Source organism: Falco punctatus (assembly GCF_963210335.1).
Source record: "Falco punctatus genome assembly, chromosome: 5".
Classification (NCBI taxonomy): domain Eukaryota; kingdom Metazoa; phylum Chordata; class Aves; order Falconiformes; family Falconidae; genus Falco; species Falco punctatus.
This window is the reverse complement of record NC_137584.1, coordinates 2,687,521-2,831,699: the sequence shown is the minus strand read 5'-3', so window position 1 is coordinate 2,831,699 and position 144,179 is coordinate 2,687,521.

Genomic DNA, 144,179 nt, shown 5'->3' with positions numbered 1-144,179 from the left:
ATTTTTTCTGGCCTGCAGGTTCAGGAAGTTTATTTTACAGCTTTTTGTTTAATTATATATGTAATTACCCATTGTTATCAGTGAGTGCCTATTTTGCCTCAGAAACTTTTTTATTTTTCTACATTTTGTTAAGTAGAAGTATTTTGCAATGCTTGATAGTCACTATTACATAGCCACAGGGTAAGCAACAATGAAAACACTATTTACAGATATATCCTCTGTTGGAAAAAGAGATAATTCATGGTTTTCCTACAAAAACAAGAAAAAGCTCAAAACATCTCACACTACTACATGATTACAGCATCTGGAAAAAAAATTCAAATGCACAGGAGAAAATATGAAGAAATTAGTGGATATGGACAAGTCATGCAGGGCTTTATTGATTCAAAACATTTTTGCTAATTTCTCCCAATTAGTTTGATAATGAAAGTATTAAATGAAATTTTTGTAATTTTTTAAAAATAAAACTTAATTTTATTGTGTAAAACAACGCATTGATTAAGCCACATTAATTTTAACATTGGAAATACAAATGTATTTAAAAGGAAACAAGTCACAAACTTTTAAAATTAACAAAATAATTAACATGTTGGGGTTTTTTTCACACTTTTTTGCAACTGTAAATACACCCTGAAAAGCTCAGTTGCTCTTAGTGCTATATACTGTTAAGAATGGAGTTACTGGGTGCAGGAGATTCTCCGTAGGCACTGCCTGCTCATTGCAGCATAGCTCAGCTGTGTATAGTTCACTCAGATTAGAGCTGCATTGCCTCCAACGATATGTGTGCATAGCATAGTATCACAGAACAATTTCAATTGGTTACAACTGATTTTCATGTTTGTAGCTCATTAAAACAGTCAGCTATTAAATGCAAAACAAAAAAAAATATTTTTTTAAAATTTTCCATTCTCCCTCTATAAACCTTTTCCTCTCTTCCACAATACCTCTGGATTTCCCAGGCTTTCCATCAGCCTTTACGCCTTGCTGTTTTATTTCCAATTTCCTTTTCAACCACCTCTGATCCTGCATTAGTTGGCTGAGAATTGAAGCTATCCAAAGATTTATTTTCAAATATGAAGCTAGGTTTTGTCATGGGTTACATGATATCTATCCAGCTGTTTATCCTCTAGTCTGTTTTTGTAGTCTTTGTACCAGGCTGCATGAGGAATATTCCAGATTAGTCAAAGGAACCTTAGTACCTGTTGATCTTCACCTGCTCTCAGCAGTGGTAATTTTACATTTTCATTTGCATGGTGTTATCTGAGGAAAAGGTTTTTCTTAGAATCAAGATTATATTTGAAGGACTCCGTTGTCTTCACTGGAGAAGTCCTCTGAAACTGAGCTGCCCCAGTATGAAGGTATTCTAATTTCTGGAGCCCTCTCTAAACCAGAAATGGGATGACAGTAGCACTTCTTAATTAATGCATGCTAATTTTTAGCGTTTCAACCAGTGAATTTACTTTTCACTTTTATTTCTTCTGACACTGATATTTCCTTTTGTAGTTCATGCCTATCCACTCATGATGACTTAGGAGCTGCTGGGTGACAATTTTCAGTGTCAATATCATGCTTCCTGAGATTATTTTTACAGAATAAGATTTTATTCTTTTCGTGTCTGACCAATTAGCCCTTGAGAGGTGGAAATAATGCATTTCCTTCACCCTGTGCTGCCATACTGTAGTATTCACAAGTGGGAACAGAACATCTATCCTAGCCAAATGTTGGCATGTACAGATTACATTTGCAGCTGATGGAGCCAGAATGCCATTACGGCTGGTAGCAACATCACCGCGGGCAGGGAACAGGCTCCCTTTGGGACTCTGAGGGACAGTTAATTCTCAGTCAGCTTTTGCAAAGAACCAGATTGTTTCCAGTAGGCCTGGTATATGTCACTACAGTAAAACACCAGGCACTGGCACCAGCAAAAGGCTCATTCTTACCCAACACATGCCCTGTTCATCTACTTTCATGTTGGAGAAGAGTGAATCTTGGGAGACCTCAAGCTTTTTTCAGAGCTGAGTGTGGAGAAACAATTCAGCCTGAGCTCTTGTTGCAGCTCCAGGGAGGTCTACAAAATTCTTTGAAGGTAAACTGAAGAACGGGTGTAAGGGTGTAATTTTACTTTTACAGAAGTCACTGATGAACAAGGTATTCAGTCTGGTTGTGCTGCTTAATTGTGATGAACAATCATTCTGACATAAGAAAAATCTTGACTGGGATCTGTACCTTTCATTAAGTCGACATTTTATGATACTGATCATTATGTTGGACTTCTGCTTTTGCCCTAGTTGAACTTGAAAATAGCTTAGTATCTCTTATCATTTGATAATGTTTACCTTGATTTTATGCAAAAGTGGGGAAAAAAAATTGAACAGAACCCGGGGTATCCATTTAGTTTGGCATTTTCAGGCCCATCTCCCACTTTCCTAGACTGAAGCTGAGCTCAGGTTTACTCTACAGAGGTGTTCCTTAGTCCAAACTTTTATGATTAAGCTAACTTTAAAGTAGAGGGTATCATAATAAAAAGGAGTACTGAACAGTTCTTATGGAAATACAGAGGCATAAGAGACTAATATCTCTAAAAATGTCAGTCAGGTATTTTATAACACCCATCAGAGCAAGCCCTCAGCTGAGGTCATGTTACATATCAGATCTGATGTTTCATTATAATCTATTTGAGAAGTGTTTTTCATTTCTGTCATATGAAGTTAAATTGCTTTACCCCAAAAAAGATCTTCAGTGATGGGGATTCAGAAATATAAGCATATCTATAGTAAAGCATAACAAAAGGAAAAATACAAACATATAATATTAGTTCATACTGACCAAATCTTGCAATAAGGTATTAAAAATGAGTGAATATTTGATCACATCTTTGAAAACAGAAGCTCATCTTATGGTATGATTGAATTTTAAATTATAATAAGTGATTTCTTTCAACTCAGATCCATCTCAACTATATGCATAAAAGGGTACTTAATTAAATTGCAACAGTAGTATCTCAGACAGAAAGTCTGAGGTATCAGCACAATTGTCACTATAAAAGTAGTACCATAGAGTCACCTAGAGCAGTGACCAACACAGAAATATTTTATAATAAAATTAAGGTACATTAATCTGTCACCATTATCCTTGGTTAGTCCAGAAACCAGGTGTGACTATGAAGGCCATTTGAACCACTAATACAAATCAATCAAACTTAACTCGCTTACCCAGACTTACTTTTCATGTATTATCACATCACGCGTTAATTTTCAGTTTATAGATGTTGCTGAAACCTTAAGCTGTAGATTTTTCTGAAGTAGGACTGGTCTTTTTATACAGTACCTATAATCTGCTTGCTAAAATGCAAGTTTCATCTCTGGGTTCACAAGTTGGTTATGCTAGTTATGGAGATCATTTTATTTAACAGTTAGTTTAAATCTACTTCACTTCTGTAGCTATTCAGACGGCTGTTACAGTACTGTGATCCCCTTACCTTTTAGAACATGTATTTTCATGTTTTAGATCCTGACCCAATGCTAGCTACAGTTCTCTAAACTGTTCTCATAAAACTTCCTGATAAGGTCATATTTTTGACTGCTTAGAATTTTCCTCTCATCTGTCATGACTAAACTGTTCCCAATGTTTTTTAAATATACACTTATAAATATATATGCTTCTTGTGCGTGAGTTTGCAAAAATATTTTCTATTTTAAACTCTGCAGACTTAGTAATTTTCTTCAGTAAAAATATCACTTATGAAAATCATCTGAGAAATGCTGGCTTATAAAGGAAGAAAGAAAGCATGCAAAGCTAGCACACTTATTTCCCCTTTACTAGTTTCCCGTTACATTTCCCGTTTACTCGTTTATACTTTTAATATACACCAGTAGTCAGAGGTCAGATATAGAGATGACTGAATTTAGTGGTATTTGCATTCTCCTACCACCTCACAAGTGCTATGAGAGACCTAAAAACTGCCTGCCCTAACCCGTCAGGAAAGCTGTTCCTTTATAAAAGCTAGGATTTGGGAGGAAAGTCGCAAAGCAAGGGAAGAAGATGGATGGCATGTGGATCATTTGGGTTAGTTTTTTTTTAATAATCCCTACAAAGCAAAAGTAAATGTAACTGCTAGTCTGTAAATCACATGCTGGGAGGTATTCGTTGAGTTTAATTGGTTCTTTTGAGGAAATCCCAAGGATCTCTGACCTCCTTTCCCCACATACTATCATTTACACTTCTTTTTTAGCACTGTTCCAACTAAAATGTGGGCATTGCACAATCACAGAATTAAGTTCACATAATTTTAAACCAGACACCTAGGAGATTTTTACCTCATATCACCTAAAACAGCCTTTCATAAGTTGCCAGCCATTATCCTTTACAGAGTTGCCTACATTCAGCTATTGTCATTTGCTTAAAAAGAAAAACAAAACAAAAAACTTTTTGTGCGTTCCATGACTAGGATTCCCAGATACTAAAACACAAGTAATAAAAAGCTATTTCAAAATGCAGAAGAAAAATTCTGTGTCCAGTTTTTTTGTGTCCAACTTTTTCTTCAGCTTCCTAGCAATTGGTTCTTATTGTGCCTTTCTGCATTAATGTAAAGAATGCTCCTACATTCCGTATCCACGCCCACCATAAAGACACTTACACACTGTTATTCAACTCTTTTCAGAAAAATCAAATATATTGAGCTCTCTATAAAAGATTTTTTCTAGCACTTGAGCTAATTCTGCAGTTCTTTCTTTCCTTGCTCCACTTCCCACATTTAGGCAACAGAACTACATTCGGCACTTCAGTATCAGTGTCATCAGTGCTGTGCAAAGGTGAACTCGACTTCTCACTCTTAGTCTTCAATTTATACCTGAGGATTTCACAAATCTTTTTTGACACTGCATTTAAACAACAGCTAATGTTGAACTGGTTGTCCAAAAGCTGGCTTCTGCAGTCAGGTACTTTATATGCTGCTGTTGTAATCCTACATTTAGCTATATGAAAATATTTTGAATTCAAGTCCAGCCTGCAAAGAAAACTAATTTTTATTTCTATGATTGCTTAGGTTTCATTGGTTTTCTGCATTGATGATTTTTAAACTGCAAGTATTTTATGTTCTGAGACAGTAGCGCCACTGTCTCAGAACTCCAGTAGCTGAGTGATGCCCATGTTGCATAGGGGCATCCCGTTGTCATTTTTTTTTTTCTAGTGACAAAGCTTAGGCTGTGATTCTAATTCAGTTCATAAATACTCTTTTGGTGCTTTCTAGAACTTTTTTAAGTCTGAATTTTGCATTTCAGTAGTCAAAATTTTTCACAAAGTTTTCAAAAGTATAGATGTTCATATGTTTACATCAGTAAATCATTTACTTCCATGAAAGAGAAACAGTAGCCTTAGGATTATTATACACACACTTTTTGATACAGAATTTTTTAAAGGAAGCAGCATACCATGCTATGCAACCTTGTAAGATATGTATTGACAGTTTTGGACTCTTCCAAGTAGGTTTATCTTTGATATAGATTATCAAAACTGCCAAAAGGAGCATTCTGGAACAAAGTATATAGCACTAAAAGCCTTGTGCTCTAAGTAATCCAAAGCCCACATGAGACGGAAGCAGAAAAATTCAGTCCTAATGGTGATGTGAGGGACAGTTCTGTTCTGCAGTGTTAAGTCACTGGAACTCAGCCCACTCTTTGGGTCCCAGCTGATAATGTTGGTCTTGGAAACTAATCTGTAAAGCTAAGAATCTATTCCCATGAATGGAAGTATGAATTCTACAAATCTGATGTCTTATTTCATTTGTTTGTAAGATTAGGAAATGAATGCAATTGTTTACATGAGCTAAATATAATATACTAATGAACCAGTCATAAAAAAAACCTCTTTTGAAATAAATTACTTAAGTGGAACTATAAAAATATTTTTTACAATAAAGGAATACAAAAATAGAAGGGTTTTTCTTTTCTGCATACAGTATACAGACCAGAAAGTATATATTTTTCTCAGTAGAAATACAAAATGTAATTCGTTTTTACTTTAACATACAGTTCGAATTATGAGCACCCTCCATTGCTGGTGAAGTCAGTCGTTTAGCAGTGTGTGGCCACTGAAATCAGAACAACGCTTTCAAGAAGAGTTCAAAGAGGCTTACTGCTACTGCTGCACTGGTAGTCGGAAATCTATTTTTAAGTGAACATGACATTTTCAAAGTCACTGTATATAAATGCAAGCAATCACTTCATTTTCAGATTCCAGTTACACAAAACATGAGTGAAAATTTCCTTCTGAGCACAGAAAGTCATTATATACCTGACATGGTGTTCACACAGCTACAAGCTTCGTGTCTCTTGCCGAGAAGTTTACCTGTTTTCTGTGTCCTCTGGCCCGTACTCACCAGCACACACTCACCATGCTTTCCTAAAAAAAGGCGTAAGGAGGAGAAGGAAGTACATTGCATTTCTGAAGAAGTTGCTAAGTAGTTTGAACATATTCAGGTACCGCTGACCATTAAATAATTTGTAGCGAACAATTCATTTAATAAATGCTACTTACAAATAATACTCTGATGAAATTTATGTATTTCTATTTAGTTTGTATTTATGTATGCATTTTGAATAACTATACTTATATCCACATGTCAGAGTATGACTGCTCTGTGTAATCTGTTTTGATTTGAAGGGGAGAGATTAATTTTCATTTGTTTACAAGCCACGCAAAGCTACATTTCTTTGGTTTTATACACTGGGTGAGCTACACTTTTTATACAAAGAAAGGGTTAAGTACGATTGTTTTCACAGAGAACATATGTAGAGAAGAAATACTAGAGCCGTATTTAAATGAAGAAATAGACTCATAAGTAGATATTATTCTAAGAAATGTTGGGAAAGAAAATGACAGATGGAATTTGGTTTCATTGGTTTATCTGCCAGATTTGGATCTCCTTGTTTTAATTAGTGCAAAATTGTTATATTCTTACACACTAAGCAGACATATTTGAGGAGAGGTTCATCTGCAGACTAGCCAGAAGTGATGTGTTCACGGAAGAAAAGAGGAGGATAATGCTGGATAGTCCTAAATAGAAGGATCATGACAGACATTCCATAAAGTGCTTTATCCCAAAACATGCTCATAAACTTCATCTCTGTGTCTCCCTTGCTGGCTTGATTTCCTCTCATTAGAGGTCTGGCCGAGATACAAAGGAGACCGTGAAGTTCAGAACAAAAGGCACCATCACCACTGTAGAAAGAAATTAGGCTTTATGCATCTGTCCATATCATGATAGACAGTTACAGGTTTTGAATTTCGTTATGACCCACCTCTGAATTTAAAGATGATATATGTTACATTGTGATCTTTGCTTTCATTTTTATGTCATTAAATCACTTGTGCATATGAGTTTGAATAAGATTTTTGGAGAAGTATAGAATATTTCTTACACAAGAAAGAATAATTATTCATTTTTCCCAGAATAATATAGATAATGTTAGTTTACGTTAAAAAACATACATTTGCCAATGAATCAAAAAAAATGTGCTCACTTTTAAGAAAAGAAGGAATAAAGATAGACAGTCCTGAATGAAAATGAAATCTTGAGTAATTTTATGAGATGTATTTTCTGATATGAAACTTTCACTACAACCACATTTATTCGGTATATCCCTTAGTATTTCCTTGGGTAATGAAATCCCTTAAACTTTTGTTCTTCTTTAAATTTATATTTGTGCCTACTTGTTCATATAATCACAGTTTAAGTTAAATAACCTTACAATATCTATCCTCCCTAAGTTCTTCATGTTCCTCTACCCGGAAGACATCAGCTTTTAATCTTCTCTTTTCATATGAAGAGATACCTGGTTCATACTTCTCTGGCTGCATGTACTCTCCCTGTCCTCCCCTCTGTCCTTTATCCTCCTGTGATAACTTTATCATAATGAAATGAATACGACTACCTCCGCATTCCAGAGGGAAACTTAGTAGAAAAGAAACAGAAACCGTTTCCGCAGTAGAAGAGGTTCATAAGGCATTAAGAGATCTTCCCAGTTTTATGAGTTAGCAGTTATGTTAGCAGTTGTACCCTAAATTTTGTGTTAGATGGTAATTCATGTACTTTGCAAAATTCAGTATTATTTCTTCTTTTATCTAATTTAATAATTTTTATTTCAGATTCAATGGTACTAATAATCCTTCATTCTGTTTACTATCTAGCCTGTAAACAGAATGAATACAAGAAAATATGTTTCTATTGTGTGTGCAGTTTATATATGTATAAATTTATATATACATGTATACATTTATATTAAAATATAGAATTAGTTCTATGTTTTTATCAATAGGATTTGCAATAGGACTAATCAGAAGAGACTAAGACAAGAGAACTGAGGGAGACCATCACCCCCAGAAAGAGAGGGATGTGGGAACGTTCAGCAGACAGAAGTAAAGGCCTTGGGTTTATGGGGGAACACAAGGGACACAAAGAACATCCAGTAAATTGAGAAGTGAACTGCGATTTGTGGTGGGACAATGGTGCACAGACTTTTAGAAAAAGAAAACAGTAACATAAAAGGAAGGAACATTTGGCAACAATTCAAAAGGGAAGGAAGCCAGGGAGGAGGATACAGCAGCTCACCAGAGCCAGAATGAAAAGGGATGGTGGGCTAAGGCTTCAGGGTGCAACAGGAGGACAAAGGATGATTGGGAGATAATTGGAAAAAAATCAGAGATATCTTGCGAGGGGAGAGATATTGGTAGGAAGATGGGTGTGTGCGGTGCAGTGGGACATCTTTAAGAAATTGAGTTTTTTTGAGTAAGATCTTTACAGTCAGTCTTCCCAATAAAAGTACTGTCTTGCTGAAATCAGGAGAACTCCCTTATATCCCCATCTGAATTTTGCCGTGTTCACTGAGTGTAAAGGGCATCAACATTAGTGAGTAACAAGGATAAAACCTGAATTTAAACACTTCATATTCTGACTGTTTTTGGGTGGTATATCATTGCATATTTCGAGACTAAAGCCCAATATGCACTGCTGCAGCTTTTAATTGTGTTAAGGAGCAATGTAGAATATTTTAATGGGGATAGAATAACAACAAAAGAAGGAAACAACCTTCATTGTCCTCTAATGTTACTGATTTTGGATCACTAAGGGAAAATAGTGCTAAATCCTCATTTAACTGAAAGTATCAAGGCCCTTTGAACTCAGTGGAACCAGTTTATACTAACGCTAATGGATAGTATTTATTTTCTGTAATTTTATTTCACCAGACTTTCTCGATTTAAAAAAAAATAATAAAACTTCCATCCCTCCTTCCCCTCCCCAAACACAATCAAACCTTTCTACATCTTTAAAAGCTTTATTTAGTAGTGAAAAAATACCTGCTTCTTTTCTGCCTGATGAATTGAAGGAATGTCTCAAAAAGCATTCCTGAGCAACAAAATGACTGAGGTTATTTGACACACCAGGAGGCTGCTCTGCCCTTCAGTGACACCTGGCCAGGCTGGAGAGCTGTGCGGGGAGGAACCTGATGAAGTTCAACCAAGGCAAGTGCAAGGTCCTGCACCTGGGGAGGAACAGCCCCATACACCAGTACAGGCTGGGAGCTGACCTGCTGCAAGGCAGCTCTGAGGAGAAGCACCTGGGAGTTCTGGGGGACAGCAAGCTGCCCAGGAGCCAGCAGTGTGTCCTGGTGGCCAAGAAGGCAAATGGGATCATCCTGGGGTGCATTAGGAGGAGCGTGGCCAGCAGGTCGAGGGAGGGGATCCTCGCCCTCTGCTCTGCCCTGGTGAGGCCACATCTGGAGAGCTGTGTCCAGCCCTGGGCTCCAGAAACTGGGGAGCTACTGGAGAAGGGCCAGCGGAGGGCTACAAGGATGACCAGGGGACTGGAGCATCTCCCTTGTGAGGGAAGTCTGAGAGAGCTGGGGCTGTTGAGCCTGGAGAAGACTGGGAGGGATCTTATTAACATCTACAAATATCTTGAGGGTGAGTGTCAAGAGGACGGGGCCAGGCTCTTTTCAGTGGTGCCCGGTGATAAGACAAGGGGCAATGGGCACAGACTGCAGCACAGGAATTTCCACCTGAATGTGAGGAAAAACTTCTTTACCTTGATGGTGACAGAGCCCTGGAACAGGCTGCCCAGAGAGGCTGGGGAGTCTCCTTCCCTGGAGACGTTCAAAACCCACCTGGATGTGACTCTGTGCAACCTGCTCTGGGTGAAGCTGCTTTAGCAGGGGGTTGGCCGAGATGATCTCCAGAGGTCCCTTCCAAGCCTGACCACTCTGTGATTCTGTGAGCTGATGGGTTAAAAATGTCTTGGCACATACCTCTATCCCTCTCATGCAGAATACGTATAAATGAGAAATATAATCATATATTACAAGACATATATTTTCTTTCCTTTAACATTGCATGACTGTGATACTGCATGTTGAAAAAGTATGATTACCTTAAGGTGAGACAATTGTTTCAGTTGGGCTTTGGAAATTCTATTGGTTTTCCAGTACCCTGTAAATTTCTATATTGAAATAAATGTACTGCAAATATGCATGTGTATGTGTTGTGACCTTTTGTATGCATATATTCATTCTCCAGTGGCCAGTCAGAAAATGCAGTTTAGGAGGAAAAAGAAATCTCAAGTCTCAGTTGCAGTACTTCTGCTCAATGATAATTTCAACAAAACCCAGGGAGAGTTCTCATGGAAATGTATTACAATCAATAAGCAGGACTATTGAAGTGTGATTTTTTAATATTTTTTTTATATATATCTACAAATAGTCTTTACTGAGTGAGGTGGGTGTAGGCTATTATGAAACTTTGAAACTTGAGCTGGAAAGTGAAGTAAAGGAAGTAGACTTTTAAGAGAAGAAATACACAAATAACCCCAACTGGTGCCACCTGCCATGGATATCAATCACACCACTTCAGGTGAAGTGAGGATGCTGATGGGCCCTTTAGCAAAACCCCACACAAACAGCCTTTTTCTGCTTGAGGAGCCAGGCCAGTAGTGTTATCACAGGGATGTTGGAAGGGTGAGTATAACAGATACATAGATAGATACTGAGGTGGGGAGAGGGAGCAGGTAATAGTTTATATATAACAATTTCAATTTTTGCAAATAACTTTTTTCTACTAATTTCAACTGTAAGTATTCATATTGTGATTAGACTAATAGTATTTTTTTTGTGTTTTGGGTACATTGTTAAATCTTAATTAGACAAGTAGTAAAATCTTATTTCTATAAATGATGGGAGTTCTCTGTTGCCACTAAAAGATATTTAATGTAATACAAGTAGGATGATTCGGGCTGGAGAATGGACTACCTGCTATGAACATAGAGATGTTGCCCGAGTATGCAGGGATAGAGTTAGAATAGTCAAAGTTCAGGTGGAGCTGAAACTGGTGAGGGATTTGAAAAGCCACAAAAAAGGTTTCTGTAGGTACTTTGGCAGCAAGAAAAAGGGTAACGGAACTGCCATCCTACTGCTCAGTGAGTTACGTGGCCTGGTGATAGAGCACGTGGAAAAGGCTGAGATACAAAATGCCTTCTTTTCTGTTAGCTCCTGGTAAGGCCTGTCTTTAGGTGTCCACATCTCTGAACCTAGTAGCACAGTCTGGGGTGGAATAAAACATTAATTCAGAGCAGATACTTCAGAAATTGTTTAGTTACAAGTCCAAATGGACCAGACGGAATGCATCTAGCAGTGCAGAAGGTGGTGACTGGTATCAGTGTGAGGCCATTGTATACCATCTCCAAAAGATCATGGCAATTGGCAGAGGTTCCTGATGACTGAAGGAGGGCAGTTCTTACACAAGTCTTCAGGAAAGGCAAGAAAGAAATACCTGGGGAACTTCAGGCTGACCAGCCTAGCCCTTAGTCCTGAGGAAGATTACAGAGCAAATCTTCATTGAAACCACATGCAGGTAGCCAGCATGGATTTAGCAAAAGTAAATTGTGCCTGATCAACCTGATTGCTTTCCAGGATGAGATAACTGGCTCCTTGGACATGGGAAAAGCAGTGAATATTTTTATTTTGACTTCAGCAGGATCTTCAGCACAGGTCTCCCATAATATTCTTAAAGCCAGATTGGTGAGATAGGATTTCAACAGGTCATCTACAAGTTGAGTGGAAAACTGTCTGGAGCACTGGGCTCAAAGGGTTGGGATCAATAACACAAAGTCCAACTAGAAGCATCCCTCAGGGACCGAAACTAGAGCTGATACAGTTTAACTTCTTTATTCCTGACCTGTTGTTGGGATGAAATGCACTTTCAACAAGTTTGTGGATAATACCAAGTAAAAGAAACTGGCCCATATGCTAGGGCTTGCCTACACATTGCTATTTAGGGGGGCCTCAGCAGGCTAGAAAAATAGGCAAACAGAAACCTCACAAAGTTCAAAGGGTCAAATAAAAAGTCCTGTTTATGGAGTGGAATAATGCCTTTCAGAAGTATTGGCCAGGTGCGGTTGGGCTAGAAAACGGTTTTGTAGAAAAGAATTTGTGTGTCCTGGTGGAAAGCAGCAGAAATGTCAGTTGCTGTTGTGCCCTTGTGGCAGAGACCGGTGGCATACTAGGCTGTGTCTGGAGGGCTGTAGCTAGCAGGCCGAGGGAAATGATCGTTCCCTTCAGCTCAGTGCTTGCAAGACAGGTTCTGAAGTAGTATTGACCAGCTTGTAACTCTGTGGTACACAAAATATTTGAACGTAATGGAGTAAGTCCAGTGAAAAGCCACCAAGACGGTGAGCAGCTGGTGTACATGTTATATAAGAAAGAGGCAGAGGTGCCTGTATTTTGTTCAAGCAGAAGAAGAAAAAAGAGGGGAAAAAAAAAAAAAGGAGACTTGTTTTTTTTAACTACCTAATGGGTAGGTATATAGAAGACAGAGCTAAGCTCCTCTCAAAGGTGCACAGAGATAATACAATAGGCAGTGACCAGAAGCTGCAACAAAAAATGCAGTCAAGCTCTACAGCAGGTGCCCAGAGAGGCTGTAGAGATGCTGGCCTTGGAGCTGCTCAGCACTTCACCAGGTACAGCTGGGAGCAACCTCAAGTAATGCGGCCCTGACCTGATCAAGGGGCTGGCCCATGTGGTCTACTGAGAATACTTTCAACCTAAACTATGTAAGGGTTCTTAAAAACAAAAAGAGGATAATTAAGCATTAGGTCAACTTCATATCTCAGATATCAGGAAACTAGAAAGCTTATTTATACTAGTCATCTAATCTATTAATCTACAGCTAACCAGTGCAAGAACTTCTGCTGATTATGTAATAGATGATTAATCTGGACAAAATGCTTAATTTACAGATAAATTAAGAACAGTTGAATCCTACTTCCCCTAACAACATTCTTGCCACAGTCCTTTCATCAACTTGGGTATATTACTGAACTTTCCTTCTGACGGTGTTAATTCCAGAGCTTTACCAGACTGGACCAGCACAAAACTACTCTCTTTTTTTGATTCATGTTTATATCATTTTTACTAAAAAAGATCTATCTGGCTTTGTATCTCAAATGCAAAAATATCATCACTTGTTCTGCTATCAGCTGATCCTCCTGCTAATGCTGAGGTATATTTGACCTTCTTTTCCAGCCAGAGGGTTGATTATATCATTGACAGCCAAAAAAGCAACCACATACAAATGATCAGTTCTCAGGCATTTGGTCTATCCAGATTATATTTCTGCCCATGCTATGACTGAATAATAATGTCTGAAAATCAAAGCAACATGTTTAAAATTTATCCAACTCTTGTCAGGTTTGGTTTGTTGTTTTTTGTTTTTTCTTTCTTGTTGTTTTTTTTTTTTTTTTCCTCCAGTGGTCAACATATACTTTTCTGTAAACACAGACTTTGCAAGTATGGCAGCTTTATTTTCACACCTGAAATGCATTCGTAGAATTTGTGATAAATATTTGGTTTTAGCAATAAGGATCTACACTCTTATTTTGCAGCGGTTTATTCAAAATGTACTTAAAAGAAATTTTTTTGGCAAAAGAAAATAATAATTTCATGGACACCTTCATGAAGGAAATGAAAACCTTGATCAGTTCCAGTGAGATCAAAGACTGGAAAGAAGATGAATGAGGAAATTTCTGGACTCTGATCATCTTCAGAAGTAGGGGTTTTTTTTGTTGTTTTCTTTGTGTGGGAATACAGAACTAACAGAGATCAAGGCATACTATTACAGTACTATCCATTCAGCTACACTGTGCATTATCTGAAAAATTTAATTATTCCAGATTGCTTTGTCCCATTGGTAGTTCATTCATCTGACCGCTGTGATAGGCTTTCTGCATTTTTGTTGATAAGCGTGAAGTGGTTCCTGGAATAAATCTAAGGATTTTTTGACTACTACTGTTTAACATTCTCCAGGGTGGATTCCAGCATTCATTGTGGGTTTTTTTGCTTTTCCTGGTACTCAAGTATTTCAGTACGTGCCTTGTTTGACATGAACACCATGACTGTGATGCTATTATTCACAAGCATTGTTTTATCCCTGCAAAATGGAGCAGTGTCCCTTGTTATCTCCAAGTATGGTGGAAAGGGTTGGATAAACTGGTGATATTAATTCCCTTATTTCCAGATGACTGAGTTTCCCAGTGTCACTAGTACTTATGTACTCACAATTTCAGTCAAATAAATCTCAATCTTTTTTTCAGAAGACTTCTCCACTTGTCCTAGTGTGGACTCCTGGCAGCATTGAATTGCTGATTGGTTAGCAGGGAGTTTTTTTCCTCATTCCAAGGGAAAATGGAGTATTTGCCAGAACCCATATTTGTCTTTCTGACTTGCAAATCCAGGGGAGATATAAATCCATATAGTGAAGAAATGACTCAATTTCTTTAATTTGTTTCCCAATTTTCTGCCAAATTAATAGCTGAAGCTTTCCTACTCTTTAAAGCAACTTTATGTCTATTTAAGTCATTACACATATACGCAGCCTAGTGCTTTCTTGGGGCAAGAGGTTGATTTTAACCTACTTTCTTGACATAAATCTGTATTTTCATAGCATGATACATAAGTCAAACATATTGTTAAACGAAAAACCTTTCCCTTGTATCATCACCATTGTTTCATAATGTGTGAGCCTCACCATATATTTAATGCATTTATATATATGTATATATATATATATATGGGTATGGGTATTTGTATACATAGGGATACTGTCTGGGACAGATATTCATATGTAAATTGTGGCACCTTGAAGCAACTATAGCTAATATATTGCTATAGTTTTCCAGCATTCTATTTCGATTTGAATGTTCTTGCAGATTCCTAAAGCAGAAATCATAAAGAAATTATAAATACGCCATCTCAATTTTTGGTCATATTTTGAGTTAAGCAATACCTAGTTCTCAACTATGAAGTGTTAGTACAGAAAGTTTGTACAGTTTTGCTGCAATACTATTCCAAAGGAGTTGGCAATTTTTGCGATTGCAAGACTAGCACAACCGGTAATACAAAATCTACCAGTCAGCCTGGAATGGTAGATAAAACAACTTTCTGCTAAACTTTCTGGATGCCTCAGACACTTCTTACTGTTGTAATAATAAAGCAGAACTGGGGCTTAGCTGCATTATCCCACCACTAAAAATAAGGGTGATATACATATTAAAAAAAACCCAAACCTTAGAATTTCATGTATGTCTGATATAGGATATTACTCAAAACTTCACAAAAAATACTTCCAATTATTTTTTTATTTTTATTCTAGATGAATACTGTAGGTTTTGGAGATTTTTTTTTTAATTATAAATATTTACCACAGAAGTTCCTAACAATCAACAACCTAATAATATACCCATTCTTTAATTAACATGGTCATTTTCTAGCAAAAAGAAATACCACTCAGAAAAAACAATACCCGAAGAATTTACTAAATCGAGCCTATCACATCAGTCAATGGCCAAGCACTTAATATGCCAATATTCTGAGCATACAAGTTAAGATAACAGAAGATTTTTCAGTCTAACACTTACTATGACAGAATGTTTACAAGATTCTTCCTAACAGATCATTAAGGATGCTATGAAAACCTCTGATGACAAAGCCAGTCAATGTAGACAGAGAGGCTGTAAACACTAGCTCTTTTCCAGGGTGACAAGGACCTGGAAAAGAGAAAGATTATGAGATGGAAAAATACAAAGTACAGCGACTGAAATGACAGTTATAAACATTATGAATTGTGCTCTGGAAAGGCCACGGTGTGTGCCAGCAAACAGAATTGCTGGCTATCAAAGCCTTGGAGGGGGAGGAGAGAGGGAAGTGAAGAAAAAAGGTGTATACTTATAAACTGCCTAATGGGAACTTTTTTCGTATTTCACTGGCCTAACAGAAATGGTTGGGCTCCCTAATGGCAGCTCTTTTCACAGCTCAATAGGCACCAGGTTTGCCATCATATATGAGTTTTTCTAGTCTTCACTGTGATGTTGGGAATGACAAGAAGAAAAAGAAGCTGGTTTTGACACATCTGCTCCTTCAAAAGCCAGTCAACGGACATTTTTTGAGTCATTTATTGATAGTCAGGAGCTATAGAAAAACAAATTTGTTCTGTATTTGGCACTGGTAACGGTGGACTTAGAGGTAAAATGGATATAAGAAGGGAGCTATGAATAATGCCCACCACCTATCTTCTTTTACTATGATATTGTGGTAAGAAAGGCTGGAAAAGTAAAAACTAGAGAAATTTAAGGGACATTGATGGAGGAGAAGAAAGCCATTATAATCACTCCACTGCTACTCCTGTAGTGCTTTTGTGTTAGACAAAAAGCTATAAACTTGTATAAAATAAATCTAATAACAGTATGATAAAATTCCTTGTCAGTTTAACAAATTGTTGATGCTGTCTTCCCTCAAATTTGTACATCTGTATTTTCTTCAAGTGACATTTCCTAGACACCAACTCTATTTTCACAAGTTTCATAAGACTTCCACATGAAAAAGGAAGTCTTTTTTTTCTCTGTAAATCAGCAGAAATCTCAGTTTCTCTGACACAAAATACAGCTATTGTGCTATTAAAAAAAAATTATAATAATGTGTTACACTGCATTTGTTACTTACTATGTTTATCTTGTGGAGTAACTCATTGTTTTCCTTCAATAGATCCATAGAAAAGGACAAAGATGGACAGAATTTTAATAGTTTCTGATTTATGAGATTTAGATGAATGAAGTTCATTAATGGCAATTTTATAACTAAACCCAAGAACTGCTGATTGACAAAATGTTGAACAAAATGTTCGCTATGAAGCACTCAAAAAAAGCCATCTCTTTGTTCGACTATGTAAAGAAGGCGTAGTAGATTTTTTGTTAGTTTGTTTTAACCCAGTCTTCAACCTCAGAAAAAAAAATAAAAAAAAAATCAACACTAAAACCCCTTGACCGCAATAGGTATTATATAAGGGTTTATGGCAAAGATTTATTTTAATTATATGACTGGAATCAGTTTGGTTTTGATAGAGGACAGAGAGAATGAAGGAGTCAGCAGAAGTAGGAGGAGGGAGAAACTTTTGGTGTTAAACTGTTAAAGCTATCAGTGAGAGTAAAAACGTTGCTTTTACAACTGATGAAAATACAATAAATAATCTAATATGCCAAACACAGAAGAATTGTTTAACTAAAAATGGTGTAGACCCAAAATATTTGGTTGATTAAACCTGAGTCTGCAATCTGATAATCAACTGTCTAAACCATGTCAAAGTTTAAATACAGCTAAAGTCTGACTAGAACAAATGCAAAGATACCCATTTGGTAAGAAAACAAACAAAAATACTAAAGAAAATACCTATTATTGTTCTGATAGAGCTCACACAGAGAATCATGGGATATATTGTCTTCAGAGAGCATAAATCCAACCAGTCTTAATGGAGCATGCAAATTCACGCCAGCTAAGGATCTGACCCCAACTTTGGTCAGTGATTTTTTTTTCCCTTATTGTTGTGACTGTATATTTATATCTGTATTTGGAAGAGAAAATAGCTGATATTTCTTCCATTAGAGAATGCATTGTGGTTTGGCTGACTTCTCTGACAGTGACACATTGAGGATGTTAATCTGGGATTGCTTTTGTGGTTTTTTTTCTTCTAGAAGTCCCTGTGATAAGCAACAGCAGGTTTTCTGGTAAATGTCCTGAAGGTGAGCAATACAACTCCACTTGTAGAGATTCAAAATAAGTAAATGAACCAGCTATCATTCAATACAGCAAGGAATTACAGTACTATCTTAAAAGTGGCACTGCTGACCCATCTCTGCGCATTTGTTGTGGTTTAACCCCAGCTGGCAACCAAGCCCCAGGCAGCTGCTTGCTCACCCTGTGGCATGGGATGAGGGAGAGAATCAGAAAAGTAACAGTGAGAAAACTTGTGGGTTGAGGTGAAGACAGTTCAATATGTAAAGCAAAAGCCGTGCACACAAGCAAAGCAGAACAAGGAATCCATTCACCACTGCCCATGGGCAGGTGCTCAGCCATCTCCAGGAAAGCCAGGCTCCATCACACATTGTTGTTACTTGGGAAGGCCAACACCAGAATGCCAAACGTCCCCACCTTCTTTATTCTTCCCCCATTTTATATGCTCGGCATGACATCATATGGTAAGGAATATCCCTTTGGCTAGTTTGGGTCAGCTGTCCTGGCTGTGTCCCCTCCCAGTTCACTATGCCTCTACATCCCTTCCACTAGCAAGGTCTGAGAAACTGAAAAGTCCTTGACTTATTATAAACAAGTATACTTAGTATAAAGACAACCCAGCAACAACCAAAACCATCAGTGTTATCAACACTGGTCTCACACCAAATCCAAAACACTGCACCAGCTACTGAGAAGAACATTAACTCTATCCCATCTGAAACCAGGACAACACTGTAATGAATTACTGAAACGACATAAAGATAATCAATTTATATATGTTATTATGAAAAGAATTTCATAAAAAGATTGAAGCTCCACACAGTTGAAATAAAGAGTTTATTGGGTCACAGATCCTTCAAAGTGAACGGCAACTTAAACAGTGAGCATAGTATGTTAAGGCATACACTTTTTTGATTTTACAATGTAGTGTGAAATCTTTTTTTCCCTATTAAAGTTAATGATGGAATACCCACTGACATCAACAGTGACAGTATTTCACACACTGTATTTGTAAAATATAGATCACATCTATAATGTGGAAAACAACTGAAGTAAAAACTTTAAACCAAATTTCCATGACATTTTTAATAATTATTAGCATGCACCCTGTCTGGTCAATACTTTGAATGCTGCATCTCAAAATGTAATCAGCAGGCTCTCCTTGTCTCTGTTAGAGTCTAATAAATTGGGCTAAAAGTCCTTTAAAATAAATTATAAGCTCTCCAGCAACTTCTCTGAGTTTGCACTAGTTAACAGAAGTTGGAAAGCTGTAACAATATCAGGAATAGCACAAAAAAATTACCCTGCAAATATCAATAAGATAAAATATATATTCTTCTGACAAATACAAACTGAAATAATGTTTTACTGAGTTCTTAGATGTAGCAACATCATACAACTCTGTATACAAAACACTGCAAATCCATGCAGCCATTAGTGTTTGTTTTGCATAACTTTTGGGGGCTTCTTGCGTATGTGAATGACACTTCATCAGACCAAGGTCTTAAAGGACAGCCTACTTGCACTTATTTACTAGCATTGGGTTGCCTTGATAAAAGAATTTCCTAGTTCAGATTTCTTTTCTCTGTGGGAAAAGAGATGGGATCTAAACAAAGAAAGATTCATGTAAACTACCATGTGTTTTGTATGGGTAAAATAAAAATAATAATATTAATAGCCTTCACAAAATGCTGGAAGATATATAATGGCTAGCTATTATTATCACTCACAGAAGACTATAGGGAGTGTATATCAGAGAATGAAAAGTAGTTGTGTATGTACAAAAAAAGTACAAAGCATGCTCTGTAATGCCCAAAGTATCTGCAGTAAGTTGGGACTACAACTTGCTACTTTTTTGCTCCATTCATTGATTCTGGACATTTGGTCATTTCAAATGCAGTATCATTTATACGATTTACAGTATCTCTTGGTTATGGCAAATCATAAAGTAATGATTTATTTTATTGTTTGCATTGTGAAGCTACTTACCGTGGTTTAAATAAGGAGGTAGTCACAACTTTTACTATATGTTTTTTAGTTATTATTGTTATTAAGCTATTTTGTATTGTAAATACTGTCAGACAAATACATTTCAGAAATCAAGTTATGTAATATATTTTTTCAAACACCTTTCTTCAAAAAAACTTTTTAAAAAAATTCTCTAGGATTTTGAAATGGGAAAAAAAAATGTAAGGCAGAATAATTTTATTTCCAATAGCCCATGTGTGAAATAGTCTCAGTTTTTAGTCTCCAGATTCACATTAATGGGATCTGCATCTTATCCATGAAATAATACAAATTTTCCAGTTTAAAAAGTCATGAGATAAGTGTATTATGATCTGTGAAAAGTCATAAGTGTTAATACTGGTCAGTTGTTTCAAAAAACTTCAAATTTTAACACCAGGTGGTCCATGGAATACCAAAATAACATATTTTAAATGTGTTATTTTATATGTCATCTTACCTAGGTTTTCTATATAGTTGGAGATTCACATACATACAGAAATCAGGATCACAAAAATTACTAGATTAGATGATCTAGTCTAATTTTCAGAATTCATAATCCTTTAATTTTATCTGGTTACCCTCATTATGAGTTTAATTATGTAATCTAGCTGAAATGTGCCATCCTAGAAACATCTGTGTATACGTAGTTGTAGTACAGTTGTTTCAGTATGTAGACAATTCTTTATTTGCACAGTAGTTGGTTTATATCATTGTGATTTTGAAAGAGCAGCCAGGAAGAAAACATGATACAAGTGTCATTGGATGTGAACATTATTTGGTAAAGTGCAACAGCAAGTCGAGTAAGTATTTCAAAAGGGTACTGTAGGTTTTCTGAGTATGTTATTTCTAGAGCTGAGTGCACCTGGTAATTTAGAGTGATGAAGAGTTCAATACGCCCTTGTCCCAGCTGATATTTATCTATCATGCAGTGTGTGACTAGATCCCAGTGGAGTATATATAATAATTAGACATACACTTTCCTAACTGTCTACTGGATTCATTTGTAGGTTAAAGGCCACAGTCTGAAACTCTGTTCTGCTAAAAACATATTAAATATGATATTAGTGGTCTAAAGCTATATACTTCCCTGGAGACTCCCACTTTTAATAACCTCCAGGATAATAGATAAAGCAGAGGGCAGTAATCATTACTGAAATGGATTTTCTGGCAGAATTAGACATCACCTCCAGGAATCAATAATCATTTTAAGCTAACGGGGTGATTAAATGACCTTCTTTTTATTTTCCTTCATGTTGAGTTGCTTTTTATCTTGATTTAGAGCTACACAGCTAGAACAAAGATAAACAGAGGACTGGCAGCATTACAGAATCACAGTGAGGCCTATCCCTTATACAAGTAAAAGCGTTTTACTTTAATCAATGCATATGCTGCCCAATCTGTGACTTCAGAAGAATTAAACTAAAAATTCTAGATGCAGAATATATTAATGGATTATACCCCAGGATAATTCTTGTTTTTAAAAGATTTGCACCATTAGTTTTGCTGCAGCAGGTGCTGTATTTTTATATTTAATAATTTATTGCTCCGGAGCTTGCTTGAGGATATCTGTGTTGAATGATAACACTTTCATTAATCCTTTCAGACCATATGGTCTTCTTCCACATCCCCCTGCTCTCTGTGAAGGAGTATTGGATAGCTAAATTTCTTTTTTTCCTCCCGAAGGAAATAGATGGAGAAGCAACTAACTTCAGTGTGCTACAGTGTTGATGAGCTACAGCTAACCAGATAAAACTATTGAAAAGTTGATTTTAAATTCTTGTGAGATTTAGTTTCACTTCTTGAAATCCAAAGATCTGTGGGGTTATTTCATATCTTCTGAAACATATGCTGGTTTTCTGTTTTGTTGTTGTTGTTGGATTGGGGTTTGTTTCGTTTTGTTTTGTTTCAGATGCAGGATGTGAAGGGGTTTAAATTCTAACCAAAAGATTAGAACACTGCATGGATTGATGTCTACAACATAATGTACAGAACAGAAGTGTCTAGGACAGTCACAGAAAACATCACAAAAATAATTGTTTTCTGTATCAGTTTGAAGAATTGGAGAGGAGGGTGTGCTAATAGCATATAATACACTGCATAATCCATAGGGACAGTAGTGCTTGCAGACTATATTGGATTCTCCATTAAGAGAACTGTTTGAGGCTGTTTTGTTTCGTTTGTTTGTTTTTCAAAAGCTTATCTGTAAAGCTAGAAAAACATCTGCTTTTCTCCTGTGAAATTGTGTTCAGCTTTCTTTGAAAGAGCAAAAGTAACCATTTTAAATATGATTTTCATCTCTAGCTTTTTTTAGAATAACGTGTGGGTATATCTTAAACACCTGTTGTGGGACCCTACAGATCTGATCTAACAACAAACACCAAACTGTTAAGCCCTTTGCAGGGAGCGGTAGATGCTTATGAGGCAACTGAAGTAGAAAGAGCATGTGGCTGAGTGACGGTGCTCTCCCTCATTCACTCGCTCTCCCAGCTCCCATTTACTCTTACAAACTCTTGCAATGCCACTCAGTCCTTCACTTCACTGCTTTTCTCCTCTGACTGTGTCAGATGTCATGAGAGCTCCTTAAGTTCTAGATAATGCTCTGGGGTAGAGGATTAAGATTAGATAGACTTTTCTTGTCACCCAAAGGTAGGAACTGGCAGTTTATCTTTGCTGGTAGAAGCTTCCCCTGGGACAGCCTGATTAAATTATTCCTCCTGCCAGATGAGAAACTGTTTTACAGCGTTGGAGAGTTTTGGACTGTGAGGTACAGCAGATTGCTGCAATGGCAGCAGCATAACAGTCGCTTCCTTCCCTTTTTTCTTTCACAGTGTGAAGTGTGAAGAACCAGGTGTAACTAGCTCTATTACCTGTCAAGATTCATAAACCAGAATTCCCAGGACTACATTTGCTGCAGATAGTTTCAAATCCACTCCCTTCTTTGCATACTTTGAAATACTCTTTCAAATTTAGTTTGTATCAATACTGTATTCTGATGAAATACTGATGAAAGTAATTATTTCATTAGTACTAAATAATTAAATAGTAATTACATGGCTTCTTATTGTCTAATTTCAGACATTATAGCTAATCATTAAAGCTACTGTCATAATCAACAAAGAATTGGCATCTCATTAGGGTGGAAAGAATTCACCTGCTGATCATGGAGCCACTCCAGATTTTAAGTGTAAACTAGATGCCAAAGTTTTAGAGAATCAAAATCACATGAGGAGAATCCTCACATGTGGATGTCCATACAACACATTCAGAACCTTTTGTTTACATACGAAGAACACGAATTCTGAAAGCTTCCTTTCAAATGCCATCCTTAATTTCTAAATAACCCAATTTTACTATAGAGCAGCAACCATTATAAGGTCAGAAAGTTTAAATGGAAAGTTGAGAGCCATACATCTAAAACTTTTATTACAAATATACCATTCTTGTCCAAAAGTTCTCAATAAGCAAAGATTCTTATGGTTCCAAAGAAATAAATTTGCCCAATAAATTATACACATAGCTTAAATTGCTAACCCTGTTAGCAGTAGGTACTGATTAGGTGAAAGTTTTTATTGTAATGAGATAAAGAAAGGAATGATGAAAGTATTTTATTTGACTCCCCTTGCACACATATTTTGTACAAAACTACAGAAAGCGATCAGTAGCCATTACTTTATGAAATGCATGGGTCACCACAATATCAAATGGATGCTATTTTCCATGTTTTACATTTTAAAGCTTCGAGACCCAACTGTCACTGCCTCATCCATGCAGGCATGCATGCAGCTCCTTGCAAAGGAAGTTAGCTTTATTTAACAAATCCGCTGTTCCCTCAGCAAAGTTCAGACAGGTCACTTCTGATTTCCATTATCACTCCTAAATTAGTTGTGCTTACCAGGTAATGACTTTCACCATGTATTAAGTGGACAACTAGAGAGCCAAAGCCAGACTTCTGGCGGTGAACCAAGAGTGTCGTTTCAGTGCCAGAAAAAGCCTTGAGGACTTTCTTAGAGGAAACAAATGACGATTAATGCTCAATAAACTTGTTTTGTTTGATTTCTGATTAGCTTAGTAGGAAGATAAGGTCTGTGAAACAAAGAAGAATCATGGCATCTTATAAAATCTACCCTATTTGTGAATATACACAAATGCTGGAAATAGGCAAGATGATTTATTAGGATTCAGACACCTTCAAAATTATGCACTTTCAGAAGGACTGAGAACTAAACATATCTCACAGGCTGTGTATTATAGATTATATATTACAGGGTTTGACCTACAGAAGTGGAAGCAGGGGCAGCAGTACAAAGAACGAAACTTGGATTTCTCCAGTGAGAGCTCACCTCTCTGTCACAATGCCCAGCAATTTTCAGGGAAGAGAAAACCTTACACAAGTTATGAATTTCCACTACCAGCTGCTTACTGTAATATATATTAACTTTATTATCCTTTCTTGCTTTGGGGGGGGCTTTGAGTACTTGTTTTGTTGTGAAAACTTGAGGCTGAACTTCAATTAATAGCCAGAAACTCCAGGATAAAAAAAGGATAATAGTCAGCGTTAATATTTTAAGCACTTTAAGATAAGAAAGATAAGAAAGCTAGCACACATGGAAATCAAATAAAGCAATAAAACCCATCACAGTGAACCACGCCACCCAGTAATTAACTCTGAAGAGAGTTCTATATTCCAAGCTTGAAATGGGCTAAATGATAGTGGTTAAGGTCCATCTTTCATAGTCTGAGAGCACAGGCCTGGCTCCTCGGCCGGTGACATCAGCTCCATTCACCTGGCTGGGAGAGATGCTCTGTCCACTGCTTAAGTGCACGGCTTAGGATAAGCACGGTTTGCCCAGCTGACGTGCACCACCTGACTGTGCTATCCCTTTTAAAAAAAAAAAGACGGTGATTAATTTTGGAAAGAAAATATTGCAGCTCACATGTATCGTGAGTTCATGCCTGATAGAAACACATGCTGGTTAGTAAAATAATTGCAAGTTTTTTGATGCAAATAAGTCACAAATGATGCAAGTTATTATGGAGTTTTATTTTCTTCATTATTTATTTATCATTTCTCTTTTTGTGACTGTATTAATTTTTCAGTGTTTTCCATAGTAATATTATAGTACAGATACTGGATGCAATTAATAGGAAATGTGAAAATTATAGTAATGTTGCTTATCTTCAATAATAAATCTATTGGCTCATTGCTGCTAATACCACTAGACTAGAATCCGGCCAACTTCAACGAATAGATTTAAACAACTTTGGAACCTAAAGAAAGCTGTATTTATGAAGAGGTCTGATCTTTAACTTTATTTTTTCCGTAAGGAAACAGATTCAGTACTTGGGGAATAAAGTTACTTTTATGAGAATCACATGAGTGAAGTGCATGTTCCGTGCTGTTTATAGTATTAACAATAAGCAGTGTGGCAGTCCAGGAACTTAAAATTGTAACATGCTACATGAAAGAATTAAGTAGTCTAGAGAGCCAATAAAGTTTACATTCCCAATCAAAAAAGCTATGATATAGCCTCAACCTAAAAAGTGCTTAGGAAGACATAGGAGATATAAAGACTATTTCATTGCTTGCTCAGAATATTACATCTTTAAGAAAAAATGTGGCCATTGCTAATAACAAAAACAAGCATGTTCAGACACCATTAATACTTTACATGTCAATATTGTCTAAAATAAAAAAAGAGAGAGAGAGAGAGAGAGAGAAGGCTTATCTTAATGTGGTTGGTCCTTATTTAAAACTCATTACCTAGTTTCCATACAGCTCTCTTCACAGTATTTTGTTAAAAATTGCAAGAAATGGCACCAAATTAAACAAAACAGATTCAATATAACCTTATAGTTTTTTTCTTAAATAAAAATTATTAATGGAATTCATAGAGCTACATCCCTTCTAAATAAAAATAAAATAATTATGCTCTGATTGGAGGAAAGTCTTAGTGTGAGTGGAATATGTGTTCTAAGTGGAACATAATTCAAATTTGTGTGCTATCATTTTCAGAATGCTTTTATTTTTTACTATAAAAATAACTATAGAGGTTTTTTTTGCCTTCTATTCCTTTTTAAGAAGTATCTGTTTTCTACTGTCTTTCATTGCTCAGAGTACAAATCCTCGATATTAAACAGACATTACACAATAGCTATTTAGAGGATTAATGTAGTCAATTAGTATTTTAAAGCAGCTTAATGTGTGGATTTTATGGGAATATATGCAGACTTGGTGGCATAAGTCGAGAGAGTGAGATGCTTTGTGTATGTTATGCATTATTTGGATAAATGATTTCAGCTGAACTGCAGTGGAGATCCTATATTCATGTCTATGCCATAAGCACAGCTCCAAAGAGTAGGAAGAAATTAGTCTGGCAACTAGACAGCAGTTGTATTAGGCATTTATCCAAAGCTTCTCAGCTTCCAAGAAAAAAGATAGACTTTAGTAACTGAAACATTATTCATGGTCACTGCACTGTTCTAGACTTCTGCATTTAAGCAAACACCTGGGGGTCTAAACTCAGAAGCACGGTTCAGTAACAAACATAAGGCTTAGTTGTGAGTTTTGTTCCTCATTCTGTTGCCAGATGAGATCAGCTACATAACCACCCTTTTGCTAGCAGCTCCTGATTCGTGATTGTCTGATTGCAGTTCCAGGAGCAAGGACTTTTCTGATATGAAATTTAATGGTGGCAAAACATGGACTAAGTCTTCCACAACGTTTGAAGCTGGCACTTGGAAAAAACAAAGTTATTTTGGAGTACGCATAGAATATCTGCTTCCTTGTAAAACTGAATGAAAGAAAAAGACATAAGCCTCCAAGAAGGCTCAGTCTAAACTTGATGATCAGTTTTTGCTTCTATGATGTATAGTCACAAAATCTATTCTCTAAAAATGTCATATTTGCTGAAAATTTTTCTATTCCCAGTGTTTTAAACTTTATTTTACTTCATTTGAATATAGTCTAATAATAATATTCAAAGAGAAAATATTGTCAACATGGTAAAAATTAAGTTTTATTAATCCTAAATTCAGAAGCAGCATCACTAATTTGTATCGGCATTATCAATGTATGTCAGATTCAGTTGCACGGTGTATGTCAACAGTATTTTCCCTCCTTGACTTTAATAGAAATTGTCTAAACATATATCAGGATAGAACAACATTTTATGGTAATTGCACAGAAATATGAATACAGAGACATGACAGGGGACTTCTGAAGTTCCCAGATATACAATGGCAGAAACTGTGTCTGTGATTTTATGGTCACCCATTCTGATTCATCAAGAAAATAGCAACTCTCTTGATCTCCTCTTTGCAATTAGTACCTCCATTTCTGTCAGGCTTGTATCCAATCCCTGACATAATTTAATTTCTCACAACCGAGTCTGTTAGCTCTAGGAACTGCTGACATACACAGATTGGCACATTTGTAACTTCTACTCTATTACTTTCTTTCCAGAATGCTTTAGACCCCCCTTCTCCACTGCATACCTCTACAGCACCTGGTGCTAAAGCAACATAAACAGACTTCTAGTAGCCTGAAAAGAATGGCAAATCTTCCTGATTCTCACCCATCCCATTCACATGACACTCCGCCCCACCAACCTGCCCTCATCGGTTCTCTGCACTAATATGTTACCTAGAAATGTGAAGCAGAAGGTAGGCAGGGCAGACCTTTGCAGGAAAATGATCCTATCAGCTGCCTCTGGAAGATTCAAGAGAGCTTTTTTTCTGAGAGCAATAGAGGCTTGAAAATGCATTCTGTTCGCTGCTGTCAGTTGGAAACGAGGCATCAAAGCTTTTGTTATGGCGGTGTCAATTCTGAGTTGTCTGTGTTGACACAACCCTCATGCTGTCCTTGGCTAGATGAGTCTGGCTTTCAGCTCTGAAGAAAGGAAATGAAGTTCCAAACCATTTATTTCTCATTCTATGAATGACAAAAAGCTGCAGCCTGCTTAAAACCACTGACAGGCTTAGTAAAGTTAGAAATTGTTTTACTGTCAAGATATGAGTGAGATATAAAATGTATCTGTGCTCAAAACTAAAACAGATAAACTGGGTTTATGATAAACCCCTAAGAAATGTTATCTAAATGTTGTCTCTCAGCAGTGTTGGTTGTTGTTTTATTTTTTTTCTTCTCATAGATGAATGTTCATCATAAATAGACTTTTTTAACATGAACATACAAGTTCTGCTGAAATTTTTGTAAAGAAAGGTTTTTCCTAAGCCAGCTGGTTAGTGGGCGTGAGTCACAGCATGCAGAGAGAAATACTAGGGTGTGATGATGATATTCTGCTGAAATGCAAGTGAAAGAAGTTCAAGTTTCTGCTTTGTTTTTCTTCTCAGTGGCAGGTGACTGTTTAACCCTCAAGCCACTATGATGTGGGTATCTTTCATGTTGGACCTTTTCCTTTTGTGTAAATAAATAAACATTCAATAGCACAGAGACACGGACAGCTGTCTTCAGATGAATGTTCTTACCATCAGACTGTAGTCAGTACCAAGGCCCTAACCGTAGCTATTAAAAATTCTACAAATGACCTGTGTTTTATCTCAGAATGGAATTATGGGGCAAGAAAAAACACAAATCCAAAAGATTTGCAAGCTATCCCTATCAGCCACATTTAAGAACATATGTTTCTGCAGCATACTGATATTCAAAGCTTCCAATAACTTTAGTGTCAGTACTGCATATAAACTTCTTCATAACATTTGGCTACTAAAGAATATAAAACATTCTAAATATCTACTGTAGGAAGGAAAAAAAAAAAAAGTAAAACTGTATCAGCAGCCTTAATTAACACTTATTGCAGAAGATCTGCCAACCTGCTGTGCATAGGCAGTTAATAAAAAAAGGCAGGGAAGCAAAGGAATAGTCCATGCTCATTTATCCAAGCTGAGCCAAGCTAAGAGTAGCTGGCATTGGGCTTTAACAGAATAGCATCTTAATTGCTTATCAGGATGAGACAGGTGAGTGGCTAACCATTGCCAGTGAGAATTCAGTCTATTCCCTCAGGAATCTGGCTGTTTTCCTTGACTGCATTTTTTATTTTCAACATCACTGATATATTTTTATAAAGTTAGCAGGTTGCAGTTAGGAAACTGTTGAATTCAATTTATTGCTGTTTTCATGATAAAACTTTATCCTCTGAGAATTCTTTTCACAGGGTTTCTCCTCTTCTTTTCCAGTGACAGGCAGCAGGGACACTTTATTGAATGACCTTTTCTATTTAGCTGGGTTGGGAGTATACTCAAATATTAGAGAGAGGGTTTGTTTCATTTTTCCTTCTACAGTTCTACTGAAAAGTTAAAATTCAATAGCCGAATTAATCTTTATCTTGAGATTTTAATTATGTTTGCTGTAGCAATCTGCCTCCTCACCTTGGTAGGACTAGATATTTAGAGTCTATAGCTTCTAACTCAGCCAAAATACTTTTTGAAATCAGTTTTGCTTGAATGTGTAACACTAAGAAAAGATGTTTCAGATTTAAATGTAGTCAGCACATTCTAAATATTTGAGTTATGACACTTTGTTATAAACTGGTATATATCCTATGCTTTTAAATAAATGTTTCAAGTGTAATCAGAGCAGTTTTATTACACCATGATCAGTAATTTCAAACCATACCTTCAAGGACTGATGTCATTGTGTGTAAGCTAGTGATCTTTCATCTAGAAGTTAAAGCAACTAGATGTTTAGGAGATCAGTGAGATCTACCAGTATGGAGTATCTCCAAAATAACATTACTCTGCAAGTTCTGCATTCTGATGGAAATACACAAGGCATGGATACTCCTGAGTCGAGCTGCTAAGCCATTTGGGCAGGTGATTCCCACTTTTTGTTTTCTTTAAATGCTGATTCTTTCCTTTTTAAGGATCAATGCTAGGAAAAGGGATTTTTCTTTTTTTTTCTTTTTTTTTTTTAATTATTATTGTCTTATTTTTCTTATCTGACAGGTGTTCATTCCAGGGACAATCATGTGTGTCAGGGTGTGAGGGAGATTAAGATGTCTCTAAGCATCTTGTGCAGGTTGGGAGTTTCAGCTACCAGCGAGGTAAAGTACCTTAGCTTGCCTAAAATTGCACAGGACAGCTATGTTTGGGCAGGTAAATCTCTCACACAGTGTCTCAGACATGGATTCTTTTGTTTTCTTAGTCAGTAGAGAGCATAGTTTAATAATCTAGGTGGTCACTAGGTGAAAATTGTTAATGATGTTTGCTGCTTTCATGCCTGTGTTCCCCCCACCCCCCACTGGTAAGGAGGTAGCATTAGCACATAGGTCCTAGTGAAGCCTTATGTTCACTTCCCCAGTATCTTGTGCTGAATTTGCCAGCACCATTCAGAAACATATTCTCACGATACATATTGTATCTTCTGTACTTTTGTGGTTTTTCAAAACATGATGTGCTAGTGAATTTGTGTGAAGAGTCTGGCTTTGTGAATCTGTAACAAATGAACAGTTTTAAATAGTCTGTTATGGATCATTTAGCAGAATACTTATCAGCTTTCTAACACTTTTGCCCATCTAAGAGGTTTTTGCCTATCATCTCTAAAGCTGATCTTCAGCTGGTATAATTTATGAACTAAAACTCTACACATACTGATTGCTTGTCATCCTTTTCAGCACTGTCAGTTTTTCCTGATTTCCAGTATTATGATGCAGCTGAAAAGGCATATTTCTGCTAAATAAGGTAATACCCACTTGGATGTCATGAGCTGGCTGACGCAGCCTTTTCTTGGTTTCTGATATGTTTTTCATATTAGTATTACTGACAGACAAATAGACTGTATTTTTGTGTTTTGTCTTTTATACTGTTCCCATGAATTCCTAAAATTTTGGAAAACTTAGTTTGAAAAAATGTTTTCAGAGATCAGGCTATTGTTTGATTAATATTACATCATGACTCTATAAAGTTCAAGGTAAACTTAGCAGCTTTATATTTTATAACACAAATTCAGGAAATTCTTGTTATTATACATGTCTTACTGCATCATGAAAATGATGCTGATAGGCATGTAAGCTGGTAGGTATATACAAGTTAAAGAATAAAAGTATGGCAATGCTTGTGAAATGTGGAACGTGTACTGAACTGCAGCCATGTAAAAACTAAAATGAGAGAGAAAATCATCTCTCAGGGACAAAATGTAGTTCAGAAAATCAGTAATGGTGAGGGAGAGAAAGGGTATAGGTGCACTGGTTGCTGAAGTAATTTTAAGGTCCTATGCTGAATGCTGGCATCCAGAAGATGGATGAAGGCTCAGCTCAATTCTGCCTTTGTTTTTTATGGCCCATATGTATCTCAAAGAGCTTAAATGGAAGGTTGCTTTGATGCCAGCAAGGTAATAAGAAACAAGTTTTATTGTTTTAATTTCCTGGTTTAGTAACATTATTTCCGGCTTTGTAATTAAGAATTTCAACTTTTGCATCTCTATATTAAACTTGTATGTTTTTGACTTTAAATTTCTGCATTTTTTTTAAGACTGAAGCTGGGGAGGCTGAGAAATATGAGACACTTGCTTCTTGCAGAAACAAAGCATGTACATGCAGTGAGACACCCCGACAAAGTCTCAGAAGCCCACAAGCTGGGATGAATGTAGGAATATCAAGGTTTGTAAGTATGCTTCCTGTTTTGTTGTAGGGGTCAGTTTAAGGACAAAGTGACAGCTTACAAGGCAATGTTTCCCCAGAAAGACGTTGCCTAATCTGGTGAGAAAAGACATCTTGCAGCTCTTGTTCATCCCCGGTAAATTGTACACAGCCAGACGCAGGCTGGAACGGTTGCAGCAGTCCCGGTCACTGCTGAAGCAAATCTTTTGGTGTGGTCTATGAAAAGACCCTCCCAGCTATAATTTCTTGACTTGGACTGAGCAATCTTTGAAGCTAGAAGTCAATCAGAAGTAGAGCTTTCATGTCTTTTGCTTTTCATTTGTCTACATTTTGATCCTATGTTAAATGTCAATCAAGAGTTCAAAATCTGACATTATGAAAGCAACCTTCATTTCTGAGGAAGGAAAAGTAAGGGAGACATATGACTGATTAGTTGTTTGAAATCACTTGTTCACTTTTGTTTTTCATTACGGGTGCTCTTCTGCTGTGTGTCATCCTTTCAATTATTTTCATCTTATGAAATGCATAGAAACAGTGGCTGTAGCAGAGCAAAGCAGTTAATCCAAAGCCGTGGATGACATCTGGTCCTTGAGCTTTCCAGCTCTTTGTTTTTAAAGGTTGTCTTAGTAATTTTTGTTATTTTTATTTACATTTCCCTGTTATTGAACCTCCAATTGAATTTATTTGAAGTTGTGCAGTTTAGCTGGATTCTCCTACATGCTTCTCCAGATCTTGATAATGTGTTCTGAGTCTGTGAACTGGGGTTTTCCGTGACTGATCTTCTAGAGATTTCTTGAAATAATCTCTTTTGGCTAGCACTGCAAAGAATGTTATTTTAATTCTTTTAACCTGCCTTTTATTTTTCCTGAGACAGTAATGTATTGTTTCAGTTCTTCTATGAATGTTTCTTGTCTGACTCCCACATTAATTTTGAGCATTTCCTTTTTGTTTCTGATATTATCGCCTATGCAAATAGTCTGAGCTTGATTTAACCACCCTGCACATTCTTCCCTCTGGCCGCCTCCCCCACCACCTGGAGCTTTTTTTCAAGATACATTTTTTCTTTCTCCGTGGACTGTGCTGGTGTTTCTCAAGTAAAAAGTGAAGCTGATGAATTCACCATCATTTTGGAGATTTTTGAGCAGCTTTTGCAATGCTATAGACCACTCCTGTCAGACATTGACCCTGACTGAATTTGGGGATTGCTGTTTTTGCAGGGCTGGTTTCAGGCTTCTCAGCAAGACGGGTCAGACAGTGATTGTCCCGGGCACCGTCCTGAGCAACCAGCGACACTGCCCATCTGCCTGCTCCGACCTGCGGGCTATGCCGGCTCTCTAGTCCTTCTGAATGACTTGCCTGATCCCTCTTAAAAAGAAATATGATAGCCAGTTTGGGTAAGACAAAACTGAGGCAGAGTACGGCCAGGTGCCAGTTTATTCCTTCTGTTTACATGAAGCAGTGTCTGCGCTGTGAGTGTCCCCTCCACACCCAGCAGCAGCTCGCAGGGTCGGAGCGGGGTTCAGAGCAGTGCCCAGCACGGGCTCGGGGTGCACCCTGTCTCTGGGGTTAGGGAGCCTGCAAGCGCCCTGAGCAGTTCGGGAAGGATGAAGTCTGCAGGACCAGCTCTATCCCTTGAAACTCCTGGCTCGCTCCTTCTGTTCTCTTTCAAAGCCATGATTTCGCTTGTGCTCCCGTTATCCTGCTGCCACAGGCAGCAGCTCCTCCACCTGTATTACACCTCCCTCTTATTATTATTGTTTCTTATATATATATTTTTGGTAGCATGTTAGCAACCAGAAGCACAGTGAGGATCAAGGAACCATTTTGCTACAGATGCTGTGCAAACCACAATTAAACAGAAAAAAATCACCAAAGAATTTACAATGACATGGGAAGCTTGTGACAAGAGGTACACACAGACATACAACGGCCTTAGAAAGCAGCACTAGTCAGCTGCACAGGCAGCTCTCTGCCTACCAGCAAGCTAAACATGCCTATGTTTATAATTTTAGTTCGTGTTTGTTTTTCCCCCCTTGCCGGTCATGTGGCAAGTGTTGAGGTTCCTGACAGAACTTGGCTTTCTCCATTCTGTGTCTCCTGCCCTGGTGTAAGGCGGCACCGCATGGCACTGAGCTGTGTTTGACAAACACACGGTGGGGTATTTCCCTGGGAAAAGGAGCTCGTCTTCACTGTATCTCTCCACACCACACAACATTTAAACTTCCATCTGTTTTATATGAGCAGTTTCATATGGACACAAAAATGAGCGAAAACTTGTGCGTTCCCAAGGAAAAAAACCCTCTCAACAACCCAATTTCTCTGACTATGTTTGTTTTCTGTTGAGTTTCCCACACAACCAAGTAACATCCAGTCCAAAGCAGAGACAAACACGACCCTGCCAGCATCTGTAGTGCTCTGTTCAAGAAGCAAGGCACTTTACCTATCGACCTGGAATTACTATGATTAAAGCCACTTGCTTTCAGGAAAAGGTAGAAGAACATACATATTTTTGAAGTAGATCAAAGGTAAAATAACATTAAAAAGCAGAATGGCTTAGTTCAGTTCTACCATAGTCTTTTGTAACCAAGTTAAATGGGAAAAAAGTGAATTAAATATGAAATTAAGTACTCAGGTAGAATTTATGTGTCATTAACCTCAGATTAAATTCTATTACCAAGACAATAAAGCTTCCAGGGAACTCAGTACATTTTTAAAGGGGAAATGGAGGGCAAATAATATTTCCATAATTAAAGTCTTAAATCAAGTTAGAGAGACTGATCCAAATAAAATTACCTACACATTGCAATATGAATCAGAAGTTGTGGAAAACACCATTCAATTTAGTTACTAATTGTAAGTGATTATTGCTTGAGTGATGGTGTTAAATTCTGAAGTCAGATTAGAGGTAGAATATTTTAGGCTTAATGTTATGGCTGGCTGACAGATTTTCTCTTGCTGCCTGTGACAGCACTACTACTGTATTTAGTGCAAGGGTTTGAACTTCTGTCTGCTAATTTTAAAAGAAGTTAGTAGCAGAAGCAAGGCATTTTCTGTGAGTGATCCTTCACACAGAAAGCCAATCTCTGCTCCCTCTCTCATGATTCACTGAAGGCAGACTCGTTAACCTTTCTTTGGGTTTATTAAGGAGCTGCTTTTTTTCCTCTGGTTTATGATTAAAGGGGTAGGAAGGAATGTCTGTTGGTTGCATACAAGATATTCTTATTTATAATCATTAATATTCCTTTTATCTAGACTGAATAGATTTTATTCTTCCATCCTTGCATGTTTCAGTAGAATAAGAAAGCAAGTAGAACAGCATCTTAAATTTGGATAAAATAAAACCAACTTATTAAAAGTGCTTTTTTAGACTAACCCAAAGGTCTATTAACAGCTATTCCGCTTGCAAATTAGGATATGAAAGTAAAAATACATTTGCAAACAGAAACCTAAGTACCTCCTCAGCAGGATGAATACATGGACTTGTACTTATTCCACTGCTTTCAAATTTTTTTTGTGTCATGATGAAAAAAATAAAATTATATATATATATACATACCTGTGTGCACACAGAGAGTCTCAAATGTACAAATGACAACAGAACCTAGCTTTTGGTTTCAAATCCATAAAATGTGTCCTAAGTATCTTGTGATATTTGACTCCAAAACCTTAGTTTTGGGATAAGAACAACACACCAGAACATTGATTTCTAGGTTTCAAATACAAACTAGTTACTCTTCGTAACTTTAGCACTAAAAAAAACCAACAACAAAAAAACCCCCGAAACAAACCCCAAAATTTGGATAAACAATACAAAGAAGAAAAGAAAAAAAAAACCCTCCTCCTGGGTTTTAGCTCAATCTCTTGAACAGAATTGGAATGCTGTCTTGTAACAAGAAATAATATAAACATTGTTTCTCTCTTTAATATACATAAAATCTGTTTATTAGCAACATTCAATATATATTGTATAATATTATCCATACTTGTGTATTGTGATATACTGACAGTAGGAGCCTCCTAAGCCCTCCTCTGTTTTTCCAATAAAAGTGTTAACTTCTTTTTTTCCTTCATGAACTAATTCAAACAGTTACAGTTCTTAAATTAAAGCTGAGTCAGAATTTTTGATACATAGGGAATTTGTAACCCTTCCTCCAAGAACAGGAAATAGAATCTTTTGTGGGGTAGAAGAAAAGCACATTCATAAACTTTGGTTAAATTGAGGTCTAACATGACATAAAGATGGAAAGTATAAATATTGGAACACTAGCATTTTTTATTAAGCAAAATATTTTTATTTTTCATTTTGAAATGACATTTTTATTAGTAAATTAATTTATTCTGCCTAACCCAAATTTTCTCCAGTATCACATTACATTCTTAGGCATATTTTCTGCCAGCCATTGAGCAAACCACAATGAAAAAATTCAGTTGTTACAAGGCTGGAGAGTCCTGTTCCCAAAGATAAGCTATTTGACAGCTCCAAAAGGGAAAGATCAACAGAACATGCTATGTTTCAGAGAATTTGGTGTCAGTCTGTTACTCATAAGTTTGAACTTGTTCTCCATTCAGCAGATTAATAAATGTTAAGTAACTGGCCTGAATTTCCCAAGTATGATTTCTGAATGCACTTTCATAGACCTCTTTAAATTTTATACTGGGAAGGGCACAAAAAGCAACAGCTTTAGATTTAATCTCACTTAAATATTTTCTTTCAAAATTAACCATAGGACAAGACTGTGCTCTATTTTCTGCATTTAAAGCCCTACCAAGATTAAGATTTCCGTCTGCAATTTCTTAGAAGTGATGATTATTGAATTTTTATTCAATATCTTCTCTTAAGCAGGAAAGGGTTAAGTATCATAAAACAGTAGAATTCTAAGTAGGAAACTTTAGTATTACTCTTGAAATTTTGGCTTAAAAATTAGATAATAATATGGTTTCAGCATTGAACATTCAAACTATTGTATCACTTTATTGAACAAATTATCTAATTAGAAATTATATCCAAGTAGATAGCAATCTTCTTAAAATGTATAAATTATTTTTTATAATTAATCTGATATTTTAATTTTATATTGATTCCACCATGATTAATTCAGTTTTGATAAGATTTTGATCTGACAGTCCTAGTGAAGCTTAGCTTTGGGGGGATATTTTTGAGAGAGAAACGAGAAGAAAAGAGAAGAAAAGAGAAGAAAAGAGAAGAAAAAAGAGAAGAAGAGAAGAGAAGAGAAGAAAAGCAAATAGAAGAGAAGAAAAGCAAATAGAAGAGAAGAAAAGCAAAGAAAAGAAAGAAGAAAAGAGAAGAGAAGAAAAGAGAAGAGAAGAAAAGCAAATAGAAGAGAAGAAAAGAGAAGAGAAGAAAAGAGAAGAAAAAAGAAAAGAGAAGAGAAGAGAAGAAAAGCAAATAGAAGAGAAGAGAAGAAGAGAAGAGAAGAAAAGGAAAGAATGAAGACCCCCCCCAGTTTCTTACAATAAGCAGCATGGGTCCATAGCTGTGCAGGAACTGGGTGGATAGCAGGTGGCCAACTGAAAAGGCTAATCTGTTTTCCCTAATTAGTCTGGTTCTCACACATCTACGTCCTGTAATGCAACAGGGTGCAGCAGTATCCGCACAAGCGCATGTTGGAGCAGAATTAGTTTCTGTCACTTGCTGTTCTTAGACACAGTAACAATTCACTTGTTTACCAGTCTGTGTTTGTCTGCTGCGGCATCCTGACGGCAGCTGCTGATCCTCTCTGGTCTGTATTTTAAACCATTCTTATTCTTAAATCCCCCATTTGAAAGCAACCTTCACACAGTTTTCTGCTGTGGTGGTGGTTGTTGTTGGGTTTTTACCTGGCTTGAAGAGCCTGATGACAGAGAGAGCTAGGAAAAATGCCCATCAAAAAGCACGATGGATGTCCTTGACATTATTGACAAGGCAGCCATCACCTCCCATAGGTATAAATTCCCTATCCAACCAGATCCAAGAACTTCTTTGTCATCCAAGTGGATTGATATGCTTAGCATACTGTTGTTCAGACCTGACTTTAGCACTAGACTTCCTTTATAAACTGTCACTTAAATCTTGAAGGGCATCTGTCCTGAACTGCTTTGACCTTTGAGACATTTTAAAGCTTTAGATTTAATACAGGTTACAAACCACCTGAGGAAGTAGAGACTGTGGGAAGCTTAATCAGCCCCTTGATAGTCCTGCAAACAGGAACAACTTCCCAGGCGCCTCTCTCTGGCACTTTCCCAACCTTAGCATTTAGACCTTTCATGAGCTCTTGATCCATTTTTAACTCCTTGAGTGTTGAACTGTGAAGTGGTTTTTTTTTAATAAGGTGCATTGATTTAACCTTTTGGCAGCCCACACTTTAACTCCATGTGGAGGATTTCACTAACTCCAAGTTTCTATTCAAACTGACATCTTCCCTGACATCTGGCATGAGTGCTAGGACTTCATACATTTAATTGCCCAAGTGCTCAGCAGGGATGAACACGAAAACCCCCTCAGACTTCAGCAGAATGGTCTGAATTTAGACCAGCTGACAAAACTGGAATTATATGGGCATTCTGAGACATTTCACTTTATCTGTCTCATATGTTACTTTTTTGGATGAGCCCATTCTACATGCTTTCTTATTAAACTTATACAACATTTTTAGTTCAGTCCTGATAAATAAGAAAATTGAAACATTTTTTTTCCTTCAGTCAGCATCTAGTTCTGCATGACCTCAAAAAATAATTCTGTCCTTTTCTTTACACATAATACATTCACACCCCCATGGCCCCATCATCTGATGTAGGGCAGCCAACAGATTTCAGTGAGATGATACACTGGGATATTCTCAATTTTGACTGATTCTCAGTGGACTTCTTTCAAGGGCACAGAAGGCTCTCATGTCCTCAGCTCCCAAAGGAAATCAAAGAGACTTTGCTATGTATGTCCCCTTTAGTCTTTGAAACTCTTCTTTTAAAATAAGGTTTCAAAAAAGAAATTGTGTTTCTAAGCTTTTACCCTGACCAATAATATCTGCATATTCTTTAGATGAAAGCTACATGAAGTAAAAGACTAAGAAGTTTTTACGGCTTTATCAAATAGTGAAGATGATAAGACAGTTTTAGATGAGAAATCAAGACACTTTTTTGACACTTTTGAAAACTTTGGTTTCATCAGGTGAGTGATGTGGTACTATAAATAGGGCTACAGCTTGATATATCCTCACTGCGTAAAGAGGAGGGGGGAAAGGAGTCCCCACAGCTCCTGGTGTACCCCCAGTCCCACTATGCCAGGTGTGAGTGCTCAGGACTGGGTCTCACTCAGGTGAGTGCTGAACAAGGCTCTAATCATTATAGTGTTGCAAGCATTTCTTAGTATGTCAGTAGTTTACTCCTTGCCTGTACCATACGCTCTAATGATTTAAAATCGTCTGTTGAATGTTGTGTTGATTTTCACTCAGCATTCCTACTTTATGAATCCTCTTACACAGATTTTCATTGTCTGTCTAATACTTAGTTGCATGAGACTGAACTCAAGCTTTTTTCCCCTCTTCTTTTCCCTTAAATGTGCTGCTAATTAGTTTTGCTAATGAAGGTGTAATCTAGGTGTAGAGATGGAATTTTGTGTGGTTTTTGATGAAGTTTTGGAACATGCTATAATAAAGTTCTACCAGGAATTTGGGATTCATGGTAAAGTGACAAGGATTACATTCGAAGGTCTAATTATGGTAATTCCCTAGTCTGGGAAATATAATTACAATGTACCAGTCATCATCTCCTATCACTCATTAGCAGTAACAAAAAACTTTAAATAAAGCTTTTCATGTAAGCTGAAAAATCGAACATTGTAATTATGAAAACCTTTTATTTCAGACATAGCTGGTTTCAAAAAATATAGAAGAATCAACCAAAATGACCAAAAGAAACTGTTAGAGGCCTTCTCTGGCAAACTTTAAAAGTGCAAGTGACAATTATTAATGAACTTTAAGAAACCTGAACATAGCATGTAACTTTTACTCCTCCAGTCACCTGAAATACCACACGCGCCACATGCTGCAGTAAAGCTGAGTAGTCTTACACATAACATTTATGACAATGAGAATAAATATAGTCCAAAGATTTTTAAATAACAGAATCTCTTTCCTACCTCAGCATAAACTTTGTATACTATGCAAGAGTCACCCTTTGGCTGTCCAGCCTCTGGTCATTTAACCTACACCTAGACATGGCAAATCCCCATTCCGTTTTTCCAATTGTTTTAGTGAGAGTGAGGACTGGTGTGATGCCAGTGTTTGCAACAGACAAAAATGATCCTGGGTTTGCCCATCTCATTGTGTAGTTTTCTCTGGTTTTTGTTTGTCTTCTTGAACTACAGAATTTGTAATTTGTTGTGAAGTATGTGTGATAACACTGACCAGAACAGGCGCATCCCTACTGGCCTACCATTACAGTTTAATTATTTTTTCTGAGAGTGTCTCTTAAAGCTCTCCACATGAAAAGCTATATCCTCCAGACCACTTAGGTTTATTCCTCAGGTGTCTTCCTATCATTTGGAGTTCAATTTTCAGACTCTCTGAGAGAAGTAGTAAAATGCCACTGAGGAGACCTGTAACAGGAAAATTAAAACTGATGGTAATGTATACATGTAAATATCAGAAGCAGCAGCAAAACAAGGGTTAAGAGAGTGGCATGTGTTGTTAAAAAAAACACTGTTCACAGCAATAAAATGGAAAAATATGTTGTTGCTATCAGGACTGGAAGGCCTGCAGTCTGTAAGACCACAGCACAGACAACTTGTTGGCAGAAGGCACTGCATTGTGACAACAGGAGGATGAAAACAAAGTTACAGCACACCACACAGGCCATTATTTCTTCCATTTGTCCAAAAGAAGGACAGGCAGTAACCATAAAGATCCTTGTATTCCAAACGAAGAAAAAGAGGTAATGAGTGGCAACCTTGCCTAATATTTATGGAGGCTTAGACAGACTCAATTCTGATGCAAAAAAAATCACATAAGTAACTGTTATATGCTCTTCTAAAGGGCATGAAAAGACTAACAGAAAAATTAGTTTGTCATCACTAATCAAAAATACCTCAAGAGATGTAATAAGGACTCGGTAGCTGGCATACAAGTGGTCCCAGCCAGACCATCCGAGTCCCCAGCTTGAGAAGACAGGAGTGTGAGAATATGAGTAGGTGAAATCACTTAGAAACACTGTGAAATAAATACCACCTCCTCCTTCCATAAATTCTTACAGTGGGTTTTGTTACACTCATTTCCTACACCACAGACTCCCAGAAGCCAGAAAACTTGGGGAGGACAGGGAAAGGGAGGGTGTAAGTTGGCCAGGCAGACTGATGAGGAGAGCTTGTTGGACTGTAGTTAAAAGTTCCTCCGTGTGTCTGACACCACAATTAGAAGAATGCCCAATTCTGTCCAAGATCCTTGTCCTTAAATCTTCTTCTAGAATGAAGCATCAAAAATAGCTTAGCTTTTACTTAATTCCATACTAGCAGAGCAAGAACTTCTTATATGAGTAACAGGCACAGATCACCGGCGTCACTCATCTACCCTGTTTGCGTTGATCATGTCTGGTTGCTTTTTGCCCAAGATCAACTCCAGTAAATAAGCCAGAAGAATTTCTCCTACAGAAGACCTCTTTATTTTAAAATAGTCAAGCATTCTCCACTGGTATGGAATATGATACTACAAGGACTAGAAAAATGTCCACATATTACTGAAATCAAACTCAATGGCCTAAGAATTTTAGGTATCTGAAATGTTAGACAGAAAATAGCAACATTCTGATAAACTCACGTGGAACATAAATCTCCATAAATTTCATACTCTTCATTTCCAATAAAATTTAAATTTCTTGCTAAGCTTGTATTTCTTGATTTTTTGATTTTTTTTCCTGATATTTGCTTAAATTTTAAATCCATTGTCCAATTTCATAAAAGATACCAAAGGAGAAGTGGTCTTGATGATGATATTTCTGCAAACATTGTAAAGTAAATGGCTAATTAGAAGAGTTATTCTTAGACTCTCTGACAGTATAGATTTCCATCTTAAAATATCTTCAACCTAAAATTTTCACTGCCCATCTTAAGTTTTAAAGAATAATGATTGACTGTTTTTATAGAATGTTACTGTTTGTGATTAAGATGTGAAAATTTACAAAACTTTCCAGACATTATTATTTTGGGTTTTTTTTCTATGACACATTTTCATTTTCTTTTGCACTGTCCATCTGAAATGATCCCAGAGACTTCTGCTATTCTGATTTAAATCACTAAATAAATCACTAAAACAGCCTGGTCCATGGCCTCAACAGCAACATTTGAAAAGTAGAATTTGTGCTAGATTCTGTAGTATATAGAATAAATTACTGGTATTGTCTCTAGCTTTTTTGTATTCAGTTTTGAGATTTATGTGTGTTTTATCACTGAGTGACTTTCAGAGACTTTAATTTATTATAGTAATTTGCTATTTTTCATAAAAGACAAAATATTAAATGTAAAATATAAAAGTAAAATCTTAGCAGGAAATTAGAAGCCCTATCAATTCCACTTTTTTAAAAAGTTGGCAAAAACCAGTGTGCAATTTCAGATAATTACATGTAATCCTTAGTAATCCTCCACAGACAGCGTGAACTGGCAGTCATTAGTATGCTTTGAGCCTTTTATTTTGCATACACACCAGGATATGCAGAACGTTAGTGTCCTTGCTGACTTTCCAACTACAACATGGAAAATAAAGAAAGATAAAATAAAATCAAATAACTGTTAAACTCCAGTTGAGAACTGGGAGAAAAAATTACTGAATAACATGAAGCAATAACTTTTTTCCTTTCAAAGACTTCTGTAAAAAAACACCAAAAACACGCAAAAATCTGTTTTGTTGGATTTTCTTTTCTTTTTGAAATCCAGTGGATAATTCAGTGCTTGCTGACCTGATGCTTCTGAAAGAAATTGATTCTGTCCAGTATACTTGATTCAGCTTTAGGATTATTTTTTTAAACGTTTCCTGAAAATCAAAGAAATTGTCAAAATCAAGAGAAAGCTATTGTCTCAAGTCCACAAATTTTAAGAGGGAATTTTAAAAGGAATTTTTATCCCTTTAAGCATTGATTTCTTCATGCCACATATCGCAAGCTTTGTGATTCAAGCACTCAGCTGGGAAGAGGAGTAGGTGGGTACCCAGTTCTGAGTTAAAAACCATTCAATTCATACAAATGGGAACAGCTTCCCACTCCAGTTTGCTCTTGCAGACTAAGGTATTTTGCTGAGAGGGAAGATTTCTGGTGAGACTTCTGTTCTGAGCTAGGAAGAGACATAATTTGACAGTAGCCTGTTCCTTACAGTAAATTTCCCTCTGCCTGCCTTAGTAATTCCAGCCTGAATATGAGGAATTACACCTGGTCCCCAAGGTGTCTCCCTGCAGACCAGAACCAGAATATGTCACCTGGGAACAGCTGAAATTATCTTCTCAGATGTTTTGGAATGTTTCATTTATTTTTTACTTAACTGAAAGTATATATTCAATCTGAATTTGTGAGCAGTTTCAGCTACTAGAAGAAGTTTGGTGAAGAGGTTTTTTTCCAATCAAATAAAAAAAAAAGAAAAGAAAAAATATCTCCACTTTATTACAATTTGCTACATAGTCAAGGAAGCCAAAATTTCCTAATACAAAACTAACATCTATTTCAGTTGCTAAAATACTTGCAAATGCAGAGGTTTCATATTGTAAATTTCTGTTCAGGTCAATATTTTCACCCTATCAACATGACTCTTAAAAGCATTGTGACTATTCTATTTTAACATACTAAACCTTGAGAAATCCTTCCTTATCCTGTTAAGTAGCAAGAGCAGTCCTTTAGCATGATATTGACCTATCAAACCAGTATTCTCCTAGACACTTTCTGGACATGACTTGAAGAATGAAGTCCAAGAGAACTTCCAGTTACTAGTTTGAATGCAGATGCCATATTCTGGAGGGCAAGAAAGTTTAGTAATGGCTAATTAGATACGGCTTATTTGTGTCATTTGGCCTCGAAGCCAGAGAGCAGGTCTTGATACTGTTTAATTTACTGCTACTATTACATAGCTATGTGTCCTCATTTCTCTGAACATGCCCTTTTTTTTCTCCTTTTTCTTTTTCTTTTTCCTTTTTCTTTTCACCCTTTCCTAGAGGAAAAGGGATTTCTCTAGGTGCAGAAAGGAGGAATTCGGCCATTTGTATTGGATACCCAGAAGTACAGTCGCTCCATCAGAACAAGAGCAATTAAAATAAATTAAAGCAAAACACAATTAAAGCCCTCTGCAGTTCCATAGAGTTGAAATCATCAGGAATGCACTGGACTGTTCACAGAGTGTATCAGCAAGTGTTTAACACACCTGACACATTTACACCATGCTGAACTGGCTGCACGTGTGTTCAATGTCCACATGGCATGTGTGGAATGTGATAGCTTCAACAATCAAGCATTGCACAGCATGTCCACTCATATTTCTGCTTGGGATTTTGGAGACAGCTTAAATAAAGAGGTTTGATGTTTGTAAACTGACCTGAATATTTAGATTACAATTTAAAAGCTTAATAGTGAAATCCGGTTCATGGTGCAAAAGCTGTCATTGACTTCATTGGGATCCAGATTTCTCTCTTCCTGGTATTACAACTATCACTGTGTAACTATGCTGAAGTGTACAAAGTGCCTCAGCTGCAGTAGATTTTGAATTATATTGACAGTGGAAAAAATGAAAGAAGATTGTGGAACAATTAAACCAGAAAAGTGTTCAGGCTATGCCACTGGACAAATGGTCCAGAAAAAAGCATGCATAGAAGAAGAAGGGAGATGCCTCGTCACTCAGCGTAGCTGCAGAAGAGCTTGCTGTGGCACAAAGAATGTGAAAAATAATTATGGTCATTGCCAAATGTCCTTACTTAAGGGGTTCTTGAGTAGGTTGAATAAAACACAGTGGGAAACAGAAAAATCCAACCTGCATATAAGCAGTTAAGAAAACAGTATATAATATGATAAGTTTATTTTGTAAAGGGTGGTAAATACTCATCATGTGTACAATATGAGTGCGTATTGCTCCAACCCATGGAACTACTTCAGAATACGGAAGTGTTTCTTATGTCATATTAAGTAAACTATCAGTAAATTGTGCCTTAAAAATGTAGAACATTCAAAGTGATTTGATAGTAATGCAAACATATTCAGCACTTGATACTTTGGCGCATTTTAGATTGATTCTCAAAACAAGCTAGATTTTAAAGCTCTTTAAAAGCTCTTTAAACCTGTGTTAAACCAATCTGAGTAGGAGGTATTATTTAATACGATGTGGCTATTAGTCTAAAGTACTTCAATAAACCTTTATATATCATTTACATCACTGAAAATACATATTTTAGCGTATTTGAAGCTAATAATATTAATTACTCAAGAAAGTTGTAATATGTTGTAGTTCAGCATCATTACACCGAGTATGACAGAAATCAGTCAGGTATATATTCTGAAGTATTGGTTTTTTATTTCAAAGAATATTCCCTGGCTTTGTCAACCCTTTTTTGTATCATTAAATGCTTTAGTGAAAGAAAAAGATTACCACTGATATGACCTAGAGCTGATGCAAGTGTTTTTTTCTACAATTGCTATATAGAAGCAAGTTCAAAATTTGAGTTTGACATGTCTTTTTACAGATAGAATAAAATGTCTCTGTGTGTAATGCCCAATTATGGGAAAATATTAACTTGCAGAAGTAAGTTTAAAATTTATACAACAATCATTTTTATCCCCTTGCACATCTATTTCAAGTTTGACTTTTGTCTTTTTATGCAACTAGAATGTGGTAGTGAAATAAAAAACCTGTTCTTTATTAGCTCAAATGAGACAAAATACCTCTGGAAGCAGATTATTACCGCCTAAGCAAGGGAAATATGGCAGAGACTGAAACAAAAGATGCAACATATTTGTGGAAGAAAAGTAACAAAATTAATTAGAAAATAAACTAAAAATGGGAGAGTCATTAAGCACACAAATAATTCGAGCTATTAGAATTTTACAAGATTATTTCATTTTTACTTTGATTTCTTTAACGATAGTTTAAAAGTGCTGGAAACTGAACTTTAATTGTTCTCAAATAACATATTGGCTTTGTCTAATTAAGCAAAATGGAACGTGATTATAAAATCATGAACTTCTTTTCTCAAATCACACTGTCACAACAATTAAGAAACATGCAGCAGTAAAGATGCTGCTTATAAGGAAGAGAGCAGTAGATTAATTTACTAACTTTTGAGTCGAGCTACCACACTTTCTAAATGCTAGCTGAGGTCACAGAAAAAATTAATCCAACAAAATCCTATTCCTCACTAACCTGATTTACGCAAGACCTCTAGAATTTGCAACAGCTGACATTTTCTGCCAACTAAGCTTTCAGAATATTTTAAGTATATTATTTTAATATATTTTTACTTGCTGACCTCCAGAAAAGGCAGTCATTCTTTACAATATATGTATCTGGTCTTATTTGTGTGATTCAGCTGTGTCGCAGCTTAGAAGTTGAAGCCACTCTGACTTCACTTTGATTTTCCTTGTAATTTTCATTCAGAAATAGAGGGTCACGTGGGATGTGTCAGGTGCACACACAATATTTGTGTCTTGTGAACTTGCTAATTAAATCATACTTTAGCTGACTTGTGCTGCCTCACTGTGTTCTGACAAGGTAGGTCATTTTGCCTTTGGGCCTATGGCCAATTTCAACATTTCAAAAATTCCTGAGTCTACCTATTATGGACTACTTATTGTAATCAACTGAGTGTGATGCTCAATAAGCAGCTGAAAATAATCAATCCACGTTATTCTGCGCACACCTTATACCCATGTGTGTTATTTCAGTAACTCATTTATTTCATTATCCAGTAAAATTTGTATTGTTATAGGAATGACCTGACTGGAAGTTTAACTTCATCAAATGAACTGAAATGAAACATAACTGCTTGTGACCTCCGTTCATTATCATCTTTAATGTCCAGTAGTTAACAAACAGTGATGCTTGTTTTATCACAGTAAAAAAAAAAACCAAAAAAACCACCAAAAACAAAACTAACAAACAAAAAACAAAACAAAAACCCACTAAAAACCCCACAACCAAATCCAAAACAAAACAAAAACTCTCAAAAATCTAAATTTGGTGTGGTTTTTATACTACCTTCGACTAAATTCTCCTCGGCCAGAAATTGTTTGATCAAGGTTGTCTACCCCCACCTAGCGGGCAACGCATTCAATGAACCGGTGAAGGAGACCCTGCACACTTCGTAAAAACTGTGAGACGATTGTTCCTATTAAAATTAAATAATGAATACAATTTACAACATCTGCGTGAATTAGATAATTTGGGCTCGTATTCCGTTGATAGCTGTGATTTAAAGTGGACTTTAAATGGTCCTAGTCAGTTTTATTGCACATTGTAGATGTTGTTTCAGCTTTGTGGAACTAATTGCCTAAAAAAACATGCAGGCTTTCTCCAAAGAGTTATCGCACCTCTACAATCAGCAAATAGCTATAAATATTTTTCAAAAGCTGTGTTATTAAAGGAAGATGTGGAAAAAAATATATCAATAATAGCCTTCAAGGATTCTTTGCATCTTGCTATTATCGAAATTCTGACTAGAGTATCAGAACCTGCCTTATTTCAGTGATTACCTCTCAACTGGTCTGGTGAATGGAGTACAAAGTCTGCAGTACAAATGAGTTAGGGTTTAGGAAGAGCCTTGCCTATCAAAGCGGATGCAATCTGTGTTGTAGTATTATATAAACAGGGGACTGTGGAGATACAGGCATCTTTGAATTGTTCTCTCTCCTTCCCCTTAAACTGAAGGTGAATTCATCCACTTTGAATCTACATGGTAAAACTGAGAAGTTCTTATTCTTTTTCAAATAATAAGGAGGGAAATGGAGGCGATGTTTTCTTGATTTGCATTGCATTTAGAACACTTGTTGAGCAAGTAAGACTCCCGGATTTAGTTGTCTCTACGAAGAGTGTTTTAAACCCGACTGACAAGGTCCCTTGTCTTTCACTTCCTCTCTTTCTGGGCTTCTGAATCGAGTATTCCTGGCTAAAGAGTGGCACAGCTTCAAAAGGAGGAAAGATGAGGACATGGAGCACCCCATAACCTTGTGATCATGATATTTATTGACTACGTCTACTCTGCTAAATAAAGCAGGGCCAGGGCATATGGTCCAATGGCGACACTTTCTCATTCGTAGTGTTCTATCATCAGCATGTTTTCAAGGCACGGTTTTGGCCCATCCCAGCTCCTCCCATACTAGTAGTCTCCCAGGCACAATTCCAGATGTAGACGGATCAAGGTTTGTTCCAGTTAAACAGTATAAAAAGGACCATAAAGAGAGTTTCACCATAAGGACATGAGGTATGCCACGACACTCACTGTTGGGTCCTAGTGCATTCTATTTACTGATATAGAATAGATGGAGGAGGTGAAAGTTCAGACCTTCCCAGGTTAAGGAGAACTGGACCAAGTACCATGCTGCCCACAGTGTGCTTCTACCACTGAACTGTTTTCCAAAAAGGCAGAGGTTTTACCTGCTGGTATTTTAAGTGAAAAGAGTGATCTGTATATATGAACCAAAGTGTAAATCGAAAACCCTAACTTCCAGTTGCACAGAAGCAGCTAAGCAAGGCTCTGCAGAAAGCCCCTTCCAGATGCACCTCAGTCTTTTATGCTTGTTACTCTTTTCGCTAAGAAAAAACATCTCAGAATTCAGCATTCTGGTCGGTCTTCTCTGCATCAGCCTAGGTCTAATTGCATCCCATCCTGAAGCTGTAGGTATAGGTAAGAAAGCTCAATTATAGTCTTGGAGTTAGATGTGTATCTTTATAACTTTATAACTCAAAGATTCACAAGACCTAAGTCTACTTATTAAACTGACTATGAATATTTTAAGAATAGTGCCATGATATAAGTTTTAAGATTAAATGGTGTAAATATAAAGGTTTTCTAAGTATTTTTTTTTTTTTTTTTTTAATATTGAGATGTTTCATGTCTACTTGTAATATTAAGTACCTAAAGTGTTCACATAGTGAGCGCGTATTCCCAGTGCTAATGAGCCAGTCTTAATTTCTAATATAGGAAACATGTTAAAAAGGTCAGCAAGGTTTCAAGGTTTACATTTTTTTTCATTTTTATTTGTCATTTTTAGCCATATAGTCTTTAAAACATATTAGAAAAATAAAAGAATGCATTTAGTCAGATACATAGAGATAAGCCATCTTGGGTAGTGGATGTTCAGGTGGACAAATAACAATATTTGAATTAAAGAGAATACTTAAGTAAAAGAAGGGACACAAATCTTATGCTCAGAGTGAGCATCAGTTGTATTGAATCTATTTTTCATGATGCTTTTATGTGTAACAGATTCATAGAGTAAAACAAACCCTAACACACAAATTGCTGTTGCAACAAAAGCTCACAGTAGTCACATGACAAGATAGTTTTTCTGTGTTTCTCTTGCTTTTACACTTTCATGGCTTTTAGTAAGTTCATTGTTGCCAAGTGTGTCAAGTTTTTGCTCTGGAACTCTGTCCATCCATTAAGACAGACAAAGTTTTAGGGTTCATTTGTACATGAAATGTGCCTTTGATATAAATATGAACAAGTTTTGTGATTTTTCTGTCACTATGCAAGAAAAAAAAAAAAAAAAAAGCAACAGAAACCCCTGTAAAAATAGTTCCTAAGGATTTTTCATCTGTAAAAATGCTGTATCCCCATTCAGCTTACAGAATATGTATTCTCAGGAGATAACACGAAATGTTCATCAGTGGAAGGATAGCATAAAACCTCTAGGTAAAATTTTCACTAAATACCCTTTCTTATGTTTGATTTAAGGATCTGCATTCCCAAATGCCTAATTATACTCTAGATGCAATCCATGACCTTTTATAATTGCAAATCATTTAACACTTGACGTTTAACCTACTGATCATTAGTAGATGTCATACATAATTCTAACATATATAATATGTGTTATGTGAAATTTGTTGAGACTTGGGATGTAAACTCAATATAAATGAACTGAACACATTAAAGACAAGCATCTTCAAAAACTGCTTAAGAATTTACTTTAAAACAACAAAATCTTATGTATAATTTGTCAAAGTAATCTGACACAGTGACAAAGCTGCAACAGTCTTTTTTAATATGGTGTTTGTAAACATTAAATGTCAGGCTACAAAATATTGAGGCTTTTGCATGTTACCTCCCTTGTCAAACTGCAGACCATTGCTTAGAAGTCATGAAATGATTTCATCAAGAAATGCTGAGTCCCCTTCCTACCAAGGTGAAGGGGAATTTTGCCAAGTGAAAGAAATCTACTTTTAATAACAATAAAGAAGATCTTTCTGCCGAGATTGATTCAAAGATCCTGCAGTAGATAATGAATTAGAAGTTTTCAATTTCTTTTGGTTTTTTGTCATACGTCAGTGTGCATTTCAAGAAATTTCATTCTTTTGCAATGCAGTCTTTCAGGAAAGGGAGCTTTGATTTAAAAAAAAACCCAAAAAATCCCAATAATACATCATGTGAAAACTTTTGACCTCTCTAATTACTTATTGACCTAACAGTCATTCTTAGAGAAAATGGCAAACACTTGTGAAGTAATATTCAATATAACGTATAGGATGGTGAGATCAAAGATCGGGAGACTTTGCCTGCATAAGGGTTAATGTTAAATGACATTAAATAAGGACCTGGGGATTTGGTGCATGGGCATGTAATTTAGACATTATTAAACTTCCCTTATTGAATGTGTTATCTTATTATAGGTTTGCTAAGAAAGAAGCAGAATAATTCTTAAAATCAGTCAAGAGCACTCTGGATTGAAAGTGCTGTAACTGTCATATGAACCAACAGAAAGATCCTCCATTTTACAAATTAATAAAATGGAGCATAGAAGGCAAGTAGTTCTGCACATATGTTTGAAAAATCAGAAATACAGGAGTTTCATGTGCACAGGTCTTCTCCTGTTCCTCCAGATTCCTACATCACTACAACAGTGTCACAACAATCAGCTGCAGGTCCTATTCTTTTTGGGGAAAAAGACTAGTTTGATTTCCTACCTAATAAAAACCACTACTGAAAATCTTATGAACAAAAAAAGGGTACAAAAAGCCAAGTACCTCACCACAGCCAATTAAAGAGGGTTATTTTTAATTCTTTAAGTGTGTTAACTTGCTATTATGGCTGTTCTGCAGAAGTAAACAGCATATTAAAGCAAAAATACATTCAATATAAAGAAGACAAGCAGGGTGCCAAGTTATCAGGAATAACATTAGTCAAAGTTTTTGGAAATATGACCAAGTTAGGTTACCTGTGCTGCGTGTACTTACCAGTGGAGCTGCAGTAACCCGAGGGAAAGATAGAGTCCTCTCCCATGTACCTCTAAGAGATGCCAGTGGGGAGAAAATAGGCTATGACCTAGATGGCTGCCATTAGCAGAACATGAAGCAATGGGCTGTAGGACACTCTTTAGGGAACAGAATGTTCAGGAAGAAGCTGCAGTGACTCAAAGGACTGTAAAAGTAGAGGACTGGGGGAAGCAGATGAGACACTTGTTACTTCAGTTCTGATGACCTGTATCTTCCTAGCTGATAACTAAATAACAAAGAATTTTGGGCATCACTGAGTTAAATTAAAATAAATTTGAATCATCTTGTGTGTAAAGAGACATTTTCAGACCTCAACCTTTTTTCCTTGTCAATAAGTACTGTTCTTCTTTGTGGTAAATCTTTAATTTCTGCAAGTGAAGACACAAAGAGAATCTGCTGCACCAGTGGTGCTGGGGATAACTGAGGAGAGTGAAGATGAGGGGCAGTGATATTTACCAGATTCATCTTCGATGTAGGCAGACATTGCATCAGGGTAACCTGAAGCCTGGATTTTCTGTTTGAACAGATAGGAAGCCACTTCAAAAAACGATATTTTTCAACCAGTACTCTGACACCCATCTGAACAAGAATGGTCAATACACTTGAACAGTCAGACAGAAATCATATGTTTTTCCTGACTGTGCAGTGTCTGGAGCAGACACTCCTGGTTGGTAATGGCACTACAACAACTGTCCATCAGGAGTCTTTTGCCCTGAATGTGTCAAGTATTGCTTCATTTCCCCCATCATCTCTGCCCTGCTTTTCCATCTGGACCTTTATGTAACTTTTTTAGCTCTTGTCAATAGCCATCAATGAAGTAACTGACTGATAATTTATTTGTGCTATCCACTGATGTGTTCTGGAAACTCAAATTAAGGTTTTTAGGAGCTGTCTGTTGTTTCATGTATGTCTTATTTCAAACTGCAGACTGCTGCTGATATTTCTTAGAAGTTTTCATAATCACATTAAAACATTCGGGTTTTCCATATTTTTTTCCAATACATATGTACCATGGAGTATGAGTGAAGGGGATATGTTAATTTTGGACTACATTAAGGCTAAGATAAGCATCCATCAGTATAAGGGTTGCTTGCTTCCACATTGCTGCTTGGAAGTTGGAACCTAAATCTCTGTGCACCATAAATTAATGTTATCCATTTGGAAAGTCATATGTCAGGAAATCATAACCTCAAAGGTTGTTGTACAGCTAACTAGTTATTCCCTTACTCATTAAGGGAAGAAAGCATATTGAGTACTGGATGATCTGCACTTCAGAGGTAGAACCAAAGCAGCCTAATACATATTTCCTTTTTTTTTTTTTTTAATAAGCATCATGAATCTGCTCACTCACACACACCTTCTCAGCTGTATTCTGTGTTGTAGGCATATCTTTACATGACTTTCAGCCATTTATACCCATTTACCATGAGGTGACGTAAGTACTTATTTAAGTCGCCTGTGAATCTTCTCATGAAGATTTATGTTTGTAGAATGACTATTATTAAGTATTAGTAGAATCACGGATGAACCTGGAGTTTCTTAGGATGTCTCAAGCAGATTAAGTCATTTTAAAACCACGCTGTTGCAGCTAAAAATAGACCACCCACACCCTTCAGTTTGCCTCGTCCATGCCTTTCTCGCACCCCTCGCATGCTGAAAAAAATTTAAAAATTAAAAAAGTTGCCAGTGTAAGGAAAGCAACAGAAACACGCAGTCAGCGTACATGATATGGCTGGGGAACAGTCGGGTGGACATTTCCAGCCCTGCTCCAGATTAGGATTATGGTAGCTCAAAGAGGTTACAGGTCTTCATGCAAATCTTCATGAAATTAAAGACAGGGAGAAAAAACTGTTAAGAGAAATATTTCATGTTTTGAAATTTACTACGTTTGTCTGTCTGGCAAAAGGGCCAGTGTTTCGCTTTTCATGAAGTTTCCTTCAGTTTTGTGCTCACAGTCAGGGCCAGGGTCTCCTGGAGGGCCAACAGCCAGTGCCTGTTCCACCACCCCAGCCAGGAGCAGGGCAGCCGGGGGGCACCAGGTGCCTCACTGGGGATGGGAACAGGCCAAAATCACGTCAGGACCTGGGCCCATGGGTTGGCCTGGCTCAAGGTGCCCATGGCCAGGCAGGGCAGGGCTGTGAGGAGCCGGAGACAGGCCCTGCTGTGGCATCAGTGGGGCAGGAGCTGATGGCCCCAGGGGGCTGGAAAGGGGTCCTGGGCCATGGGCAGGGTGGGGGGAGCCCTGAGGCATGGGCAGTGACAGCAAGGGCTCGCGGTGGACTTGGGAGCCCTCTCAATTAGCAGCTTTATCTGCAGTAATCATTCAGTGCATGAAATTGCAGGTTATTCATTTCAAAAGAGGGAGAAACAGAGGAGTGTGAATAGGTAGGAGATGAAACATGTTGTGGGTCTCCTCACATGTGAGCTGAATTCAGGTTTCCACCAGTGTGGGTTTTATGAGAAAAAGTATTCACACCATCTTTCTTGTCAGAAGAAATTACAAAGTTTAAATACTTTAAAGAGGTCTTTATGTTTTTTTCTTCTTTGGCATTAGGTGTGAACGAGTTAAAATTTAGATAGATCTAGGTGGTTCTGGAAAGCTTCTGAAAGGCTACTTGTTCTTGGGCTGAATCTGTCTGTTTATAGACATACATCAGCCAAAGCCTTAACACCACTGCTTGTGAACTGCCCTCATCAAGACTACCTCTGCGTGCGAGACCGCAGACCGATGGCACTTGAAGCTTTTGATCTTTGACTGGTGAACTGAAGCAAGTAACCTAGTGTAGGACTTCATGGACAACCATGCACCTCTTCATCCATCCTGGACCCTACAGCCCCTCCACCTGACTCAGACTGTCTACCTCCTTCTTCCTTCTCTTCCACCACGGAGGGCAATTTTTTCATCCTGGTAGCACAATGCTGCTGTGCTTGGAGATACTGCCTGCTCAGGGCCAAAATGGCATCGCTAGCCACACAGGGTTTTCTGAATAGATTCATTTTGAAGTAAACGTATGCATTTGTTTGGGTGAAGAGAATGTTATGAGAGTTTTATTATAAATGTTAAGGTGGGGTGGGGGGCGAAATGTAGGGGGTTGTTATGCTGTTGTTGGGCAAGTTTTATTCTCTTCTTTTTTATTCCTATTTGGAAAGGAATGGAAAAGGGCAAACAAGCAAGACAAGATGGAGACTCCTTATATGCCCACCCAGAGTGAAGATGGAAAAGAGAAAGCAAAAAGTAAAGTATTAGGCTATGAGTTTCTTCTCTGCTTCTTCTCACAGAAGGAGAGCCAGATGAGGTAATGCGAAAAGCAGCAGCACCAACTAACCATAAAAGAAAAAGGCTTGGCTGTAGCTTGGCCTGATAATGATGATAGGTGACGTAGACAGAGTTTAAAGCACAGAAACAGTGTCAACCTGTAGGTCTAATGTAAATTACCACCATGGGGGGAACGACATAGGGGAGCATACACAAATAAAGAGAATCAAGATTTTGTGGCTATGACAACTTTCTTGGAGCATGTCCAGCAGCCTCCTTGGGGCTCAGTAAGTTCAAATAGTAAACCTTGCTGTTCCTGGACAGGCCAAGCAGACTCCCCGGTGTTCCTTTAATATATAACACACAGAGGAAAAACAGAAGCACTGGACAGCTCATATAAAACCACAGTCACTGTCAAAACAAAGTATCAGCATCTCTTCTCTAGATATATTACACTTAGGAGAGACCAGTGGGCCAGTATCCCAGTGCAGTTAATATACTTACCTGGAGGGTGGAAGACACAAGTTTAAATCCCTTTTCTGCAATCAAAGACAGATGTAATGTTGGAGCTGGTCTAGACACAGCATGAAGGCTAAGCACCTGCTTAGTGAAGACTGCAATGGTTGTCTTTCGTGTTAGAGTGGGTTCACTCTGTAAGCACTGTTTAAATATTCTGTGAATCAGAGACTCATGAACTAGAATGATCTTTCAGGTTACATCCAATATATTCACTAGAAAAGGTGGTGGTATCTGTTAGGAGTTCTTTTTCTGTGACTGTCCAATTACTTATATGACATGAACCGGTTTTCTTCCTCCACCTCATCATTCTTCAGCCTTAACACAGAATAACAGGTAGCATTACAGGTGTTGGTATGGCTCCAGATCTCTTCGAAATAGGGAACTGAATCCCTGTCTTGCAGTCTTGGGGGAATGATGTAATTCCCAAACTGCTGGATAAAATGTATATTTAGTGAATCCACTTTTCTTTGCCTTTAGATTTCTTACAAGAGCCCAACACCAAACATTTTATTTTCAGTTCAGATGGAACAATGCATTCAATAGCAAATGAAACAAAATTGTACATCTCTCTGCATGATAGCCAGGGCTTTTTGCTATGTTTAAGAAAAAAAAGCACGTGACAACTGAGCTTTAAATAACAAATTGTGGGCGTTTAAAAATAGCACACTGAATCTGAACAGTATGTTTGTTTTTTACAGCATCTAAAAGATACAGCAGAGTGTGTTGTCTTGAATGCAGGTGTGAATAATTAAAAAAATACATTTATATGTCTTTGATTACACGATCGCTCTCATAGCTGCAAGTGTTTTTAATCAGCTACACTGAGAGGTGATGGGACCTTTATAAATATATACAGTAAGTATGTGTAACCTCTGTGTAGTTTGGATCTTTTTCTTAGCATGTACACTGCTGAACAATAATAAACCTATAATGATGGACTTCACACATTTTTAGAACCTCTTTTTCCTCTCATTGTATTGCAGCCTTCAAAATAACTATCCTCTCAATGTTTAATAGTTGTGCCATAGCAATTTCCTTCCTCCAAACTGATCCAAAACACACACTGACATTCTAAATTACTTAATGACAGTTTAATTATAACAAACCAGCAGCTACCTATTATTTTGATAAGCACACACACACACCCGCCACACACCGCACCCCTCCAAATGCATTCCCCCTTCTCTCTTTTCTATTTCTTAAAAAAAGGAAAGGAAAAAGCAAACAAACGTATGACACAGTTTTGTATTTCTTTATGTTATCCAACTCAAAGAATGATGCCTCATTAACAAACTAAAGCCTCCACATGAACAATACCTCTGGTCACATGCTATTGAACTTACATGCAACCAACTTTTTGACATCTCTTGAGCATTAGTCTTTGCCTTATCTGAGTTCACCTTGTCTTGGTTCTCGTACTACTTATTTAGTGAAGTAGTGACATGCTGATCCATAAACCTTTTGCGCTTCCAGTGGGTCTACACTTACCAGTTTTGTAGGTGACTTTATCTATCCACCCACCACTCAGCTGTTTTTATTAATGCACCAGTACCTGGAGGGTCTCAAGGAAATAAGGGATGCAATGTCGCAACCACTTTAATAGGTTGTCCATACCTCAATGAATTAAGTTATCTCAACAAACATGACAGATGTAGCAGGTAGAAATGTACAAAGGTAAGAGGAGAAGTTGACAAAATGACTCATTTGAGATCTTTTAGGAATCAATAGAAATAGAATTTGGATCTCAGGCTACCTATTCAGTGCCTGGTCCCATCAGTACAGTGTTACAGTATAGGCTATCTGTCTACATTCAATTCAATAAACATAAGTCTTAAGGGTCAAGAAGGTTTTCTAATATAGACTTATCAGGTAGGAATTAATAAAACAGGAGGTGATCAACAGGAAAAATAAGTTATCTCCTCACAAAACTCAGGATTTAGTCTGGTCCTTTTTCATGTCTTAATTCTTCCACATACACTTGCTCTCTCTTGGATATAGGATATTTTTACTAAAAGTGGTAGAAGTGGGCTTCAGTAAATTTTAAAAATAGGACAGGACATTTGTATTGGAAAAATCAGGCACCCATAAGACTATAGCCACTTTTCCAAACCACTTTGGTAAAGAGAGGTCATATTGCCTAAAGCCATGAGATTAAACATAAAGGTTTTGATTCATTCCCACACAATTTAAAAAATGCAAAGCCTGTTAACTCAGGTTTTACACCCATAAAGTCAGTTTCACTTAAGGGTGTTCAAAACACAAACCTAGCAAAAGAATATTGATTTTGATTAAATACACACTAGAAATAGATTTTTAAAGGGAAGGAAAGTTAAAGGTTCTAGGAACAAGATAAAATTAAGTGTTATTTAACCTGGCAGTAAATGAAATTGTTACCAAAACTATTTAAATAATTATTTTTTATATTACTAATTTGATAACCTATTAACAACCTGTGTTATACTGCTGCAACTGGGAGGCAGCTGCTTTCCTCATTTCACAATACTATATAACTGTTATATTTAAGATAACAACCTGACTGTTCATCTGTGAGTTGTCAAAATAATGCTTGAGTCCCATTTGCATTAGCTTCAACCCCACACAAGGACAAAACACGAAGGAAAGCAACAGGACTTCAATAAGACATCCATATGTCCAACGTGTTCCTTTATCTGTGCTCATAAAACTTCTTGGATGGTAAAGTGAGGAAGATGGGTGATGAAGAAAACTTTTAAAGCCTACAATGACACACCTGAGCCCACAATAACAATTCTACCACATATTAGAGTTTAGGATATAGCTGTATGTTATGAGTACCCGTCCCCTTAGTGCTGTGTGACAGTACCCTGCTTCCTTCGAATGGCGATGGAGTTTTCCCAGCATACTTCCTCATCTTCTTTCCTGCCTTCCTCAGCCCCTTGAGGAAATAATTACTTTGAAGCTCTAAGTGAAATACTGAACCCTGAAATTCTTGCTTTGCCTGACAACGTTCAACTATATACAAATTCACAAAGTTGTTTCATTCAAATTTATTTGCTTATTTTTGAACTCAAAATAATAATTCTTGCTTTTCATTCCTATAATATGAGCAACGGTTCTTACACAATCAATCCCTAGGGAACTTACAGATTCCCTATAAATAAGAATTGTGACAGAAAGAGTATTGTCATTTCCTTCCAACTGGTATTCAGGATTTTGAAATTTTCAACAGTGAAATATAAGCCCCCTTCTTTAAAGTTGCTCACAATTACTGAAATAAAAATAGCACTGCTTTTCACCAGAAAAAGAAACTGCTCTGTTATTGCTCTTTTTTAGGTTAATATGAAAACAAGACATTCATTATATGTCCATTTAAAAATGTTTTTTTAAAAAACATAAACACCAAGACTGATATTCATCAAGATCTTGGTTGAAAATAAAATAGAGGATATTCATATTAGTGTGAAAATGTTCTGTTTTGTATCAGAATTATCATTTTACAGAAATGTGAGAAATCAGGTTTGTATATCTTTACATGTATTTCAGTAACACTACTGTTTAAGTTAAGCTTTTCTTAGGTTTGAAGTGGGGTTTTTTTTGGATAACTTCTAGAAAATATAACTATTCCCTAATAATTCTGTAAAAGTACTATAAAAAAGATGATAGTTATTTTTTAGCTGTTGCCCTAATTCTCAAATAGCTAGTAAAAAGTAGCTTATGAAATACATATATATATATATAAAACATAGGTGCTAACACAATAATTGTACAAATTATTGCAGTCACATCATAGGGTTTTACATAGAGCAGACGAAATCTTCCCATGAACATATACAATGAAGAAAAAATATTTTTTTCTAGATTTCTTAAAATACTTCTTTCTTTGAAATGTTACTTTATTTTATAATTCCTGCCTTACCAAAAAGAATGAAAACAGTAAAATTATTTCTGTTGGAGAAGCAGGAAGGATTATTCTAGAGAAAATAAGTAGAGGGAAAAAAATCAAAATGGAGGTATGGAATGTTAAAAATAACATTGGGGTTTAGGGTTTCTTTTGTTTTGCTAGAAACAGAAAAAAGTATTTTTGTTTATATCATCTGGTGTTTGGGTTTTTTTATTACTTTAACATTTGAAAAATAGTTCATTATTTTCCAGCTGTTCTACTCTGACTCTGTTAAGTTGATCTGTCTAGATAAGGAAACATATAACCTGTGATAACTTGGCTATATTTAGTCACTATCTTTTGTGTGGTTGCCTAAGAGGCTTTTGGTCCTCTGTCTCTTGAAGTCAGATTCAGATATACAATTGGGTCAAACAGTAGCTTCACAAACCTAATTTCAGAATTCAAATCCTAGAAGCTTAGAGGTGTAATGGTTGCCCACATTTCCAAAAATTATATCAATAAATTGCACATGACACTTTCTGTCATTAGGCATGCACTGATATTACCTCAACTTTTGTAGATTCCATAATCATAGCAAGTGAGCAGAACCCTACAGAGAATTAGAAAATGTTGGAGCAATAGTATTGAGTTGTCTAAACAAATGTCCTCCAGCTGCCACCCCAGAAGGATGTGGGCCTCTTACACAGCCTGGGAGAGCTGTAAATTCCAAGCAGAAGTCTTGAATATCCCAGAGTGTGTAAAACAGTCTATGTTTAGGCAACTCAGTCTGTCTTCACTAGTCTGAGAAAGATACACCAACTATATCAGAAAGGAAAACACCAGGAAAGTATATTCTGTTCAGGCCTCTTTTATCTAGCAGCCTTTGGCTAGACATTTAAAATTTTAAGCATATCAGGTCCCAATATCTTTGCTGTATGGAGAGGACACACATCAACATGTCCCACAGAAAACAGCCCTACTTCTTTCTATTCCTGCTGTGGAAGCTCCACCTTATTTGTGTGAATTAAGTGGGCCAAATAAAGAGAAAATTTAGAGATCAGCTAGGTATCCATTCAATCTTTCCTTATCTCAGTAAGTATTTTATTAGCTTTACACAATGACTCCACAGCAGAGACTGAAGTACATACAGTCATTTGGAGCTACCGGTAGGCTAGTCCTGAAACGGGTTAAAGCTGAGTCTAAGTCCTTTTCCTAATTTGAAAACAAGTTCCCTCAGGGAGTATCGAACCGAAAGTGAGATGCTTAGTAAAAAGAAATCAGGGGAAAATAGGGTTCCAGCATAATCCTTTTCTGGGACTGCCTTTTGCCCAAGAAGATCTCATTTGGTTTGAATACTCATTTCCCACTGCAGAGTAACGGAGATTACACATTCTAGTAGGAATTCTCATATAGCAAATATTAGTTACTCCTATTTATCAATTGTTCTTTAGGTGAAGATGTGAGTATCAAATATACCTTTTCAAATATAATTGCATATATACCAAGGTTTAGGCAGCTCATTAATAATGCTTTTTCTTTTTTTCATCCACTTAACTTCTATAATACAATTATTTGTGAAGCCTGTAGCTTTGAGTCAGTTACAAGTGCACAAAGGTGAAAGAAAAAGTCAACAACAAAATTTTCTACCACCTGTCGTCATTATCTGCCGTTACTTCTGATAAACTAAAGTAAATGCAAACACATGATATCATTTACAGTTATGAAAGTAGATTATCTATATCAGATACTTTACTTTTATCTATGCCTGGTAATACTCATGACAGGCAATCCATGTGTGAGACAGTGTTTAATAGCTCATCTTTAGTAGGAAAGCATGCCGGTACCACAATAAATTCTCCCTTATTGCATCTTGTATGCAGAACACAAATTAAGCAGAGCTTGCAGCTGTTTTCATCTTTTAGAAAAACACAGAGTACCATTAAGAGAAAAGGACAGTAAATAAAATCCAAATCTAATGTAATTTTATTATTTTAATATTATTATTTTTAAAGGTATGTGAAAGACACTTTAACACAAAAAGAAAAAAAGAATTGCTCATGGAGAATATGGAGATCCTAAAATGACCAGTCCTAACAGACACATACAAGCCAAATTCAAAACTCTGTTGCTGAGCCAGCTTACAGCAGAATGGAATTTAGCTCATTTCATTCATAACAGTTTGAACAAATGGATACTATAGCAGGAACCCACTACCAAGGACCAAAAGAAACAGTAACGTGATTCACTCCCCTATGCTATAAACAATTCTTCTTATAGCTAACATTCTTGCATTTGTTGCAATGAAATATAAGGACATCAAACTCCTAAAGATATTGGCAGCTCTGTGACAAGACTGATTGCCATCTGTACACACAAGCAGTAGTTAAGTCCTTTGCCATCCATTGGCAGATTTCCAGAGACAGCGTAGGCCTTGTTACTTCTTTGTCATGCTTAGCCCTGGATGATCCATGGGCTATATCTGCGTTAACAAGCAGATACTCAATAGGAGCAGATACGTATTGAGGAGCAGCTGTTGCTAAGGATCCAGTATGCACAACACATTTCAGGAAATTTAACTTCTGACTTGCTGCTTTGCGGACTGAGCAGTCAACTGGGCACCGAGGTGTATTAGGTGGCTCCTAAAGTGAATCATCTATTTTAGTTTCAGCAGAGTCTAACTTGTGTGCCCAACCTCTTGTCGGGTCACAGATCAAAGCACAGTACCAGACACAACTGGGAGATTTCATTCAAGCACATATTCCTGATCCAAACTGAAATGCTAGTATTGACTCATTCTAAAGCCACTCCGACTCTTAGCAGAGGCCTCTCTCCTGTTTACTCCCCTCCTCTGCCTGGGTAACCCTGTTAAGAAAGAGCCAAAAGCAGACCATTTCGCAGCAACTGACTTCATGAGTACTTCTCATAGAGAAGGGACATTTTTATAGGAAGGGACTATCTGGGCTATTAAATTTGGTCCACTGACAGTAAATACATTATGGATTATTCATTTATGAATCAAATACCATGTATGAATTTTTTTTTGTCCTCCATATTCCCACTGGAAGGTTGTAGGAATCATGTATGGTAGAGGATAACTTAATTAATTTAATACCATCATTATCCACTAATGAAAGCACCTATGCTTCTGGTTCCCTCAATATCACTCATTCCCCACACCCCTGCCTGTACACACTGACCTACCATGTCCCTCCTTCCTTCCCTCTTCTAGACTTTTGCTAAACAGTTTCACATTTTGTACGCCATGCTTTCAGGCACTCCAACCATCATAGCAGTTCTCATTTGCATTTACTGATGTTAAATTTATCCTTCTTTAACAGGGGTGACTTGCATGACAGAACTGCTCACAGTATCTGTTAAACTGTAGGCTCTACATTTTGTTAATATTTTCCAAACCTGACTAGAAATATTTAGACTGACATTATTCAGTATCGCATTTCCATTTTCACAGCCATATGATACATGTTGCTCATAGTCAACCTATAATCAATTAATGTGAAATATTATTTTTCTTCCTCAGTAAATTCCAACTGCTGACATTTCCAGAGTAATGCTTCTAGATTGTTATTACTAGTTCTTAAGATTCTTCTGAAATCCTTACTATTGAATTTAATTGATAGTCCAGCAAGTTTGCTTTGTAGCAGTATCTCTGAACTTTAGGATATTGTAGAGGAATGAACTGGGTTAATTGTCATTGATAATATACAGCTGTGGGCTGGCTTCAGGGGCGGTGGGTTGGCTGATGTAGATAAGGTGCAGCTGTGGCTGGTTCTGTTAAGTGGTTGAGAGCCAATGGAGACAGAGCAGCCGAGGAAGAGAGGAGGGAGAAACAAGAGGAGAGAGAACACATGCCCTGGGTGAGGTGAGGAGAAGGCAGCAGAGGGACTGTATGAAGAGATGCTGGTATGAGCTGGTAAAAGACCTTGTTGCAGCTGGTAGTTTGGAGAGTGCTGTGAAAGGATATCAGCAAATTTAAATAACACATCACCTCACTGATTTTAGTATTTATCTTCTTTTTATCTTTAGGGAATTCTGACAGTCATATAATGATCATAAATAACTATCTATAGTAGTTTTCACTTTCACTAGTTTTTGCTTATGCATTTATCTGATTTAATTATTTTCTGTGTCTCTTCTATGGAACTGATATTTTTACTAAAAGTCCAGAAGCATGGCATCTACTCTGTTTCTTTCATTCAGAAAATAAGTTTATTGAAGAAAGTTACCAGGTTAGTTTGTCAGCCACTATGTCTGCTAAAATGATGTTGAACCTTATTTCATCTGACTAAGATGATTCATCATCTGTTGTTGTTGTCGTCATCGTTGTCATCCTCCATCCTCAATCATACCCACAATAGAAGCAATAATCAATGCTTACATAGTACTGTGAATTGTTTAAAAGCAGTAACAATAGATATTTTGGCATAGAAAAAGGTGAATGTGTTTTAGATATGGTGGACTTAAAGATGAGGTAAATAACCTAAAGCTGGTGTCAGCACTGGAAATGAAACACAGCTGTTTTGAAGACCCAGGTTAATGTTCAATCTTTCATTCCACAGAGTATAATATGCAAAAAATTTAATAACATGCTTGCACTTTATGAACTTTATGGTACCTTATGGAGTGGTTTGAGATTAGCATGAATTACAGAAGTGACTGGATATTCCTTTGGCAGAAGATGTTGAACCTATATGCTTTTATGATTCCAGGATGAAGAGGGAAATAGAACATAAATTTGTAGAATTCATTTGGCTTCATGAATACTTGCTAGCTGGTCTAAAAACACAGTATCTATCAAAAATGGGGTGGGTTTTGCCACACTTCACTAGCAGGGCTTCTGACAGAGCATAGATGTTTATTTCAATCAGTACCATAAAATTCTAATGTCATCCTATTACTTTGTCTCTGAAATTATCAGGTGGAACTGACATGAGCAGTTATACAACAGCAAGAACCGGAGCTTTTTCTGTTTAACAGGGGACTAAACCAGAATTATTTCTCTTTAGAGAAGATTTTAAAAAATAAAAAATACAAATAGAACTGTAATTTCCCAATATTCTGCTCAGTCATTCCAGTATGGTTTCTTTCTATGCATATTAACTGGGGGTTTTAACATGTAAGGTTTCAAGAATTCACCCTCTACATTTCAATCCAGCAAAGTATTTTATGATGTCATGTTACAAGTAATCATTATTTTGTAGTATATGGCCATGAATTTGGGAAAGATCATTTCACATAAGCACCTTTCAACTTTGAAGCTCTTCAGGATGCTTTTTTTTTTTTCTTTTTTTCTTTCCTTAGTAACTAGTAATCTGAGAGTTTGTTCAGAGGAATTACAGACATAACTTGGCTACCTATTCTCTACAATATTCATAATCTGCAATACGTAAGCTCCACCTAATGAACAGGAGCCCAAGCCTGCCCAGGAACCTTCTCATTCTTACATGTACTACTTTGTTTTTGAAAATTTTGAAGCATCAAAATGTTGAAGTATTAGCTTTTTCTCTGTAAGCTTCACAACACTATAAAACAAAGATTGAAAGAACTGGTAATAGTACTTTCACTAATGACTTGCCAATCTTGCTGGCTGCAGTCCTGCACAATGACATGACTGTGTGTGTACGTACATACGCACATCGTGCTCTTAATTTTGGGAGGGAGGAGGGGGGCAGGGAGGGTGGTAATTTTTAGTTTTGCCTTTTATTTTAGTACAGAAAGAGTTATAACAGACAAGATCCTACTTTTCTCAGGTCTCATTTCTCTTCATCAGAAAAATCATTGCAATAAACCAAAATGCACTAACACAGGAGCATGATCACCCATAATGCCATCTGTAGAGAATGGGAAGTCCAGGATACAATTGAGAAGGAAGGGGCCCATGAAGTCCTGTGCAAGAAGTTCTCTCTGTATCCAGGCCCATGAGTGCTTCTTACATCCAGCAAGCTAGGTAGGAAGAAGCACTGATGCCCATGAAATTGAAGATGTCGAGGCTGACTGATGGGCACATAACCGTATCAGTTATACCCTGGATCCCTAAGGAAACTACATCTATATGATCACACTGGTGTGATCTATGTGTGTCTATGGCTTTTGAACCACTGGCCAACTTCAGAAGGTTCTCAAAGAGGGATAAAGGTCTTTAAGCCATGAAGTTCCTACAAGTTTAATGAAAACCAGCTGTCCTGTTTAAGAGTAGTACTGTTAGTAGCCTTACTTATGGAAAAACTGTAAGGTCAGCTTGGCTGTATTATTTTCAAGAGAATTCAAATATATACAGAAAGCTATAGGGAACGGGCTTCTGCTGCTCCCATGTCTATGTTAACGCTATGTTATGTATAGGAAATTCCGACTCTGTTTACATCTTTATTGAAAACTTCCTGTATGGAATCAGACGGTAATTTAAGTTGGAAATTAAATAGCCTGACTCCTGGTCAGGCTGCTCAGGGCCACAGCTGTCTGTTCAAACCATTCCAAAACTTAACAGCTCTTTGTGAAATTTCTTTTTTCCTAATACCCAATCAGATTTTTCTTTTATTCCAATTCTGTTTTCTCTTTTTCTTTCACTGCACACCTCCAAGAACAGTCTGGTTCTTCAACACACTGTACTATTAGAGAGATAAAGATGAATATTAGGATCCCTATGTAGCTATCTCTTATTCAGACTTAACAAAAACAGGTGTTACAGCCCCGCTTTATAGATCTCATATATATGCAGCCACAAATCATTGAAATGGTAACAATTCTAACATTCATTTGTCTTACATATTCTGATTTCTCTTCAGTCATTAAATAAATAAATAACAACAGTCAGATATCAAGATGTTTAATCGGAATTAGAATTTTGTGAGAAATGTAAAAGAAGCATGGGTTATGTGGAAATTTATAATCTAATTCAATTTAAAGGTGGTAATAAATCTTTTTTGTTGGTTTTTTTTTTCTGGTAATGAAGTAGTTCATCAGCTACATCTTCAGTTTTTCTTTTTAATTGCAGCATGACACAGTATAGGAACCCTACTTAACAATGAGCAATGAATTTTGTACACCTCTAATAATCAGTCCCATCAACTCATGTGGCCAACTGAGGCACTGAACTTCATTCTCGTCCCACACCATGTGAAATGCAGATGGAAAAGGGAGACAATGTCATTTTTTTACAATCCTGCTTTGAAGTTTTCCAGAAAAAAGATCCCAGCAAACCGTTCACACATCATCGGAGTAATAATGAAGTGCATTTAAAGTAATCTTCATTTCTCTTTTGCTCTTTGAAGCAGAAAAGGAGTCCAACAAAATGAAGATTTATAACAGTGACTTCCTGAAAAATGCAAAATACATACAGCTTAAACTTTGCTGAATGGAACCCAGTATTTATTCTCTAGAAAGGGCATTTTCTGCTAATGTAAAATCATAATCCTTTACACAAAAGCTGTGAAACATAGGAATTGGCAAATGTTTTAATTATGTCAGATGTATCATAGTTTTTAAAAATGTATAAACTCAGATACATGTGGAAAAGTATGACAAGCAGTCAGCAGCAGACAGTAGTGGACCCAAAGCTAAAAATATATGTATCAAGCAACTGTAGTTGAACTCACTGTTTGAAACCACGTGCTTCACACTCAGTTGGACTCAGTCAGGTCACATCAGGGTGAACATAATACCATGAGAAGAATCAAGCATCAAGATTTGTTTGAGCAAATATGTCTTTTTACTGGAGGGGGAGGGGAATAGAACGAGGTGCATAACTAGTAATATGAAAACTATTTTTTTCCTTAAAATCATAAATGAGAAAGAATACTGATAATGATGACAGGCAAAATCTTAAAAATATTTCACTATTCTCTATTACATCTATGTGCATGCTTATCAGTCAGTTTAACATCCTAAAATTTGGTGCTATTAAGATATTTTAAGCTATCATTTGACACTGTGATCTACTGAGAAAATTTAATATGCATTAAATGTAGTAGACAATATATATATCACCCCTCAAAATAAATGTGATCTTGCTGTAGTAACCCACCTAGGTAGCAGGCTGTGACTTCTGGATTAATTTTGGTTTTAAATTTTTAGTCTACACCCAGTTGTACAAATTGCAGTGTGATAGTTTGGAAGAATCAAATATGTCTCAGGCTTGGCAGGACTTTGCCTGCAGGGTAAGGGTAAATGCTCCTGGGAAGGTGCAAATAAAAAGTAAAATTTCTTTGCAAGGATATTTTCTGAAAATCGGTATGATAATAACTCTAAAAACCACTTTAGCTATAAAATGGTAGAGATGGACACTTAGAGTGACACTCTGCCTGTCTTGCAGGCATGTTTTGCATGCTTCATATCTGCCTCTACATGCATTTGGTAACAAGGATGTCTGCATAGAGTTCTAGAAAAAGATCCAGTTCACATAAGCTTAGGTAGCTACAAGGTTGTGCCATAACAGGCTGCAATCAAAAAAAAGACCCAGGACTTTATGGTTACTTCTCTGCTAATACAAAGCAAACAAACAAACAAAAACCCAACAGGCCAAGGACTCATCTCTGGTACTGAGGGAGAGCTGCATAGTACAACTTACGTTCATACAAGTAAACTCTCTTCCTTTCCAAACCAGTATGGCTTTGTCCTTCCTGATTGCTAGGAAAAGCCCTGTTTTGTATGTAAGTGGAAAGCTGGTACTTAAATCACTGCCCTTACGGAGTTTGCTAAAACAGGCAAAGCCTGTATGAGATTCTATCTTTTGAGTCCAGTTGGCTGTGTGCCCACCTAGATGTGCCTAACTTGCACTTGAGTCTTTCTCGTTAGCTGTCCACTCTCTTACACCTAGATGTTTACCTTCTCTTGCCACGTCTGGAGCCAGGGTCCCAAAGACAGTGGGTTTGAAGCGGGGGAATCACAGCTTCTTACACCACCTTGAGTTTTCAACTAACACTGTGAACAACCTCAGCCCATTTCTGTGCTGTCAAGTCAAACTGATTAGTTTGTCATCTACAAAGGTAGTTCATACTCACCTGTTTTGATTTGGCAGTGAAATGGCCAAGGTATGCCTACATGGTTAGTGACCAGCAGCTATCAGCAGTATCTCGTTTTGAAGAAAGTAATCAGCTGTTTCTTCAACTGTCTCTAAGCTGCAAACGAGGCTGTAGAAAAACGCCTGCCTTTGATCCACCTGGCTCATACCTGACATTGCTCCTCAACACTGTAATGAAACTTAAGTATTTTGCAAATCTACTGTCATTGCAGCATTACAAAAACCAGCTCCATTATTTTTGACAAAAAAATTTGCTGTTAAATTGTTTCAACAAATTAGGGAGTGTTCATACAAATTACATTACTGACAGATCAGTGAAGGCCAGAACTGTTTAGGAAGGCATGACAAGCAGCTAAAGAAAGTAACTATTTCTACTGCCATCAAGTGATCCAGAAGAAGATACCTCATTTTAGATTGATTCCATGACCTTTCCTTGCCCTTTTCAACAGTTATTTGTTTGCTAAAAACAACTTCAGTAGTGGTTTCAACTAAGCTGTTAAATTTCTAATTGGAGAAAAAAGTAAGAAAAATCACACTGAGATCATGCATCAGCTGGGAGATAGTATACTCGGTGGGGTAATCCCTATGTAACTACACTTCCTAAATTAAGTTATGCAGAAAGGTTAGGATACATATTTCTTAAGGTTTGCTGTTAGCAGAGCTAACTTTCATATATTCCCTGAACTTTACCTCTTAAACCTTTCAGACATGCATGTGGAAACTCACAAGTACTTACTGGAATGCAAGGGTGGCAGATCAAGATCAAGATCTTGCCCTGGACCAATGATATAATGTGGATGCACCACAAATTCTGATCAAGTCCAGGGGGTAGTTTCTATTACTTTTACAGAGCTTTGCATTTGGTCAAAAGTCAGTTCCTCATGTGAAACTGGATAGAGAGTTCTGTTTTCCATCAGACTTCCTATTTCCTGAAACTTTCAGAGGAAGATGAAATAAATGTCTAGGATATCTGCTTTAGACAATTGTTATTTGGCCTAATTCTGATAATATTCTATGACCTGTCATATGGGAAACCCCAAATCAGTGCGTGTAAGGTAATTTCTGCCTTTAAAAAACTATTTTCAGAAGTCCATTAGCTTTATGAAGAACTGTCTGAATATGATAGAAGGCTTTGCTTATGTTTACCATAAATGTTTTGTATTTTGCATTCTGGCAGCAAAATCTTTGCAGTCAGTCTTTAATAGCTGTTTGGACAGATATTTTTCTGAGATTTCTAAATGTATTAAAGGGGAAAAGGGATGTCTTTCTTGACAAATGAAGTTCAGCAAGGCAGTTCTTCACTCATGTCCCATTATAATGGAGGACTGTAAATCCATGAATATTGTAAAATTATTCTGGAAGCTAAGTGAGCATGGTAGTCTCTAAAATAAGCAATGCATTTCTGGAGTGATCATATGGTTTTAAATTATAATTTCTAGAGGAAATAACTGAATCTTTAGGACCTCATATGCTGTGTATTTTGGAACTGTTTTCCTATCTAATGGTGTATATGAAAAGTGCCTATTTTAAACCAGCTTATTTCTTATTAGATGCTGATTTCATGTTCAAGAGACATGTCTTAGATTGCCAAATGCAGTTTAGGAAAAAGTAGTTTTTACAAAGAAAAACAAGAAAGGAAGAAGGAAAGAAATAACAATTGGAAAAATGAAGGAAGACACAAGCAACCTGAGGAAAGATCTGTTTTGATCTGCATGTGCATAAATCCCTTGTTTTTCACAGTGGTGGTACTAGATACTCAAAGGGCTGCCAAGGTTCAAGGCTACTGGCTAGAAGTTAGTAGTTACAATGTATAAAACCCCCCCAAACCAATAAAAAAAGTAAGATGGTGGGAATCCAAGGGAAGCACAGAAAGAAAAGCAAACTACTTTTTCTTTATTACCTGGAAACACAGAAGCTTCTCAAATATATTTACTTCAAATTAATTACATCAAAATTCAACCTATTCTTTAAGCAGCAAAAATACATTGTTCCCCAAAATTGTGATATGTCTCATTTACCTTTAGCTATTCATAAATTTAGTACCCCATGTAAGCTACTTCTCTCAATTCCCTCTAAGGCAATAGAGGCAGGCAATCACTTCCTCTTCTGATTTATCTCCTTCATTTTAAACACCTGTTTTAGAACAGGATGAAGCGTCCTCCAGAGATGCCTTGCTAATTACCTAGTTATACTGGAGAAACAGTGTCTCCAACTTACACACATGAATTGAGCAGCAGAGAAAGCAAGGTCAAACATGAAATCTGCACCTGAGCAGAATTCAATACAATACTCATGAGTGCCACTGACATGCTCCATGTACTAGATCAACAAAATACAAAAATCATTCCTCAATTCTTTTCTCTCTTTCTTTTCCAAGATTACCCTATTTTTACAAAATACCTTTCTTCATATGAAGAAAAGAATATTTGTGCAGTTTCCTGTGTTAGAATCTAATAAAAGGAGACAATTCTTAAAAACAAGAGTGAAAAGAATATTCCTAACACCAGAGGAAGTGAACTGTCTAATAACTTATGGACAAAAATAAGGTGAAAAAGAAATAAATGAATAATTAAACAAACAAAAAACAGATCCAAAGTTGGCTTGGTTGAGAAATACATATATAAAGACATGGAAATATGTATTCTAACTTTTCAAGTAGACAGATTGAATACCCAAAAGGTACACACAGAATTCTCTTCTCTAGTAGAAAGTTCAGCTCATCTGTCAGATCTGTAATCCATCTGTCACTGAAGAAACAACCAGAAAATTTCAGCCAGGATGATTCAGACATTTCTAAGAACAAGTGAAGTAAAAATATTTTCTTTGTCTATGTTAAAAATACACTGGCAGACTTTTCTTGAGAACATTTAGCAATTCTTATTTTAGGGTGACAATGTATGCATTGCTGACTGATGGAGATGATTTTGTGTCTGGGATGTGTCTTTGCTGCTGGTGAAAATCCATCAACGTGAAGCCAGGCTGCTGTGGGCTTAGGGAAAAGAAAAGCAAAGCTGGCAAAGTTTTGTAGGTACTCTTTTCTACAAAGAAATAAAGCATGAAGGTGAAGGAAGATGCTTGACATCTCCACGTTCTGCAGTGTTTGATTTTGCTGTATGTTCCCTAATGCCTTGTCTTTGTATGTGTGATGGTGTGAATACATACGTGTGTGTGTGTTTGTGCTGTATATTTGACACTGATGTTTACTTAGTTCTTTGTGAAAGAAATCAAGCTTTCTCTTTTATATGTACAGAATTGGACACTTGAGGTGTTATTAATGCAAACATCAAATATATCCAGGAGCAGTAGTATTTTCCATAAGGTATCTTATATTTTATTGACATTATCACACACCAATTTCTTTATTCAGAGTGTACTCCTTAGTTTGTCTATTTACTGTAAATATTGATGGGAGTGTGTTTTTCCTTTGTGCACACATACATTAACAAGAGGTGAAAGCCCCACGATGTTCTTGGCATGCTGTTTAAAGCACTTAATATTCTGCCTTGTGAGTTTAAAAAACGGTGTTCGAAGAGTGCAAGAAGTGCACAGAAGAAAACTGCATGGTATGTATGCAAACCCATTTCAAATCAAGTGGGTTGTGAAAGGATTTCAGAGCTGTCTGTTTCATAGTAGAGTTGTGAAATTATAGAATAAATACAACTCTTGATGTGGCATCTTTATTCTTCCTTGGCCAGAAACTGTAGCACAAGTCACAAGCCAATATGAACAAATTTCAGGTAGAGCAAACAGGAGAAAAGGAACAAAAGAATTATTTAAATGTAGAAACACCCTCCAGAGGCACTCTCTTATTCATTGCAACAGAAATCAATTAGCAGGGAAGTTCAGAAAAGGCCTTGCATTCAGTGGTAAGGCTGGCGTGTATTTGACAGAAGCTGTCCCTATCCTATTTTCATTAAACATACTGAGAAGAGATTAGCAACTGGAGGAGAAATGAGAAAGCCATCTTGTCCATTTACACATTCCTAACCAAAAATGTTTCTTTCTTTTCTCGTCCCCTCCCAGCCCGTGCCACACCCCCCCACCACCCCACCACCCCCATGCCCCCCCTCCCCCCAGCATTGGGTAAGGAAAGGAAAGGACAGGAAAATAACTGCTGGCAACTTCTGGCTTCACAGGCTTCTCTTCTGGAAGAGCCAATGTCCAAAGCACAATTACCATGTCAAAAGCATTTTGTATCCTGACATAGTTCAGCAGCCCCTGTGATCCCTATTCACTCCAGGATCTGAAATGCTTTTGTTGTACGGTATTATCGGTATTAACGGTACCACAGGGCCAAACAACTTGCTTGTTCAGAGCAAAACTGCACTCACCCCTCTTTGGGTTGATGCATAGAACAGGTTCAAATAAGAGTATGAATGGTAGATTAATACAGAATAATCTCATGTGTCCCACATTAATTTGAGATAAAAGTACAATTTATTCTGATCAATATAACCCTGGATAAATTTGGTGGGTTTGTTGTGTTAATGGTTGTTGATTCCTAAAACACACTATTGAGTTTTAAGTAATGTTTTTCCTTTGAGTATGCTCTTCAGACTACTTTTTTTCCTCTTATTACATTTATCCTTGTGTCTGTTATTGTCCCTTTTAAGTATAATAAAAGCATTTTTATTTACAGTCCTGGCCTATTTAAGAGAGGTCAGTCACAATGTCCACTCTAGACAAGATACTTGCTTCTTATTAGCCAGAATATGTATGTTTTTCAAGATTTTGTTTAAAAATTTCAAAATAGTCATAAGAAAAAGTATCTCCAAAAGATGCAAACCTCTGCTGAATTTCTACAGTCCTAATAAAAGATGGTTTTGCAGAAGTATAGAATGATTGAATGAATTTTCACATTTTCTTTTGTTTGATTGCTAAGACAAAAAATGCATTATTTTAAATGCAACATCTCTAAATGTTAGGCTACATAGCTTTTTCCTGTTTATAAATTCTATTATCGCCTTATAATGAAAAAATTATGAAAATGAGGAGGAGAGATGTCATTAAAAGGTAATTGTTTTATCTGCACTTAATCCCTTGAATATCAGGCTACAATTTCCCTTCAGGGGATGAAATACTTTGAAATGACACTGCTAATTTGAATGGAATATCAGGGCATTAATCAAACATCTGTAATACTACTTTGCTGGGTAGGCATGACAAGTCTTTAAGGAATTGAGCTGGCAACCTGAATTTTTAAGGCATCTGGAAACACAAATAATCCAGTGAATAGTTATAAGTCTACACTAACTGAGGTGTGGGACCATCACATTTACATGCATATTTAATTCCAAGGTTAAATGAGTTGTGGAGGATTAAAGCAGGGTTTTTTTTGTAGTTACTATGCTAAAAACAATATGCTTGAAGCCTCGACTAGCTATATTTTCTATATTTTCTTTAATTCAGCTGTCAAAATAGAACTGCCCTCAGCATGTATAAAATAGCTCCCTAAAAGGTCATCTTTGAATGTATTTTCATATTGCAGGTAATCAAAACAGAGTATAGCAGAATTTTGTTAGTAACTGCTGGCAGAGCAGATATGGAACAGGATCACTGGGATGTGATGATGTGAGTAGTCCTAATGAAATGCTACTAAAGCTACTAACCATTTAGACTGGAAAATAGACTCATGTGGGATCTAATGTTTCACTCCTGGTAAAGCTTGATTTTCTGGCTCAGTAGCTGCCAGCCACATGGGTGGTGTTGCAACTATCTGATACAGTGACTGAAACACACCGCTTCACTCTGTTCTTCATCTATATTTCTTTTGAATTGTCAGGGTTATAAAGGTGACTGTTTCATGCCGCATAATTCACAGTGCATGCTTTTCTTTAAATGCATCATTACATTTACATTTTCAGATTAACATCTGTGGTTTTGGTTTTGAGACAATGATAATATCCTTTAAAGTACCCTTTCTCTTGACATATTGTTGTATACTCAACTTCAGAGTAATTTTTACATGTAAACAAACTGGGATGGAATGAAAATGCACAATATAAATGGCTACCTGCCTCATAAGACCCCATGAAGGCTCAGAAGACTGAGGATCAGGGCTCTGATAAATGTGGCAAGAAACAAGCCTATTAGAAAAAATATCACAGCCATTAAATTCATCAAGTGCTTCTGGTGGATTATACTTATATTACCACAGAAAGTCTGAGTTTGGAAGGGATCTCTGGAGATCACCTAGTTCGTCCCTTCTGCTCAAACCAAGGTCAACAAGAGCAGGTTGTTCAGCAATGTGTCCAACTGGGTTTTTAATATCTCCAAGGATGGAGACCTCACCACTTCTCTGGACAACCTATTAACTATCATTATCAACCTGTAGTATTATCACGTGTCTATTAGTAGAAATTTGATCAAGAAAGCAGAATTACCATCTGTAAATGACAGAAGTCAATTCACTCAAACATATCTGCAATTTCCCCACATTTAAACATAAAGCTTGGAAAAGGTTTGGAAAATTAACTTCCCCCCCTAGCCCCACTCCCCCCAAATCTTTCTCGTCCGCTTCACACGTTAAGGCAGAACCAGGAACAGATATATAAACTCTATCAACTACCACACTCCAGGCTAAGCAACAGAGTACCAAAAGCAAAAAAAACCTCTCTTAAGCATTACTGGGAGTCTAATAAATTAATCTGAGAATTCCAGTTTGATTTGCTAAGATGGACAGCCCAGATTTGGTTCATATTTGCATTCAATACTGTGATATATATCTGAGTGGAAAATTTAATTTTTTCAAGTTATGTTTACCATTTGTTCGTGTCAGTTAATGATTTTTTGGTTTTGCATTTAACCTTTTAAGAACACAAGTTTTCTTCTTGATTAGTCACTTTAACAGTATTTACACCAAATTGTCAGCGACATCTTTCAAAATTGATCATATCATCTATTTATACAAATCTACTTTCAATAATAATAAGGAATGGACAGTGCTAGCTGTTGAATGATTTAGAGTTTAGCTCTGGAAAAGATGGCAGGTTTTCATCTCCTGCAACTTAATGGTTACAATTGTTATTATTCTACATGTTCAAATAGATGAATTCTCTCAAACAAAAGTAAATTAGCAAGAAATGTTCTTGGAATTTACAGAATTCTGCCTACTTCAGTGAACTTTTGATCTGTTTGCCATTTCTTAAGAAGAGTTTATAAACTCCAGACTAGAGCTTCCAAACTAAAGCTTCTAAGCTTCCCATCTGTAGCTCAGAGTCAGGCCAGCATGAATCACAAGGAGCCAATTACTGCAAAGTGTTGCCAAGCCAGCAGTGGCATTCACTTTTCTTTAATATTTTCACTAACCTTATTTCCCCTGCGAGCAAAATAGCTGCTGCTGTTTGTTCAGACTTGGCGGCTGTGGCAGGACTAGCTGTCAGATTGCCTAAACTACTCTTGCTAATTTCAAGCTCTGTTGAGCAGTACTGTGGTGGCAAGACTATCACTCAGCGTTTAGGAACAGCCCTGGTAAGGGGTGAAAAGAGACTTCAGGAAAACTATAGATTTTGTTTATCAGAGAAAAAATGTTGGAGTTTTTTTATGGAAGAATTCACTGGTACTCACTTTCTTAAGCAAAAGTGAATAGAAGGAATCATAGAACACTAGGCAGTACCAGATACCGACAAGTGCTAACACATGGTATAGGTTTAACTATGATGATTAGAAATGTTAAGAATATCTGAATGAAAATCATTTAGCTTACTGCAAGCATTTGTTCTATAATATCGTAGCCAAGGTAGCACATACCTGAGGTACAGAAAGACAAAAATGAATTTAGAAATAGGCGGTCATAGTGACGTAGAATACACCTACCACATACCAACAGGTCGAAACCACATTGTTCCTTTTTATTTCTCATTTTTATAAGTGACATAAATTGAATGTGACACTTAACCACAGAGAACGTACACAGGCATTCTAAGTAACCCTACTTCCAGGCCACTATCAAATAGTGTAATTGAGGGAAACCATTTCCTTGCAGGAGGATATCAAGCTCAACAAAGAGAAATGTTAAGCCATGACTCTGGAGAGAAATAAGCCCATGCACCAGTACGTGCTCAGGGGCCAAGCAGCTGAAAGACAGTTTTGCAGAAAAGGACTCGGGAGTCTGGATGGACAACAAATTGAACATAAGCCAGCGATGTGTCCCCACAGCAAAGTATCTGTGTTTCCATTAGGGTAAAAGCATTGCCAGCAGGTTGAGGGAGGTGACCTCCTTTTCACTCTACTCCACACTGGTGAGGCACTTCTAGAGTGCTGGGTTCAGGTGTCAGCTTCTCAGTACATGAGACACATGAACAAATGAGCAAGTCTAGCAGAGAGCCATGAATCTGATGAAGGGACTGATGCAACTGACAAGGAGAGGCAGGCAGAGCTGGTGGTGTTGAGCCTGGAGAAGAGAGGGCTCAAGGGGATTTGATCAATGTGCATAAACAGCTGATGGACATGAGGTGAAGAAGACAGAGCCAGACTCCTCTTGTTGGTGACCAATGACAGGACAAGAAACAGTGGGTACAAGCTGAAACACAGGAATTTCTATTTGAATGTAACAGCATTTTTACTGAGGGTGAGTGAGCACTAAAACAGGTTGCCCAAAGACATGAAGTCTTCATCCTTGGATATATTCAAAACCTGACTGGACATGGTGCTGGGCAACCTCCTAGCTGATTCTGCTGTGAGTAGGGCGGTCGACTGCGGATCTCCAGAGGATCTCCAGAGGTCCCTTCCCACCTCAACTGTTCTAGAATTCTGTGATTCTATAAAAGGCTGAAAATATTCAGCAGACAAGAACTGACTAGATAGAGAGGAATATTCTGAACCTCCTCCAGAATAATCTGGTGAAGTTAAAAAGTGAACAATAATAGAGGATACATAGCTGTGTCTGTAATGACAATAATGAGAGCATGCTGACTTAATGCAGTGAAGAACCTTGTGGTCTAGACAGAGCTAAAATGGAAACAATGGTCATGGCCCATATTTGTAGCATGACATGGGACAGGAGAATAGACATTCTGGAGCCAAAATTAGATTAATGGTGAGAACAAAAGATCAAGACTGACCAAAGTCATGCACCAGCCTGGGCAGATTAAGTTTCTGTTCATATATAAGATGGTTGTGTGGGGAAAATGTAATCAAAGTCATTAGAAATTGGAAAAGTATCATTAAATAGGTGGAATGTCTGTTTTATGAAACTATCATTTTAAATGAGCTTCATCTAAGTGAAAATAGAATCATGATGCTGAAACTTAAAAGTTTATGGGCAACTTTTACACTAAGAACTATGGGGAAATCCAGTGTTGCGGAAGAGCACAGACATCACATTTAAATAAACTCTTCAAGTAAAGAGGAATGAGTATCTTATAAAAAAATGAGAAATTAAAAAGCCAAGTTAATTTTCAGTAAATGAAACTGCTTTTAAGGATGGCATATATAAGGAGACAACTATCCCAAGAGGAAATGGACATATTCACCTATTTAAATGCTTTAAGTGTAAAGCATAAAATGGGTGAAATAGATTTCTTGATTTTTAATGAGGACAGTAACTTAACAGTCTTATGAATCTGGGGGAAGGAAGCTAATCTTTCAAACATGTCATGCCAGGTTACAAATTACCTAAGCAGGACAAAGGTTTTGGCTATAGCAAATAAAGTAATAAGCCACATGGTTTAAAATAAAAAATTAAAATATTTATATAAATAGGAAGAGGATGTTATTAAAACTCTCATGTCACTTTTTGGATACTAACTGTGACTAAGAGAGACCAGAAAAGCTGTAAGAGCAATAAACACAGTAATGATGGAAAATTGTAGTTATTTTCCAGGAAGATTTGGATACACATCTGAACAATAGTATGAGATCAAACTTTGGATGATGGAAGCTACTTTGTTAGACTTCAAATTCTTCTTGAAACAGCTATTCAGAAAGCCTACTTTTGTGAGTAAACATTTCTTTTGAGATGTACCTTGGACTTATTTAAAAACGTATTTCTCAAAAAGCCTTTCTAAGTGTGATACACTCCAGTTCAAAACTACAGCAAAAGTGAAACATACACACAACCTACTATGGAGATATTTCAGAAAGAGAAATTACATAAAAGCAGAAAAGTAGCTAAAAGTAAACTAAAAGAACCAGCCAAAGAATAAAACTTCAGTAGGTAATATGGAGCTTCCTTCAAGACACCTTATTAGGGGGACAAAGTAAATATAAAATCAATGTGGTTAAAAAATAGAAACAGTAAAGAACAACAATAGGTAAACAGTAAAAATAAAATGGATAACAGAAGTAAAGTTAGCTTTCAGAAACTTAGTATTGTGTCCAGATAAGGTGAATGAAAAAGAGCACAAGGTCTGGCAAATTAGATCTGAGACTTTCATAAACAAAAAAAAGACTTTGAAGAACAATTTGTAAAGGTGTGAGGTTATTAATATGTTTTCAAATCTGCTAGAAAAAAAATACTTGCCAGAAAGTTTGTAGGGTCAACGAATACTTAATATAGCAAAGGAAGGATATTTGATATAGGAAAACAGTAAGACCATGGTAGAAAATCTGAAGCAGTGATTTGCATCACTTTTCACTACAGAAAAACATAGGAAAAATCCCATGCAGGAACCTTTCCCCACAGGAAATTACTTGGAGGAACTGTCTCAAATTGCAGTGTCAGCTGAACTAAAAAAAAAATAAGAATAAATAATAACAAGAAAAAAGCAACTCCTTGCTACAGCTAGGTAGTATTTAATTCTAAGCATTAAAGGAACTCAGAAATAAAAATTCTTTAACTATTAACTGTGTTATCCAGACTAACATTTAAATTAGCTGGAGAATTGGAGGAATAAAAAGCTAAAATTATAGCAACTTTGGAAAAGTGTTCCAGGGACAGTCAAACTATTACAGACTAACGGGTTTAATTTCAGAAATAGGTTAATCGTTTAAAATTCTAATAAAGAACAGAATAACTAACTATTCAGTTACATAAGCTAACATGGAGAAAGAATCAACACAGATTTACAAAGGGAAGCTATGTTTTTCAAACCTATTAGAGTTCTGTGAATTAGTCTGCAGGCTTGCAGGGTGATGATCAATTTGTTAAACACACTAGACTTCCAAAAGCTTTTGATAAGAAAGTATCATCAGCAAAAAAATTGCTGAATCTTCATAATTATACAGCATGGTAAAAATGAAATTTGATTGCAAAGAGATCTCACAGTATGGGGAGTCTGGATAATAAAGTGACTTATTATTATAATGCAAAAGCCCATGGGTAAAACAATATTAGCTATTGATGCACAGTAACAGGCTTTAAGTAAGCTGTTATAGAATCATAGAATCATTTATGTTGGAAAAGACCATTAACTACCACTAAACCATGTCTCTAAGTGTCACATCTACATGTCTTTTAAATACCTCCAGGGATGGTGACTCAACCATTTCCCTAGGCAGCCTGTTCCAATGCTTAAAACACTTTCAGTGAAGAATTTTTCCCTATCATCCTATATAAACCTCCCATGGTGCAACTTCAGGCCGTTTCCTCCTGTCCTATAGCTTGCTACTTGGGAGGAAACTGACAACCATCTCACTACAACCCCCTTTCAGGTAGTTGTAGAGAGCGATAAGGTCCCCCCTCAGTGTCCTTTTCTCTAGTCTAAACAACCGCAGTTCCCTCAGCTGCTCCTCATAAAACTTGTGCTCCAGACCCTTCACCAGCTTCGTTGCTCAGCCAGGCTGGTCTTCTTCCCCGCTGGCTTGTCTTTTGGCACATGGCAATGGCCTGCTCCTGCACTTTTAAGAGCTTCTTCTTGAAGAATGCCCAGCCTTCCTGGACTCCTTTGCCCTTCAGGACTGCCTCCCAAGGGACACTGTCTACCAGGCTCCTAAACAGGCCAAAGTCTGCCCTCCAGAAGTCCAAGGTAGCAGTCCTGCTGACACCCCTCCTTACTTCTTCAAGAATGGAGAAAACTATCATTTTGTGATCACTATGCCCAAGACAGCCTCCAGCCATCACATCACTCACAAGTCCATCTCTGTTTGCAAAAAACAGGTGGTTATTACCACTCTGAAAGGAGATTTTGGAGTCATTGTCAAGGGATTTATAGTTACCAGCTCAGTGTTCAAAGACAAATTGCACTGAAGGTATATTGCATTTTGAAAACTATTAGAAAAAGATAAAGGAACAAAATAGAAAATAACATTGTGTGGCAGTGTAAACCTCTGGAGAGGTTTGATGTCTGTATGGATATCTCAAAAGGGGTAGCCCTTGAAAGGCCTAAAAAAGAAAAGGGTAGAGAAGACCCCAAGAGAAAGATAGGTTTCACATTTGACTGTCTACAGAGTATTGCATATAAAAGCAAATTTGTTTTTTATTGAAAAATATATAAAGGACACAATGCTACCTTTACAGGCTCATGATCTCAGATTTTTCTACAAAGAAAGAGAAAAAAAAAAAACAACCAATGAAACTGAACTTTTTTCTCTGGCATTTGGCCAAAGCTAAGAATAAAAAAATTCTTATATGTCTAGCCAGGAAATACATAACTTGCTCTGAGTAAGATGTCTGTCACTAAAATTTACGCATTATTAGTCTACAATCCAATTCATATGCCATTGTTAATGTGGAAAGAGTAGAAATTTAGGAAGATAATGTCTCTAAATAAGTAATAAAAAGTTGAAATTCCCATTAAATATTTTGGAGAAGACCAAAATATTCAGTGATGTACAGAAACAGACAGGAGACAATTTATATTCTAGTGGGATATTAATTAGAAGAAAAAAAGCAAACTGTTTGAAAAGTAATCAGTATAACGCCTTCAGTATTATGATCCATTTGTCAGAGAAGGATAGACTCAATGACTGCTTAAAGATCACTGACTACTCTGTGGCCTGGAATTCAACTGAGCATTTTCCACCTCCTCGATCATTTTCTATATTTGTCACAATCAAATGTGACGTGTCCAGCAAGCACTATAAAATCATTAGATTATTTTGGTAGAAGGGCTGAAAGAAATGGTTGACATTCAGTCTTCTGTAAGACACTTGTATGAAGCCAGGGACATGCAACTCCTCTTGCTTCAAATCTTTCAATTAATTAACAGTTTCTCAGCTGTTTGAAATCAAGTTCATGGAGGAAAAAAAAGCCTTGTTTAGGACTAGCCATATGCAAAAGAGGAAGTTTTTAAGATCCTGTGTTTTTGAGTTATTCTTACTAAAAACAGCGTTCTTGAATGGGATTAATCTGCCCCAGTTTTGGCATTTAAAATTTAGCTGAATGCCGGGTAATCTCATAACGTTTTCCTTATAATTAAAGGAGAGAAATAGGCATCTCCAGAGGGTAGTTCAGCTTCCCACTTTCCCTTATTTTAAAATTCTATTTTGGAATTAAATGAGTAGATCTCTGCAGGTGTCTGTTTCTCTCCACTGAGTGACCTTTAAATTACTAGACCTATATGGCTAACTTTTAGGTGTCTAAATTAGGGGAGAAGAATCCTATCTTTATTAATCTTTTCTTTTCCCTTGGGAAATATTTTTTGCCATTGTGCATCATTCAAATGAAGCAAATTATTTTCTATTAACTTTTAAAGATAAGGTGCATTTGTCATAAACTTCACCCAAGAAAGATTTAGTTTAAATTTAGACTTTTCCAGAAAATTCTGTCCAGGTTGAAATTTGAGTTCATTGATGAAAAAAAAAAAAAAAATTGCAACCTTAACTTACTAAGTTTGACTATAATATACATGTAAGAACAAATTTTGTTTTGTTGTCAAGACAACAAAAGTAAAAAGCAGAGAAACTAATGGAAGCAACTTACATCTCTGTGGGACAGCCAGAGATACAATAACATACTGCATTTCTTAGAGAAGAAAACAATATGATCTATCAAAGTTTTATTTTATTGCAAGAAGAGATGCAGCACATGACAATAAGGAAAATCATATTTCCAATAACCTGAATGAAGGCTTATTTAATAGTCCACCAGGTGAGTATGAGGAAGCATAAATATTTCAGTCTAAGAATGCCATCATACTCATCCTTACTTATCCCATCCCATACTAGGGGAACAAAAATGCTCAGGTTTTTTGTTGTTATTGTTTTCATTGCACTGGAATCCCTGTTCCTTTATTATTTCTTCTTCCAAACAGTTTAATATTGTTTTCAGAAGCATTTAAAAATTGTAATAAGGACAGTGTGGCCTGACTTTTTTATTGCACAGCTACTCTGCAGAAGACTATATAGCTTATAGACCTAGAACACAATAAACCAAAACAACACCTGCCTCTCAGAAAATTAAGCACTTTTCTTAAAATCCTATGGCCAAATTGTGGCCTCTGGTTTTAGAACAGATTTGCTATAAATATAGAATGAATTACAGGTCCCATGGGAGAGTCTAGTTTCCAATAGTTTTCAATAATCACATTTGTATCTAAAAATACGGCAAAAGTGTCAAAAATGTAGTTTGAAAATTTTCTTTAAAAGTGCTACAGCAGCATCTAAAAACTTGACCTTGAATAATCTTGCCTGGGTCATAAGGCGCTACCCAGAGTAATGCAATAGAATCTGTCATTGAAAATTATGGGGGGTTCTGCCATTAGCTTCCTAAAATACAACACATCAAAACCGGCAGTGATAAAAAAGTAGCATGAGTCCATACATTTCCTCAGATCTGACAACTTGTTTACTTGACCATGTGAAAAAAAGAAGTAAATGAAGAAAGCAAAATTAAAGCTACTATATGGCTGTAGTGGTAACAAACCAGGTCTCAGATACTTGTGGATTTTTGGAGGGATTACAATTTTATTTTTTTTACACTTCCAGTGGCATAAGATCTCATTGTCATTTTGTGACTGAAAACTAAGTCATAACTAAGCTCACATGAACATGATGTCTACAGTTGACTTATAAAGTCTCTGATCATTAGGTCACCTGAACTAAATGCGTTTAAACCTCGGAAAGTAATAAGATAGTAGACAGAGAAAATTCAAATTCTGTTTCCATCCCATGGAGTTGAGAGTTACATTACACACAGAATATAATTACTGCATTCTGTTCTAAATAGCAGGTTAAGAGAGTAGAATTCATCTATTTAGCATAAACAGAATTAGAACAATGACATGTACTATGTTAACTAAAACAGCAGCAGAAATTGAGTTACAGGGGAAAATGAGGATGTAGGCAAAACACATACCATATCTAGGGAGTGATTTGAGCTATAATTAAAATTACAAACTAGAAATTAATACAAGAGTCTGGAAGATGATGGAGATTTCCTGGTTAATATAGGAAGCAACAGGAAAAGCAGAGAATAAAAAGACGTTTCTCTATGAAGAATACTACTTCACCGGGGCTGTGCAATTCTCATGCCTTAAAAAACAAGAGATAAAAGAATGAGAATGTGACATCCTAAAGGTGGAATTCATCTCAGTTAACTTACTCATCTGAGATCTAAGCTTCTTTACTAAGGTAATTATCAGGGCTTCTGCTACTGCTCACCGAAAAGGCGAGCTACTCAGGGGGCTGATCACCCTGTATTATTATATGGGAGTGAATTGCCCAGCTAAGTTTATCTTTCTTTCCAACTGCATATGAAAGGAGCCTGGACAGCCCTGTGAAACGACACTTCTGCCTTTTAAATAGCTAATATTGTCATTTAATACAAAACAAAGACAAAAAACTGTTGTGCAAGGAATATGTTATTTTCAAATATTTGAGACGCTTCTAGTAAAATAAATATTGTGAATACATACCAAACCTTTAAATGAATTCTGCAATGAAACTGAAAGGAGAATATTTGCCAAAACAATTAAAAATCTTGCCCCTCAGAAAAAATGTGAGGGCATATTTTTATAAATAGAAGAATTTAAAGTGCAATAAAGAAGACAGTATGTAACCAGCAAATAATGATAGTCAGAAAGGCTAGCAATTAAAACTTCTTATGATATCATTGCTGAGCATTATATAGTGATGGAAAGGCTGTATTTATACTACCTAACATAATCCTGTTACTGAGAGGAAAGTGGAGATGTCTCCAGGAAACATTCTCACACATTTATACAAATTCAAAATCACATATTTTTGCTTGTTGTTCAAGGTCTGCAAAGTCCATAGCAGGAACAAGTATTCAGACCTAATATGTTTATTAAAAAGGTAACACAACTTCCATGTATCCTCTGGGGGTTTTGCATGAAAGCAATATTCTGAAAATGTAAATTTTTTTTTTTTTTTTTTTCAACTCTGATAATACAAAACACAGCAGTACCTGCAAAGGACAGTTAATCTCTGTCCAGTCTGTGCCATTTAGCCCAGACCTGAAATTAACTTCGCCCTGTGCAGGAAGAGCATTTATCCCTAAGAGAGGTTTTTAAGGACTGTTGCCTGTCATGCAATAATTCTTATTCCTGTATTAACAGAATTTCTAGCAAATGTCTAAGTTTTTGTTAAGCTTATGTAACATTTACACCACATCAGAATGGCCTGTTGTGAACTATATCACCTTAGACATGTGAAGTGTAGCATTAACTCAGGTATGCACCTTTCATTCACACAGTGTTGGAGGTCATACAAATCCCTAGGTATTTTTGCACATGGCATGTTATCCACCTCACATTTCAGAACCCCTAGCAGCAGAGAAATGTTTCGTGATGTAAACTTCTTTACAAGGAGCAGGAGGTATTACCTGAAAGCTTACTTTGTCTTCTTTCATAAACTTGGCTGTTTGAAGGCACTGTTAAAGAAGGTGCAGTCTGACAGCCCGAAACTATGTTAAAAGTGGTCTTATTTTCAAATACAATTAACAGCATCTGCTCTTCCATTTCCCCCCTAATTTTTTTTTTTTTTTTTTTTGCAATATTGAGGGACTTTCTCTTGATATACTGCATCCTGTCAGACTGTGAACAGACATACGCTGAGGTAGCCCCCATCCTAGAGAACCCTGTCACAGATGACAGTGTGCTGCATCGTATTTACAGTTATAAAATGTGGGATTGAAGGTTACCAGATGTAAGTGTGGTGTTTCAACCTCATTATTGTATGTCTACTCTGTTCTCAGATGCAAGACTTCATACAAAACATATTAAAGTCATTAAGAATCTTTCATCTGACCTCAGCAAGCCCTGAATCAGACCTTCAAAGGCCAATTAAGTTGCTTTTTGATACTGTCTTCTTGCTTTTACAGTAGCTGAATGGAACCAGAACTTACTTATCTATACCATACTCTGAGGTCAAATCATGCAGTGTTTACTCAAACTAAAATCACACTGAAAACTGTGTGCATTTTTTTCTGCCTCTGGAGTGTACAGGTCAACAGACAAGCCAGCAAAATTCAGCAACTCTCTGATAAGTTTATAAAAAAACGGAGTGTCCTAATTAAGGATGGAATAGGGTCCTCTGTGAAATCTATTGCCAGCAGTGAAAAGGGCAATAATCGAATAGTGTCTTTGCACAGTTAGGCTCAATCTGTGACATACAGTAACTGACAAATGATCTAGTTTCTTTTAAAGGTGTAGAGCAGATATTCACCTAAGGTAGACAGTTCTACATTCTTTTCTTCAACAAACCTCTATCAACTGGAATCCGAGCCACTTTTTTTGTGATGTTACCAGTGCCCACATGTTCCTTATTTGTCTAATAAGACACACAGCTTTGCTCAGTCAGTAAAATATGAAATCCTTCTGCTCTTTTGCCACTGCTTAAAATTGTGCTGGTGACGATTTTTTATTTTTATTTTATCTATATGCATGAACTATAAAAGAAACAAATAATAGATACAAAAGAATTATATCAATCCTCATATGCTCTTTTTCTAAGGAATGCACCTCATCAAAAGATTAGAAATCACATTAAATGCTGACTGCAGAGAAATCTGGAGTTATTAGCTTCTGCAGAGATGAGGTTTTGTTCTTTCATGGTTGTTTGCTTTGATTTCTTCCTTCTGGTTGCTTTCCCTTGGTTTGCCTTAGTAGAAGTGTAGAACATAAAATGCTTAAAAGGAGCGATGTATATAAAAAAAGCAAGACAATACACTGACTGATGAGTATCTCACTAAGTACAACTATATGAAAGAATAACTTTTGAAACTTGTAATTTTCTAAACACGTTGGTTATATTCACTTTAGACCATGTAATTGTATGGTAAATTGAATCACACTAGTGAGCTGAAGGCAGCTCAGGAAAGACCATTATTGTTTATTTTATTATTCTTGTTACAGGATTTAACTTAATTTGAAATCTGTGTTATGGCCCTGACAGTAAAAAGCACTAAATTCTTGTTCTGGCTACATTATATTCCATTTGATAAGCATATCTAAGTAGGTGTGCGTATAGATCATTCATTCCATAGCGATCATTTTATTCTTCCAACTGAATGCATTTAGATATTGATTTATTCCTGCCCCCCCCCCCCCCCCTCCCCCCGGACAGCATAGTCTTATATTTAATATTTAATTGTATTTTCACTAAGCTTCTTTTCTGTAGAACTCCAACAAATGCAGGGAATTTTATGACAATGAAAGGATTATTTTTCCATTCCCATATATGTTAGATATGCAAAGTATCTCTCACACTGAAATGATGATACTCTCAAATTTAGAAATATTTTTCCCTTAAAAAAGAATTGTTCATGATTTCCTTATACACGCCCTACTCAATATGGCCAATTAATATGATTTTGAAACTCATTTACACTGGTGTATATCAGAGGTAGACTCAATAAATTATGCGGCAATATCCTGTTGTAAAATTGCATGCAAATCAAGCTTACAAACTTCAGAACATCAAATTATATAATGCATCATATCTAGTATCCGCTCTCTGGATGTGTCAAATGACTGGTACTTCACAGAAGGACAGATCTGCTCTGGAGTCCGAACATAAGACATAACAGCCAGGCTAAAGAAACAGGTCTATTGGATGAACAGAATAGGAGAGGACACTCAGCCCCCTGTTCTTTATGTTAGCAATCAGGAGGACAACAAACAAGAAAGCTGTCCCACCACAGAACTACGTCTATTAACAGTCTGAGAGTGCTCTGTGATTATCCTCCCGTCTGTGCAGCATTCTGCTCTCTGAAAGTGGAGAAATTATTTTAGAATACAAAAATACATCAACGTTTTTTAATATTAGCTTTACACATACCAAACTGAATTAAAGAGATTTTCAAGGCACTTACTTTGCTCTCAGATACTTGGTTAGAGAGATTGTCTGGCAAAATTTATGAATTGTTGCCATTATAACAAAAGAAAAGGGCAGTAATGACAGGTTTAGGAACAGTTGTGCATTACCCTGCTTGTATTTTACCAGGCAGCTCTGCTATGTAGTCTCTGACTGTTAGTGTCCTGTGAAGGACTGTCCTTGAATTTTCTTTTAGAGACGATTATTATCTGTGCCAGTAGAGCACATAGAAGCAAAAATCTATTTTACGCATTGTTTAAAAGCTGTTTCTCAAGAAATGGCACTAGAGTTCTTTCCTTTTGTGCTGGTTAAAAGATTCGTGCAGATGGATACCCTCTGCTGTAGCAGACTCACTATGATAGAATAGTTCAGCATTAAAACAAAACATTAGAAGAAAAAATAAGTTTTTTAAATGGAAATGTAGCTTGAAGGTTTTGAAAGTCTGAGAAAAAGGGATTTTTCTTTCTTTTTTAATTTGAAAAAGAAAAGAACCTCATCTTTATCCTGTAATAGAGTTTACTGAAACAGATTGAATATATGGCAGAGCATCTGCCACTGCTCTTAAGTACAAACAAAAAATTGTCGTTAGTCACTTATTGCTAAGCCGCTTTTAATTTTAATAATGTTCATACTTCTTTCACAAACATGTTTGTTTGTGGTTTGCTACAAAAATATTGTGAGCTGTTTTCTAAATTAAGACCAGAAATTTTAATACTATATTTAATCATTAGATAATTATGGCTTCTTCCTGTATATATATGGGTGATAAAAAGTAGGATTCATGTCATCTACTGTCAAAGTTAGTCCGAGCAAGAGGCTCTCTCTCTCACTCTCTCTGCCCCTTTCCCTCCCTCTCCCTCTCCCTCCACCTCCAGTTAAAGGAGAAGAGCAAATACACTCAGAGTATGTGTCAGGCACCTACATAAAGTATCTATTGTAGGATGGAATTTGATTGTAAAGGATATTAGATAGCACCGGTTATTTCCAACAAGAGAAGCTAATTCTTGTCCCCAGTGAACTCAACTGAAAGTATGAATTTGATTTATCTTTGACTACTGATTGTAATTTTCTAGAAGTTCAGTGTCAGAACTTCTTATATCAGGAGCAGCTTCCAAAATTATTTTATCACAGTCAATTCCATAACCATGACAGAAAGTACAGGGAAAGGATAGAAGGATAGGTAGGAAAATGAGGACGGATGACCTACGTTAAATCAGGGATTACTGATTTATGGTTGGCTGACATGTCATGACACTTGGCAATATACATCATATCCTAAATGACTCTGCATATCCAGATTTCTTTTAAACAAATCAAGAGCGATGTTCACAAAATTGTCAATTATTTCGCCAAAGCAGTTAATAAAAATTTAATAACTGTTTAGTAACAAACCCCTGAAAAACTGTTTATTTTCTACACTGGACAACTTAGGAATTCAAATGACATTACAATAATGATAATTAGGCTTTGTAAGTTTTTAAATTTATTTCATGCAGTTACAAATTTATACTATTAGGCAGACTTGTTCCCTAGTATTTGATATGCACAGGTAAACAGAGTATTAATATGTTGGCTGCTATCAAGTCATTCATTTTCATTTTAAATCCCACAGTGCTTATTACATTTAATAAGTGACAAGCAAGGTAACAACAAAATATGAAGTTTACAAAATTATTTGAGTTAATCCAAACCAGAGGATTAAGTAAAATGTTAGAGAACTAAACAAATGAAGTAAAGGGGGAAATAATATTCAGAATAAAGAAGTGAAAAGCAATGTGTACATGAAGAAAATCTTAAGCTGCTTGCTTACCTCTGTATCAAGAAAAGAACCATTAGTCATTGCAGTAATTGAGAGGTATTTGCTTAATTTACAACTGCAGTCAGAAGGCAAAGAAAATATTAAGCTCCATAAGAACTAAGATGATGAATAGCACAGAGTTTCAAAGTTCTTTTGTATAAAACAGTATTTTGGCACCATCTAGAACACTGTATGCACTACAGCATGGTGCTAGGAGATAGTTTACGCCCAAGATCCTAGCCTTTATGTATTATTCCAGCTTCTACTAGGATTTGCAAGATCAAGAAAGAATTTGTACACAACTGAAGGAAGTGGGTTGCCAACATCAAAAGAAGACAACTGGGGACAAAGTTGAATGCTACCTAAGTCTCCTGTTTCTTGTTTTGAGAGGGTACATGTTTTTTATTGGTTATTTACCTCAAAAAACTACATGGAGAAGAAAAGCCTGGAAAGAATGACCAAGATCAAGGAAGACACTCATTTGAAAAGATTTTGAAAAGACTGAGTTACTTTTACAAGAACATTCATAGAAAGAGTTATGATGAATGCATATCAAATAATGAATGGCCTGCAGGAGACAAATGTCTGTTCTTCTGGTCTTATACCACTGTTAGAATGACAGCACAATGATAATAGAAGAATCAGGGATTTAAAAAAAAAAACAGTAGGAGAAAATACTTCTTCACATGATGTATAATTAGACTGTGGGACTCGTTTCCAACAGCTTAAGAATACTAATGAGGAAACTGAGAAAGACTGCTAAGCCCTTTGCCTCAAGATGTAAACTGGACACTTACTACGAGACATCACTTTTGTGGAATATTGTAGCTGGTGGCTGTGTATTCAGAGTAAGAGTCTAGTGTGAGACACAGGAGAAGGAAAAAAACACAGGTATATAAGCCCTATATATACCATACCAGAGATCAGGACTCAGGTTCTGATTGATGGGCCATTGAAGGAATCATCCAAAGCCTGGAGGAAGTTCAAACTGAACTTTCCAACTGATAAGAAGGTGGAAACAAGATTGTTGTTAGTTTCATGGGAGAAAGCAGATTTATTGTGGGATAGCTGGTGTCATGTGGGATTATATAAAACTTATTGTGGGACATTTAAAAGAAGAACCAAAGGCATAAAAGGAAGGGATCCAGGTGATTTGGAGAACAAATGTGGGGAAATGGAGAGAGGCAGGGATAAAAGAGCTTCCCAAATGTAAGCAAACTGTCACTATTCTTGTACAGCCAAGCCTGCACCTGACTGCTGTCCTATCTCCTCAGTAAGCTTTATTCCAGACTGCTGTGTGAGTGTGCTCTCCAGTGTGTTTGTATGTGGTGTATGGATGCAGTCACCAGCAAACTTCAAGACAGGCCAGGTAGCAAGTAGTACAAGACCCCTGGGTGGCAACAACTGGAAGGGGGCTACAGGCTACAGACGCCCGCTTGTTGGGGGATCAGCAAATGTAGTGGTTGGGATCTGGGGCCAGCCTCAGATTAAAAAAAAGTGGCCAGGGCCAACTACTGGGCAAATCTCTGAGTATATGTGTATGTGAGAGACAATCAAAGCCCCGTGCTGATCTGAAGAGCTGGGACTCCATGTTTATCTAAGTGCTGTTGGTGGTTTTGTGGTTGCCAGTGAAGCACCACTCTTGGGGCTGTGTTTGGCTGCATGGTGGTTATGTTGCTGTGCGTGCATCTGCATGTTTGGAGATCCTTGTTACTAGCCAGACCTGCAAATGTGAGCAGCAGCAGTCACTTCGATCAGACTGGGACAGGAGGAACCTGCAGGTCCAGAAGTGCACTGGGTTTGGAAACCTTTAACATTTAGAACACAATTTGGCAAAGACATTACCCAATTCTGCTTATGCTGAAGAATCTCCACTTTTGTTGAAGACTCTGGTACTGGAAACTTCAAGTCAGGCACAGAACCACATGGCCTTGAGATCTGACAGTATATACTTACTTTTTGAAGACTTCCTGTGTGAAAAAAACTCTTAACTATCAAAATTTATATGAACAAAGAAAATACATGGTATTGTGCAAGAAATATTCACACTAAACTAGAAATGATGTTGACTCAATTTTGCTTTTTGTAATAAATAAAAAGAATGTAAAACCAGTTTGTGCTTAGTATTTGTACCATCCTTACCTATAAACTTCCCAGTTCCATTTCACTGTGACAAGCAGCCTGTAACAGAGAGATATTTACTATGGTAAGTACCATGCAAAAGGATCATATTTCATGCAAGTTATTTTTCAAATTTAATGTTATGTAGGTAGCAGTTTTCATGGTTATAAAACTGAGTTAACTTAAGAGAGACCTATAAAAATTAGATTGTGTATATCAAGTACAGTGGAAATGCCACACTGAAATCCATTGCAGTAGCCTGTGTAACTGTGTATATTCTGAGCACTGGTTCAATTCACTTTGGAATAAATACTGGAGCGTACAAAGAACTGCAACTTCTATTGAATTTAGTGGTGATTTGACAGGAATAAAAAATGAAAAAAATAATAAAGATTTTAAGATTTTAGTCTTTGGTAATGCATTACATGCTACTGCAGTACCACGTTCCAGTTAATCTAAGCACTTGGGAAAATCACCATTTATTTCTGTGGGTTTTAGGCACATACTTAAATGATATACTGATGGACCATAAAGCAGCAAAGCCCTATCAGGACTGTATAAACAATTCCTTTTAAACAGGCAGAGGTAGGTTTTCAAAGAAAGGTTTCTTTGTATGCATATCACAACAGGAGCAAAAGTAGTAGCTGCATCAGGGAAATCACGTAACATATTTGCACTATTCTTTACCCTGATTTCATCAATGCTACCTCCCATGAAACTGCAAAAATTTTCAGTATGCTTTACCTGCCTGATTTATCTCTTAGTGAAGAACTAAACTTTTCCTATGGTATATAAACAGACTAATATTGAAGACATCAGTCTAATAATAATAGGTTAAGTTACAGAGTGGAGGTAGGTTTGGGTTTGTTTTTTTTTTTTTTGATTTTTGGTTTTGGGGTTTTTTTCGGGGGGGGGGGGGGGGGGGGGAGGGGTGTCCTAGAATATTTTAGTCCTAATTAGAACTCTGTATACTGGAATGTAAAATTATTTGATACAAGTGATGAATGGCAACTTTTGGCTTCAACACAGCTGCCAAATGACCACAGACAGAAGAGTTAGTTTCTCTAAAATGTTTTGCAATCTTTGGTTTCTTTGACTAGATCACTTAAATAATACTGTTTGTGATGATCTAAAATGGGCATTTTTACTTTTGTGTTAAGCTGGGAACAAAACAAAACATTGTAGAAAACAGTCTGCAACTGTAAAATAGCCGGTGCATATCAAGATGTAGAAATATTGGCTGCTATAATACAGACAGAGTCTTAGACCTTTTTACAGATATATATATATCTATATATATCTCCCACCTTGTCTGTCTCTTTCTCTCTTTTGAAATACATAGCCACCTTACAACTATAAAATAACTGCCATCAACTACTATAAAATAGTTCACCATAAACTAAGCCACATTCAAACACCTAAATAAGATGTTAAATGCTTTGTAGTTTACTATTCAACTCATCAATTTACCAGTCCTCAGTATCTTCTGATTTTGAATTACTAACTGCACACTGTAAACATCACCCACTTTGTCTTTTCTCATCCTCAAAGACAGCAATGCTTCTTCAGATATAACACGTTTAATCCAAAACATTAGAAAACTACTTTTTTTGTATACTGATAGCTGAGGCATAATTTCTTGTGCAAGCAGTAAGATTTACTAATTGTTTGTTTGTTATCATTTCCTCTCCCCTTTACTTCTCCCGTTCAATGTATATAAAGGTTTAGTAGGAACCAAGGTATCCAAATATCTAAGGTGAGTCTACCCAGACTTTTTCTTAATGTGAGGTCCTCAGAGATTATTTGGAGCCCTATAAAATGAGTAAAAGCACATATTTTTTTTTTGAATAAAAATGAAAAACTCCATGTGGTGGATTAACCTTGACTAAGGGCGAAGAGCCCACCCAGCCATCCTCTCACTCCCGCTCCTCAACACAACAGGGGAGAAAATAGAATGAGAAAGTTTATGAGTGGAGGTAAAGACAGGGAGATCACTTAGCAATTATAATGCCAGGCAAAACAGACTCAGTTTGGGGGAAGTTAATTTATTGCCAAGTAAAACAGATTTGGGTGGGCAGAAATAAAGGGGAACATTAGAACAAAACCTTTCCTCCCCCCTCTCCCAAGCCCAACTTCCCTCCCTCACTCCTGCCCCTGTCCCCACTCAGCCCCTGAGCAGTGCAGAGGGGATGGAGGTCAGTGAGTCCACAGCAGCTCCTCTCTGCTGCTCCTTCCCACTTATACTTTTCCTCTACTCCTGCATGCGCTCTCTGTGGGCCATAACTCCTTCATGGAATGCTCCAGCATGGTCCTCCCTGGGTTGCAATGTGGTTATCTGCTTCACTGCAGTCTTCCCCATGGACTGCAGGGGAAACTCCAGGTGCCTGGAGACCCTCCTTGCCCACTTCTCTCACTTCGGTGTTCATACTTCTGTTTCCTACCTTTCTCCTCTCATCCTCCGTCTGCCTGGTGTTTACTGCCCGCTCTTACACGCGCTTTCCCCAAGGCACCGCCAGCCTGGCTGTGGGCCGGCCATGCCCTGAGCTGGGCCCACTGGGCTCCAGCCTCTCCTCGCAGAGGCCGCCCCGCAGCCCCCCGCTACCGAACATGACACCTACACCCAATGCAGCTTTAAGAGACAGGCTGTAGTCTGGCCTCTTTTGAAATGTCAAAGTATATCCCTAATTCCCAACAAGGAGAAACAGAAATGTAAGCTGGTACTACCAGATACTACCTGCCTGCTAGTCAGGGATCCGTAACGAAGAATATGTGTGGCCTTTTTCTATCACCTGACTCTCCTCAAATCTAAAAAATGTTCTCCCACAAACTATCTAGATTCTCATTTTAGCTATGAAAGATCTAAACCCTTCATTATTATATGGTATGTTTCCTCAAAATCTTCAAAGCATTTCCAAGTCTTATAGTATATAGACATAGCACTTTCATTCATGACAGACAGCTGTCTCATTCTTAATCTACAGTAAATATAATGACATATTGAAGGTGTAGGCATTTAAGAAAGGAGTTAAAGATGAAAAGTTGGGATATCTGTTAGTAGAACCTACAAGAATCACTTGCAGGTTTTTTTTCAGTTTGCAGTTCCCTGCATATGTTTAACAATTCGTCCGTGTGGGTGTGCTGGTCTTGGCTGAGTTAATTTTCTTCATGGTAGCTAGTATGGGGCTGTGTTTTGGATCTGTACTGAAAAGTGCTGGTTATACAGAGGTGTTTTTGTTGCTGCTGAGCCGTGCTGACACAGAGTCGAGGCCCTTTCTGCTCCTTACCCCACCCCACCAGCGAGGGGGCTGGGGGTGGGCAAGGAGCTGGGAGGGGGCACGACTGGGACAGCTGACCCCAGCTGACCAAGGGGATATCCCAGACCACGTGGCGTCCTGCTCAGCATGTAAAGCTGGGGAAGAAGGAAGGAAGGGACATTCAAAGTGACACAGTTTTGTCTTCCCAAGAAACCGTGTCCTGGTTTCAGCTGGAATAATGTTAATTTTCTTATTGGTGGCTAGTTCAGTGCTGTGCGTTTGATTTGGTGTGGGAACAGGCTGGTTGGGGACTTCTTGGTTTCTCAGGCTTTGCCAATGGGAGGGCTGGAGGGGCACAGAAAACTGGGGAGGACACAACCAGGACAAATGACCCAAAATAGCCACAGAGGTATTCTGTACCATGGGACATCATGCTCGTTATATAAAATGTGGGGGGGTTGGTCAGGGTAGCTGATTGTTGCTTGTGGACCAGGTGGGCACCAGTCAGCGGGTGGTGAGCGATTGTATCGTGCCTCACTAGTTTTCTCTCCTCCCTTTGGGTTTCATTCCTCTCCCCTTCTCTCTCCTCTTCATTATAACTGTTATTGCTATTGTTATTGTTGTTCTTTCATTTTTATTTAACTGTTATTTCTATTATTATTGTTGTTCTTTCATTTTTATTTCAATTATTAAATTGTTCTTATCTCAACCCTTGAGTTTTACATTCTTTTCTGATTCGCCTCCCCATGCCTCTGGGTGAGGGGGGAGTAAGCGAGCAGCTGCCTGGCACTTGGGTACTGATTGGGGTCTAACCATGATAAACCAGTATGTGTGTTGGAGCCCTGCTTTCCTGGAGATGGCTGGAAGTAGTGGATGAATTCCTTATTTTGCTTTAGTTCCACGTGCGGCTTTTGCATTCCCTATTGAACTGTTTCTATCTCAACCCACAAGTTTTCTCACTTTTGGTCTTCCAGTTCTCTCTCCCATCCCGAATTGGAGGGAGTGAGCAAGTGGCTGCATTGTGCTTAGTTGCCAGCTGGGATCAAACCGCAACAGTGGATTTTCTTGTAATGGCAAGAAATTTCAAAGGAAATGGATAAGCTTAGCTACCAAATAAGCATCACTGATATTGAAAGGATTTTTTACTACTAGAAAAACAATTTAGTGGTTTTTAGGGAAAGTAAAAGTACAGATTTTAGTCTCATGAGCTGCATTCAATGTTTTTTCTATTAGCAATTACTTTAAACCTTCAAAATGTAAGTTTAATCTGTGGGTATTCACAAGCCTGTAAATACTTTTGTATAGGACTGATTACATTTCCCACTTTCTCCCCCACTGTCCCAAAGCAAGGACATCTCCTTTGTGTCACTTTTATTGCTATTAACTCACATTTGAAATAGCCAAAGATGTTTCTTTAGGGCTTAGATGCATGGTAAGAAAAACAATTACATTCCTCAAATCATCAGGAAACAAGGTCAGAGAACATATAAATGTATTGAACATTCTGTGTATTGAAAATAGGCTTAAAAATCAGGAAGTGCATGGACTTGTAAATGTTAATAATTAAAAATAAATTATTACAATCAGTCATCATTTATTAATTTTTGCATGCAAGATCAGAAACAGCCATTCTTTCGGATTAAATATGCAACCACAGCAATCATTGCTCTGACAACTAAATGAGGGTATACATAAATTACTCTGCTGAAACTCAACATTTACATAAACAGGAATATTCCTTAGATTCATGAAAATTTGAAAATGTCCTTGACCCTTTCTTTCCCCTCTGCTCTTTCACTTTGCATTCTCACATTCTCTGAGATATACCGAGAAGACCTCTCCTATTCATTCAAATTTCAAAATGAGCAGGACTCTTATAAAATAAAAACTTTATTTCAGGCCTCAAAGTAGTCTCTATAGATTAATGATATTTTTAATTGAAAAGCTGGAATACTGGTCTAGACTAGAAATAATTATCTTGTTAAAAAATAATGATGACTACAGGAGAAATCAAAACTGTTTCTTTCTTTTACCCTATTTCCCTTTCTGAGGCAGGCTAGATTTTCCCATTTCAAAACACTTCAAATTAAAGCACCAGGCTGAAGGAAAATCCACTTCATGTCTTTAGTACACCTTCTTTTATTGTCTCCTTCCAATCCAGCTCTTTTTTTGCTATCTTGCATTGGGCTTCCAAATGCCACTAATTCAGACTTATCATCATTTCCTGTCTCTCAGTTTCCCAGTTTCAGTGCTAATAGTTTAACAGCTAATAGTTTAACATTTCTTTCAATTCAGAAATAACCTAGGTCCTCATAAGTGTTTCAGAATGCAGATAAACTGGTTTCATAAATAAAGTTTCATAGCCTGTGACAGGAGGAAAGTATTCTTGGAAAACTACGTTGAGAGGTGTCTGCAAATAAAGCACCATCGAAAAATCTTAACATTCCATACATGTCATACAGCACAGTGCTGTACCATTTGAACTTAGCAGCTCAGGCAAAGAGTGAATCCAAGTTAAAGATGCTAGAAACGGTGTCACCGAATCCAAGTTAAATACATCAGGCATGATTTCACTGCATGGAGGTATCCAGCCAGTTTTGACATCTACCAGAAATATAATTTAATATCCTTGAAATCTACAAAGAGCGCAGTGATTATAGGCTAGCAGGCTTTCCAAAATGTCAGGGATGACATTGTAATCAGGTGCAGAAGACATCTAGTAACATTGCTGCCGTCAACCTACCAGCCACCTATTGGTTACTCTAAAGACAGTGGATTCATACTAGAGTGGGTTCACAGCTGATGACAAGACAGACTTCTTCATAAAGGACAACAGGGACATAAAGTACAGTTACCTGCTTAAGTCCTGTAACTAACATCTTGCCAAGATATTTTGGGTGGAATAATAAAACATCTGAAATTACAATATAGCAACCACAACAATAAGAGAAACTTTATAACGTGCTTTTATTTTTATCTCAAATCAATATAGTATTTGGAAACCAGAGCACCGACATAACAAAGGACTGGAAATAACCTCTTGCATCATCAGATATCGCTTCCTATCATTGTCATTAGCTTTTCCAATTCCATCCAGAAACACATTTAATTTTTTACTACGACTGTCATTTGGAAGGATGATCCTGATTACTTTATAACCTAAGAATTTCTTCTAACTTCTAGCCTAAATTTACTCACAGCCAGTACATGCATACTGGTTTTCTCTAATCTTTTAGAAACGCCTGATACGTTATGTTCAGGGATAACCATTACCTTCTCTATGGCCATACTACATGCAAAATTATTAATCTTCCAGTTTATCATATTGAAGCTCAGGGATGTCCTTTGACTAGTCAAAATAGACAGATCTTTTTCTTCTTCTGTCATTTTCATCTACTCTGCCCAAGTTTATTGTGGATTTTCCTATTAACTCCTGAGCAAGTGACTTTGAATTTTGTTTTATTATTATATTGCATCCAATTTCTGTTTCTTAAAGCTTGAAAGTAGTCGACTTTGCCTGTATAGCATTTTGATCATCCTCTGTGTTGAAATGCTTTCCTTCATATTAACACTAGATTTCACTAGCTCATTACTTCTTCTGTCAGGTTCATCTAGTAACATCATTCAAAGATCAAGATTCAGATACTCACTGTGTTTAACAAATCCATGCTGTGGAGTAGGTTTTTAGGCCTCAGGACTCTGTCTGAATCATATCAGAATTTAAAAAAGCTTCTAAGATTCAGCATTTTTTTTGGTTTTTTTAGGAAACATAATTGCTTCATAATAACAAGTGTCAGAAACCTGAAACAACTCTCCTGTTTGAAACCCAACCCTAATATTGAGTACAGCTCCACTACTGTGAGTGTAACTTGTCACAAGTACCATATGTAGTTGAAATCATTCCCCTAGTTTATCCTCTCAAACACATTTGACTAATTTATGGTCTGAGAGGAACAGGGCTGCTGATAATTCTAATTTGTAATTACTTGGGCGCTTTATCACAAAGGTATTTAAAAATATGCTTAATGTAAGTATGAGCGTAGTTATCAAAGGCTTCTCTAGGAATGGTATGATAGTGGAAAGACTCTGCTATCCCACTGTATTTCCAAAGCTTTCAATCTGAGTTTCCTCTGGAACCATGCTGAGAGCTGTGCCCACTTAAAACAGCTATAAATATGTTGCAGCCATTCAGCCATTCAGAGAGTCAAAACTACTAGATACATCATCAATTATCTAATTTTATTCCACACATTGGCTACAGAATGTAGTATTCTTTATTCATACTAGCCCGGTTACTATTTTTTACTTACATACTCTGCTGCATCAGGACTGTTGGCTCAGCAGGTCTATTAAGATATTTTTTATTATTCTGGTGTTCTACACAAAAAATAATCAGTACTGGAATTCTCCAGTCAGCACAAGTGGCTTGAACAAATACCAAAACATGTTTAATACTGTGGAAATGTATTATACAGTTTATATTACAAACTTACTCCAAAGCTTTACTTTTTTCTTTTAGAAAGAAATAGAGTCTATAAAGAAAGCTGCACTCAGAACCCTGAGGCAGATCAATTTTTATGGCTATAAAATTGTTACTATATTTTATTTCCTTACTAGAAATGAAGAAGAATTTCTGATTGATGATATTTTCTGATGTTTGATTAATTATATACAAAGATAAAGAGACAAGGTTGTTAGCTGGATAACAGTAATGTGTCAAAAATTCAGCAATAAAGCAGTAAAAGCAACAGAAAATCTGTAGTGTAAAGCTTATTCTGACCTTTTTCATCATATTGTGTTGATAGAAGAGATCAAACTTTGGGGGACAAATGACTAGTTTATCTAATGCAGCAAGCATGAATCTTAGTAAGCTTCTGTGCAAATTTTGCATTATGGAACAAAATACCATTAAACAATGGGACCAGAGTTGTTTTGCCATTTTCTGCAGTCCGATCCATCCATGGACATCAAGGCATCTAATATTTCTATATTATGAAAGGAAAGAATTTCCAGTATTCAGGAAAGGGGGTGACAAGAATGTCCAAGTAAGCGACTTCTGAGAATTGATCAAGTATAAAGCCCATTCAGCATAGTGACTCATTGACTGCATTTATCATAGTAAACAGTTTCATTTACTAAGGCCATCTGGCATGAAACTGCCAGTATCTCAAGTAACTTTTTCTCCAGAACAGAGTGACTGCATGAAAACTGCTTAATGGAAATAATTCCTGGAACGCTCTGATTTTCAAGGAACATTTTAGAAGAAATTTGAGAGGATTCATTGTAACAGCTTTTTAATACCAACAATCACATTGCAGTGCAATTGAATGTTTCAAGGTACTGTTTAATTTAATAGATGTAGATTTAGAATCTAAATATGTGCACTAGGTCAATTAAGGCCAGTGTTTAATACTGCAAAAAGTGACAGAGAAAGCAGACAAAGAAATAGAACAAACAGGGGGAAGCTTTCCTATAGATTTACTCCCAATCAGAAAAGGGCTGTTTGAAGAGCTGAAAGACAATTTGAGAGTGATCTTCAAAATCTGTTATAATTCACTGAAGAAAAATTCAAGAAAATTATTCTCGATAAATTCACCCAATTCGTAAGAGACACTGTATGTGAAGCTAGTCAAAGGGAGGAAGAGTGTCATAAGGAAATGACATTTTCTCAGAGAAATTACTTCTAGGGCACTTGTGAACTGACAACTAAAGGAGGTAGCAGGTGACCTATTTGGATAAATCTGTCACTTTTCACTGATCGAAAAGCAGAGGAAAAACACACAAAGAGTGAATGGAAAACCAAACCACCCAAGCTCCTCAGAACGAACTGGAAGTTGTTTTGACAGTCTTGAAATGAGAGCCAAATAGGAAGAGACACCCAAAGTATCAAGAATCAATTCCATGATGATAACAGTAAAAATAAATACAAGGCAGTAACTGGTACAAATAACCTGACAAGAGGGAACACTTGATAACAAGCAGGTGACCTAAGTACAATTTAGGACGCTTTTGCAAAGAACAACTTCAGTTAATACAAACAACAAATGCTGAGATCTTCAGACAGAAAATGTAAATGGCAGCCAGGACCATATTTCGTTTTTTTCAGATTGACTCAGTCTGATTAATTTCATGATAGGGTAATGAAAAGATAGCTGAAGTAATCTTTGAAAAGACAGCAGTTACTCTTGAGAATTTGTGGAGGATGGCAGATGGATCAAAAGACCACAAAAAGGAAAAATGCAGTGCTGAACTTCCTCAAACAAAAGGAAAATACTTCAAGGCTTTTAGATTGTACGTTCTAAAAAACTCTGAAACAAATAATCAAACAGCCAGTTTGCAAATACGGGGAAGATAACAAGCAGCTGATGTATATTTGTCAGACCAAATCATGTTAAGCAAAGTACATTTCCTTCTACAACTGAATAATAGATCTTGTGGGTAGCAAAGAAGTGGTATGGATATATATCTTGACTATAGGATGCCTTTTGACACTGATTAATATGACAGTATTGTAAGCAAAGAAGGGGAAAAAAGTCCTAGAGCAAGTATAAGATTCTCCACAGACAGTATGCACTAATACACAAAGGAGCAAAAAATTATTTATATAAAAGATATAATGTTGTTTACCCTAAGAAAAGGGAGGAAGGATAACATTGTTGAAGTACACAAGAAGCTGTTACAGATGAGGAAGCCATTTTTTCCCTTTTTCCATGGTGGACATGAGAATGAGAAAACTGCAGCAAGAAAGATTCAGGGAAACTCTTGGGAAAAACCACCAGTGCTTTGGGATAGAAAGTCAGACCCATGGGCACCAGGAGAGAAAGGCAGAGCCGGCAAGGCCATCATTGCCATCAGAGGGCTTTACAAACAGAGAAGGTAAAGGTCTGTCAGGAATGGAATAGGTGCAGTGAAAATGTTTTGAGCGAGGAGACAGACAAGATTAAATTTAGCACCACACAGTTCAATGTGCTCAATTTTCTGTAACTCCCTCGCCAATGCCTGTTTAGGTATCGCTGTTCACACAGTACAAGCCTTCATGTTCTTTGGTGGGTAAGGTGGGTTCAATTTTGAACATCTCCCTAGAAAAAGACAGACATAGCAGCCCTTGAATGATATGACAGAAGGATTTGGAAGCTGATACAAATCTGCTGCCTCCTTTATGCTTAACCTTAGTGCTCCTAGCATGAAGCGGCAAATTCTGAGGGGGGGTGTGTTTCGAGGGAGCGCACAACATCCCACTGCAAAGGCCATAAAACATTAAAAGTAAATCAGAACTTCTTTGTGAAGTAGAAAGCTTCTTTTCAGGCTTTGGAATTCCCTTGTTTACTTTTCCCTGTCTGTAAAATTCAGGTGATTATATTTTCTTATTTCTTGGGCATTTGTGTTGAGCTTAATGACCATATGTCAGCAAAGCCGCATGACAAAAGGGTCTGATTTTAAGATACCTTAAGCAAAAAACTTAAAGTAGAAAGGCTGCCAAAAATAGCAAGAAATTCTATATTTCTGCTTCTTTTTCATCATTATTGGTTTTGTATGTAGTCATGGTTTAACCCCGGCCAGTAACTAAGTACCACACAGCTGGTCACTCACTTTCCCCCTTACCCAGAGGGATGGGGAAGAAAATCAGAAAAGAATGTAAAACTCAAGGGTTGAGATAAGAACAATTTACTAATTGAAATAAAATAAAAGAAATGCTAAAAATAACAACAATTGTAATGAAAAGAAGAGACAAGTAGAACAAAGGGAAGGGGAAAAAACCCAACACGTGATGCACCATACAATTGCTCACCACCCGCTGACTGATGCCCAGCCAGTCCCTGAGCAATGATCAGCAGGCCCCAGGCAGCTACCCCAGTTTGTATACTGAGCATGGCGTTCTATGGTATGGAATATCCCTTTGGCTAGTTGGGGTCAGCTGTCCTGGCTGTGTCCTCTGCCAGTTTCTTGTGCCCCTCCAGCCCTCTCATTGGCAAGACATGAGAAACTAAAAAGTCCTTGACTGGGTATGAACATTACCCAGCAACAACTAAAAACATCAGTGTGCTGTCAACATTGTTCCCAGCCAAATACAAATGCACAGCACTGCACCAGCTTCTAAGAAGAAAATTAACTCTATCCCAGCTGAAACTAGGACATGTGTTTTTGTTAAAAATAATAAACAAAATAATAAAAATCATACATTTTCAGCTACCTAAAAATAAGTTTAAATTATGTTAGGCTTTGGAAAATTAGAATAATTTCTGAGTACCCTTAAGCACTTATAAAAAGACAAACAAAATTGACATTTGACTTGGCAAATCATGCTAAAATGAATAAAAGTGCCCTGGGTAACATAAAATCAGAAAATAAAAAATATTAAATGCTCTGAATTGCAGGTGGTGTTCTATCTTGAGTGATGCTGAGATTACACAATCAGATGATCTTGGAAACTTAGAGAATCCTTCATTCTGCATTGCCCGGACCTCATGCTGCTGTCTCCAGGGCCTGCCTTCCTTCTAGTCTGACTCAGTCACCCAGTCTCTCCAGTAGCGAGGCTGTGTGTGTCTACCCAGTAAGTAGTTTATACTATCTACAAAATATATGTATATATACATATATATATATATATATATGTATATACAGGTCTGGCCACAGATCACAGGCAGACACACAGAGCTCTCACAGAATACCAAAGCTCTGATTGCCTCATCCTCTTCCCCTCTCTGACTGAGCAGGATGGAATTCGGATGGTGTGAAAATATGTATATGCATATGTGCAAGGTGGGTCCATCCACCAGGTAGGCTCAGATATACAGTCTGCCCAGTAGCTGCCTCTTAATTGTACTCAGTTGTTGGCATCTGGACTTATGAGCCCCCAAGGCCTCATATACACACAGACTAAAGACCCCCTATCAGAAAATATTTGAAGGTGGAATTTAATAAGGAGATAGGACAAACTGAGGTGATCAGGCACAGGGTACAAACAGACAAGTGTATTGACCAACAAACTATTTATATAACAATGGACACATTTATTTTCTTATCCCTCTATTTCCCATACCCCTATCAACTAAATACTTTGCTTTTTCTGCCTCTGGTTCCTCCCCTATACATCTTAAAATAAGCCCTGTGCAATCCCAAAAATGCTCTTTCACCACATCACATAAAGAATGTATCCTACACCCCCAGGCAGTGACTCCCCTTAGTCTGAAAGATGATTCAGAGTTCCTCCTGATGGGTCATTGTGATAGGTCTCATACCTGGACAATGGAGCTCATAGCTCTGCTAGGACAGCCGCAGGAGAGGCCTAGGCAAGGTGGACATTCCTCCAGAGCCCTTGATTTGGGTTCGTGCCTGTCAGTGTGACCCTGCACTCCTCTGATCTTGTCAGGATGGTGGTACCTTCATTCTTGGTGGCCTGGGAGTAGCCAGGGAAGGTTACCACGTTACTCCTCCTGCCATTGTTTCTCTGTTCTTTGTGTGTACAGATGAGCTTCTTACTACTTAACAAGTACTACATGGTATGAAGTTTTTCAATGACTACAAAATTACATAGGGATCAGAATACAACTACCAGAGAAGGAAGGATTTCTGAAAATATTTTAGTGTAGTCTTCTCTGCTTTTATGAAAGGTAACAATAACCTTTTCCTAAACTACCTTGATAGATTTTCATCTAAGCAAACAGCTTAACCCGTAAATACACCGGTATGTATGTACCTAAAAAAATCTGCATTTCCATACAATAAAATGGATATTTTTATTTTTTAGTTTGGAGATAAGAAGACTTAGGGAAAAAATGAAAGAATTAAATAGGCATTTCAAAACTATTTTCACTTCCCTAATCTCCATTCCACTTTAAAGAGTTTTCTGAAGTTTCAGAAGCAATCTGAAGCTCATTAAAAACACACATCCGTCTCCCTTTCCTCTTTGCTAGCAGCAATACTCCCAAGCAAAGTGATGCCATTAGCTCCTTGCCCCTACTGGCACACTTGCTAACTCTCCCAATAGTTCCTGGAGTGCAGAGCATGAGTTATTTTTAATCTAATAACTTTCATTTATGCTGGATTTCATAGCTGAAAATTCACCTTGGTTCATCTGAGGAAAGCATACCTTGTTTAGCATCTGCTCCTTATCATCTACACTTCTAAATCAAGATTGTCCCTGTGATATCTAAAAGAATCACAAATGTATTAAACTAACAGAAGGAGATCTCTTTATCTTTCCTTCTTCGCCCTCTGCATTTCTCTTGTAAAGGTTATTTTTTTTAAAAAAAAGGAAAAGTTCTGCTTTGGTTTATTATTTGGTACATTAACTCAAGGGATTTTGCTGTTGTTGCTTGGAGACAGCTGGAACGAAGGGGGGATTTCACATTGTGCAAGTAGGTTTAGATATGTTATCTCTCATTCTGCCTACCTTTTCACGTTACCTGATGCAAATGCCAAGCTGAAATCCTCAGGCATACGAGAAACATGTCCCATTTGCCATGCTTCTTTTTTCCATGAGCTAAGGTACACCTCACATTTTTATATTATCCTTTCACTGAAGGGAGAGGGGATATCAGTTCCAAATTCACTGTGAAAAAACTAATTGAAATTGTTGCCATTGCAGTGATCACAGCCCAGGTCATTTATGTATGGATAAATTAAAGTTTATAGACACATTGATAGACAATGCAAATGCTGTGTACAGTGACATTAAATAAACAATATGTTATTCATAATTTCAATGTTATGTTTCCTTCAGTACCTGTAACTGATGTTCTTCTTGAGCTTCATTACCTATAGAATTATTCAACTCTTCCATATGAATGACAAGTGTATTACAAAAAGAAGATACTGGCTAATGTGTAACGTTTATTGCATCAAGAAACTACTTTTAATGCATATAAGTGTCTCTGCTCTATGCATACTGGAAAAAATTACACGGTTTAGCAAAACTGGTTTTGATCTCAATGTGAAAAGAATTTCAGCAGCTCCATTCACTTAATTGGATTTGCTATGCATTGTAAACCAAGCAGTACCTTTCACTCAGCTACAAAAATAAGCCAAGGTTTAAAAATAATGCAGCTGCAGATATTTACAACATAAATTGTAAATATAAATTGAAAGTCACTAACAGGCCCATGCATCTTTTTGCTTCCTCACATAAGGGCTAAACAATACATTTATGTCTGCTACTTGTAGAACATAAGGGGTGGGTGCTGCAAATACCAGGTGTCGAGAAACATACCTATGTGATTTTAAATATATTCTTACTGTCAGCTGGATGTGAAATACCACTTAGACTGAGGTAAAGCATTTAACTGCCTTGCTGGATGAATATAATAGTAGCTAGCCTCTGAGAGTGCTGGGATACTTTAAAAAATCCCCACAGTTTTATGGGCATGTGTGTCACCACTGTGACCAAAATGTTTACTTTAGAAAATAGTACTCTATTAATTTTCAAAGTCAGTTCCTTGAATTTGAAATTTTAGAGGAAAACTGGCCTACTTTCTTCCAACCTTGTTGGTTTAAACATAAAAAGTTGATGGCGGCTTTGAAGTCCTGAGTTAGATACATGAACTTATTGTACTTGCTCTAGATCTAGGCAACAGAGGACATATTTGCTAGTTATTATTACTTCTTCAACTGACAGTCAGTTCCTTTCACCTTTGACTGATTCTATTTTAGCTAGATTAAAATCATTCCTCTCCCTTTCCGAAGTCCACAGTCCTTCACCTATAAACTCTGAGAGTTTTTACACATTTGCATGCAAATATGCTCACAATCTTATTGCAACATATATTTGTTTTCTCAGATTTTGTTTAAGCTACCAAGGTGGGTCTTGATGCTGTTATTCCTTGAGATTTTTCTAGTCTTGTATTTTTTGTAATAGCAAGTAAAAGGTAAATTCCTATTCATACCATAGATATTTGTTTTAATGAGTATTTACTTGGGTAAATGAGTGTCTGCATAATTGAGTAATACAGATGCCAGGTATAATTAAGCATAACAATAAGTTATGCCACCTGTTTACAAATAAAAACCATAAATTCAATATTTAGTTTCTTGAAGCATCTTCTCAACATCAAATGATTATACTGCTGCTTCCATACTGTAGGCATCTCAAGATCCAGTTAATTTATACCTACTACTTAGAATAATGTTTTATAGTAGTTTTAAGGGGAGAACAAAGTGATTCGTTTTAATAAGGAGGGGAAGTGGCTCCTTTCAATACAGAAGAAACTTCAGGCAGGATTCTGCCTTAGGCTATATGTAATCTCCTGCTAATTCCATGATATTTAAATGTTCTTGGATATGACTGCAGTGTGCTTTAGGTACTTCTTGTTAGAATCTGCCCAAGGTGGCAAGAAAGGTTACAGTATCAGCAAAAGACTTCTGGCACTTTTGTTAAATTCCTGGCTTCACCACAGATTTAAAAGGGGAGCTGCTACACGTTATTTAAAGACTAAGCCAAAACAAGGATCTAAGCTCACAAAACAAGATTGTTCAGACTAAGTAACAATGAACCTTCTGTGGTCGAGTACCTCATGCTAGCATCACCACAAATCTAACTGTGCAGCCTAGCAAGCACCATCCAACAGTCCCTGAAACATCTGTAGTTCTTCACTGTGCATACATCTGGAGACATTTTAACCTGTGTTCAAGCCCCATCCAAAGTCCACTGGGACTAAGAAGATAAGCAGACTAACATGTAAACCCACTGACCTGGTCAGCATCGTTAGAGCAGCACTAAACTCCCTCAAGAATAACCACATTTTCCAGAAAATGTAACTGAAGCAAGTCAGAAGAAAGAAAAAGGGTAGTAGTTGGAGGTATGAGAATTCAGGTGAGGACCCACTTCCATTCTATTTGATTTTATCACCAAATCCCCTGCATATTTCTCCAATAACAGCACAACAGAAGAGTATAGCATTTATTTATCCATTTTATCTTCTACTGGGTGCAGTCCTGGGAGATGTGCATTTGAGTCCCCTCAGGCTGAGGAGGATACTTGTTCTGGCTTTTCCAATTCCCAAAGTATAAATTCTTTCTTTTATTGATTAGTTAACTTTTTACTTTTTAAAAGAAGCATGGCTGTTGGAGATGACACATTTAATAAAAAGTTTTGGAATTTATGTTATAGCTGAGTCTTAGGGTGCACTAGGTAACTAATACAAGAATTGAAGCATTCTAAAGACAAGACAATTCAGATTATGATTATTCAGAACGTAAATTTTTAAATCACATTTTTGAGGCACTTAAGGCAAGATTTTGTATTCCATTATTAAAAGACCAAGTTTTCAGACATCAGGGTCTTTTACTTGATCTAATACTTACACTAAATTTTAATGTGTTGAATGAGTATGTGATGTTCACAGATAACAGTGAGATCTTCCCTATAATCATTATTCTATTAAAAAATCTTGTTTTCCTTTGCCCTGAATTAAAATTTATGCTGTATTTTTAACTTGGATTACACAGGTAAGTGAGTTTAGACTTGGTGGTTAATGCAAGATGTGATGAGAATTTTTTTTTTATTATATTAAAGACAGAAAAGCTTCACTTTTTCTCTCATCAAAGAAAACAAAATTGAAAGATTTTATATGTCCTGAAGATAAACAATTTGTTCAACCCCAAATCAAACAATTTTTTTGTCATCCAAATTAAATTTTTAATCTTATCTTAAAGTTAAAGCAACTAAACTTTTAAACAAAATATCTAATAATGAAAAGCAGGAACCATTTGGAACATGGCAAAACAAACCATTTTGAGTATTCAAATGCTCTAGATAAGAATTGGAGAAGGAGTTGCAAGAAGCCGATTTATTTGCAGAATTCAAAGTCAATTTGTAAATACTTCTACTTGCCATAATACTTTCTCTTTTACAAAACAAACAAATAAACAAAAAAAGACCCCACCAAAAAAAACCCAGAGTGCCCATCATAATTCATTGAATGAAGAAAGCTGTGTTAAGCTGATCAGCAGGTGGAGTTAGTACTTACATGGCTTAATACTTATTTACGGTTGAATCATAGGACTCAAAAAAGAAGACAAACAAGCTTACAGCTACAACAATAAAGCTCTTTGTTTCAGAAAGTAAATAAAATGAATTTATATCTTCCAAGGCTGCTTATATAGAATCATAGAATCATTTATATTGGAAAGGACCTTTAAGATCATCAAATCCAGCCGTTAACCTAACACTGCCAAGTCTGCCACTAAATCATGTCCCTAAGTGACCCATCTAGACATCTCTTAAATACCTCCAGGGACGGTAACTCCATCACTTCCCTGAGCAGCCTATTCCAATCCTTCACCACCCTTTCAGTGAAGAAATTTTCCCTAACATCCACTCTAAACCTCCCCTGGCACAACTTGAGGCCATTTCCTCTTGTCCTATCACTTGTTATCTGGGAGAAGAGCCTGGCACCCACCTGCCTACAACCAACCTCTTTTCAGGTAGCTGTGGAGAGCAATAAGGTCCCCCTAATGCTCCTTTTCTCCAGGCTAAACACCAGTTCCCTCAGCCACTCCTCAGAAGACTTGTGCTCCAGACCCTTCACCACCTCCATTGCCCATCTCTGGACACATTTCAGCACCTCTGTGTCCCTCTTGAAGTGAGGGGCCCAAAACTGAACCCAGGATTCAAGGTGCGGCCTCACTAGTACCGAGTACAGGGGACAATAACTTCCCTAGTCCTGATGGCCACACTCTTTCTGATACAAGCCAGCATGCTCTTGGCCTCCTTGACCACCTGGGCATACTGCCAGCTCATGTTCATCTGGCTGCCAGCCAGCACCTCCAGGTCCTTTCCCACCAGGTAGTTTTCCAGCCAATTTTCCCCAAGCCGGTAGCGCTGTGTGGGGTTGTTGTGACCCAAGTGTAGGACCCGGCACTTCTCTTTGTTGAACTTCATACAGTTGGCCTCAGCCCATCAATCCAGCCTGTCCAGATCCCTCTGTAGAGCCTTCCTACCTTCAAGGAGATCAACACTGCTCCTAACTTGGCATAGCCTGCAAACTTATTGAGGGTGCACTCGATCCCCTCATCCAGATCATGGACAAAGGTATTAAATGGAGCTGGCCCCAATACTGAGCCTTGGAGAGCGCCACTTGTGACTGGCCACCAACTGTCTTTAACTCTATTCACCACCACTCTTTGGGATCAGCCATCCAGTGAGTTTCTTACTCAGTGAAAGTACACCCATCCAAGCCATGAGCAGCCAGTTTCTCTAGCAAATTGCTGTGGGAGATGGTTTCAAAGTTTTTAATAAAGTCTAGCTAGACAACATCCCTGTACAGCCTTTCTCTCATCCACTAAGCAGGTCACCTTGTCATAGGAGGAGATCAGGTTAGTCAAGTAGGGCCCACCTTTCATAAACCCATGCTAACTAGACCTGATCACTTAGTTGTCCTGTACATGCCATGTGATGACACTCAAGATTATCTTTTCTGTAACATTCCCCAGCATGGAGGTCAGACTGACAGGCCTGTAGCTCCTTGGATCCTCCTTCTTGCCCTTCTTGTAGAGACAAGTGTCACATCTGCTAACCTCCAGTCAGCTGGGACCTCTCCAGTTAGCCAGGACTGCATGATCGAAAGTGGCCTGCTGAGCACTTCTGCCAGCTCCCTTGGTGCTCTTTGTGGATCCCATCTGGTCCCATAGACCTGTGTGTGTCTAAGCGGTGTAGCAGGTCTCTGACCATTTCCCCTTGGATCATGAGGACTTCATTCTGCTTCCTGTCCCTGTCCTCCATCTCAGGGGGCTGTGTACCCAGAGAACAACTGCTCTTACTATCAAAGACTGAGGCAAAGAAGGCATTCAGCATCTCGGCCTTTTCCTCAGCCTTTGTCACTATGTTTCTCCCTGCATCCAATAAAGGATGGAGATTCTCCTTAGCCTTCCTTTTGTTGCTAATGGATTTATAGAAACATTTTTATTGTCTTTTATGTCACTAGCCAGATTAAGCTCTAGCTGGTCTTTGGCCATTCTAATTTTCTCCCTGCTTAACCTCACAGCATCCTTGTAGTCGTCCTGAATTGCCTACCTCTTCTTTGAAAGGTCATAAACTCCTTTTTTTTTCTGAGTTCCAGCCAAAACTCTCTGTTCAGCCAGGCTGGTCTTCTTCCCCGCTGGCTTGTCTTTTGGCACATGGCAATGGCCTGCTCCTGCACTTTTAAGAGCTTCTTCTTGAAGAATGCCCAGCCTTCCTGGACTCCTTTGCCCTTCAGGACTGGCTCCCAAGGGACTCTGTCTACCAGGCTCCTAAACAGGCCAGAGTCTGCCCTCCAGAAGTCCAAGGTAGCAGTCCTGCTGACACCCCTCCTTACTTCTTCAAGAATGGAGAAAACTATCATTTTGTGATCACTATGCCCAAGATGTCTTCCAGCCATCACATCACTCACAAGTCCGTCTCTGTTTGCAAATAACAGGTCCAGCAAGTTGCCCTCCCTAGCTGGCTCACTCACCAGCTGTCAGGAAGTTATCTTCCACACACTCTAGGAACCTCCTTGTCTGTTTCTTCTTTGCTGTGTTTTATTTCCAGCAGGAATTTGTTAAGTTGAAGCCCCCACAAGAACAAGGGCTAGCAACTGTGAGACTTCTCCCATCTGCTTATAGCATAGTTCATCTGCCTCTTCATCCTGGTTTGGTGGTCCATAACAGACTCCGCCATGATATCTGCTTTGTTGGCCTTCCCCCTGATTCTTACTCTTAAACACCCAACTCTATCATAACCACCATCAAGGTCTAGACAGTAAAAATATATGTAATGGAGTTATAATTTTATTAAAAAAATCAACAACGAAAACCATCAAACCAAAAATCCAGCATTCAGGAGCCAGCAAAGTACAGAGCAGTGCTTATTTGCATTTGCTTCCCTTTCAACTCTCTGGTGTTAAGGATCATTCTTCATGACTCGGGAACCTACTCAGAACTCCAGCACAAGTTGGTTGTAGTATTGTTGAAGGCATTTGCCTAGAGAATGAAAGCTGGAAACCTGGAATCTCTGCTGTTAGCAGTAAACTTGAATTCAAGCATCTCTCTTCCCAAGCATATTCTACTTGAATATTACATTAACAATGGCCATTATCCCTTCCATGATATTGGTGACCTGAAACAATAACTGACACAAATATACTAATATTTTTGACTCGCTCAGGGGAACCAAGAAGGAGTTTCTGGGTAGTGATCTTTATTTCCTTTAGTCATTTATGTCAGTGTTGACATATGTGTTGTCAGATATCAGATAAATACCTGATTTATACATACTTGAAGATCCCCCAAATCTATTGACATCATGCAAATAATTTTCTCCTAGGTAGCCAGCATTAAACCTGATGACTTCAAGTTAATTCTTAATGATTGAACTATGAACAGTTTTTCATATTAATTTATTAAGAAGATTGCCATAAAGTAAAATAAAATAATTTAACACTTTCCTAACTGCCAAAACCCATAAAAATACCGAGTTTCGCTCTCATATTTGAATGAAAGTTACTTTTCATGCCTAAGATGTGCCAATGATTACTGCAATCATCATAAAATTGAAGAAAGCTGTGAACTTAGATCTAATTCGAAGTCCATTGAAATCCCTGAATTAATTTCATTATCTTCATTGATATTTGGATCAGACCTGCTGAATATGAGGAATAATCATAAATAATCAGTATGAGAACAAAAATAAACCTGCATCTCATGAATTAGAGTGAAAGCTATGATGCATAATATGTAAATACATATAGGAAAAAAACCCACAGAAGTGGTAAATCCTGAACAGCATACTCAATCAGATCATTTCAATGATATGCCTGCTGGTGACCTTCCACTAGATGATAAGCATAATTGGAAAACATAATGCATTATGCATTCTAGTGTATCGTCCAAAAGCTCAGATTTCCCCTTTGCCCACCAGTCATTAGTTCATACGGGGAAATTTCATGGTTAATGTGCTAGTATGTGATTCTATACATACTTAAAAGCCATGAATTTTACCTTAAAGCATATACCCACACTCCAAATAATGACTTCTGCAATTTGCAGATCTATTACTTCCCCTCTTCACTCTAAATGTTTACAATAGACAGTGGAGATTTCAATTGTGCTTCTGTCCTGATAAAGACAGAACCTTTTCCATTACCTCAAACTCTTTCCTTAGGACTCAGAATATGTCAGATCCATGTTTTTGTCTAGACTTCATCATCATCTAGAGACAACTTTATTCATGTCGGTAAGGTAATTTTCCCCATAACCAGTGTTATGCGTGCTGCTACATTTTTATGTATGATATGATAATATTTGTAGTATATATTTCTCATTCTCATTATTTATTTTTTCCCTTAGATTTCTATACCTTTCATTAAGTAGAGATCTACTAGTTGCTGTTAAATTAACCTGCCTTTAGTCATCTAGGTAGCCATCTAGCTTTATCACTTAGGTTTATTGACCTTTACTTGCTAGATAATTATACCTTTTATCATAATTCTGGACATTCTGCATTGCTCTTTAAACAGAGATTCCCATTTAGATAACCTGCATAAAAACGAATTAAAAAGTCAGTCTAAAAGAGAGGATTTAGAAAAGAGAGCTATGTCACAAAAGGCAAATTCTATCACGTTTGCATTAACTTTCTTAAATTACCACTTGGTTATAGAAGTCCACTGTTTGCCAATTTATAGCAAAACTGAGAGACTAATGTACAATTGGCAACATCAAAACCCAGAAAGAGCAATTCCTCTCTTAGAGGCTGTCTATTTATAGTTTCAGACAGATTCTAGGTCTGTGTAGTGAAAATCTTTACAGAGGATTGCTAGGTATGTTGCTATTACATTTTATTTCTTTTACCTTGAATGACCTCAACGTTTAAAATTACTCAACAAGGCCAATGATTATGTTACCAACTATAAATATTGGAAAGTAGTCATACCTTCGGAAGGGAGATGGATGTATATCATGCTGCAAGTTTTTATTAGTACATATTCTGAGAGTGTCTTAAAGATCTCTTTCCCTCATTTTTATCCTGTAAGATGTGAATCAGTTGCATGGTATTTAGCTATAAAACCCCAGCTATTTATGAGGATTAATGATTTAGTTATCCATTAAACAGCTCATGATAGCTACTGATTTTGAAATGTATATATTTATTTGTGTTTACTGATAATTGTGGAAGTGATTTATTTACCCATAGATAAAATATGTATCACTAAGTCTATTTTATAAAAGGATTAAAAATAAAACTTTTGTGCACATGTATTTATAAATATATAAAAAGAAGGTGCTGAAGGTAGGTGCTAAGGATCAAATCATACAAAAAAAAAAGAGGTAGACTGCAATCAAGTATCTTAACTCTGTGGCTGTGTACAGCTACATATGAATAAATTTTATGTAACTGTAGAGACAGACCAATAAAAATTTACCTGGGCTTTCAACTGAAAGCACAAATGCAAAAACAACTATTGATCTTAGAAGTATAATTTAGGTCTGCTCCATATAAAGTATTTTAGTCCCATAAGGCACTGTCTAGGATACTCATGATGTAATAACTTGGGCATGTTGTGGAGGTGTTTGAAAAAATTTATTTTTTGCCCGATTATATAAGAATCTGTTGGCAAGATGAACAAGCTATTTTGGCATTATCTATAGAAATTAAGTTCTGCAGTTCAGCAAAGACTTAGCCATGAATGTCCCTTATGTAAGTAATCCCATCAGTTTCAGTGGAACTGTACATATTCACAGTTTGGCTATAATGGAAGCTCTCAGGACCATGAATCTTAACATGATGGATATTCTGAAAAATCTATATTAATGGAAGCAATATTAAGCCTTTAGTATATCTTAATAGTTTCTTGTTGTTCATTTAGCCTCATATTTCATTAATCTGTAGTGTAAGGTTTCTTGAATTCTTTCACAAAATGTGGGCTTTCAGAAGGGCCATGGTCATTTTGTGTGTACCTCATGCAAGGGCCTGACCTTGTAAGGTACCAAATGTCCTCTGCTACCCAGAAAGACTATCAGCAGCTGGCTGTATAGTGAACCTTGCAAACTAAAGATCTAAGACAAGGCAATGTCAGTCAGCAGAGAGCCCAGAAAATTAGCCTTGTAGTCCATGGTATAACATTTATATTGGTAACGGTGAGTACTGCAGGGAAGGGAATGATCTGGGAAGAGTGTAGTGCTGCAAGGATACAAGCCCTGTAATTATTTGTCTTGGGAGTTTGCTTGTTTTCTTTTTGATGTGTCACATTTCTAATTTTTAATTAAAAATAAAAGCTACGTCATTATTTTACAGTGACCTAATTGACATAAAGGCCAAAAGCATAAGTAAATAGGTCACATAAATTTATATATAGATATTAAGTTTATGTGAATTCCTGAATTTCTGTGATATTAAAATTCTGTAAACTACAAGAGCTTCAAATGTTCCAATATCCTTCATTTATGTATGGCACAGAGAAAAGAATGGCTTTTCAAGAAGATGCCAGTAACTTAGTTCTACAATAAAACATCAGTCAATTTTAATTAATTGAAACTGACCCTTCATGGAAATATTCAAGTTCAGTATTATTTACAAGGTGAAGTCTGGTATTGCTTTAAAACTGCTTATCGGGATGTATATATATGTGCACATATGAACATACATATATATGTATGTCTTATTTAACTGCATAGCAATTAAATAGAATTGGAGATAGAGAAGTTAGCTTCTTAGAAGCACTACACTCAATGAGACAACTGTGTCCCTGTATTGCTTTCTGCAGGATCATACCAACACTTTATTTTCAGTTTTAAAAAGAAACAGCACCACCTTGTATCCTGAAATAAAGCTACAGCTGTTCATAATCTTAGTGGCTATACAATATATACACATGCATAAAAACATAATTGTTCACAAAAAAACATTTTTTTTGTATTAGAAATGTCAAAATAGAAGATTACACCTTGAAACCTTGGTTCGTGACATAACTATTTTTTAGAATATTATTAAAGAGAGTTGTATAAGCATTTGAACTAAAGTGTGTTTCTTTTCATTACTGAAGGCACTTGAATTTTGTTGTTTGTGAAAGAAAAGATTAAGTTCAATTTGCATTATCTACAGGATCATACTACTCGGTTTTGTTATCTAAACAATGATAGATGTTGGTGAAAATGCTTCCAAAAAGGTCTGTATAAATTATTCATCACTATATTCATTAGCTGATACTTGCTCTGCTGTGCTTTAAATGTTTATCATTGAAAGCAGAGATAATACAATACGGTAACCAGCTGTCCACTACTGAGTAAGAAAAAAAAATATTTTTGTATTCCACAGATGAAAAATCTGTTGTCCAAATTATATAGTGAAAATTTATTAATATATTAAAAAGTAAATTATTATCTATGTGTAAACCATACTTAACAAAAAAAGAATTATATTTGTAATGAGAACTGTTTGCAACTAATCTTTCAAAGTACTTGTTAGAGAAAGAACTATTTCCTCACTTATCATGTGTCATGTTTACTAAGACAAGGATGGTTGGAAAACTCCCTTCAATTAGATACATTTTTTAGAGTATTGCATTAGTCAAACAAAATAAAAAATCCCTTACAGAAGTGGAACGCATTAAAATTACAGCCAAGTACTGCACCATGTCTTGTTTTGTTTCTTCTCCATTGCTTACAACACCCTGCAGAAGGCAGGACACAAATTTCCTTTCACTACCAATTTTGACTTTTCTATTTCTAAATACTGATTTTTCCCATGTCACTCATCTTCTAAACTCTAAGGGCAAGATCTGACTGCCATCAGAGCTGACTGAGCTACTGAAACAATAATTTAATTGTTTCTAACTCTGAGAAAAGAATGCAGGTCTAACCTGAACTATTGCTAATATTAACATGTTAGAATCTCAGTGTATGCATCAAAAGTAGTTAATCTGATGACTATAAATACTTTTGGGCAAACTCTCAGGTACAGGATTTTCTGAAGGGTTCTTTTCGTGGAAACCTGTGGAATATGTAAGTTTGAACTTGAAGGAAGGCCAAAACACCTGGAATCATGATACCAGCATAACTGCCAAGTGTTGGCCCCTTTTTCAGAAGGCAAGGGTGGACAGAATTGAGTAGGAATATTGCTGAGTTGGGGACATGCACAATGCACTAGGAAAAGAAAATATATTTATATTTCCTGGCTTGCAGAAATTAAAAGAAAACTGATGTGGAATATAATCAAACAGTTCGACAACACAGGAGACCCCTGGTGAATTTGGCGTCATTTATAAGTCATTCAGTTTGAGCGATTAGTGGGAAAGTGGTAGACAACATGAAAAGAAAGATTAAAGCAAAAAAAGGAGGCCAAACACAGTGAGAGATTGGAGAAGAAAAGGAGAAGATACGTAAAATCACTGTTGTTATTAAATATCACAAGAACAACAGTTGTGGCATTATCTGAATCAGACAAAGATTTCAGATGTTTCCAATATTCATTGGAACTACAGCTACATAGCCCCTTCCTGATGTTTTCTGTATTTTTCACTAGCAACTTTCTTTTGACATATTTCACATGATTTTATTACTTTGGAACAGATATTTATTTATTTACTTTAAACTTGCAAGCATTTTAAGCAGGCTTAAGCTGGCTTTCAGGCAACTGTTGCTTAACTGTGGAAGTGCTTAAATTCAGGCTGGCTCTCACTGCTCGACTTCAGGACCCAGTCATGAGCTCTCTTGTGTAGAACCACTTTTTATGAGCTGCTCCACTCCTATTTCCAGTGGAAACTGAAATACTACCCCAAAACAATACATAACTCTCTTCAATCTCCATAGAATCCACAGCTGTTGTCAGAGCAATCCTAAAACATCCCAACAGGAGAAAAACTTTCACCAAATATAGTGACAATAACTAACATAAAGAAACAAAAACCTGCCACACAGGGGTTTCTCTCCCTTGTTATATGAAAAAGCCAGAGAGCTAATATATTCATCATGAGAAGAAGGTTATGCTCCTGATTCCAGGACATTTCACAGAGCGGATCCAACAGCTGTTGAACAATGTTTAAGAGAGTTAGTGGTAGATGAAAAATTTAGTTCCTTTAGAAACATTAGAAGGTTGCTATTAATAAGGCAGATAGTTGCTGTCACAATGGAAATTGGGTTTTCTGTCATGCTTTTTCATAATATTTTAATCTACTCTTTTTCCCCCTTTTATTTTTCCCAACAGCAATGTAATAGCAATGTTTTCTGTTTCTTGAAATCCCTAGTGTGTTGGACAAAAAATTATATAAAGCATGCAAATATAAATTCATCTCCAGGAGCAACTGTTACTAAACAGGAATTGACTATGCCCATTTCATAACATTTTTATAAAGTAAAGAATGCAATGCTGATGGACTCGTTTAACCACATTTTATTTTAAACATATCATGATATTTTTAAAATTCATATTCAGCAGCAGCAGATCTCTCTGCTTCTTAAAAAGCCTCACCCTGCCTCTTTCAGTTAAAAATAGAAGATACAGGTGATATGTTAAATCCCTTTGCTGTGTATTCTTTCAGAATTCTTAATAATGACTTCTTCCATGTATGCAAAAGCATACATATCTATAATGATGTTTACAGCATCATTAGTACTTAGTCATGATTCTGAGATTATAATTAAGCATTTCACTTCATTTTGGGGGGGTGGGGGTGGGGTGTAAATTAAACAATTTCTAGAACATTCCATGATATCATATAATCCTTCCGGGTTTTGGGTTTTTTTCCCAGCTAACAACATACTTTTAAGATTTTTATTTTATTTTAATCACTGGAATTACCTTTTATGATTGTATTTTCCCAGTTATTCATAAATATTTATCTTAATAGTATTAATTAGCTAACCAAGATAATTTTTGATAGCAAACTACTAAATATAAATAAATGTAAGCACCATGTTTCTAATAGCCCGAACAGAAACACTAAAATTGTGACAGATATCCATTTATCCAGTCATTTTTTCAAAAAAATCACTTAAGAAAAAGGATGAACTACTGGTTCAAAATGGAAAACGAAATAAGAATATTCTGAAGCTGAACCAAGGATGTTACAAAATATTGCATTGTAGTGTTTAAATAGTTACAAGTTAACTTGTGTTTACTATTTGCTTGTACTGATTACTAGTCCACATACTATGATAATGTTTGTTTCATGCTATGAAATTCATTTTCTTAACAGAATAAAATACACTGGTGGTTTGGGCTTTTTAAAATTTATCTAACCAGTCACTGAGCAAAGCTACTTATGCTCTTATTGATGTGTACCTTTTCAAAGAGTACCTATTCCAGCTGTGGGCAGTGGCATATTCTCTCTCTTCTACTGGGGCTGAAAGCTTGAAAGTTCACTAGAGGAGGGAGGATGAAAGAGATAAATGTATTTCATATGGTCCTTGTATAAGCATCTGTCCTTCCTATGTGATACTAAATCCGTAAAGGGAATAATGGTGGCTCCAGGTGCTCATAGTGACATAAGACATGAATTGACTAGGAAATACACAGGCCTGGTGAAAGCAGTAGCCCAAAGGAGCTTTATGCAATTGAAGGGAAACATCCTGCGTGCCTTCTCAGTACCTGCTCCTTGGCCAGCAGAACATGGTTTTACGGCCATTAATGCATATGGCTTCAGCTTCCTCTCCATGCGTGGTTCATTCCAACATAAGCACCTGACACCAGTGATAGCTCCTTTTCTGTGTTTTTCTCTACAGTGCCAGACACATAAAATAAAAGGAGTATAGGAGGAACAATTAGAAATTGATGCAACAATAATTGTCCTTGGTAGACATGTTCCTCTTTCTAACTTTTTATAAAGTTATTATATTATTAGTACGATTACTGTATGAAATCCAATCGTAGTGTGTGAGAAGAAAACATAAATACAAATTTGAAATTGGAACAAGCAGCTTAACAGCTTTCAGAGGTGTTTTCTCTGGGTTTGGTACTTCTCTCACATCAGGCTTTGGCAAGAAGCCCAAGGCCTGAATGGCTTTGTACATTTTATTTATTAAAATATTCTGGAAACAGATTAACTTCTTTTGTGGATTATTTAATATTTTTTCACCTGCTATCGAGACGAATAGCACGCACATTGATGAATATACTGAAGGTGGCCTACTTTCAGTGTATGGAAATTATAGATGCCTGCCTTTCAACTTTTGCTACACTACTGCATGAAAGATATCTTTTCGAACTCCTACAGAAAAATTACAGTGGGAAGCTGCTTGCATGAGAAATCAACAAGCTCATCTTTTTCTCCTGGATTGGTAGTTGGTATTGCTTTTGGACTCAAGTTCTCTGTTACTTATTTTGAGTGGGGTCTACAATATGAATATCAAACTACGTAAGAATTTCAATTTAAGCTATAAACCAAAGCAGAGATGAACCACTGTTAGTATTTCTATTGGAAAGTTTTCTTGCGTTTCCCTTTTTAGCCTTGTTCGTTAAGGATACAGGTCTTCCTTCTGAGACATTAATTTCTGCTACTTGGTTGTCTGACTTTAGGTGCATGAGGTAGATGCAGAAAACTTACAAGAAGCACTTGCATATTGGTGGAAAATCTCTACTGACTTTACTCTCATCCAGAGATTAGCAATATTACCTACAGTGTAAATTCTAAAAAATGTAATGTACACTGCTGTATTTGGAATTATTCCAAAAGTCAAGTAACTGCCAAGCATTTGTCCTAACAGCAGGTATAGCTTTTATCTTTTTTTATATCACAGATAAATGTATCATACTTTGCTTAAGTAAAAGCAAAATTAATAGCCCACGGTGAATCAAACTTCCCTGTTTACAAGCAAAACAAAACAACGAACATGGAATGTGACCGCTAAAAGTGATAAAGCTGCATCACAGTAGTAAAAGATTTGCTCCTGGATGATTTAGAGTATATGTGTCAAGCTTTCAGATACCTTTTCACAATATACGTGCTGCTCAATTTTCTCGCTTGAAAATGCATAACCTTATCATTTATACACAACTGCTAGCACGCTATTGACTTCAGTTATCTGCCTCTGCCTTTGCTTCCTGTCCCTGGATCTTTAGGATCTTTGTCATCTAAATATTTGGAATTATGTCCTTTTTTAAAGGTCCTTGGTAATTATTTTTCTTCCATGGAATTCACATCCTTTAAATATCATATCAAGTCATACCCATTGTGGCTGCTTTATGTATGCAGTATATTTAGCTCTCATACTGCTTTTTCTTTTCTTCCCAGGAATCAATCCTGCCTGGTTTGCAATCATTTTAGTACTTCTCTCACTGAACTATCTACCTAGAAAACCTCTCAGAACTGTCCATATATTTCAGGTGTTGAGATGACTGGAATTGAGCACAGAATTCCTGACATGACCTCGTAAGAGCTATGCAGAGATTTACACTTCATTTCTGCATGACTTCATGCTTTAGTGCAAGCAGGCAAAAAATCCCACTTGCTGTTCTCCCCTGAGATGCACTGAATGACTTTATCTAAAGTTTACTGTCCACAATCACCCCAAGGTCTCTCTTACAATTACCCCTTTTCAAGTTTATCCTTTGTATAGAATACTGCGGTTCACACTAATTCTTTCATATATGAAGGGACTGAATTTTCCAGAAAGCCATAATTCTCATCTAACTTCACTGTGGTTTTAGACATATTTATTTTTCCTTATTTTTGTATAAGTACAGTGGTTTCATACTGCCCCTTAACCCCACAAAATACCACATGCATATTATAACTATCACACCAAAACTGGGCCCATTGTGGAAAATGTCATACAAACACAAACTAGTCAATAATTTCCACCTCAGTTACCTGCAATCTACACATAAGACAGGCTGAAAGAGTTACAAGTTAAGCTGAGTGTGGTAGGTTGATCTCGGAGGGCTGCCAGGCACCCAACCCGCCACCCTCTCAGTCCTGCTCCTCCACAGGATGGGTGAACAAAATAAGATGAAAAACATCATGGATCGAGGTAAAGACAGGGAGATTACTTACCAGTTACCATCATGGGCATAGCAGACTTAGCTTGGGGAAATCCATTTAATTTGATTACCAAGTGTAATATATTTGAACAGGGAGAAACAAAGACAAAAATTAAAACATGTCCTTCAACTATCCCCTTATTTCCCAGGTTCAACTTCCCTCCATTCCCAACTCTTCTGCCTCCCCCAACCCTAAGCGGGGCAGGGGGATGGGGAGAGGAGAAGAGGTCAGCAAATACAGCACCTCTCTGTAGCTCTGTTCTCCTCACACTTTCCCCCCAATCCTTCATGGGTCCTCTGCAGGGGCTGCAGTTCTTTCAGCACATGGCATGGGGTCCCCCATGGGCTGCAGGGTGATCTCTGCTCCGGCACCAGGAGCACCTCCTCCCCCGACTTGTGCTCTCACCTCCGTGATCACAGTGTTGTTTATCACACTGCTTTTCCTCACTTCTCACTGTCTTGCAGTGTTTTGCCATCTCTTAAGTATGCTTAAATTTTCCCATTTCCCACCCCCAGCCTGGCTGCAGGCCCGGCCATGCCCTGTGCTGGGCCCACTGGGGCTCCAGCTGTGCCCGGCATCCCCATCCCCTCTTCAGAGACCCCCCCCCGCAGCCCCCGCTGCTGGCGCCTGGGCACAACCCCCCCCCCCCCCCCCAGTACACTAAGAACCAGAGGCAAGCTAGAAGTATGAACAGCATAATGATGATGAGTGAAATACTCGTGCCTAGAGAATTTGGGGTAGGTTTTATTGGTGGATTTTAATCAAAAGATTAAACACAGACTGGAAGCAGGAAGAGGAGTCAAAGAGAAAAGCTAAGTCAAAGAAAGTCAAGAGAGAAAATAAAGTAAAAGAAGGGAAAAAAATGATACTTTAATGGCGAGCTTGTGAAGAACTGAGTAGACAGGGTTTGGACCAAAATGTTAATCAGCAAAGGAGAATGATACCTCCACCTCCTTTAAGAAAAGACAATGGCAAATTTCATCCTCAGATGTGAATGCTAGAGAAAGCAGGAGGTGGCAAAGTAAACTGGTTTGCATTCTTAAATAGACCAGCTATGAGCAAGTGCTTGCTATATAAGTAGAATAAATAATCTCCATTACAGAAATCTATGTTTTCCCTGCTGCTCTCCATCACAGTTGATAGCTGTTCCCTTTAGATTATTAAGTCTTTTTAGCCTACACATAAAACCAGGCACTTTATTAAATTTCACCTGTTTGTTCCCTTTTAAAGATAAAAGTAAATGTACTTTGCTACTATCATTCAAGTTAGTATGCCTATGTGCTCATGAACCAACCAGGTATTCCTTAGAAATAAGATGAATGCATCTCTAGGGGGTGTTCTCCAGATAATTAATATGTAAACTACATAGAAAATTGTATTACAATGTCTTCCAGGCATGATACTCCCACACACCACAAGCATTTTCAACAGTTCTTTTTTATTTTTCTTTGGTCCTAGTCCTTTATTACTATCTTCTCTGCTTGCTATCCTTCATTTGAACAAGATTTACTCTCTGGCAGCTATCCACTTTTTGGTTCTTTGTGCAGGCAACTTGAAACAGGTTTAACAGATGTTCCAGGCTTAGAAGATGTTTTTTGGGACTGGTTGATCTTCCCAGCTCCTCAGAGGTAGGTGTTTCCTGGATAGAAAATCATATAGGAATATGAAGGTGTCCCAGATTCAGCTGGGATAATTTTCTTGTCAGTAGCTGGTGCAGTGATGTGTTTTGGCTTTGGTGTGAGAACAATGTTGACAGCACACTGATGTTTCTAGCTGTTGCTGGGTGACGTTCATACTAAGTCGAGGACTTTTTATTTTCTCAGAACCTGCCAGTAAGAGGGATGGGGGTCACAAGAAATTGGGAGGGGACACAGCCAGGACAGCTGATCCAAACTAGCCGAAGGGTTATTCCATACCATGGGACATCATGCTCGGTATATAAACAGTGGGGGGTGGGGGTTGGCTGGGGTTGCCAGTCATTGCTTGGCGACTGGCTGGGCATCAGTCAGTGAGTGGTCAGCAGCTGGACTCTGCATCACTTGCTTTCTTTCCTCACCTCCCTTTGGATTTCATTCCTCTCCCCTTCTCCTACCATTTCATTGTAACTGTTATTATCATTATTATTATTGTTTCCACTTTATTTTATTCCAATTATTAAATTGTTCTTATCTCAACCCTAGAGTTTTACATTCCTTTCTCATAGTCCTCCCCATATCTCTGGTGAGGGGGGGAGTGAGTGAGCATCTGCATGGCACTTCATTACCATCCAGGGTCAAACCACGACAGAAGGTAGTGAGAACAATATCGTAGAGCTGGTTTATGTCGGCAGGCAAGAGTACACATGCAAACTCACAAACTGAAAAATGAAATATCTCACAGATGAAATTTGACTGGGAAGCCTGCAGCACCGCTCTTACTTCTGATCCTAGATTTGTAACAGGTATTTCGGGCAGTTTAATGATAAAGACCGTAGTACCATATTTAGATTTAGATTGTTCTAATGGCTGTAAAGAGAACAGTGACTTAATTGAACTAACAGGTTTTTTTCGCCTCTCACTTCTTTATGAAGCAGAAGTCACCTATGACTTTAATTAATATCCATATTTATTTTGCCCTATGAACTAACATAATACAACACTTTATAGTGGGGAATCTTAAAGTAATGAAAAATTATTTTTTATTATCCCATTCTACTGGTGAAAGAACTCAGGTATACAGCATGGAAATGATGCATTCAAAACCACACAGTAGTAGAGTAACACACTGAGGCATAAATGTGCTTAGGTGTAATTATAAAAATAATAACACACATCCAGTAACTCCTCATTGTCACCCACTAGAACTAAAGATAAAAAGAAAAAAGAAAAAAGAAAAAAAAAAAAAGAGAGGAGAGAGAAAAATCACTACTGTTATTTCATAATGCACTATCAGGTTTATTACACTTCACCTATACTTTTAAAGAACTGAGATTACAACAACAAACCATGTTTTTCTGGGAGAGTAAAAAGCTCAAGTCCACGAACTGGTAATGCATACCACAGTGCTACAAGCTATGGATGTAGTTCTCTGTGTCATGGAGGATTAATGGCATTATTATTTATATTCACTGTAATAGTAACTGTACATCAATATAATGGTGGATAAGTAGCCATTGGCTTCTTCATCTTAGACATTAAGGATGTTGTTTACCATTTCTCATTTTCACACAGTGTTGCTCTGTAAAACAAATAGTATAGGCAAAAATGACATCTTGAAATATATACGTTTATTTTCAAAGTACAGCAGGGAGACGGAAGGTCACTGAACAATGTAATTGATGGCAGTAGCAAAATGTTTCCTAACCTGCAACGTTGCTAGACTATGTGGATCACAAATGCCAAGTCAGATCAAAGCATAGAAATGCAAGGTAACACCCTCTGTTGTTCACATTGATTGCATCAAAGGAAATAGAATGTAAATTAGGAAAGCTTTGATGAATGGATAGGCAACCAAAAGAAGTACAATAAAGTGCTGGGTTTCTCCTTCCTAGCAGAAGCATACACTGTGTAACCCAGCTAATCAAAATGTGCAGTGCATATCTCAGCAGATTGAAATCAATTGTAACATGAGATAGCCTTTTATTTTATTCATCTTGACTCTACTGAGTGATTACTTTACCTTCTGCTGTTCAGTAGCTTTCAAAATAATGCACAACTCAGTGGACTTACTTAATGCTTCTGTGTTGAATCTTTACTACAGTTAATGTATTTACCAGAGACTGGCGGTGCAGAAGGCCACAGCCTCATACGCTTCCTTGAAGGATATGTGTTTTACAGCTTCACCAGAGGAAACTTTGGTTTCTGTGCCTGATATAAAGTTTGCACGTTGATGGAACCACTCTTTATCCTTACAGTAGAGAGTGATGGCTATACCAGTTTAGCATTGCTGCCAACCAATTAGTGGAACACCATTGATCATGTAGTCTCACAAAAGGCCAACAAGCTTCTCACATGGTAAAACAAGAATATATTCTGTAAAATTTATGGCCAAATTACTGGCAGCTGAGGTGTTCAGTGAAATGTAGTCAATTAATGTGATCACTGTAAATCGTGGTCACAGCTTGCTGTGTAATTAACAGTTTATAACAAACATAAATAACAACACAAGTGACTCAGTTTAGCAGTGGCACGAGCTGTTATTGATGGTCCACATACTGAAGAGTGGAAATGAAAACAAGACACATATACAGCAGAAAAATTGTTTAACCACTAAGGCAATGTTTTAAGCGACATACAAATGACAAGATAAAAAGTGGTAAGCTGACAGAACATACCAACCAAAGAAACTCTATGGCAGAAGAAAAAGAAGTCAAAAGATGTACTTGAATTAATGAACTGAGATACATTTCTAAAGAAATTTCTAAACAAATGTCTATCACTGGTCTCTTGAGTTGTACTCATGGGTCTCATACCCTCCTGAATTTACTAGCCTTTTTTCTCATGCTCTCCTGAATTTAGTTGCAATCTATTTTTTTCTTTCCCACTGCATACCACTCAATGAAGACAGCTATCAAAATTCAGACTTTGAATTAGAATTCTATTTTGCTCTAATGAATTGAATAAAACTTCCCTAGAAAAATGCGTAGCTACTTTTTTAAAGAATATCATGTACAAGATCCAAACCCCTCTATGAAATCAATGTATTTTCTTGGGCAAATATTACTGATCATGTAAGTTAAGCAAGTATTGATTTTTCTTTTTCATTGAGGGAAGTGTAATTATGCCATTTTTAGAAAAGAACCCCACAGGTGTATCTAGTTTCATAAAAATTAAGAACCTTACAAATATTCATGGTAACCAGTTTATGCAAGTTCTCAATGTTACTTGTCTCCAAGTTTGTTTGTTTTTATCTCAGTACAGAAGGATTTTTAACTCTAGTGTAGAGTGAATTTTTGAAAGCATGGGTTTGTATTTCAGAATGCAAAAGTTCAGGGTTGTTCAAGCACAGGTCTCTGGTAAGAGTTGTTGTGAAGAAAGGTACAGCAAGTCCAAGTGCAGGGTCTCCACAAACAGCTCTGCTTCAAAGCCTCAGCAAGGGTTTTCCCATTTTTTGCTTGTGATCTGCTCTTAGAGGAAGCTTTTGCTATTCAGCTTTAACCTCAGCTGTTTTGCAGCGATTCTGCAGTTGTATGTGTGCTGCGCTCTACCAGGTAACCCCCTTGGCCCAGACTGTGACCCCCACCTGCACAAGCTGACACCTCAGCTTGACCTCAGCCCATTGTCACAACCCTGCCTGGCCAACTGGGGACTATGTGTGACCCTGGGGCCCCTCACCAGACCTGATCCTGACCCCTCCCTGTGGGCCAATGGCCCAGCCTGGCCTCCACCTGACCCTGTCCTCTGGGAGGTGTCACATGCCTGGGGATGGAGATGCCCCTGGTGCCCCATGGCTGTCCTGCCTGCAGTGCTCAGATGGGTGCTGGCTGTCAGGTGTTGCCCTGATGAACCCCAGGGAGCCCCTGGTGTCCGGGCTGCATGGAAATCCTGGCCCATGACACACCATGACAATTAGATTTAAAAAAAAAAAAAAAAAAAAAAAAACCAAAAAAAAAACCAGCAAGAAGGTAGTTAAACATCATGGCAGGTTCCCTGTTATGCAGAGATACCAAGAGGCTGTTGAATTTCCAACTTCAGAGATGTTTCAGAGCTCAAGTGGACAAAACTCTGAGACAAGGACAAGGACATGCTGCAAACTAGAAGCTGACCTTCATCTGGGTGAGATGTTGGAGATGACCTTCAACCACACTGAGAAGAGACAAAAAATGTTATGTGTGTAAACTGAAGAGAAAACTCCAGGCATGCTTCTTTCACGACCACAATTTCTAGCATCTTGTTTTAAAAGGAACAGGCAAGTCAGCAGATCATTCCCTGAGGTACACCCCAGAATCAGACACATTTCTCTCTTCAAGTGGAACTGTGTACAGTGTAGGAGATGACTCAGTATTTAAGTATAAATAGTTAGATAACTACATCAGGTTTGTAAGTTACAAACCCAGAGCAGGATACCCTAAAATTATCCTTTGCTATACCTAAGCCTTTTTGCATATCTGAAACTTAATGACTACCGACATTCTAAAATAAACTATAATTACTAACACACACAAATAATAATAAAAAAAGGGCTCCAGAAGGAAAATTTATTCTGTTTAAAATTGTTGGTGATTCTTTGTGTGTGTAAGATAAGATGTATGAATTAAATTCCTAAGAACTGAGAAAAGGAGAACTCAAAAAGTCTTAGTTGATAGCAGGCATCAAGCCCTGCTATCACGGACACCACATTTTATAATCTCCAGTTTAAAAACAGCTATATTTTTTCATGCTAGTACTCTTGGAGAACAGATCCAAATTCTAAGTGCTCCACTGGTCAGCAACATTAATCTAATTTTCAGCCTGGATTTATTCACAGCTAGTTTATATCAATCTGTTCTTGTGCCAAAATTATTCTTTAGTTTAAACAGCACTTCTTCTTTCTTTGGATATCCGTAAATTAACTCATACACCGTCTCAACTTTGCTTGGCTAATTAAGCTAAGCTCTTTTATTAAGAGGTAGGCTTTCCTAACTGCCTTAGCAGCCCTTCTCCTGGCCTGTTCCAGTCTTGGTTTATCTTTCTGGAATATGTCTGGTCAGGATTTTGCACAGTCTTATCAGGGTCTTATACAGCAGCAGTACCAATTCCCATTTTTGCTAGTTCTCATGATTCAATTCAGAATCAAATTTTGTGGCTTTACAACTGAATCCCCTTGGTAGCTCTAACTCAGCCTGTGGTTCAACTAGAACACCTGAATATGGCCCATTTGCCATGTGCAGGCATGGTTACTGAGGTTAAAACAAAACTTCCTGCTATAGATCATTAAGGGCCTGACCTGGCATTTTGTGCTCTCTAATTTCATCCCTTTGTCATTACTTCAGTTTTTAAATGTATGTGATTTCCCTTTTTTGTTGTTTGTTTTGGTTTTTTGTTTTACTTTATGAAGACTAAAATATTCTGTTTTGATAATGGCTTCCAGTTTTTGTGTTACCATTTTATCAGAACAATATTGAGACACAAAGGCAAATATTCAATATGAAAGAGCTGAAAGGCATTCTCCTTGGAGCTCCTTCCAGCTGTCCTACCTTTCAAAGCCTTACTGATCCCAGAAAGACTAGTTCTACACTCCTAGTTCTATTAGTTATCTGAATAGATAAAGAGTTTTATCAAGTTATCTATGGGTTGCTTTGACATGACGATCTAGTATTGATAATCCATATATAAATTGCACCAGGAGACCTTTAGATTGGGAATTAGAAAAAGTTTATTCACCAAAAGGGTTGTCAAGCATTGGAAAAGGCTGCCCAGGGAAATGGTTGAGACATCATCCTTTTTGGATATTGGAGATATTTAAAAGACATGTAGATGTGGCACTTAGGGACATGGTTTAGTGGTGGACTTGGCAGTGTTAGGTTAATGGTTGAACTCGACAATCTTTAAAGGTCTATTCTAGCATAAATGATTCTATGATGTCCTTCTGCCTTTACCATCAGGACTGTAATTATGGTTTTCTTTTGCTTTTTTTTGTGGTATATATTTTCATACCCTTAAGAAAATACAATTCACTTTAGAGTTCAGCAATTCTCCTTTTATTCACTTTCTGCTCCCAACTGCTAATTTGGTCTTTCCAAAGATATATTCCAAAGTTATCTTCCAGTTTGTTTGGTTTTTTTTTTTTTTTCTTACTTTTTTTCCCTCCTTAAATATGTATCATTGGTTGGCTAACTTCAGGGGACTCAGGAGTTCTATTGTAGTTGAAATTCTTGCAATATTATACCAATTAAGAATAAAGAATTGCTGTGATCTTATATTTTCCTGAAGAAAGAGCTCCTCTCTGACCTCAGGTATATCTGTTTCTTCTCACACAAAGTTCTACCAAATTCAGCAAACATTATTGCATTTTAATTGAGAAAAATAGTAGTCTATTTTGAATAAGAGTACTACCCGTTTATGAATCATGACTATAGGCACAAACCATCCATTTATTTTTGTTAGTGCTAAATGAAAGGAGAAAAAAAAATCATGTTTTCTCAAGAAAATGTAAAAATATGCCCTCGGTATTAACAGGATGTTTATCATTACATATTTGCCTAATGTCAGAAAAAATCTAAACAAATCTATCATTATTACATGTAGAGGTTTACAGATTAGGTCATCTGTCATAGTATGTAGTTGTTATAAACCAAAGGTCAGATCTATATCAAGAAAATGGAAAGTTTATTTTCTTTTCATCATATTTTTTAGCACTTGACTTTCTTCAGTCCAACATATTTAATGTGTACTTTTGCAATGTAATTAGTCATGAACTAAAAAGTTTGCTGAAGGTACTATACAAACAAGAATGAAAATCAAACTCAAGAAGGTGGTTGATAAAAAATTATCTTCACATTCACATGAGGTGAGGGTTCTGTCCTGTAATGTTTAAAGGGAAGAGGAGGTATGTCAAGAGGCTAGAAATAGACAATACACTGTAAAAATATACAGGCAATGAACAGTGGCTTCCGAGTTATTGCAAACTAAGAAGAATTCATTTCTGCTATATGATAAAGGACAATCAATGATTATGTACATAAATACCAGCAGACAACTGATCATGTTGCAAATCGAGATATATGTGTACTTTGGCAGATTAGTCAGCTGTTTGTGCAGTTGCTTGTTGCGGATGGGGCTCCAGAGGATTAATTACACTGTGGCAGCAGGCTTTTTAGTTACTTGGTTTTGTCTGTACAAGTAATTGACTGTGCAGCTATGAGCAGCGCATGATGCTGTGACTACAATAACGACAGACAGCAAAAGACAGGTATGCCCCGACAACAGCCTACAAGACAACAGTGCCGTCCCAGGAAGAACTGGGGAGCAAATCACATGCTTTCCCTGAGTCTACGATTCACTTCTGTTGCCCCAAGACAAGGTGCCCTGGTTAATTGAAAGCAGATTACATAAATGGAATAATAAAGAATTCTAGATGGTGCCAGAATCGTTAGTGTTTTCATCCAAAGTAGAGCACCTTACGCCAGATCGTCAGCTGCAGTAAATTAGTGCGGTGCACCTACATTAACAGCTGTATGACAACAAATGAGAAACTAAGGAGCTGAGTTTAGGAGCTATGACTCTTTGAAACAAGCCCAGAGTATTTTATTTTTTTCTTTACTCTTTAATGAATACTTTTAATGAGGATATTGGTAAGCTTCTCTGCACAGATCCAGGATAAATAATCTCTTTATCTAAAAAGGATAAGCTTTTAAAAATTATTAATATTATTATTTAAATATTTAAATAATATGCAAATGTTCCAGCCCACGGGGTCTAACCTGTTGCTATAGTACATACTAGGTACATAGGATGGACTGAACTTTCTGGTGAATTTTAACACACTCATAGTATAGGATGACACATCCCTTCTAAGGCTGCTCCTTCCTCACTGCTCTTTGGGTTGGCTGGCTTCCCCACAAAAAAGTCACTGTTGCTGCACTGCTTCCTTAATTGCAGCACTTCTATGCATTCTTCATCTAGACTCAACATATGATTTAGCCCCTGTGCAATTGTTTTAAAGACTTTATTAATAAAGTTAGAGACAAACAGGTTGTATATTGGTTAATAAACTTTCTGTAAGTGTCTCAGTTTGCCTTTCACTATTTGCAGTATAGGTTTGGGCTGGAGGACCCTTATACTCTTGGTAGTCTCAATTTGCATAAGGAAGTATCAATAACAGCCATAGAAAAAGTATCTAAAGATCCTGAAAATCCTGGAGACGCTGAAAATGACTGGAAGACAGTGGTTTTCTGGAGGGATAACTGAAGGAGGACAGGCATGCAGCAGACAGTGAAAAATTGCTGGATGTTCAAGTGATGAAATAGCAGTAATTCACTGAAGGAGACACAGGCTACAATATCTATCCCACCTGATGTAAGCATGGCTCATGAGTATTAGGCCCATAGTACTGTATTTGAAAGCAGATTTCAAATAAAGAAAAGAACTGGAGTTTCTGCTCTTAACTCTTCAGAGGCCAGTAGTATCTTCTGCAGAAGATATGAATTTATTTTCCTACCTATGTTGTTACAACAATTCTAAAGCCATCATACCACAAAACCACTTGGTAGCACTTGGACGTGGACAGAAGATGGGCATGATGACAAGCATTTTGTTAGTCTCTGCTTTATTTAGTATGTTCACCAATAATATGATAGAAGCCATTTCCAGGTTCACATCTGATAGGATAACACCTAAAAGGTTTTAAAGAACTGTTCTTCCAAGATCATGAAAAGTATCTGAACAAGATATGACTGTCACAGACAACTATGGCAAGAAATTGTTTTGAAAACAAATACCACACCAACCATGTTGATATATTTATATTAATAGCCTACTTAAATTTGAACTGGGCTACAAATAACTTTTAAGAGCAAAAACTTAAATTAGTGTAACTAGGGAACACCCTAGATCAAAATTTCATGTAAAAAAAAAGCTAAAATAATTTCTGTTTTTCATCTCTTGAACTAGTTGCTGAATAATCAGGAAGGGTCAGTAGAGATCCAGTGTGAGAAGGCGGCAGTCTGGTGCTCTTTTCCTGCGATCCTGTTAGCAAATGCACTGTAGCCAAACCAAATCACATTACAAATAACAGTTTAATCAAACTATGGCTGTTATCATAGGCACATTCATGATACTGTAACTACTACTGTCAATTCCCTAGGCAATCTTTTTTCCTAAAATTCATTACATCACTCAGTTAAATAATCACATGATACAAAAAATACCTCATTTTCTACTAGTCAGAGATACTTAGGTTTTACTCCAGTAACAGGAAATGAGAATAGGAGAAAGCATCGTTAAATCTAGGAGATGAATCGGCTTCAAGTTTCAAGTCCAGCCTTTTCACACTTCAGGTTCCCATAGTGCCTTTGGAGCAACTTAAAAGATTCAGCATGGCGTTATCCAAGTTGCCAGAATTAGCCATCTTCAGGGCATCTGTGACCCCTATAACATGGTGGAAATTGCTACAAACGCTAATGCAATGGCCTCCACGGAAGTCTTCCTGCATTGAGCAACACTGACTCAGAAGCCACTGTCTGACTCAAGGATATTTAAAATGTGTTTGTGTGAACATTTTCTACTGCTGGATTTGCCTCTATGAATTAGTGTAAAAATACTTTTTCCTTTGTCGTTATTGGACTAGTCTGAGCATAATTACTCCAATATGTACCACAACTATACCCTATGCTGCATGATATTAGGTAGTACTAAAAAGAAGTGAGAGGTTGGAAACAAGATTCTGACAATTTTCCCTTCCAGTATAAACTCTTTCTTATAAATCTCCATCAGCCTCTATAACGTTGATCTCTATATAGCTTCAGCTCATGTCACTTCATGAGCTTGCTGTGCTATTTTTTGGTGTTGTCTTCTTCCTTAATGGACTGTATTTTTCTGAAGTCACACATTGAACAAATACAATGACCATTTTAAGTACACTTTTCTAAGCAAAAAATGAAGAACTGCTCTGTGGAAAGGTGAAGTAGTTCTCCAGATGCTGGCATCATGGACTGGAGGATCACACCACCAATTGTTCTTCTCTCAAAAATTAAGCTACTCATTTCCTCCACAGAACCTCCTAAATTGTAGCTTCTGTGTACACAGTATTTCTGAACCACTGAAAAGCATGCAGATCACAAAACCTCCAAAATCTTCCATGATAATAACTCAGACATTTGCATTTTCACATTGTTGCCTTTTTTTTTTTTTTTTTTTTTTTTTCCCCAATCTGTTTAAAATGCACATGATCTTTAGTTTGGCATGGTGATCATGATTCAGAAGGTTATATTTCTAGTATGGCCTTGGGCCAATCACAGATTTTCTTCATTTTAATGTTTCTTTTGTAAAGTTTGTTCAAACTGAATGTAGTAAAGTTGGTCCTTCAGAGGCTAAGAAAAAGAAAGCAGTCTGTGCTACTTGACAGTATGTTATCAAGCATAGCAGAAAAGTCTGTATTTATAAATAAACTAGCTATACACTACAAATGTTCTATTTGCATTCTGAGTTCCTTAAAGTTTTGGGGTTGTTTTGGGTTTCTCTTCTCACTAGAGGAAGTAGACAAAGAATTTTCACATGAAGTCTGGCAGCAGAGAAATGAAAGCATCCCACTGCAACAAATTTCATTTATTTTATAGGCTAGGCATAAAAAGATATTATAACAGGAAAGAGATGGTATCTAATGTACTGTGAAAAATGTTAGGAAGGACAGTTAAAAATTATTCAGCTCCCTTTTCTCTACATCTAAAGGGACTTCTGCTGTTTTAAAGGCATATGCTTTTCCAGCTACTTCTTTGAATGCATTTACAAGACAGAAAAGCAAGTATAAAAAATATTGTGTCCAATTAAAATTATTTTTATATGAAAACTTTTTTTCAAAATTAGCAGCGTATGATCCGTTTACAGGCTACACATTTCTAAAAAAAGTTGTATGGCTTTCTAGTGCTCTAATAACAATAAGCAACCTACCATTTCACCTGGAAATGATAAATTTTGATTTCATCTTCCACTTTTTACAGCTACTAAAACGTAAGTTCCAAACATTACTTCAGTCCAGTAACTTCACAAGCTGTACCTGCTTGAGTGTTGATCCTTCTAGAGACATTTCAGGTGTCTAATTCTCTTAGCTGACAAACTTACAGTGTCAGCTGCAATTTTCATAAACTGGAAGCAACAAAAAACCTAATACCCTTCTTCAGTTTTTGATTACTGCAGCTGTTCTCAAAGCTGTAACAAAGTGAATCATTGAAGCAGCAAATCTACACAGAGACTGATGAGAGCTACTACAACAAAGAAATCTATATTAAATAAGTAGGTAGTGAATTTCGGCTAGCTTTGTAGGTCTTGGCTTATAGTATATGGCATCAAGCTTAGGGGCTTATGGTGATAAAGCATGATAATCATTAGAAAACTGCTTGGGAAAGGTGACTGGGTTGAATAAGAGTAAAAATACAGGGGTTTCTGGCAGAAGACCTGAAGGGAGTTGGTTAATATTCTTATCCCTTCTTCTCCCAGGCTTGATCAATTTTTTAGAGGTGTGAGGTTTAAGAATTTGCATATTATGAGTTTTTACAATGTTGCAGATTCTTTTTTCTTCCTTACATGCCTGCAATTTCATATATATGATATCTTCTAGTTCTGCTCTCTTAAATATGTATTACACAAAAACACAAACACAGAGAACACATATTTTTATAATGTGTTCTCTATGATCATTCATAAAAATGCTCAAGGGTCACATAAGCTCTTGGGAAATGTCTGATGGCAACAATCTCCCACGTCTGGAAGGGTGTCTTATTCATAATCTTGAAGAATCTGTCCTATGCCATTCCATGAATAAATATTTCAACAATTTACAAAGTAAGCTTAACAGAAGACCACTCCAAAGTATCTTTTAGAAAAGCTTAGAGTCCTGAAGTGATCCGAAACTAATTGTCTCATACCAATAAGTACTTAACTGTCTGGGGTTTGGAACCAAACAGAAGGTACTTGCTTCATTACATATACAGGGCTTTTTTTTCTATGGCTGTTAGTGTCTCACCCTTACCTATACTCTTCAGTGTAAAATAATTCTTAATATTGTTTCTTTTAAGTTTTAAGGAAAAAAAAATCTTAATTTATAATAATACTTTCTCAATGAGTTCAGTGAAAAATTGAAATTACCTGGCTTGTCCTAGAGAAAACTCCGGTGTTGCAATAAAGGGAAGTGGAAAATTTCACATTATTTAGTGTAGATAAACCCCACAGTATATTTCTGCTTACCTCAGATGTTTTACCAAATGGCTCCCTTTAGCATTAAAATAAATAATTCTCTTTAGTTAGTACTGCCAAACAGCAAAACAGTGAAACACACTCTTCCATGTTTTCCCTTATTACATTTCATATGTGTCTGGGAATGTTCCTACACCAGCTAGAGTGCTGCAATACACTGTACTTCTTTGTCTTTATTATTGGCAAATAGTTTGAAAATACTGAGCACTGAAGCCCCTGAGAGCAGGAGAATATCAATAGCCAGAGAAGAACAACCTGCATGTTTGCAATACAAAAGAGGGATATATTGATTTGTGGGGAGTTCACCCAAATTAATTGTGCCAGCCAATAAGAAGACACCATCAATTATTTGTTTAGCTTGAAAAACATCGGTGTTATGAAAAACAGACTTCTGCAAACAGAGTACAACAAAATGCACACATGGAAGAAAACTACAGTCAAGCATAAATAACTGTGAAGTACCGCAGCTGTAGAATTGTTTAACATGATTTTATTTCAGTAAACCAGGATAAAATAGGAGGAAGAAAGGAAATTAATTAATCAACAGGGAATCTAGTAGTAGGTAAAAAATGTGTTTATAGTAGAAGTTTATGTATAATACATGGCAAGATGAAAAAAATTGTATCAGAATAGCTAAATGATAATTGTTTTGACATTCCTCAAAATGAAAAGAAATTAAAAAGTTGATGATGACTGAACATAGTGAAGAGCAAATGGCTGAAAGAAGCAGGAGTGATTTCCTATGAAAGGAAGAAAGGAGAGAGCCTTTTTGGCCAAAATCTACCATACACACAGCCAAAAGAGGCACTAAAGGCACTTTCTGCCTTGGAGCAAATGGGGAAAGACAGAGATTACTTACGAGGAAATCATCCAGGGCCTACAAGCTGAGTTCCAGCTGTCTATGAAACAAGAACTGGATGAGAAAAAAAACCATGACATCATAAATGGGCTCCGGAAACCCTATGCAGATGCCAATAAAATAAAGACTGATGTCATAGACAGTCATCATATCCACTGCCAACTTTGGCGAGTGCTAGTACATACTGAATTACTGATCCCACCTTTATTGAAAGAGATGTCTGTGTCCTGATACCTGAAAAACAGCAAATTCTGTAAAGACAAGTTAAGCTGCAGTAACAAAAGATGGTTTCAGCCACTAGTTCAAAAGCTGATTTAAAAGAGAGATTGTTTAATCAAATTTATCTATGCTATATTGCTTTTAAAACAAATCCAAAACTACTTGCAATTAAGACACAGAGGAAGCTAAAGAAACAGCTTGATATAGTTAATTTGTTCCTGGTTACCAATTTAGCTGAGCTTCATATATTAAGTTTTAGATTCCTTGTCCATAGCAGTACAATTCAAGTGCATCCATCTGTTTAATAATACCATACCTCAGCAAAGCCTTGGATTTGGTGTGCCTTCTAAAGACAAAATTAAGGAATTTGATTTTCAAGCAGCTCAGTAGCAGCCCATCAACAGGAAATTAAGTTTCATAAAACTTACTCCTTTACAAAGTTATCTCTAAAAGTGGAAAGTGTCCAATTTCTATCATTGTATTTTCATTTTTTGACCTTCTGGATAGTTCTGCAAAAGAAAATGTAATCCAGTTAAATATTCTGTGGCATAAAGATGTATTCATTTAAAAGAAGACAAAACCACTCTATTACCTTATGTTATACTGCAACCAATGACAAAGGCAGGAAGATATAAAATATAAATTTAACATTTTAAAAAATAATTATTTTAATCATATAACTTTCATGCAAAAATCACAAAAGCTACTTTAACTGAGCTTTCTCCTTTGCAGAATTACCTTGACGAGAAATCCAATCATATTTTAAAACACCTGTTTCAGAAAAATCAAAAGGATTTGCAGTTCTTGAAATACCTCTGGTAAGTGAAAATACATATCAACTTTCCATTGACAAATGAAGTGCCTTAGAAGATAAAATCGGGTACTGACTGAAACTTAAAGAAATCAAACTGTAACATAGTTTCATATTTTGCAAAAGGGTATGTCTGTATTTTAGTCACTCAAATCAGGTATAGATGTAACTGTAAATCTGTGAAATAAAAATGTAACACTAATACCCACACATAACTACAATAAATTCCAAAATACTCCATTGTTTTCTTTAATAAAACCATTACTAATGGCAGTAAACAAATGTGTAGTCCTCCAGCACATAAAAAATGGATCACATGATCTTATATCTTATGAGAAAGCCATATGCCTCGACGGATCTTTCTGTTCTGTAATACAGCATGGGTATTGTAATATAGTTCCTTTCCACACAGCTATATCTCGCTATATGTCTCTGCAGGCACCTTTTTTGTGGAAGATATAGATGAGGAGAAAATTATAAACCTGTGAATAGGTTTGGAAAAAATCATTCCTTATTAGGAAAAATAAGCTGGAACAGAAGTGAGAGGAGGTATCAAATTAACAGGCATGAAAACTGACAAAAGCAAGAGGACACAAGAGACGATCTGAACGCACAGAATAATTGACCAAAGGGTAGAATCAAAGAATAATTTAGGTTGGAAAAGACCTTAAAATCATCAAGTCCAACCACTAAGTTGGCACTGCCAAGTCCACCACTAAACCATAGCCCTAAGTACCACATCTACACCTCTTTTAAAAACCTTCAGGGATGGTGAGTCAACCACTTCCCTCGGCAGCCTGTTCCAGTGCTTGACAAACCTTTTGGTGAATAAATTTTTCCTAATAGCCAATCTAAACCAACCCGGCACAGCTTGAGGTCATTTCATCAAGACAGTCAAAACACTTGCTAACACCCAAGGCTACCCCGCCACCTCTCCTTCCTTGCCTATCCCTTCTGAAGAGTTTATAGCCCTCCTTTGCAGCACTCCAGTTGTGCGAGTCATCTCACCATGTTTCTGGGATGGCAACTGTCATAGTTTTTGTGCTGCACAATGGCTTCCTGCTCCTCCTGTTTGCTGCCCATGCTGCGTGCATTGGTGTAGATGCACTTCAGTTGGGCTATTGATCCTGCCACCTTCTTGGGGGGAGAAGCCCTAGTTCCTGTGTGACCATTCTCAGGTGTTTCCACGGTTTGTAACATACCAATAAACCCTGAGTCTTTGCTGAGGCATGGATCTCCATCCCCTGCCTCCACTGAGATGGCAGATCAAAGGACCTTGACATCACAGCATTCCTCAAACATTGGTGTGCTGCCCCCAGGCTTATCTTATAAAAACAATGAGTTTGGGTTTATCCCTTTCTCCCTTCAGATCTAGTTTAAAGTTCTATCAATGAGCCCTGCTAACTCCTGCGCAAAGATCCTTTCCTGCTTTGGGAGAGCTGTACCCCCTCCATTGCCAGCAGGCCTGGTGGGGTGTAAACTGACCCATGATCAAAAAATGCAAAATTCTGCCGGTGACACCAGGCTCAGAGCCACGTATGGAGCTGGTGGCTCTTCCAGTTTCTTCCCTCATCATTCCCTGCAACTGAGATGATACAGAACACTACTTGTCCTTCTGATCCCTTAACCAGTCACTCCAAGGGCCTGAAGTCTCTCATGATTGCTTTCAGATTTCTTGTTGCAACTTCATTGCTGACTACCTGAAAAATCAATAATGGATAATAATCTGAAGGGCTGTATGAAGTGTGGTGAAAATTTATTAAATTAATTGCTGCTTATGAAGAAGTATTTGTCTTTAATTAGGAATCATTTAACTTGGACAGTGAGTTCAGGGAGCTCAAGGACAACTTTAATGAGCTGGGTTTTTTTTTCCTGAGTCCCCTGAACGAGCAAGATATGAGCAGGACCATCAAGACAATCAATACTGTGTGCAACTATGTCATAATGGTAACTCCACCAAGCTCAGGCACCTGGCCAACCACCCTGGCATGTGTGAACCTTACAAATCATGAGATAGTGCAAGCCTGCACTTAGCCAGAACTTTAAATTTTACATACACTAGATGCATAAACTATTTTTGTTTTTTACTGAGTATAAAGGCGAGCAAGCTCCGGGACTGGGCCAGAAGCCTCACCTATGAGTGGACTCGCCACTCAGGAATTTTCCCAGTTACTGACAGACTCCTGGCACCGGCTGCAACAGGGCTTCCCAGCCAAAGTGTGGGCCTGGATGATGTTAAAGGTGGGAATTGGTGATGTATCATTTTCTTAGTCTCTGTAATGCTTTGCGGTAATGATTTGATGCCTCGTTCCTACTGCTCTTTTATCATATTGTGCATAATAACTAGTACTGTTTCCTTTTAACATATTGCATGCTATTTTCCTTTACTGTATTGTAATATAATAAACTGCATTTATTCTTATATTTGATTTGGAATTCATTTTTGGTTGGCATCCAGTCAGTCAGCAAAACACTAGGGTAGGAAGCTTTATCTTCACCTTTTTATCCCAGGCCCCAGGGAGGCAGCAGACTTCCCCAAGAAGTGGGTCTGGTTTGCATATTGGACCTTCTGTTCCCTTCAGAAGAGAGCCTCCTATGACAAGGATCCATCTTTTTTTTTCTTCATGGAAGCAGTTTTGCAGCAGGGCATAGGCCGACTTAACCTCGGCCACACCTCCATGCTAAATGAAGCATCATCCTCGTTATTGTTCGGTTCCACTTGCCGAGCCTCAGAGCTAGGATGGCCGGGCACCCGGGAAGGCAGGGTAGTCACAGAGGGGATGCACCTGCTGCGCCAGGCAGGAGCTTGTCCCCATTGCCCCTGTCCCTTAAGTCGCTGTGTTCGGCCAAGCGGAGAGAGGACAGGGAGTACTCCTTACCATGTGTCCTGTCTGCCTGTTGGGTCTGTCCACATAAGGTAGGGTAATACAGAGCTAGAACATAAGAAATGTGTCAGACCTGTGGCGCATCTGACCCTGCAATTTGCCTGCACTAGTGGCAACAGAAGAGATCTGCTCAAAATATTTGAGGGTGACTAACTAAACATGTTCAAGGAAAAAACAAAAGAAAAAAAGCTAAAATAACCTCATATTCTAAGGGGGGTGGGGGATCTGAAAACATTTTGTAGCTGCTTTTTATATTTTAATAATTCTGTATCTTCCCAGCTAAGCAGTAAACACAATTGTAAAACTACTGTAAATAGCCTCTCTTCTTACAGCTGCAGTACTGCTATTCCTATATCCCAAACTCTCTTCTGTGATCAGACACGAGTTCCACCATATCTGTAATGTCATCATTGAAAAACAAGATTCTACTTTAGAAATCAGCCCTACAACTACATCTTTCAAGGTCAGCTCATTCTATTTTATTCGATTTTCAATCCAAATAATCTAACTACTTTTGAAACTGAACCATAGCACATCCAAAACGATCTAAGTAGTGATGGAATTGCAGTGATTAGTTCCCAGTTTGGAGGACTAGAAATCTTAATTGTCTACATTAGGGAAAAAAAATATTCTTGCTTGTCTTTCTCTAAGCTTCACTCTAACAACTCCCAATTGCACCTGACCACACACAGAACTGTAATCATGGCTTTGTTCTGAACCAACCACATTGTCAGGGTATTGTAATAAATGTATAATGGTCTTCCATGAAATGAGAGTAAGTATAATTTCACGTGAAGAATCACGTTCAAGGGAGAAATAAGTGTGTCAGTGATTACTTTTTTTCTTTAGAAATGAGCATTTTATGTCATTTAATATGATGGACAATAGATATGGGTCATACACGAAAAGACAGGAATATGTTCTACCTATGTGCCTATTTAAAAGTGTGTAAAAGGTTATGCTTGGCAAGATGAACAACTGCCTACTGGTTGTTAAAGCACTGAGAACCAACATGCCTTTTTTCCTCACTCAACAGTGTATCTGATAAGCCTGCACGTTTCTAAATTAAGGGTAAACTTTCCTTCTTCACATAAAAAATATCTACATTTAATTAAACACATTTGAGCCTGATAACAATTTTTTGTATACTGGTTGACACAATAAATATTTCATAATGATGTACTTTAACTTTTATACATAGATATGGGTAAACTTCAATGTTAGAAAAGTAAGGAAAACCACATATGTTACATTCTCCGTGAGTGAAAAGTGTCAGAGATTTCAGCGACAGAGAATTTTGATTCTTCTACTTCTGCTAAGGACAGTCCTGTATGTATAACCTGCACTTTGGTTTTATTTTCACAGAACCACCGAATAGTTGCAAGGGGCCTATGGAGACTGTATAGCCCAACGCCCCTGCTCAGAGCAGGGTCAGCTACAGCAGGTTGCTTGGGGTTTTTACCTGTCTCCAAGGCTGGAGTCTCCACAGCTTTTCCGGGAAACCCATTCCAGCATTCAAACACCCTCACAGGAAAAAAAAAAAGGGGGGGGGTGGGGGGTCATATTCAGACAGAATTTCCTGTGTTGCAATTTGTGCCCTTTACACGTTGTTGCTGTGTCCAGACATCACTGGGAAGAGTCTATTAATGAGAAAAACAAGGAAGAATTTTCCCAGTGGGAACAAGGAGATACAAAGTACCTTTCTCAGAATTGGAATGAAAAGGTAAGCTTTGTGGAGAATGAGAATAAAACAACACTGATAAACTAAATCAGCCCAAGAACAGGGCAGAGCTTAACTACTCTGCTTCTCCGTCTTTTGCTTTGTCTACCCCTTGCAAGGCCACAGCTGCAGCCTTGTCACTAATTCTGGGCACCATACTTCAAGAAAATTCTTATCAGTTGCAACAGAGCAAGAAGAAAGAAAAAAAAAGAGTGATGAGAGGTCTATTAGCTAGCCCTCCAGGAACAACTGAATGACCTAGGTTATTTAGCCTGAGGCAGAGAAGACTACAGCCAAAAGAGACAAATGCAAGATGATATTCACGATATACACAATGCATAAATACCTATTTTTTCCCTAAAGAGAGTTGTTCTTCATGCCTGTGGCAGACAGAACTAGGGATTACACTTTTGCATTGCAGCAAGGAGTATTTAGAATAGATATTAGGAAAAAAATGTATCTTCTGGAAAGGTAGTGGAGCACTGCGTTAGATGGCTCTAGAAAGTATCAGTCTCCATAAATGGAAACATATGGAAATACATATTAGGAGCAACATAAATATGGATCCCTGCTGCTCACAGGCTAAATAACCTCTCAAAATTCATGCAGTCCTATGAGCCCATAATATTAAATTGCATAAACAGGCACTTATCAATTATACATGCATTTAAATAAAGTTAATCTGTACTGATTTAAAAATAAATTACAAAACATCAACTTATCTCTTGAAAAAATGAAATTAAACACACTGTTTAACCAGGGGAAGAACTGAACCGAATATGGATCTATACGAGTAAGAACCAAAATGGAATAAAATTCTAGAATTATATCAGGTTTTTATTAAGAGTTGAACTAGAATTAAATTACTCCCTGAGGAACAGAATAACTGGAATCCATTATTTGTTAAAGAATTAAAGCAACACTGCTGTGTTGCTGATGCTGACCCAGTATTTTGGGCTTCCATAATCTATTTCTTCCTAGATCTATGATTTATGATATCTGATGACTGACCTTTAAATTTCTGCCCTAACAAGCAGGTTTATTTGCATGCCTTGATAATAAAAAAAGGCCTTCAGGCCCATAAGTATTAACTTCTTAAGCATACCACATTGTCTCACATATAAACTCCTAGAAATTGTCACAAGCAACACTATTGGAAGTCTAACTAATTTCTAGTCTTCTAAAACAAATCTAATTTATACTGCCTAATGTGCCTTATTTTGCTACCTAACAACTATTTCTAAAGGCAGTAGAAAACTACCCTTCTAAATCAAACTGGGTTTTGAAATTCAATGCAGCAAAGAAAAACATAGTAGCATTTTTTCCTAACATGACCATGAAACAAGCATTCCTTTTAATTTTAAGTTTTTCAAACACCACACATATCAATTCTCTTTCTAATTAGAAAACATAAAGGTCAAATTTTCTCTTGTTATCTCTTAAGAAATGTGACATTAAAGTTAATGAAAGCATTTATTTAGACAATTCTTTATATAGAGGCTGGGCTTCTTCAAGATAGATACTACATATGTTGGGTCTGGGGTATGGTGGCTTGAAATCCATGTGGATACAAATACAAATGCATACACATGTGAACATTTACCAGAACAGAATATGACTCTGTTTTCTATTTAGAGATACCAAATTGTGTCAATGTCACATCAGAAGGTGAAGACACTCTTTTGATTAGATGTATTTCTCTAAATTAGTCTAAAAGTCTATATTTATGTCAGTTACTGGGGTAGAAGCATGTCTGAGAGAAATCTTAGTTGTATCATTGTTATTCCCAAATCTTCACTTCTGATGTTAATTTAAAAAGGAAGGAAATTAGGCTTAAAGCAATGGATAACGCAAAGTCATATAGAGAGATGAAATCTCCAAGAGCACCGTAGCAGGTAGGGGGAACTTATCTGCCATTATCATGATTGATAACCTTTTAAAATGAAGATTTACTCAAAAATACCAAAACCAAAGGCACCATTTTAGCTAGAATAGCAGGGTTTGAGCTAGCAGCTGCAACAGACTACCATCTATGTCAATAAAACACAAAAAGGAATGTAAAAACCCTACTGATTATTAAGTTAAATGATTTTACAGGCAGTGGCCTACTTCCCCTTGTTTAGCAATACTGATTAGGTAGCTGGTGGGTAACAGAGATCTAACAGTGGGGAGAAGAACCTTCACTTCTCTCTGTGTACACCTCCATCGGGAGGAGACTGAATTACACTTCTACAACTAGACTCACCACTTCAGTCCAAAAAAAGCCAAAACTGCAGCAATGTGTCTGACAGTGTTACCCTTACGGTATCAACTATCTTTTTGAAATTTATCCTTTTTCTTTATTAAAAATGTACATTTAAGAAATAAAAATGACAAAGATGCAAGAAGATGTTAAATCCACTGAAGCATAATAAATAAAATATGTACGAGCACTAGTACTATGGATAATAAGCCAATGCCACTTGACACAACTGTTCAAGTACTTGACATTATAACAACTGATTTCACCAAGTTTAACATTGGCAAAAACCCACGCTTTTCTTTAGTTCCATAAAAGGCTGAAGTATTTTGGTGAAATGAAAGCAAACCTATAATAGGAACAAAAGAAAGCAAAGAAACAAGTGATAATTTTCCCAAGATGCCGACCTACCTATAGAACCTTGAGCAAACTGGAACAATTGGAACACATTCACCATCCTGGCTTCAATATAGCAGCAAATTGTTAGAAAA